The 144,179-nt window shown below is 36.3% G+C and overlaps 1 protein-coding gene across 1 annotated transcript; it reads right to left on the reverse strand.

Moving 5' to 3' along the window:
• Positions 1–2,762: 2,762 nt before the first annotated feature.
• TFEC (transcription factor EC) lies at positions 2,763–72,705 on the reverse strand (the record flags this gene model as incomplete). The annotated part of the gene is given in 10 exon segments (XM_083859834.1): positions 2,763–8,209; positions 9,120–9,267; positions 17,355–17,430; positions 20,947–21,003; positions 21,865–21,979; positions 38,066–38,161; positions 40,785–41,036; positions 72,613–72,647; positions 72,650–72,677; positions 72,679–72,705. Coding segments are annotated over 10 exon segments (1,215 nt in total). The 3' UTR covers positions 2,763–7,828.
• Positions 72,706–144,179: the final 71,474 nt, after the last annotated feature.

Raw genomic sequence — 144,179 nt, forward strand, 5'->3', positions numbered from 1 at the left:
TAAATTGCTTTGTGTCAGTTTGTTTTTATAGCAAGCCAGCTGTGTATATTAACTGTTCTACAGTAAAAACTATTTTCCAGAGGAAATGATGGAATGGTATTGCCGCAATTAGTTTTGTTATTCCCTTTACTTTCCAACTGACTCTGTAGAAATACTTTTTCTTTTTTTATTTATTTTTCATCTTTTTTTTTTTTTCCCTGAGGTTCCTCTCCCTAATGACAACAGGAGGTGCACATGTCACAAAAAACTAATTGATAAAAAAGATACTATATTAGGAACTTTAAAGGTTGTCATGTTATGTTTTAAAAAGAAACGTTTCCTTTAACTCAACCTACTCCGGGAACAGTATGTAAAATACTCTAATGAACAGATTTTTGTCTAATTTTGAGTATTAAACTTAAACAATTTCGAATCTTTGGGAACTGAAGAGAGGTCTGTTACAAGTAAATACAATGTACAAATGTGTTTTTTGGTAAAATGCCTAAAAATAAAAACCAACCAAAACTCCTTTTTACCACCATTAACAAAATTAATGTTCTCAGCAGGTTTTTAAGAGGGAGTGCTCTTGGTCTGAGATTTTGGCTGCCCTATTTTTTAAATCTGTTCAAGTCTGGGCTCAGAAGTCTGGGAGGTCTGCAGAAGAGCTCAAGTATGTTGCCAAATCCTGGCTTGCTATCATGGGCCAATACTAGAATGTGTAATGTCAGTCTTATAGATTTTGAACCTGTTGGATGTCAGCAGGGTTGAAAAGTGACCCAGCTTTGGATCTGAGGCAGGATGATTAGGATCCCTGTGACCAGCCATCTAAAGAAGAAATCCAGATGGAAAGTGAGACTGGGAAAAGGTGTCCTTCCCTAGGGAGACAAGACCATGGCACTCACCACCAGGCTTGGTTCATTTGAATCTGCTGGCAGTGGGACTGGTTGCAGAATGGAATGAAGGCTGTGACTGCTGCCTCAGTTTCACAGACACATGGTCCTGAGACATCCCAGAGGTATCACTGGGTGGTGACATAGGCCACATAAATGTTACATTCTAGAATTCCAGAAGCCTGAAAGTAAATTTTCTAATCCAAGGAGTATGTTTTAAAAATTTAAAAGCACTTTGGGGAGCCACTACTTTTTGAATGGTTCCTCTTTTGCAAGCAAAATGTCCATCTAGCAGTATTTATGCATTGATTCCAGAAAATTAATAGATATGATATCACTGGAATCAAGGCCCTTCACGGAAAACAGTTTATTGCCTCCTTTCACATAGAGGAAAGTGCCAGCAGTAATGTATCTGCTTATCACAGAAATCTGTGATGTGTAGCTTTCTTGACAACCTAACATCAAAAAAAAACCACAAAAGCCAAAAACCCAAAAAACAAAAACACTAAGTTTCAATAACTGAAAATTAACATCTTAAGTCCCACCTGGAAATCAAAAGGAAATCAACTCAAGTCTAGGTCTAGGTGCATATGCAAGGACTGATAGGTTTTCCAAGGGGGCAAGATAATTTGCCAGTGAAATATTTTGAAATCTAACCCTGAAATATACTGCTATAGAACAGGAAAGTAAATATAAGAGTCACAAAATTTTCTGAGGAAACTTCATGGCAGGTAAGGATGCCAACATCTTAAAGTGCATGGATTTAATGTATGTATTAACACAATCTTAGCACATCAGTACATATGCTTAGATACAGGGATCTTATTTGGGCAGGAAAATGCCCAAAGTTTGCAAAGTTTGGAAAGACCAAGATCTCAGTAACATTTGAAAAAAACCTCACTGGTTATTTCTAGGATTTGAGGCATTTCCCTTTCTTATACAAAGTATTGTCTTGAACTCATAAGCATATGAATCTCTTTGACTGTACTACTTTTCAATCTGCATGTTCATAACTCAGCTTCTTATTCCATTATAATGCTTGAATGATTCACATGCAATGTTTCCAATCCACTTTTCCCATCTTGTGAAACTTTTTAACGAAATGTTAGCATTTTCAGGCACCAGATGTTTTGACATAAGGAGAAGCAATATGTAAATTTTAATCCATGGTAGGAACAATAGCCTGGAGGCACCTTCTTCTTATTACATGAATCATATACTTAACCACAATGTGGTGGATTATATCAAAATCACCACCACCCTGAATATAGAACAGTTGTCTTGTGGTTGCCAATTAATGAAACTGATATATATTTAACTTGATGGGTACCAGTGATTTAACCAATAAGCCTCAGCATACTTCACTGCTGCAGTTTCCTTTATAATTAGACTTTTGATCTGATTATTACCCCTACTTCATACATTTTCCTCTAATCTCCCATTGGCTGTCACCACAAATGATGCTGACATTAAATCTGTTTGTCTGTCAGTTGCAAGCCTCACTACTTTTAATCAAGCAGTGTATCACATACGGCTTTTATAAACAATGAAATAACTTCTGATTTTATTTTTTTTATGTTGTTTATTTAATTATTAATTGTCTGAGTCCTAAAAAGAATAAGGATTGGCTTTCTTAAAACAAAGTAGGGGCTCTCAGTCCCTTCACAAAAGAGCTGAGTATCTTTTATGGTCAAATGCTAAGTACATAATAAATATGTAAAAAAGAAAAGCTTCTTTCTATAGATAATCACTGAACTTTAAATAATATTTATAATAATATTCAATTTTAATACTAATGGGGTGCCTTAATGATTTGACAAAATAAAGAGACTGAAGAAATCTTTAGTACAGATAAAATGTTTATCTGATGTACACAAACAATGAGCACCATTTTACATGAAATGGTATACTGTTACAAAACTATAGTTGAAATTTGTATTGCCACTCAACAACTTTTACATCATTTCATCCACAGAAAGCACCAAATATCTTCTAAAGAAGGCAGCACTTTTGATATTAGGAATTCAAAATGAAATCCGAATCCTTACTTACTTCCTTAAGTGAGTATCTTTTAGTGCTAAATGCTACCTAATTATCAGCTTTAAAAAATGTTTTACATCTTAAAATACAATATTCTGTTTATCCTAGATTGTCTGGGGAACATCTAGTACATTAAAAGGTTTTTGTAGAGCTTCTTAGTGATTTTACTGATATCATCATGCCTGCTAGCAATTTTGCAACATTCTGAAAACACTTTCCATAAATCAAAGCCTTAGCAGCAGGAATAAGCAGATGGCAGGAGACCATATTAAAGAATGTATCAATTATTTTTATTAATGGGATGCTACTGGATGATGATGTATCATAATGGACTAAATGTTTAGCAGTGGTGAAGTGTTTTGTCTATTAGGTATCTCAGATGTTCTTACTGGATGTTACTATATTACTTTTTGGTGGCATTTTTGAGGGTCTGGACAGTGAAGTTTGACAAGGGACATATAAAAAAATGTTTTCATTTCAATCCTTTAATTATATTCATACAATAAGCATAAAATTCCAGCAAGTATAAAATGTAATTGTAAAAAGATTGCATATATAGTGCGTAATAAAGTACATTCTGTCTGCATACAATGACTTAGAAAACAAGATACTATATGGTTAACAATGAAAAATAGCAATTATTATAAAAATATTCTACAGTCTCATAATAGCAATGTAAATGCCTTTACTTATCTAAGAGACTTAACATAATTATAAATTACAATAATTTTACATCCTCCATTCATATATACAGCTCTATTAAATTCAGAAAGTATTATAATATCAATGTTCTTATTAAGATTAAGTGACTGAATTCTATTTAGTTATTTTATTGTATAAAGCAACTGAGTTTCTGTTTGTTAAAACTGTTTGCACTTACTGTAGCTTTTCCCACTATCCATGCTATGCACAATGAGATAATTTAGTTTTCTTTTCTTAGTATAGCATGTGTATTCATGCCATGAATTAAACAGGATGTTAATATTTCAACTCCCTTTACTTTTGTGTAATTATTAGTCTGCTGTTTTGTGGATTCTGTTGGAATATATCCACCAGCTTTGAACAGCTGCTATTGAAAACAAGCAATAACTCCACATTTAGTACATCTTGACAAAAATCGCCAGTTCTTCTACCCCCTGCCCTGCTTGAGGGCAAGATCTGTAAGACTTCAAATTCTTTTCTAGGCCCAGATCCACGGGCATATTAGGCATCTTTTTCATGAGATTTCACTAAACAGATCTCTGCTGGAAAAAGCTAAAAAATTTATTTTGCTTGCACCACAACTCAGCCCAATAAAACTTGCATGGACAGCAAAGAAATTCTACCTGACAGAAAATGTCAGGATTTGTCCCTGTAGTTAAGAAATCCTTTTCCTCTGCAGAAGCTAGTAGAACTGGACTTGGCTCTGCCCAAGAAGTCCTCTCAGTTTCACAGCACCATATCCAAACCTGTGGTGGGAGAGGGATTGTTTTCTCCAGGAAGTCTGGGATGTGATTACCAGCACATGCATCTCCTAAATACCTTCAGTAGCACCTATTAATCCCCAGAATGTCCTAGTCTGGTTTTGAAGTCTGTACCGCCATGTAATTTCAAGGGTTAACCTGTAATCCAGGTTGTAATTATTAGCTGAAATACTAAATTATGATGACTTCTTACTAGGAAAAAATGCAGTGTTGGTGAAATGCCATTGCCATAACAAACACCTAGAAGGATCAATGCATTTATTGTTTTGGGCAAGGGGGCTGGGGGTTTTGTGTGAAGGAAGACAGCATGATTATATTTAATGGTAGATGCAATACAGTGCCTTGCAAAAAGAGCATTGACTATCTTAAGTTTCTCATGCAAGAAGAGAGAAAAATTCTGGTGCTTTAGACTGAAGCAATTGTCAGAAGAATGAAAATCAACTTAAAAAAATTAATGGATGCACTATAATGTTTTTTTAGGACAGTGCTTATAAAAGTGATGAAATTCAGGATGTTATTTAAAGTCAGTACAGTTCAGAAGTATGTCTAACTCACACGTAAAAGTTCAATGGGAAAATCATGTAATACATCCATATTTAATTTCTTTTTCTCCATTATGAGCAATCCACACTGGTGTATTTAAAACTAATGTAGTAGAAACTGCAGTACAAGGACAAATGGCATTTGATATCAACCAAATAACCCTTCCTTTTGTCAGCTGAAATGGACAGTACTCACACTACGCTAGACATACTATGGGCATAAATGTTACTTTTAATTAATCATATTTTGGATTCAGATGTCAATATTAGCAATTGCCTTTGACAAAACTATGACAAACTATGCTTCTTTTAATTAATCCAATTTAGGTGGCAGTCAGTCCTATATCCAGTTATCTTTGGTTAATACTTGTTTGTGTTTCTGATATGCTACAAAAACAAAACAACAAAAAAAACCCTAACAAAATAAATAAAATAACTAAAAACTAAACCAACCAAACAAATAAATAAAAAGACAAATGAAAACATCAAACAAAAAAAAATAATATTACCATAACTCAGTCTGTTGTCTTTTTTTTATCCATGAAGTGTGAGTGTATCAAAGCCCCTTCTAATAGTCAGGTCTCTGCTTACAGGTCACCTTACATCCAAGTGGTTTACACTGACTCATAGAAAACCTTGAGATTCCTAAAATTATAAATATTCTTGTGAAATTGGACACACTATCATCTTTCATAGCCATCTGGGTGTGATTTTTTTATCCAGCTGTTAATTTTCCAGTTATGAAACTATTGTGACACTGCCAGGGTTGTGGCCTGGCAGGAACACAGACCTCACAATGACTGTTAGGAGGGCCCAGGTACCAATAACAAAAGAGGCAATAGTAAGAAACAATTGCTCTGGTTTTGGATAGTATTGTTTTAAAAACTTAAAATGTTCATGGAAAAAGTAATCCATTTCAATCTCTTCTTACTATTTTCAAATCTGTGACACTTCTGGAGTGAGTCAGGCTCAGTGACAGCAAAATTAATGCACACTTTTGAAACATATTTTGAATCATTATGGAACTCCTGTGGTGGCTTCCACTGGGGTAGAGTTAATTTTCTTCATAATGGCAAGAATTTTGGCTTTCTGCTGAACAGAGATGTTTTTGTTGTTGCTGAGCAGGGCTTACACAGCCAAGGCCTTTTCTGCTTTTCCTACTGACACACTGACAAGGATGTTCAGAGGGTTTGGGAAGAGACACAGCCAGGACAGGTGACCCCAACTGACCAAGGGATATTCCACACCACAACAAATCATGCTTAGTATATAAAGTGGGGGGAAGAAGGAGGAAGGGCTGGAGGTTTTGGAGTGATGGCATTTCACTTCCCAAGTCACCATTACATGTGACGGGGCTCTGCTCTCCTGGAGATGGCTGAACAGCTGCCTGCCCACGGGAAGCAGTGAATTAATTCCCTGTTCTGCTTCACTTTTGTGTGTGGCTTTCACTTTCCATATTAAATTGTCTTTATCTCAACCCAAGAGCCTTCCAGATTTTACCCTTCCAATTCTCTTCCCAGTCACTCTGGCCAGGCAGTGACCCAGTGGGTGCATGAGGCTTGGGTGCTGCCTGGGGTTAAACCACAACAGCTCCTTAATTTGATCTTTTGGCTTTGAAGGAGAGCTATGAAGAACCTGTTCCAGTTTATTTTCCCATGTTTTATTATTACAATTGGAATGACTGCACTTAATGTTCTTCAGGAACATTAAGTACATCACTCTCCAGAATTTCACTATGTACAGAGTTTTCTGAATGCTCCCTCCTAGCAAGCTGGTTATGAGAGGTAGTACATCACATCAGTGTTTCTGAATATTCCCTTCAGTTTGAGAAGTCTTCCTTTCCAGGTTTTCTGCAGGGAGTCCAAACCAAATATGAAATTAAATTCTTGTTGTTTATAGTGTATGCAATGGGAATCTTGTCATTTCCCTCTGCTTCCAAATGGATCAAAAGTACACGTATGGATAGAGTCCCTTGAGAAAAACCTCACTGTGCTGTCAAAGGACACTGAAAGTGTCATCCAACAGCCCAGTGTTGTATCTGAATTCCAATTTCTTCCACATAAAAAAGGACACAGTTTGAATATTCTTGGAATAAGTAGCTGACATAGCACTGTCACAAGTACTGCTTTTTTAAATTGTGCTAACTGTAGCATGGAGTGTCTGTGCTGTCTTGTATATCCACAGTCTTTCTGCTGCAATGATGTGTCTTTTTCTGTCTGAGTTCATTTGAATCCCTGTCATTATGTTAGTTTCCATTTTTCTTCTGTGTCATTAAAGAATATACTTAAAAGAGGGTTCTTTTTCTACAAATGAAATTGAAAAACTAATGGCAATCCATGGAAAGCTTAATGGATTTTCTCCTTTTAAAGAGAAGCCCACACAGTTTAAACTTCATGTGTGAAGGCATTACCATCTGACTTTTTTAGATTTTAAAACCTGCAACATCTCTACAGTTCCCAGCTTAAATAGTTCTCTGTTGCTTCACATTTTGTAGAATTTTTAGTTATAAAAAAAAAAGAAATTATAAAATTACTAAAACTCGTATTTGTAGCAGAGAAGTGTAAGCAGATTGAAAAGAGTTTGAATACAGTTTTGCAACATGGGTATACCTTTTGCGGTAACTTTTCATAGTACAATAAAAAGTCATGAAGTGATAGTAAAAATATTCCCAGTGAAGAGAGATTTATGCAAATGGAGGCTGTGAACAGAGAGTGAATTTGGGGCAGAGTGATATGAGTTCATGTCCATCTTATTTTCTTGTGAAGTAAGGGCTGATTGAAACCCTTGTCATGTAGTAATTGATTTTTACAGTATCTCTCCTTATAGGTATTTAAAATAAGAGCAAACACCACGTTTACGTTCAACTCAGTCTTTTAACACTGTGGTTTAGAGAAGTATGAGACCCTTTCTGCCTTTATAAATCATCTCCATCATCTGTGCTAAAGCTGCTTCTCCTGCTGCTCTCTTTTGATGCAGCTGGAGATGCGGAGGACAAGAGTGGGTCTGTTCCAAATGGTGACACTGTGTCATCCAATAAAATTTCCTCTAGTCGTTGTTCTTCTTTTAAAGCTGCGCTGAAGGACAAATCTGTGAAGTGTGAAAGTGGATCAGAAAAGGCTGTAGATCCATTGCAGACATCAGAATTTTGTCCATGTACCTGAGGCATTTGTTGAGAGTAGTCTACAGAGTTCTCCTCTGGATAAGATTGTTGCTTGATGGCCTGTGCAGCTAAATCAGCAGCACTGAGTGAAGACATGACTGGAAGGCCATGTGCACGTGCCTGGATCTCCAGTTCCTAACATTTCAAACAAAAATAATTAGACAACAATTTAAAAAGAGAGAAAAGTCTCTTCAGAGCAATTGCAGAAAGTATACAAATCATGCATGAGAATTTATTATACCTATTGCCCTGTTGTGAGATTAAATTTTAAAATATTAAATTTTTTCATCTCAGAAAATTTGCCCTTCAAGTGTTTTTATATCCCTTTCTAAGTTGTCATTAAGCAACTATTCTACAGGAAGAGGTAGGCTCTCTAAAACCATTGCATACTGAATCCAATGAAGATAGGAGAAAAATGTTGCAACTTGATAGTTCATTATAAAACTGTTATCCAGAGAAGAAGATTCTTTACTTGATAGTGCTTATATTATACAGAAATATGAGTAAATCAACGTGTGTAAGATGATATCTACCTACTTATCCATCCTGTTTCCATAGGTGTGTGTCTATATTAGAATCTTGCTTTTCAAGCCACGAAGGGCTATATTCTGCTTCTTTGTGTCAAAAGCAGATAAAACATAAGACACTCTTACTGGAAAGTGTAATGCATTAAATAGTTTGAAAGGGAAAATTAAAATTCTGAAGGGAACTTTATGTCTAGTATTGATTTTTGGTTGCAGGAATATCCTTATTTCGTTATTTTTTTGTCTGTCTTGGTTTCTAACACACGCATAATGAAACTGTTTTTACAAGTACTTTATTGCTTTTCCACTAGTTACTTTATGTAAGGCAAGGCACAATTATCAAAGAATTTTCCTGGAAATCTAAAAAAAATACTCCCTCTCCAATATACAGAGAAATAAATAGGCAAAGTCAATTTAATTTTAATAAACATCATTTGAAGAAAAATTATATAGATTAACAACATTTGATGGGGGCTAAGTACAGGGAAAGCTTTGTAGTTCGTGGCAACACTTATACAAACCTGAATTCGGAGTAGAAGTCTTCTGTTAGCATGCTCTAATTTCTTCTGCCTGTGTTCTAATTCTCTGGCTCTCTGTTGTTCTTTTTGTAGCCACTTGATGTACTCTACTGATGCTTTTAAAATAGTTCCTTTGTTCCAGCGCATATCACTGCAGAATGTAGAGATAACCTTTTCACAATTGTGCATGTCAGCAGAATTCATAAGAACTTACAAAATCTTTTACATTAATATGAAATAATGATTTACATGACTATTATTCACTCTTAGATATTATTGCTTCTGAATGGAAATTTTAATAGAATAGTTAAGAAGCCCTTATATAGTAAAATTAATCCCAGAATGAAAATAAGTGTCAAAAGAAAGTAATAAAGTGACTTTTTGTGGGAGAGCTAAATGCAATATCATGATTCTACCATTACAGTTTTTATATTTTTAGTGAAAATTGCTTTTATTATTAACTCTAAGATTAAAATCTATGTGCAGTATTTCTGCATTAATGAACTAGGAAATATACATTACTGAGGACTTAAGCCTAAATTTTTAAAGATCCTTTTGAATATACTACTCCTTTTACCTGACTTACTAATGAGGTTGCTTTTATGCTTGTAGAGAAAAAAATGATCTGTGCTGAATGCCACTCCTCATTCATGACAGACCAGAAAAATCACACTTTCATAACCATAATGATTAGGGAATGGCAAAAATCATGTTCAAAAATCTTGAAACAATATAAAAAACAAGTTATAATCTACAGCTACATGCAGATCCCAACTCAAAGTAAAAGCTTCACAAAGAAAATTAGATTAAATCTGCCCATCATTCAGGAAGCCATGGTTTGAGTCCCAGCTTACATGCAGCCTTACTAGCAACGAAACAGTTGTTCAGATGAAACTGTCTAAAGACTTTCATGTATCCATTTATCAAATTTTCATTAATTCCTTTAACTAAGGCCTTGGAACAAGCAATTTCATTGAAAATGCTTAATTTCTAATAAATTTCAGTATTTTATTACACAGGATGGGCTCACTGCATTAAATATACAGATATGTAGGCTTTATCCAAACGATCGACTTCACTGCAAGATTGCTTAGGCTGAGCAGAAGGTTGGCCAAGCTTCTGGTCCCAAACACAACCGTGAGAAAGAAAAGCTGTTAAAACAAGTAAGAATCTGATGTTGGGGGAGACAAGCACTTTTTCAATGCCTGTTCCAAAGACATATAATTACAAGCTGTCCTTTATGGAGAGAAAAAAAAAAAATATGCCCAGCTATTATCACTTTCCCTTATTAATAGAATCATAGAATATGCTGAGTTGGAGAGCACCCACCAGGATTAGTGAATCCAACTCCTGGTCTTGCACAGGACACCTCAAGAATCACATCATGTGCCTGAGAGCATTGTCCAAACACTCCTTGACCTCTGCCAGGAGTGGTGCTGCGGCCACTTCCCCAGAGAGTCTGTTTCCAGTGGTCAGCTACTCACTGGGTGAAAACCTTTTCCTGAATCCAACCTAAACCTCCCCTGACTCAGCCTCATGTCATTTCCTTGAGTCCTGTCAGTGGTCACGAGAGTGAAGAGATTGGTACTTGCCCCTTCATTTCCCTCATGAGGCTAAGTATCCTTAGAGATTTCTCCAGTTATTTTTCTTCTGAAAGTACAGTGCAAAAGCCAGGCAGGTACAGGATTTAGGGACCCAGACCACCCAGATTCTCCTGTTGTCTTACTAGGGATAAAATCTGAATGAAGCTGATAATTTTAAGATACTAAGAGGAATGCACAAAATTATTTGTGAAAAAGCATCAGTGTTTAACCATACCATAGAATTCAGATAACTTGCTAGAGATTTGGGAGTAACATTTTTTTGATCCAAGAGTGCTCAAATTCAAATGTCAGTTCTCTCTGGACAGCACAAACCTGTGAGGCTCTAGTATACTGGGACCTCCCCTCCTCTCAGTGCTGCAGGTCAGAAATGCGCAGCTTTGGGGATTAGAAAGTGAGGGGGTCACATAGAAAATAATTGTTGCCTACAACCCTACTGTCTACAAAGCCAAAGCATAATTGGGTATGTATTCTGGTTTAGACATTGCCTGGTCAAAAAAGCTAGATCAGAGATGGGACTGTGAGCCAAGAGAAGAATACATCTCCCTCATGATGGCTGAATCATCTCTTGGCAGCTCCTCTGCCTTCTCCTTCCTGTCCCTGTATCTCTTGAGCAGTTGGGAAGACAGAATTTCTTGCCAGAATCCCATGGGCTGTGTCCTAGGAGAGGACTTTCTCCTTTCAAATGGCTTAGCTATGTTCAAACTTTAAAGGTTAAGGAAGTTTTTAGTATACATATTTTCTGGACAAATCTTTGACGGCCATCACTATGTCACAGTTTCACTTTCTTTGCACCTCTTTGGAAAGTTAGGTAAAATACTGAGAGGTCCCTCTTTATGACTAAATTGCAGTGGAGTTTGAAAGGCAGTAAAGCGTCTCTCTATCTATGCCAGACCATTGATGAATAAAGAAGATAAGTAAAATAAATAAAGTTAGCAGGAAAATAACTTTTCAAACTGGGATTCTCTCCTCCCATCCCAGATATGAGCTATATATGTTATATGGAGAAACACAAGGAGGTTAGTCTCTAGTAAGTACTAAAAAAAAAATTGACACAGGTTTGAACTGATGGTCCAAACCTAAAGATACAGTATGATGAAATTAGAAACAAATCCATAGCTGGAAAAATGGAAATAATTGAGGAAATGTAACAGCAGCAGGAAAATTTGAATAGATCACATATTAAGAAAATATTTCATAGTGTTTAAAAAAAATTCATGTCAGTTGTGAAATTTTATGAATTTAAAATCAGACAAAGTTATTTTTGGTTGATGTTTCTGATTGACAAATGAATAAGTCGTGTATTCATGGCTGTTTTTGGAAGATTTTTTTTATGAAATTCATTCCTGTTACACTTAATTGTTACACTTAATATCACCTTTTGATATGGTTTGCTTTTAGTTCATGTTTCCTTGATAGTTTTAGTTTTTAGTTCTATGGAAATGATTTTTTTCATAGTTTTAAATAAATCTTCACTGGAAGACTAATTCCTGGGTTCAAACTGCTAGAGAGAAGGACCTGGTCAGCTTTTGCATGAGATACACATGGCTAGATATCACTTGTGGTAATATTTACAGATCTGAGAGGCAAAACTGTAATGAAGAGCTAGGAAAAAAATGCAGTGGTTACTATTGTTGCTTAAGAGGCTGTTCTTTAACCTGTGTACACATGTGTGTGTCTGTGCATGTGTGCATATCCCACATATGGCTTCTACATCTCTTCTCATGTACATAAACTGGTTGGTGTCTTATTGAATGAGGAATATCGAAGTTAAACCTTCCAGTGTCTGAAGGCAGTACAGCAAAGGAACAGGTGGTGACCTTAGAAGTCAACGTGTATTTCACTTCGTGTCTCTCTTTACCAGGATCTAATGAAAATACTGAAGGTGTCTGTGCTGATTCTGCATCACAGGCACTGTTTGTTCATTCTAGCCCAGAGCACACACAGCAGTCACAGAACAGTGCTGCAGAGCAACAGAAGCTCTCTGCAGATGTGCAGGGCTGGAAGAGCAACAATGCAACTTGTGAGGAGGAAGGCAAATTTAAGCTGGTAAAGGCGAGATTCCTGGCTACCAATAGTCTGAAATGCATCTAGCTGTACATATCAGGCAGGCAAGCAGATTTGTCTATGATGGGAAGAAAAAACAACTCTGCATTTGAAAATGGGTTAACTCAAGGCAGAAGAAGTGCATAAGAGGAATTCAGAAATTCTCTGATCAGTTATTTGGTTTCTGTTATTTCTCTGCAAACATTGAATTCTAAATAAAACTACCTTAAAAGTTATTAAAATGTCACTAGGAAATTGTAGGTTTTGCTTTTTAGAGATTTGTAGATTGCTCTTAGAGATAAAAACTGAAATTAAAATGTCTACAAACACATTTTTAGAACCTTTAAAACTGAGAAATCACTAGAAGCTGTTACTTATTTAATTGGAAGCTTCTGTATAAAAACAGACAAAATATTTGCATTCTTAACTGTTTTCATCTTAAAAACTTAGCTATAGACCTACTTATCTTCAGATATGGCAGGAATTCTTTTCTTCGTTTTATCTTTCAGTTCTATTAATTTTCTATTTTTCTTTTTATTTGGCTTTTGTTTTTCTTAGTCTTGATTTTTATTAAATGCATGCATGGCACCATCCTGTAAATACTGAAATACATGGGAAATTCTACATCTAAACCAAGTCACTTGAGAGCAGTAAGATGTTTTCCAGTCTGGTCATCAGTAATGGCGTCAGTAAAGTAGGATTGCTTCTTTGTTCCTGTGTGTCCACGTGGTAGAGTTTAAAGTTTCTAGCGAGTTACAGATGTGTTAGTGAGTTTAATAAACAGAGCTTTACCAAAAATAACAAGATTTGTATGGATTTTCTTTTTTTAAATAAAGTAAAAACACATTATGTTTTATTAATCTCTGAATCCTGTCTCTCACTTTAACATCTGAATCTCTCTACAAAACTCAGATGCCCAGAACAAAACATGTAACTCACCAAGTAGAGTTTCTCATTTTGGAGAAACAAAACATAGAAAAGAGACTGATCTTCAGCTCATTTCCATTAATTTAACTTTGTTGAAGTCAAAGGTGATTCCCTAATTTACAGAAGTTGAACTCCTGTAGGAATGATGGGAACATCTGGTCATCTAAGATTAGAACTAATTAATAAAAGCAGTGATTGAAAGTGTGTGATAGTTACAGAGTTTGCCAGACACAGGCCAGTTACTAATAACAAATACATTTACAAAGTTGAAACTGTGTTTGCAGAATATTTCTTTCCCTGTTTCTGAGAAATTAGCTTTAAACTGAAGAAATTTGCTCAAAGAAGTACTTGGAAGGACTTTGTACTTGTTTTGAAGACTTGCACAATTGCAAAGTGTATTATTCTGAAAGAGGCAGCAAGTTTCCCCTTTATACCAGCGTGGGTGTACACAAGCCTTTCCTTTGCAAGAAATGTGTCTGTGCTGGCTGCTAGAGGGTCTCTTGGCAGACATCAGGTCAGGCACAGAGAGATGCAGAGAGCAGAAAGGAGAGAGTGAGAGCAACCCAAATCCTCAGCAGTTCTCTTAATATTCCAGTTCTGTAAAATTACTAGAATTCTTGAAGGAAGGGGCTTTTTCTTGTTTAGTTTTCTGGCAATTTAAGTGTGACTATCATTAAACTGCTCTTGTGTAGGCATTGCCAGACTCTATCACAGTAAAAAATACTGTTAACCACCTAAAAGGTGGATTGTGGAAGGTTGAACACAAATGGAAAGGCAGGCATAATAAAAAGAGGAGGTTATGAGTTTTTCAGCAAAAAGGACTGAGTATTTTTGGCATTTTAAAAATTCTATTTTTGAATTATTCTGTAAAACTGATTTGCATTTCTGAATCATCTAGCACTTGGATATCTAAGCATTGAAAATTAAACAAAAGAGTCATAGTTCTTTGTAACTTATACTTATCTTCATTTTCTAATGCTGATGAAGTGAACTTAAAACACCCATTCATTTATGTAATGTAATCCACACTTTTCATCATTAAATTAGGAAAAAAAAAAAAAAGTGAAAAGAATAAGGGTTTAATCCAGTCAAAAGAAAGACCCTGCAGAAGCTCTGCAGGAGCCAAACAAGTTCACTACATAACCAACAAAACAAAAGTGAAATAAAAACCCCACACAGCCCTTCTAAGAAATATAAATCACAAAAGGTTTCCAAATGGCATAAAAATGTCCTTTTCTGTTTCTGATTCTGAATGTAATCTTTTTGAAGCAAGCCATCTGGGACAGGCATGCTAACCACAATGGCTTAGTTATAGTAGTATTTGCTCTTCAATGCAGAGGCTGATTTTTTTCACTGTCATTAGCCTAAGCATCAGTAAGCTTTCTCCTTTTACAGTTAAGTTTCCACTATAAGAAGAATCTTCTAAAATCAATACGAGGCAAAAAATGCTATGTGTGATAAATGTTACAGATAAAGTACTGTAAGCCATGATAAATCTCTTTCTTTCAAAGAGGGGGCAGACTGGGGGCACAATAAGGTGCTATGGAAGTAAAAAGCAAGAACTGAAAGAAAGAATAAGGATGCTGAGTTATGATTTGGCAGAACAAGACCATATCAAAAGGTAATAAAAACTTCCTTCTACTCAGTCAACAAAACATATTCAAATTAATATATCTCCACCTAAAATACAAATACAAAAAATGTACTTACACTTCTTTGAATTAATTTATCCTTGAACTAAGCTATAGTAAAACTATGTTGTAACCTGGTTTTTCAAAAGCCCTGAGCATTTTGATGTCTTTTTTTTCTTAACACTAACTTAAAAGCTTTTTAGTAGGCCTGCCTTCCAAAGGAGTACTGAGTATCAGCCTTTTGAAGACAGCAGTCTTCAGAATGTGATACTTAAGTTCACCTTGTGCTTTTGTAAACATAAACCACTCTGGGTCTGATCACACCGCTGAACTCAGTCATGGGTTTGCAAACTAAAACAAGATAAGGCAATGATTTCAGAATCTATACCTGAAACTTTTTCATCAGGCAAAAACACCAAAAACTGAGGGTGAAGTCCATCATTCACTTACTGGAGCAAAACTGCAGGTCCAGGTAAATAATTTTAAGAACAGCTTAAATGATTACTCTAGGTATTAATGTTTTGATTGAGTTCAGAAATTCAACCTGAATCCAGACTAAAACATGTAAGTGAAACATCTGTATAGGCAATCAAAAAGTGCAACTGGAATTTGTACCCCTTGCCCGTCTCTAATTGCAGTATAACCAATTTCTATTTTTGCTTTATAGCTGCAAACCAACAGTGCCATCCACTGTTTTTCTGAGAAATCTTTCAATTACTTGCCCAAATGGTATTGAATAGTGAAAGATGCACAGCAAAATTAAAATGTTTTTATTAGTTTCTGCTTGCAACGGATCACATGTCCAAAACTTCATTTGCGTACTGAAAGTGCTTTTCTTTTTAATTCAGCTTTAACACCTAATTCCATACTAATAATAAAAAACATGGCCATTTATCCAATCTTTGGTGGATGCTACAGAAGGAGCTGAGTTTGTGAATTCTCTAAAATGGATGTAGTATGTTAACTTTCTCTCTGGTGGCTTCACTTTAAGTAAAGCCAACCTTCTACTTGTATAAGTCTCACACAGCTTTGTATTGTTGCAGAAATTCTTAATATAATCAAAAGTTTCTTAGGCCTTAAGGTTAAAAAAGCTGAATATCAATAGATTATTTCATTTGAAATATCATGCACATCTGTATTGACATGCAAATGATAAAGACAAAATCTGTATAATCAATTTTATGCATGTCGCAATCATGCTGGTGCATTGTCTTAAGTCTTCCCTGAGCGACAAGAGAAATCTAAGGCTAAAGTTCTGCATTAAAAATCACTTTGAATTGTTATTGTTAATCTTGCAATGGGCTTTTTTACAAGGCAGCTTTTTTCCTGTGGATGACAAATATAGGCTTTAAGGGAATGCACATACAGTTCAAGCAATACGCATTTTTTGTTTCTGTAAGTATATGCATTAGTATAAAATGATATTATTATAGCAATTATAGCAATTATTACTGTTATTCTTGCATTTTAGGGCTGGTGCTTTCCCTGCACTGAGTTGAGGACTTTTGAAAAATGCTCAGTCTACAGACTTAAATTGATTTTATTTTTTCTCTTAGTCAAAGGGCAGACAGTGACAACGTAAACTTTGTGTTATCCCACTAGAGGGCCATGGCAAGAGCAGAAAGTATCACTACTTCCTTCTCCAGAGACACCACACAATTGTGCTCGGGGACAGAGGGATGGACTTTCTGTTTGGCCTTTTTTTGTTGTTTTTGTGGTTTTGGTTTGTATTGTTTTTTGGTTTGTTTGTTTGATTGTTTCCCTTGAATTGGCAGTCTCTGTTAAACACCCTGAAATTGCTTTTATATTATTGTGCTTTCAGGTAAGTTTTTCCAACAGGCACAACAGAACATTTTTCCAACAGAAAAAATCTGTCAAAAGGTTTGTTACTTCAACAGCCTGATCTGAGCCAGTAACCTGGCTTGGAAGACCTTGTATCCCATTACTCAATCCTATAGCCAGTATACACAACCGTCTCTTTTTTCCTGTATTAATACTCTAAACATTATTATAGAAAAGACAGTTGAACTCACGGATCATTAGACTTGGGGATGAGTGTGCCAAGCTCCTTGATTCGGTAATTAATATTATACCTTCTTCTTCTCTCAACTGTTAAAAAGAAATAGTTACTATTTTTATGGTGAAATATTTTTGGAGAAATTCAACATAAAACATTTTAATTAGTTACAAACATGTTAGTCAATACAAAGAGAAAGTCTTCCTCAAATAGCAGTCCCAACATGAGTTCCTACCTGTCTCTGACTTACTCTCAGGACGAACTCTATCATCAGTACATAAGTCTGTATCTTACCTTAACTATAGGGTTTTCCCCTATTTATAATTAGATTTCTAGAGAATTAAATAGCCACATATTGACTAAATGTCAGCTAAGATTTCTTTTTTCCTGATGCTTACATATTCTTTCTCCACCATGCTCCAACAGAACAGAGATTTCAGCTTAGTGGAGTCTTGCTGGTAACTTCAACGGGGATACAAGATAATTCATCCAGCAATTTTATATTTTGGCAGAACTCCTGTTACAGATCACAAGGTAACAGCTTCACTGTTCCTTATTTACAGCTACCAGCACTTAAACCCACAGAGAGTACATAACTACAACCGTATCCCCTCACTGAAACAGAGCAAGACTATGTCCCAAAAACATTTCATCCCCTCTACATCTGTTTCCTTTGATGATGGACAGCATAAAAAATATTTATTTTATTTTTTTAAATGTAGAGAAAATGAAAAAAACCCACCATAGTTTAAACAATGAAATATATTTTCTGGATTTAAAGTTATGCTTCTGCTAAGACAAGCTATGTAGGGCACCTTGGTTCACTTTTTAGTTTATTTGGTTAGAAGGAAAAAAGAGAAAATCTCTTAAAATGAGTACCCTCTCTGTGTGCTCTCAGTTCACTTTATCAGCATTGTACTGGTATCCAGGCTGGTGTATATTATCCTTCAGAAACTTCACATTTTTCTAGTGGATGGGTTCAGAGAACATCCCATTGCTTTAGGGAATTACTTGTATATAATTTTGATACCGATAGTGTATTCAGTGAAAATGTAGTCCCACTATGGTACTGCTGGGTGTCAGAAACCAGCAGTCTTTACTGGTGTTCCATTGGTGTAATCCTCCTGAGTGTACTGCTTCATGAACCCCTGCATTGTATTGGAATGAATGTGCTGGGTCTTGTAGGAGAGCCCAATGTATAGAAACACATAGCAACTGAAAAATTTTAAAAATATATTTCAGTTGTGTTGGCAAAATAATGGCATGGCAAACAAAATTGAAGAACGTGCTTTAACTATGCCGTCCTATGGCATAATAGCTGTTGTTTAATTCATATTTACACTGTGGAAAACTCTGCAAGATATTCATCGAAAAGTAGCCAACTAAGCATTAGCTATAAAACAAGGCAAAGAAAAAATTATCCTTACAAGTGAACACTTACAGAATTCTTTTTTCTTTGTATTTTTGCAAATTTCTTTTCCTGAAAAGAAACTTCTGGTGGTTGTGTCAATGAGTTAGGGGGGAAGATTTTTAAGCTTGGAAACATATTTCAATGGAACTTTCCTGATGTATGTCTGTAACCTTTCCAGAGATATCCTGAGTTATCAGTAGTATTTCAAGCATCAAATTATACATAAGCCAAATCAGAAAATTCTTTTTCAAGCTGAATGGACTGGATTATGATATAACATTGTTTGGAAGAAAAGAACCCCAATGTCAAAAAAATTAAGTAATATTTTAAACTCTATCTGTTGTATGAAGGGGTTCCACTTCTTTTCATTGTTTCTTTCAATATGCAGTGTTTCAAAAGAAACTTTTTTCAAGTGTCTTTATTACTCCTTGTTATTAGAATGTACAAGAACATTTCTATGAAATGTAGACCTTAATTCAATGTGCAAATTGAAAGTTTGTACAGTTCCAATCAACTTCCAAATATTGTTTTTTCAGACCATCACTAAGAAACCTGATCCTCAGAAAATGGTAAATCACACTGATAAAGGCTCTATACGCAATGCATTATTATGTCCAAGCCTTTAGATAGTAGAGCTATGTCCAGAGAGCCTTTGCTCGGTAGCATGCACCTGGAGCCAAGCCACAACAAATGCTGTCTTTCTGCAGTGGTATCTTCATGGCCTTCAGTGCAGTTGCCAGTGGCGAGGGAAAGTTCTCAGACATTTCTTCTGTGATCAGGAAGGACTATGATAGGCCAAAGCAAACAGTGGAGGCAATAGTAAGTCCAGGCATTCCTAATGTATCTATGATGAGACTCTCTTTCCCTTTGCAGCTCCAAATAACTCCTACCCACCCCCTTTCTTAGTCCAGCAAAACTCCCCATTTCAGAGACTACAGGCTAACAATATGTCTAAAAATCATCATGGTCAGTCTGTAATTCACAAAAAAATTACAGATATAAGGATGCCTTCTGGAAATTCTAAGTAGCAGAAGATTGTCCATAGTGATTGCTAGCACATTGTGCCAATGGGTGTATACTTTCAGGTATGTAATTTCATGCAAGTAAGGCCATAAATCCCTCTTTGATTACTGGAAAACCCAGAGAAACAAGACAGGAGTAAAAGAATAAAGATATAAAGAGTGGCTATTAACTAATTACCAATTTAGGTTTAAATTCATAGAATCATAGAATATCTCAAGTTGGAAGTGATTCATAAGGATCATTGAATCCAATTCCCATACTATTTCTGTTGGAAGAATTGGAAAGGAGAACTTGAAAATTGTAACTGCTTTATTCAACATTTTCCAAAAAGAATCCTGTAGGCTTTTTGTTTCAAATTATGCTTTAGAGGGAAAAATCGTGTAATTTTATAGGCAATCTTCTCCCAGTAATGAAACTGATGGGGTATTTTTCTATTCTATATAAACTAAAATAGTTTTTTTATTTTTGTAGTTCTAATATTTAGACACTGAACTATGAATTTCACTGTGTTCTACAGCTGTTCCTCTAGTACCAACATGCTTGTCATCTGGACATAGCCAGACTGTTGCCCATAAAGGAAACAGAAGTGTATCCCAGATGACAGGGGTTATGGGGTTTGTGTGGTAGAGTCAGAACACTGGTGAGTCTCACACAGTCCAGCACTGATCTTCTTTGGTGACATACAATTTCAATAAGTTTAATAGTTTAGCAACCACTTAGAAGTTGTCTGATATCCTATGCAAATTTTTTCCTTCCCTGTTACCCATAAAGAGATACAGCCTCTTGCTTTGGTGCTTCAGTAAATAAAGTATGAAGACAGGATTTTCATTGTTGTTTTCCTCATAATCTGCCTCCTTTCTTGTCTGCTTTGCACTGTATTTCTTAGAGAAAACATCAAGTAAAGTGTACTACTGTGGAAAAATAATAGCAGGTGATTATAGGGAAATAAATTAATTGCAATATGCAAAGTATTTTGAAAGACAAAGCCAGAGACAGAAATTAATTACAAGAAATAAAGCTTTATGGTTGGCTGTGTTTGCAGTCTGAGTTCAATTTTATTAGTCTGCTGAGATGCTGGTCTAGAAGAAAAGCAGAATTGTGGTAGCTAATGTATCATGGTTTTGCATTCTCCATGCATTGCATTTAATGAGATGGAAGATGAATGTATACTTACTGAGATTGTGGTTATCCTTTTTTTGTCTCTCCTTTGCCATTGCTCTTGTATCTGCTTCTGACAGAAAGTAATATTTATTAAAATTGTCCTTAAGATGCAATTCCAGTATTTCTTTCATCTTTTGAAAATGGCCTCTCATCACAAAGACCAGACTTCCAGTCCTTTTTCTGCATTACTATTTTTATTATTAAAATATCTCATAGACAAATCTTTGTTCTACCAGTACTAAATTTTGAGCAAGTCTGGCAGGTTGCTTAACTTTTTTTTACGGCACTTTTTTTAAAATTTAAGAATGTAGAAATGCCATGGAGGGGTATCTTTCTCCAATTTCCTGTATTTTGTATCAGGGTAAAACTTACAATACATTAAGGTCAATATGGATTTTCTATATCCCATAATGCAAGAGTTAATCAGATTTGTAAGATATTGAATAAACTCACTGTTTCCTCTGAGTGACATTAAGAAACTGTACATGATTTTTAGCATTCTTTGGATTAATTGAATGTAACTTTTAAAGTTCTTAATCCACTAATATAGCTTTACCTTGAATAGCCTTATTGTAAAGTTTTAAAAGAACTATTTGTTCTACCCTGGAACAAATTTTATGGATCATAATTTATTTATATTGTTGGTCAAGAGCCAACATGGAATAATGTATTGTTTTCTAAAATATTAAGGCTTTTTAGAAGCATGATGTTCATAAAAACAGGGGGCAAACATGGTTTCTGAACTAGTAAAGAAAAAAAAGAAGGAAATATTTCTCCTTGATCTTTGTTCTTTTCTTTAAATGAAACCACAAACTGAAAATTCTCAGGAATTTAATTACAGATATCTTATCCATGGAAAAAATCTATTCAACTTTTAAGACACACATCATCACTTATGCAGTTATATACTAAAATCTCAGAGTTATTTTACCTGTGAGCTCCCTTTTTACTGGTAGGTTAGCTGGGCAAGAAGCATTTGTGAGACCCATATTAGCTGGTGCCATTCCCTGGTCACTGTTATATATATCCAAAATGCTGCTAGATAGCTTGAAAGGTAGGGAAGGAAAGAAGAATAAGGAAAAAAAAATTAAAATAAGTAAAAGACTTAAAAGACAAAAAAAATGCATGCAAATGGAGCAAATATTTTTGGATATGAGTCTGGTTTTCTTTAGAAAGAGTACACTTGCATACATCTAAAGGGAAGGTTTCCTGTTACACAATATTAACTAAAATTGAAAGCAAAGGATCAGTGCCTGCCATTTTTCTACAGGTGCCGTTTGTGTGGGCTTCAGATCTACAGTGATGGCAACATATGAGCCACAGTGTCTGTTTTTCAATTGCTTCTACATTATATTTTTTAAATCCAGGGTTACCATGACTGCACTTCAAATATGCATTAGATTGAAAGTCAGCTTTACCATGCTGATTTTGACCATATTCCCCAGTATTATTTTTTAACCATAACTGTAAACTCTGCATTGGTACTTCATATAGGGCCTGCTCTAGCAATATAGAGACTCAGGGACCTAGTTATATGTAATAGTTAAAATTAGAGTGGACAGAACATCAGAGAATATGCTTTGAGGAAAGGAGCTGTACTGTTGTCAGGATAGACCAGATAACCTAATGGCTTTAACATGTATAACATATAACCATGTGTGACGATATCCTTATTCCCTTAAAAATATAATATTATTTTTAAAAGCCCATAGAATGCACTCTAAGAAAAGTAAGGCTAAAGTATGTGGATTTCAGGTAATTGCAAAATTACCTTTACTTGAATAACTTTACAAATATGAAATAACTGTAAAAAATGTAAAAGTTTACTGAAGAAATGTGTTGTTACAGATTTGCCCGGCACCTATTGATCCTGAAACAACCTGGAATTTTCCAGGCAGGTCATTGAGACACCAACCATAGGTCTGCTGGGAACCAGCTTTTTTCAGACTCTTATAATTTCTCTTTTTGAATAGATTGTCAGCTTCACTACAAGTTACTTTGAATGGAGACAATTTTCCTAATTACTTGCTCCTTGTGAAGTTGTTCCATGGCAGTGCTTTCTGTATTTTATGTTAAAACTGAAATTTTAAATTAGTTTTATTTTTAAATAATAATTTAATTTAATTAGCTAATAACTTTACTAGATCATCTGAGAATCTAGTTTGAGTTAAATTCTCCCAGTTGTATTACATACAATGAAATGAAACAATCAGAATTCGTATTGAGCACACATAAATAACATGCTCATTTTTAAATTAGAGCTTTATTACTTAGGAAAACTGAAAATTCTTGAATACCATTAGAAATCACAACACCAAGTCAGTTTTGAAAATCTGCTTATACATTTGATCTCTCAGTGAAAATATTTTTTAAAAGAATGTTTGGAATTCAGATGAGCATTACTCAGAACAAGCTATGTTTAATATGCAGGATTTAAATGCTAAGACCATTCTCACGTTAAGTACCTTTGTTTCATTTGAGGGGTAAACTGACAAGTATTACAGAACTCACTGCAGTTTTGCCTTTGCATTTTCTTTGTTCCAGTGATAAGATAATTAAATTACAAGAGTGAACTCACATTAGATCTAGTCATATTTAATTACTTCCCATATTCATGTAAATGAATTTGGTTTATTTAAATGGTATGAAAACAGAATGAGATAAAAATTTGAGAGTCAATGTGACTCCTACACTCCTATACTTCCAGGTTTCAGTGGACTTTGGCATGATTTAGGCTACTGTTTTTGTGAAATGCTAGGAAATAGTAACCACTGAAAATAATATAATCTAATAAATAATCTAACAAATGAGAAAAACATATCTGTCATTTTTTACATATTTCACACAGCTGTGTGCATAAATTAAATAATTTGCTTGAAACTGCTGGCAATCTTCAATCTAGTAGATTATTTAAGTCCTTAGTGAGAAAAACAGGCCTACACACCACAGTTTGACACAAACATGGGGTACTTAATTGATTGCTTATAATTTTCAAACAGAAACTCAAATTTATCCTTGAAAGATATTTAAATTTCTATAGTCTATTCATAAAGGTCTGAATTTAAATTACAATCTCCAAATCCAAAAGAAAAGTTAATGAATGGCTAATTTAGCTGGCAAGGAAAAAATAATACCAACAAAAGAACATCCCAAAGTTAAGATTGTGTGACAGTTGAAAAGAGCATGAGTAAATTCTACTTAAAACCATGAGTAGACATTTCAGTTGAATTCAACTACAGGTTGGTGAAGACAATTCCATACACCTGTGGAACAATCCCCTCCCTTGTAAAGCTGTGATGGTGTCCCTGATGCCTCCCAGGACAGGGTTGCCCCCCTGGCAGCCAGAGCACTGCTGGCTCAGATTCAGCTCGCCATTGACCTGGACTCTTGAGGCCCTTTCTGTGGCACTGCTTTCCAGCATCCCATTCCTCACTCTGTACATACATGCAGAGTTGCCCCATCCCAGGTGCTGAATTCAAGGTTCATCTTTGTTAAACTTCATTCAGTGACTGCCAGCCCTCTAATTTGTCTAATTCTCTTTTCAGACCATCTTTGCCAAATGTCCCATATCATCTTATGTTTCGTGCAGAGGTTCTCCAGCATTCTACCCCTTGCCATTTCACAATTTTTATCAACCATTAGGAAAACAGAATCACCACTCTATATGGAGATGATGAAAATGAAGCCCAAACCCAAGTCATTCAACTACCGATGACTACAGTCCTATCATCTCACTAATTAGAAGGATTCACATAAGCATTACTCCAGAAGGGATAGGCAGAGAAGAAGAGACAGTGGGGTAGCTCTTTATTTTAGGGAGTGTTTTGATTATCTAGAACTTAATGATGGGGATGATAAAGTTGCATATTTATAAGCAAGAATCAGGGGGAAGGCAAACGAGGCAGTTTTCCTAGCTGGACTTTGTTTTAGACCACCCACCCAGGTTGAAGAGGCAACTGAAATATTCTATAAGCAGTTGAGAGAAGCCTTGTTATTGCTGGCCCTTGTTCCCAAGGGGGACTTTAACTTATCATATGTTGTCTAGAAATACAACAGCCTAGAAGAAACAGTGCAGATGATCCCTGCAGTGTGTGACAGCTAACTTCCCGACACAGCTGGTGAGCAAACCAACTAGGGAAGGTGACCTATGGATCTGATGTTTGTGAACAGACAAGCATTTGTACAGGTGTGACAGTTGGCAGCCACCTTGGCACAGCGATCATGAAACAATAAGGCTTTTGAGTCTTGGGGAAGTGAGTAGAGGGGTCAGCAAGACTTAGCTTTTCAGAGGGCAGACTTTGGCCTGTTTAGGAGACCGGTTGAGAGACTCTATTGGGAGGCAGTCCTGAAGGGGAAAGGAGTCTAGGGAGGCTGGACCATGAAGAAAATGCTAAAGGTGAGGTGCAGGAGTAAGACATCTTCATGTGTGAAAAGGTGAGGTGAGCCAGTGAGGAAGACTGGCCTGGCTGAACAGAGAGCTTTGGCTGGAACTGAGGCAAAAAAGCATAGTGGAAGAAGAGGTAGGCAACTCAAGAGGACAGCAATGGTTGTGAGGTTATGCAGGGAGAAAATTAGAAGGCCCAAAACCAAATTAGAACTTAATCTAGCTACTGATGTAAAAGACAATGAAAATTGTTTCTAAACAAATCAGCAACAAAAAGAGGGTTAAGGAGAATTTCCATGTTTGTATTGGATGTGGGAGAAAACACAGCAACAAAGGATGAGGGAAAGGTTGAAGTACTTAATGCCTTCTTTGCCTCAGTCTTTAAGAGTAGTACTACTTCTTCCTTGGGTATTCAGCCACCTGACCTGGGAGACAGAGCAGAATGAAAACCTCACAATCCAAGGGAAATGGTCAGTGACCTGCGATACCACTTAGACACACACAGGTTCATGAGGCCAGATGGGATGCACCTGAGGGCCCTGACAGACCTGGAAGAAGAGCTCACTGAGCCATCCTGAGTCATTTACCAAAAGTCCTGACTAACTGAGGAGGTCGCAGTTACTGAAACAAACGCAATGCCTATCTACAAGGTGGGCCAGAACGAGGATGGAGGAACTACAGGCCTTTCATCTTGACTGAGGTGACAGGAAATGTTATGGAAAGTTAGTGCCAATTGCACAATCAACTGTCTCTTTCTTCAGTGAATTTAGTAGCAATCTCAGTTATACTGCGATGGCCACTATGACAGATAAGTGGCTTTGTGGATACAGGCACTGGTGGTCTCCCTTTGACACATTGTCTTCATTTACAGTTAGCACAAAAAATCTACTATGAATTGGTATGCAAGGAATAATTCTCAATGTCGGGATTCAGGATCAGAAGAAATAGAGAGTGGTTTATGTGACCTGTTTTGGGCACTTGAATTTGTCCAAATGAACTGAATGATCTCTGTCTTTTATTCTTGACTCTGAAGAAAGTTTGGGGTGAATGTCGCAAGCCTCCCATGCATACTTACTCAGGAAACCTCTCTGGGCTCCTAATGTGAAAATTTTCAAATAAAATCATACTTTAAAAATCACATAAGAAAGACTTCCTTTAAAATTAATCATTTTTTCTGATAACCAGAGACTCTTACAAAATACAGTCAAAAAATATGTCAAAATTTGTTGAAACTCTCTATCTGAATTTGCTCTGCATTGATATCAAGGACAGAAAATTCCAAGGAATTTCTTGGCTAATGTTACTGAACACTGAAAGCAATTTTATAGTAGAACTTGGCCAATTTTGATACAACATGAGGAAACATACTTTTCGTCTGACAAAACAGGAAGTTCTTGTAGAAATGTAGACATCTGTAAGCAACTAATTTTCAAATTATAAAATCAATATATATAGAACAATATATTAGAGAAACTGTGAGTCAAAATACATCTAGCTGTTTGGATGTGTACCAAAGCTCCATGAATCATAATGCAATTTATTGCTTATAGTGTCATTTAAGCAGGGAAAGTTTTTATGGTACTGAGGTAGATCTTCCAGGCCTACAATAAAAGATAAGTATATATATATATATAGATACATAAATAGATGATATAGATATAGATGCATACATAATTTCACAAAAATTCAACACAATGTTACTAAAGGTACAAATTATTAAAAATGGCAGAATTATCAAATATGTGTACAACGATGATTTTAAAATTCTATAGCACTATGAAACCTGATGAATCCCAAAATGCTTTAAAAATCCAGCTGATTCCACTATATCAAAATCACATTCTTGTTTTCAGTTCAGATGTGGAAACAGACATTTAGGTATGAAAATTCCTAGGTACCAGCAAATCATTAATCTTGCAGGTGTCATATTGGTTCATGCCTGTGCTGTTTTGAGAAGTCCTTGTAAGTCACATAATTTCTAAACCTTGCATTCATGATACCTATATTTATGCATACCTATCTAGGAATTTAGATGTAAGCAGCTCATAAGGAATGAGAATAGAAATATTAAAAATAGCAGAATATAATACACCATCTTTCCCATATTTCCTTCTGAAATACAGCCAGCTTTGGACAAAAGATCAACAACCTTTAGCACAGCAAATGGTTAACTGGGAATAACCGGTGACAATGTAGTACAGGAAGAGAATAATACTATTTCTAATTAAAACTGCAAGGAGCATTAAAGAAAGTAGACTGTAATTAACGAAGTTAGCATTTGGCAAGGACACTGGGGTTAACATTCTTCCTTTTGTATGAAGTGTCATGAGATCTTCAATGCCTGTGTGCGAAGACTGGAACATAAGAATTTCCATTCATGGGGCTCAGTCCTGAAAGATACTCAACTTTGTAGCTTAGACCAATTATAAAAGCAAACTTCAGCTGGATTACCTGAGCGAATACACCTCACAGGGGCCTGTCATCTGTGCCTGCTGACGGTGTCCAAGGGAAGTACTAGGAGGTCTCATTGAGAGAAGATTGCTACATTCAATACTTGGGTATGAATTGCTGTGCAGGCAGGACTGTGTAACAAACACTAAGGGTTTATTAACAGCATGGATGACTAGCAATGGACAGCTGTGATCACAGTTTGCACTCCCTAATACCAAGCTGGGGGGAGGGGGGGTAATAAAGGAAAACATTACTTGAAAGACATTTATGAAAGGAAATTATGTGGCATTCCAAACCTTAAAGCATGATAGCTGTTGGTAAATATCATGTAATTTTAAGGAAGACTCAAAAAAATAGCATCTCCATATCTTCCAAGAGAAGGATTCTGAATGCAGTAATAAAATGTATCAGGTTGTCTGTGCCTATTCACCTGTAGTCCTAAACAGGTCTAAGTCACAACAGTGTTCACTTGCATGATCACATATTATTTAAGTATTTTTCCATTTTGGCTAATCTTAGCATGATGTGTTTGCCTTACAGTAATGTTCAAGTCTGTAAGTACCATGGTTGTATCATAATCAGTGTTGCACAGCTAGAAAGCAACAGCCCAACCCTTCTCCAAAGTCAAATAGAATTTTCTTAATTCAAGATTTCTGCTGAAAATGGTAATGCCCAGCGTGGACTAGAAAACATTTCCTGGACATTGATTTCATTTAACATATCATTATATAATCTAGTTCATGAATCAATAATGCTCTGTCTAAAATCAATTAGGTTTCACATCCCAAATATTTTTACTTGGAGTATGTTAAAAAAGTTGAATGATTGCAAACTATTGCCAAAAAGTATATTTTTTATTTCTGTTTGTAGACAAATTTTATTTTGTTTTGTGTTCCTCTAACACATTTGTCATTGTTTAACATCCCCACATGACTACTGTGAGTGAAACATGGCTCTCTTAAGCTTTTGCTTTGTTGAATTGGACAGGCCATGATTCTTTAGAGAGACTTCCCATGCAATGATATGTCCTAAGAGTCTCTCTATACATTTCCTGCTTTGAATTAGTTTTTCTGAAGGGTGGACACGTTTTTTTTGTGCCTATAGTATTCAAGGAGTTTTGTGCCCAGTGAATCCCACACTGGATATTTCCTCATGTCTCTTGGACATCAGTCTCATGATGGATACGAAGATAATATTTATCTCCTTTATGCAGTCTCATAATTTTGATGGCTTATAGTTATCCTCTGAGCAACTAATGTAACCAGATCTTTTTCTGTCATCCCAGTTAATGAGTTCTCAGCTTACTGCAGACATTCCTGTTATTAGTATTTAAATGAATGACCTTCCACTCAGTACTATTACATTCCTTCCATTTAGACCATTCTGTCATCACAGTCATATAATTCTTCCTCTATGATATCCTCATCCTTCTTTGTATTGGCAATACTTTTTACTTTTGCTACCTCAGTAAATTTCGTCAGCATAGATACATTTTTTGTACCAAGATCACTAATGAAAATATAAAGTAAACTGAGATCAATTATTAGTTATTGGTACATTTCATTATTATCTTTTAATTTTAAATTTAAAAAAAAAAAAAACTTTATTGACTCTTTCACTTGCTCCTTAGCCTGAAAGGAATTCTGTTCAGTTACTTTCTAAATAACTTGTACTGCATTTTACTAAAATGTGTTCATACATAAGGTTGTCTACAGCAAACCTTGGATATGCAGGACTAGCTAAAAAAGATTAATTCCAGTAGGAAACAGCTCTCCATACACCTAAAGGATGTCCCTGCTCAAGAATGATGGAGGGTTTGTATATCTTTAAAAAGCAGACACAGACATGTTCTAGTTGTCTAAAATGGCTAAACCCTAGGATATCAAGAGCTCCTCATTAAAGGTATCTGGACTGTCCTGACAGGTCAAAACAGTCCATCAGCTAGGCTGCTTTCCCTTGGGGAACCTGTAAACAGAAAACAGGATAGACTGTCCTGTTATCCAGCTACCATTTCTCCCAGGGGCTTACCTCCTCACAGTCACACTCCTCACAGGCCCAAGTGTGATTAGAAAGGTCAAGATGTCCCCAGAGAAGCCAGAGGTCAGGACCAGACTGCCTCTACCACACATCTCCAGTCTGCCTGGATCAGAAGTGCTCACGAAAAGAGACAAGTGGGAAGCAAGTTGCAGGAATAATCCTGCTAGCAGAAACTTCCTTTGCTACCCTTTTTTCCAGGGTTAATAACTGCAGACAAATAACCCACCAAGAGCGCCTGCTTCCTGCAGTAACAACGTATGGCATGTTTCCACAGCAGCTGCTGTGTGGTACAGACCATTCTAAGGATCTTTGACCCTATTACACATGGTCATTTTGCCTGTACTGCACCTGCAGACTCGGCAAACTTAACAGGGGACCACAACACATGCTGTTTCACTTGTCACAAGAAGAGAGAAACTATGTGGCTGCCTAACCTGAAAGGTTGAGTACAGCAGCTGCAAGAGAAACTTTGTTTTGGTTCTTGGTAAAAATTGGTACTTGCTCAGACTGCATCTAAAACAAAAGATTAGTGCAACATGTTATCATTTCCCCCCTAACTATATCTCAGCTAAATCATGTTTTCACAAGCTTAATTTATAGCAACACTTCAAAGAACAGTTGTTTTGCAAAATGAGGCTACTTCTCCTTCTTAGTCACAAAAAATTTTGACACTCATCTAGTTCAATGTGTTTCTTCCTTATTCATTGTAACTAAAGAAAAAAAAGAAAATGCAAAAGTAGAAATTTTGCAAAATGTATACATTATTATACCATATATGCATCCCAGATGCAAAAATCTCAATATGGAATTGTGTCCACAATTCATTTTACATATCTTGTAAAAGTTTGTGTTTATGTTACTCGGGTACCAAACATAGAAACACAGCTAATTGTTTGTCATTCCTTTACAATTTATTCATGACAAGTAACCAAAACTTTTTTCAATCTTTCAAGTTCACAGATTGATGTCAAAATGTGCACTGAATTGGACCAAATAGTGAGTTGATAAATAAATGTATATTAACACATATTTGCAAACCCATTTTCTAAATAACAATACTTAGTATAATGGGTGCTTGCAGGTTCTGGCAAGGGTAAAACTGAGGCAGTTCTTGTATCTTCAGTGTGTGTTTTAATAAATTGTGACTTTTCATCTTTTCAGCTTTATTGCAGACAGGATACATAATCTTGTCAATACAAGTACTGCTCTTGAAAGACTAGAGTTCAGCTTTCTTTTTCAATTGGTGTGCTGCTTGAAGAAAGTTGAACATAAGCCACATTATCCTTTTTATTTGCACAATCAATTGCGAAAGAAGTTGTAGTATACTGTTATCAGAATCTAGAAGATCCCCTTTACAGCTAAATTTTCTTGGTCTTTTTGTAATTGCAATACAAAATACTTATATTTGAATACATAAAGTCTTCAGCAATAGCGATTCAAAAATGTTCCAGTTTCTCTTTTTATTATGTGAAGAGACTAGAAGAAAATCCTATCCTTCCTGGATTTGTTTTCATCTGAATAAATTGTATCTCCCTCTATATTTATCTTTAACATGTTTCATAATTACACAATCCCCAACACAGTACTTAATGTTCAGATATATCAGATATTATATATTATGCATGAAAACTGGTTCATTTTTTATCTTCCAATAATGATCATCAAGATGGTTCATTATTCATCAGAGAAAAATGAACTCTCTTCATATTCCAGTCATAGTACATTTCTGCCCTGATCATATACATAGAAGTCCATTTTCTAGATGAATGTCTGATCAAATATGACCAAGAAAAGGAATTTTCTGGAGAAGCAACCCTTTGCAAGATGCATATGGTCTTTTGATTACCACCTTTTCATTGTACCGTTTTAGCTTTTTTTGTCTTTTCTGGTCATAAAATTAACAGACACAGTCCAGAAGTGAAGTGATGCTCTGATAATGTCACCATCCAACTTGCAGCTGGAAATTAAGTCATGAGAGTACTGTCCACTAAACCTCAGCTTCTGAAAACCAAAGATGCCAATTAAATGACAGATCTGTTAGCTATTTTACTATTATTTCACAAGCAACACCAGCTCAAACTAATAAATTGTGTGAAATGAAAGGAAACCTTCATCTGACATTCATATGACATTCATATGACATTCATATGACATTCAAAACTACAGTGGCAGTGAAAACAAAACCTACTTCTAGCTACAGGGAACAGGCCTGAGGAGTTCTGATTTGTGCTTTTCATAGTTAGGTTTTTTTGTAACTGAAGCAACTGAAAGACACAATTTCCTACCTAACAGTTTTATAATATTGAAGGAAGACAAAGAAAATATTTGCTCACCAGTTTTATTTTTGAGGCCTCTATTATTTCTTCAATAGCTACTGACTGTTCCTTCTCCTTCATTTTTCTTTTTCATTAAACTTGTAAATGATACCAGAGAGTGCTAGACAGAAGTTTATATACTTAGGTGAACTTTGATTCTTCCTTGGACTTTAAGACTAATCTAGTGTAGAATGTGATTGACAAAGCATTTTCATTGATGTTATGCAGCCTTTTCAAGTTAGCCAACCTAAGCAAATGAGGTTGTTAATGTTTACTCTGGCCCCTTCTTTAAAATGGTTTTGAACTTCAGCAGATTTTATCAACTTATAAGGGTTGCCAAATTACATCAGTATTCACTAAATAAAAAATACTCATGATTATGCAGCAGGGGGCTGCCTAGATCAGCAATGTTATATGCACCTCTAATGGAAAGCTAGATTTACTTCATGACTGAATAATTGCAGCACTTATTGAATTAAATACTTTGGAGTATACCTACTTGAATTTCTTCCTTCTCTATGATTTCTGACAATGGGACAGACAGCAGCTTTTGCAATCCATCCAGATGGTCACCATCAATATTTAACAAATATTTAATACAAAAACAAATTATTAATATTTTGATGAGAAAGTGTGACCTCAAAAACCTTGTAATATCAGTGAGATTTTGCAGAGTGAACTATGCTTTTACTAATAGTCTCCCTAAAATCAAATGCAGAGTTAATCAGAACTTTATACCAGCTGTAGTTAATAGAATCATAAAAATTAAAGAAGGAAAACATCTATCTGTCCTGTCCTGATCTAACTTCTACTATGTATTTGTACAACACAAGATTTTTTTCCAAATGCCAAAGGAGCAAGCCAAATATAAGCAAGCCGTGCAGCGGCTGAGGATTTTCTCCACAAGCTCTTTTCCTGCAAGAGTGGCAGAGATGCAGCAATCCCCCTGACTTGACTCCCAAGCAGATTGGAAACAGACAGTAGCTCCCAGTCTTAGAAAAATAGTGAACTATGGGTATACAAAATGAAGTCATGAAAGTGAAGCAGTGAAGGCTCAGAATATCCCTGAAGAGGTGACCCATTTCAAGACACCACCTTTACAGAGTATTGCCACCTTTCCCCTGCCCAACTGTTTCCCCAGCTCACAGCTGGCACAACCCCTGACTTCCAGGATGCCCAGGTGCTTTGGCTTCTCTTCTCTGGTAGTGGTTTCATTCCTCTTCTCGCAACATTCTTGCTGCTAAAGTCATTTAAGGGGATAGTTAAAGAAAACATTACTTAAATATTACAAATAAATTATAAATCAATTACAAATTAATTGCTCATTTATTACAAATAAATCATAGTATCATAGAATGTTAATGTGTTGGTATGGACCTTAAATACAATATTGTCCCAACCCTCCCTGCCATGGGCAGGGAAACCTCTCACCAACCCAAGTTGCTCAAGGCCTAAATCAGCCAGGCTTTGAAAACTGCTGGGGTTGGGGCATTCACAACTTCCCTGGGCAGCCTGTTCCAGTGTCTCACCACTCTTACAGTAAAGAATTTCTTCCTACATCAACATAGAAACTTTTTTTTTTCTTGGGCTTATTTGGTACTGGACATGGAAAAATAGTCAATGAAAAGGTTTTCCGTGAAGAAGCTTTCAATTTTCTTCCAAGCAATCTGAAAGGAACTGCTCCATTTAGTTTAGTCATTCAGTATTGACTACTCCACTACTTCAGCAACATGGAGCTGAACCGATTCAACATAACAGCAGCTGGGCCTCTCCGGGTGACTTTTTGAAATCCAATTTCATGGTAGTGCTCTGCCTGAAACATTGCTGTGCAACTACTTCTTAGTTCTCATTGTCATCTAACTGCTAAAGAGCCTCTCTCCCCAGGCTTCTACAAAAATAGTGTTGAAAGCTCATGTTTTCTGAAAAATAGACAACTTAGAATCCTTGAAAATGTTCACAAGATTAAATTATTTTTCTTGCTCATCCCACCCAGGTCTGTGCAATAGAGGCCCATGCCATTGCAAAACATTAACTTCTCTCACTTAATTCTCATTCCAATCAATCATTCCAGTCAATCTCCTAATGCTTTTGACTTAAGTTTTAGTGGACTGCATGTCAAATAGAGAGCATTATCCCTGTTGTACAGTGATTATCTGGACTGGAACAGTTATTTCTGAATGAAAGTACTGCTAAATTGCCAACTGTTTTCACACGAATCTCCATTGTTGTTGCTAGATTACTGGGTTTACTGGTGAGTCCTAAGGCTGTATATTTATGTCATCAAAACAAAACAACATATAGTACAAAGAAGTGATTCATAAGATCACACTCTGTTAAATCACACCCTGAAAAGCACAGAGATCCTATTTTTTTAACTCTGCTCTTTGCTCTCTTCACTGTGATTAATGGTCTCCACATCTGCTTTAATATGTTTTCTTCAATTTCTCTCTTTGCTGATATTAAAAGCAATGTACAGCAGAGCTTTTTACTGCTAAACTATTAATGGAGGTGTAATATCAACTTTGCATTAACAGACCTAAACATCTATTCTTCCCATGTTCTGAACATCTGGAAGTACTAATATACTTCAAATTCACTACAGAATGTTAAATACACTGTAAGGATTTTGAATAAGAATGAACTGATAAAAATGAAAAGTATTTAGTTTTGAAATATCTGTCACCATATCTGACCTACATGACAGTAGTTCAGCTTTAAAACTCACTCATATATTATTCATTTCAATTTTTTAAGTGATTCTTATAAGGTAAGGAACAAACCTTTTGCTCCTAATATAATAATCAGAGAAAAAATATTTTCTTATAATAAATAAGCACTTTGCTGTCTGTTAATAAAAATTTCATGAAACTAAATTATAGCAAGGAAAAATTACTTTAAATTGGAGCCATCTTCAAGGATTTTTTTTATTAAATCTTACCTTCACCACAATGAGCAAACAGTTGTCATTAAATGATAGTTCATAAGAATAGTTATTATTTAATTTCAGCTATGATTTATGAACAAAGATATAATTTAGTTTACAAATTTACAAATTCTTTCAGAAGAATCAAGACCTCTTGCATGTAGGGAGGACCTAGTCTTACAATTTATCGAACTTCTAAAAAATTGTTATAAAAAGTATGTTTCCACCATTAGGGTACTCTGAAAAGCAATAGAAACACAGCCAGAAAATTCCCTAGTTTGAGCAATTCTTAAGTGACCACCCAAAACTAGACAGTTTCATGAAATTATAAATTTGGATCCAAACACAACAAAAGCCAGATAATCCACTTCTCAGAAGCTGTAATTATTTTAATGAGGATGGAGGAATGTTCTTATTTTCACTTCTCTGATTCTACTAATACATAACTGTAATTCATTAATTCAGGGTCAGACAATGAGCCTTTGAGCAATTATTCACATGAGTGGTCTCACAGAATTCAATGTCTTCATTTAATGTGCCATTAAAATGGTACATGGGTGTATTTAGCTAAAGCAAATATTAGTTCACTGCAACAAGGAACAGGTTGCACTGTAAAAAATAGAAAGGTTACTCAGCCACTGTCCATTGTGAAGACTGAGACAGGAAAATAGGATCATGAAATTGTTTTTTTCAAGAAAAGATTTCACTGACAAAACACCAGAACCTTTTACCACATTCTGAAAAGTCAGTCCATTTCAGAATTTTGGAGACTACTCTGCACAATTTGCAAAATCAAGACAATCGCAAGCAAGTAAAGTCTAAGAAAAAATTCTAGAAATATTTAGGCATTATGCTGGAGAATTTTGAAGAGAAATCCAATGCAAAATCAGCCAGGTACAGACGCAACTCAGTCTCACTTATAATCTCACTTATTCTATGTTTGTGTCAGCCACCAGAGCAAGGTACCTTGGGCAGATGTCAGAGCTACTATGGGTTCTTGATGAAGTACAGCACAAACCCAGCACATCAGCTCAGGGAAATTAGATGTTCTCTCAATCTTGATCATGCCTCCTAGTCTAATACTCTTGTAATGCATACACGTTTGGCTCAGATAAAGAGATATCATTATGTTTAACATGATAATGAAAAATTGTATATAAAAATATATTTTATCCCTGTGTCTCTATCTTTCTCTATTGAACATCTTATGACCAAAACTTTGCTGGCAGATTTAGGATGTTGCCTGAAAGATGGCATAAAACCAAGTGGCATGAGCTAAATGCCTGAGATCATTTCCATATATCTAATTCTTAGGTATATTTTTGAAGTACACAATGCTAAAAGAGAAGACAGAAGAAGCAGAGACACTGCTCAATTTCCTCACACTGATGCAGTTTGCATGCCTTGTTGAAAGCAGGCTTTATTTTGCCACAGTATTGAACAAAGAGATTTGGAAATGAGTGCTGCTCCTTGGCTCACCTAGCAGCCTGCTGATTTCTTCAGCACAAATGAAAATCCAAATATTATTGCTTGTCCTAGAAGCACTTCAAGAGTCCCAAATCTTTGCAAGCACAATAACATCAAGGTCTAAAAGACATCACATATTTCCTTCCTCATCAATAAACTTCAGAGACAAATGTCCTTCAAGGCTGAAGATAAAGGCTAATGAACCTGGAATTAGCATAGATTAACATCATGCAGTTTTAAAAGGTTTTGAGGGAGTATGACTTCAACCCAAAACCCAGAATTCATGCCTCTCATCACCATGGCATGCTGTCATACCTGAAATTATCCTCCCCTGCCTCACATTAATTTGAGCCAAAATATTAATTCACTCCCCAGGGAACATTTCTTTGCTATGTTTTATACTGAGATATGTGTAAATCAGTCCAGCTGCATTAGTTCTCTAGTTGGCCTGCAAATATCAGGTGTTCAAGGAAATGTTAATTGGCATTAATGCTGGACTGTATAGCGGGCAACATAGAAGAGTAGAGATCTTGTCTCCTAAGGTATTTTTGGAGCCAATGAAGTTCTGTAAGTCAGAAACAGGTGTTCCTCCAGAGGGCAATAAAGAGCAAGCACCTGACTGTATTCTGAGGTGCACTTGGTAGATTGTCAAAGCCTGTGAAAAATCCTTCTGCCTTCATCAGGGTGAAGTTCCCCTTTATCAGTGTACAGTTTAAAGCCCTGAGGACAAACAGTTCTGGACATTAGTTAGGGTAGAGAGGACACCATATATCCTTCTGTAAAGAGCATTACTGTAAAATGTATTACTCTAAATACATTTGGTATATATTACTGAAAATACATTTGTACACCAAAATGTATTATCTGTAAAATTTGTTACTTTCATTAATAATAACACTCTATGTGTTGTTGTGTCCAGAAAAGCTCCATCCTTCATCTTCAATTATGTAACATATATGGAAACATAAATAGCCTTTGTTAGTCCTCTCACATTTATTCACAAAAAGACATCATAAAATTGAAGTTTGTTACATTAATTCTTGTGAAGAAATCACATTCCTCTTATTTGTCCTTGAAATTATTAAACTAAATGCAACTTGTCTGTATGAAAATCCGGAACTAGAGCCTTGCTTCAGGGTAAGACACTGGAGAAACCACTGTACCTTAGAAACTATTACATGGGGAAGTTTTGACTTTTTTTCTAGTTGAGGTAGAAGGATCTTTAAGCAAGGCTTTAAAAGGCCTTCTAGGGTCCAGAGACTTTTTATCCTTATTATTTTTAGCACTGCACATAAATTAGTAACTCCAATGGGTTATGCATGAGATATTTTGCTGGGCTAGAGCCCCAAATACCATTCAGACCACTTAAAATAACTGTGTCTCACCACATTGGTGCCTTTTTCTGTAATATTTATTGACAAAAAGCAATCAACTGAAGAGAAAGGAGAACAGTCCACTGATACTATTTCTTAGTCTCCGAACCATGATGTGCTTGAATCACTCAAAGAAGTTTTCTAGTATAAAAAAGTAAAATGAAGTTCGACAAAATACTTACAGTTCTTTGCATTAGTAAAGGAGTTTCAGAACAACCTATCCCTTCATCATTAAAATTTGATTCCATATTGATTATGTCTTCAATAACTTCTTCCATCTGATAAAATAATATTTTAAGAGAAATCACTACAAATAATAATGGAAAAAAGTTATTTTTAAAATACAGAGGAATTAATCTTGAATATCTATTACAGCAATAAAACTGAATTTCAGAAGTTTATGTCTTAAAATTCAAACAATTCAAACACTTCTATACAATATTCACATTTTTTTAATTTTTTGTGAAGGCAGTTGTGGTTTAGCAAGATACATCTTTCTCTTAAAAAACAGCCCACACCCCTATTTTAACCCCTTACTGCAGCACCATGATCAGATGACAGGAGTGCATTGTTAAGCTGTAACTGTGACCTGTCATCTTGATCAAATGTGTCATATCAAGAGTGCATTGCTGCATTGGTGCAGGAAGAATGAAAGGAGCCTGTGGTTCTGCACCTGTATGAGTCATTCAAGATTTGGTGTTACATGCTGCCCTCTTCGGCAGGTAGAGGTTGTTTTGTTTAGCAGTACACTGGATACTTTTCCAGACAGCCTTCTGGTCTCACTTTTGATCTAAATTGAGCCAAAAACTATGGAGGCAGATGGAATAGCTCAATAAATACTTGGGATGAAACAATGAATATTTTGAAAACTTATATATAGATTTGGACAAAGTACAAGATGAGTTTTCAATGACAATTATGGTCTGGTTCCATCCACAATATAATTTTGGGAGGGATCTCATGATAAGCATGTCACTTTTACTCTACTATCTGCAGCTTTTGGGAGCTGAAGGAATCATAGATGGTCCTGCGCAACAAAAGTATCCAAATTATGCCTTAAGTTTTAGTTTTCATGTTTTTCAGATTCTGTACTGCCTACTGGTGTAGTTCTGAGCCTCATATTAAGTGTTAGTCAGCTCTCTTCACAGAAAGAAGTCTACCTACACAGAGTAGGTAGACAAAACAATCCTTTTCCAGATGTAGACCAAGGACAACTGTTACAAGTTTTCACGCCAAAAAGAATAAACAACAGTGGACTGAAGAGAGAAAATAAGAAGGATGGGAGTTCATAATCTGAACCTGTAATTAGACTATCAAACCCAATACGAAAATGAACCAAAACTTATAGAAGTGTGAGACCTCGTGACCGGTCATCCATTTTGTGACCATCTTGGGTCCGTCATGGGTGTAGCACTGGCCAGGCTCTTGTGCTACCACAGTGTATCCTTAAAGGCCTTTTAATAAATACCGCCTTTATTCTCTTAGCTCTGTCTGATCTCTGTTCCAGGTCAGCTTTCCCAAGGCATCAACACAGACATAGGATCTTTCAATGCAGAATTTTAGGCCACATAGCCCAGCACAGCTCACACGTGCATTCCTCCACCTCTCTAAAACCAGAGAAGTACTGTGCCAGGATTTGGGCCCAGACTTATCTAGGAAAGCACCATCAAGGCCAAAAAGATATAAAGAAATGCTGACAATTAAGCAACATGCAGGAGTGCCATTTACTGCACCAACCTGGGTGTTGGCTCTGTATTATTTACTAATATAACTAGCCTACTCTCAACCACTGGGCACACCCACATTAAGAAATTACACTGAGACAGTCATCCCCCTGGGTCTGCGATGAGATTACCCAAATCATTGCAAAGCTGCCAGGATCTTGCCAGTGCCAGCTATCACCCTCCAACTCTTCACCAGGACAGAGAGTGGTCCAAGGGCAGGCTCCTGATAGACCCAAAATGCCTGAGAACAGTTCCAGCACACTGCACTTTGCCAGCATGGAGGTGGTCACATAAGTGTCCACAAAGGACATTTAATATAGCATTTTAAAGTATCTCCAGTAATCCATAAACCTGGCTTAAAATGTCAGTTGTCAATGCAGAAGGAACGGAGAGGCCCCAGATGAACTCTCCAGGAAGTTTTATGAGCTCCCTCATGCTTAGCTACGTAACATCCAAATGCTCAAATGAGTCATGGTGTATTTGTAAGATTCTTCTGTTCTATTAAAGTCCAAGACATGATACAGCATCACCATTTCTCATTTCTGTAGGAATTCCCCTTTTACCTAATAAACAGTCTCTTTAGAAATCTATTGAAGTATTAAAAGCCATAATGACCTACATCTCAGCCTGGCTAAGAATCTGATTTTGTATTATAGCTGTACCTCTATTAAAATCGATGGTGGCACTAAAGTTAGCATAGCTTTGCCAATCTACTCAAGATAACCCATATAAAAATATAGCAGGTAACTGAAAATGAATGAGTGATTTTTCCGTTATATATTGAAGGTAATCAGTATTTAACTTTTTTTATGCAGCTAGGTTAATACCTTTAGGCAGAAAAAACTCCCATCTGAAAAAAATGTGGTTTTCTTTGCAAAGCACATATTCAGAAAACTTACAGCAAGATATGATGCATATATATAAAGATGCAACAGTACATTTTATCTGCAGCTGTCTAAAAGCTTGATCCTGCAGTAAGCTATTCACAGGCACACAAGGGAATAACCCACATAATTCAAAAGGATACAGAAAGCAAGTGCCATTACAAAAGGCCCCTTGAAAGTTAAGAAAGGCACCTCTTGCCCACTTCTAGTCCAAGGTGGGTCATGTACATGTAACATTTTTGTAGAAGCAGACAAAGCCCAGTTCCCCTTTCCCTTCCCGAGCTCCGCCCTACCGCATTTTCGTGCTCGCCTCCCAGGGCCAGCAGCTTGGTGACAGGGCTCTCCGGGGTGCCAATGCTGCTCACGGGAGGCATGTGTCCGTTCCGGAGGATGGAGGTCACCCCCACAGGCTGGATTGTGTGGGAGTGGGACAGGGAGAGGGTCTGGCTGGACAGCTTGGTATCAAGGGTCAGGTACTGCTTCACCTGGTGCCTCTGGCTCTGCTGTATGTGGTATCTGGACTGATTTTCCAAGTGTGTTTGTACCTGGGAAGGAATGGAAATAATTGCTGAAGTTTCAAGTTGCTTGTATCAGCATTTATACATACTCTCACTTAGAAATACTTCAAAACAATAGATTCAGCTTGAATAACACCTGGATAGAATTATCAATGCTTTTTTCAGTTTTGCACACTAAAACATTTTTTATTTGTTTACCATTTTCTCTTTACACAGCTGAACAGACACTGAATAATTATAAAGAAAAACAGAATTAGAAAAGATAACCATGATCCTGAGAAAAGACTAGAGAAATGCTACACATTTTTCTCAATTAAAAGTGATCTCTCTTGAGATTACTGCATTCAAATCTACATGCATATATGTACTCTAAAATAAATATTGACTCTTTTGTACATGAAAGAGTAGATAAATGCACAAAGAGAAATATCATCCAACCAATTTAAAATAATATCAACAGCAGCAGACATTCATTCACACCTCAAGACACCACCTCACCTTGTAATAAGTACAGTCACTTGAATGAGGCATTGCTGTACTTTTGCATTAGAGTCCAAGCTATAGCCCTGAACAGCTGCTCACTATCCACAAACTGCACAGACTTCTTGAAGTGCCTCCTGAGGACAGATCACTTTTTTAGTGGATTTCCCTTCATAAACTGAGTGGTCATGCTAAAATGGCTGATTAAGATTTTGAGCCATCCTTTGATTACAGAGATTAACCGTTGCTACTTCAAACAGCTTCCATTTCAGATCAATGTCACATTCCCGCAATTTGGCTACCAGAGGAGCACTGCATACACAAACCTTTCTGTCATTTCAGCCCTCTGGCTCTCCTCTCTTCCTATGGCATGATTGGTCACAAATGTCTTGTAATAATTTTTTCTCAAGTGGCCTCTGTGTAAGCATGATTAATATTTGTTAAATAATAGCAAGACTTGCTTTGAAGACTTTTTGCTCAAAAGAATTTAGTCATTTAAGCAGACCTCTTTTTTATCCCCCTAAAATTCATAAGCAGAGATAGCCATAAAAGCAGTTTGCATTTGAAGAAGTTATATTTTTGTATGATATTGCAGTACCTACTTTATTTTTAATCATTATAGTATATTTTTAATTATGTTTCTTTAAACTAATTTTCCATTCATATAAAAAAGACTAAGCCATGCAGAAATGAATATGAGATTAATTATTTTGATGTAAGCCCCAAAGTTAATAAATAATATTCCATTACAATATTGATATAAAATCTTAAATACACTGTTTGGATTTTCCCCTGGTTTGTGTTAGGAAGGTATGCATAATATATAAGGTTGCAAAAATTGCATGTGTATTCAGGATTTACTTACATCATTATTTGTTTTAGAATTTTTTGTTAGTTTTAGAAATTGCACAATGCACTGTTAGTTTAAGCTGATTTATCATGTGTAAGGATACATGTGAAATCATAAAAAATAATTCAGATACTTAGGCTTCTATTTAGTCCTTCATACTTAAACTCATTTTGAAAATTAGATACTCAAGCATTTCCATGATAATCCAATTAAATCTATTGCATATCAGATTAACCATGGTACTATTTTGGGGCAAAATCAAATATATAAAAGAAAATATATAAATATATAAAAGAAATATGTATATAAGAAAAGCAAATACTCCCCATTGGATGGCTGGAGCAGGGATTCTCTGTGTACCCTCACTTTCTGTTGCTCATTCAGAAGCATCCATGGACAATTCATGATTATGCTGGATTCCACTTTGTGTGACTGAATACACACAAAATGATCACTACCCAGAGCCCTGGAGTACCAAACCCATGAAGATCTCTTTCCAGAAGTGTAGAAATCTGCAACCAACAGCTTTGAAAACACAGATTCTTTATGTGACATAATTGAGAGTGGGATCAACACATAGGTGACAAGTGCATTTACTCTATTTCCCCTCTCCTAATTTTTACCTAAAATGAAGATGATGAACCCTTTGTAACAAGCAATGAATTTCCACCTTGGAATTTTTAGGCCTATCCAAAGCTTAAAATCAAGAATATTGTATACTTTCAAATTGCTGTGTTCAAAATCTATACCACCTTGTTTCGAATTTGTTTTCAACAAGAAATTTTTAGAGGTCTGCTACAAGAAAACTGCTGAAAAGTCAATGGCTTGCTTTTGTTTTCCTCTGGGCCGCAGATTGCTAGTGGCAGACCAAAATCTCTGTGCATCCTATTTTCTTAGTGAACCATCACAGGGTCTTCCCGCTGGGCAAAGACATTTCCCATCTGTGAAAGATGTTCAGCTAACTACTGATGAGATAAAAAATAGCTTATCAAAAGTGCTTATTTAGTATTATAACCCTTCAGTGATTATATCCTGTCCTGAACTTAAACAGGCAGAAAAAGAATTAAAGCTTTGCTGACAGGACGTATGTTACTGCAGTTTTGAAAACCTCTCCACCCCTTTACTGGACCCATTACAACCATGACAAAGCAGAATTTTTGAGGTTAAAAATGGATCTATGTCCTGATTGTCATCTTTATATATTCTAAATAAGTCTTATTACTCGCTGCTAAAGTAAAGAACTTTTTAAAATCAAACCACAATGTAAAGACAAAGCAGAATGGGAAATCTATTTTTGTAATCATATTGTTACATATACAATAAAAGAAGGAGGACAAGAGGGGAAATTCATATTATGAGAAATGAATATTGAGATTGCAAGTCAAGCTCTCTAAACATAGAACTTATTTTTAAAACTGCACATGTAATATTTGTGAACTAGGAGTAAAAACTCAAATCCTCATAATTTTATAAAACCAGATAGTCCAGCGTCTCATTCCAAGTATGACTGATTTATTCCCCATTGGGATGTTGCATGACTTCTGTTATCTTTTATCAGTGGTATGAAAGTAAGTTTCAACTTAGATTTTCTGAATAATGCAGATGACTTTAACTCTTTTAAGTAAGTATTGACAGAATTACAAATGTTAAACTTGGACTTGATTTTGAGCTTCATTTTAATGATGCATGAGGAGCAGTTAAGCACTGGCACATGTTGCCCTGAGAGGCTGTGGAATCTCCATTCCTGTAGATTTTCAACAGTTTTCTGGACAAAGCCCTGAGAACCTGAAGAACCAAAAGAAATCTAAAAACAGACAGGGAAATATGAATTTATAGTCCACATACAGAGACTGGATAACCATTATCAAGTCTGGTGAAAAAAGGATGGTGTCAGGTTAGAAGTTCAGTGAAATAAATGCAAAAAGCAAAAGACCTGAAAGATCAGTTCCACATAAAGTAATCTAACATAAAGTAAAATAATCAATATCAACGTGCTGCATAGAGATTAGATGCTTAGAGACCTTAATGCACATATTTTAGATCCACAAAACACAATCCTTCTCAAAAAAAACCCCAAAATACAGAGGAAAAAACATTTTCCTGAGTAGAAGAATTTTTATTTTCCCAGTAATCCTATTATGGTATCGTCCAGCAGTGCTGGAAAACTAATTTTTTCAATTTACATTCTTTTGAGGAATTCCCATAATCTGTGACAATATTTTACCAGAGCCTATGTGGAATTTTAAGATTCAGGTGTTGATGCTGATGTACCTTTTACTGCCACAACAGTCTGAATATAGAGCCATCTTTTTTTGTCTCTGTAGGCCAGTGAATATTTAATCCTTTGTTTAAAGCAGAAAAGCATGAAGGAAAACCCTGAAATGGCTTTCGGGATAGTGCATCCAATAATCTGATACATCTGTGGAACCTAGATTCTCATCTCTGACAAAAATTAAGCAGTGTGATTTGATAAAACATTGATTCTAGCTCTCAGCAGACCATTTTCTATTAAATGTTTCTCTGCCATCCTATTGTTTTGTGAGATGGATGACCTTGCTTGTTGGTATAGATGATTTCTAGGAATCTCTAGCAAAAAATAGGCACTCAGTGACCACCTTATGGTCCAGACTCTGGCTCAGACAAACCTCAAACATAGTCCAGGATATAGTGTTGTTCCACTGGTATATCTGCTCTAGCCCATCTGCTCTAGTAGTATAGTCCCTTACCTGGCCCTTCCTGCCAAGCGCTCCTGAGATCACACATGCAAAATGTTACAAGGGAATGAATTTGTGCAGATGAAGGGCTGGTTCTCCTCCCAGACATTCTCTTGCATAGCTGTAGCCATGTATTTTAAATATTAATTATCCTAGATTATTTGAGGAATGAAGGACAGCATAAAATCCAGCAGTTAATAGATTATCCACTTCCTTCTAGCTACTGCTTTTGTTTAATATCTGGCTTTCCTAAACACAATTAATTTAAAGTCTACTCAGAATCAGAAACTTCAAGCATGACAGGACTCAAAAGCATCCAAGAAAAACGCAAATACTATAACTCCACCAGTTCCACAAAGCTAAAACAGAAATGAAAACTTTGATATGGACTTTGTAATCCAGAAAAAGATCCCAATGCACAGGAAACTGACTGTACCTATTTCTATTTTATATCTCACTGACAAGCCAGTTTTGGGAACAAGAACATAACAGCCTTTCAGAATTACAGATGAATATTCAGACTTCTGCAATTGCTCTTTCTAATTTGAGCACACATCATCATGTTGTAACACTGAAGTACAGTTGTGTAACATCTTTTCCCATATTCACACTAAGTTTGCTTTCATTTCTAATACACTGCACAATGGCATAGCTAGACTTTCAATAGTTTATTTACATAAACTGTTTTACTTTACAATTTGCTGATGGAATTTTTCTTCTGCTAGTAAAAGAATATATAGCATGTTAAAATTAAGAAAAAATACATATTTAGGGGACCTAAAGAAGGAATGAACAATGCCACTGATATTCCAGTGCTACGTCTTTCTTGGTGTTCTACTAAGAGCACGTAGGTGACATCTGTATTCCCAGGCTTCTCAGCCCAACATCATTCCCGAGAGAAATAATAGAAAAACTGAAAAGATATTCAATTAATAAATTATTAAAAGATAGGAATATAATTAATGCTAGTCAACACAGTTCTGTGCAAAATAAGCCTTGTCAAACAAATCTACTTCTGCTCTTTGATGAGATTTTAAGTTAGGTTGCCAAAGGTAACGATGTAGGTATAATACACTTCAACTTTTGTGTGCCTTTTGACTTAGTATCACTCTATATTCTAATTAAAAAAATAGCACTGCACAGTATCAATAGAGTGTGTTTTAACTGGATTAAGCATTGGCTAACGAACATGCATAAGAGAGTGATCAGCAAGGTATTGGCATCAGAAAGAGGGGCTGTTCAGTCTTGTATTACTCAATTTTACCATCAGTGATTTGGGACTAATGAAAAATAAACTAAAAAGCATAAATATTTTTAGACTAGTGTTCCCAGTCAGAGTAATACAAATCTGCATATACTGGAGGAAGCAATACAGGATGCAACAATAAAGTAAACACCTGAAGCAATGAGTCTGTAAAGAATTTGGGGTCATAACAAGCCAGCAACTCAGCCGGAGTGTCCCACTGATGGTATAGGAAGAAGGGGCATAAAGAAGATAGTGAATAGGAGCTTGGCTTTACTCTGCTTTTATTTGTGGCTCAGGAGAGACCAATAATGGAAGCCTAAAAATATTTCTACCCTAAGTATTTTTGAAACACTGTTGAAAAATAGAAAGTATATAGAAAAGAACTATGGAAGTAATTGAAGACTGAGAAAAAGAGTGTTACAATGAAAGCTTAAAGATCAGTTATGTTCTTGTTGTCAGCTTGTGAAAAAAAATTGTGAAATTCATAGGACCTGCTGAATGTGAAAGCTAGCACAGAAAGCATGTTAAGACCCACTAGCCACAAGGTGAAGTGAGACATAGCAGAAATTGTGTGCATAAACAGTGAAGCACTCAAAAGGAAGTACTCTAACTATTGTTTTCTTCAAGCACAGGATCTATGACTTTCTGCGAGAAACAGAGTATCCAAATCCAAGATATACTTTTATCAGACATATTTTTGGACTCAAAGCTGAGCACTAAGGTAATAACTGAATGCAATACAAAAGGCCATGATTTTAGAGGAATTAGAATGAGGGGTATAATAACTCTTGCTGCATTTAGATTCTATGGGGTTTTGGACCTGAGAGCTGACTATTTGAATAGCAACCTTAGATGTAAATTCACTCTGAATTTAATAAATGCTTAAATCTCTGCTACAAAATAATATGCTCAAAGATGATCTCAGTATACTGGACAGAACTCAGCAGACTTTGCTGAAGTTTGCCATTTGTGCTGGATAGTAATTTTTTTCAGTGTTTTTAATAGCTTTTGAAGAAAAATTTTTCACCCTGATAGGATTGCATCATTTATCATCAATCCTGAACACAACACCTCTCTGCAAATGAGTGATGGGCCTTCATGTTCTTTTCAGCCACTGTACTAGAAAATAAGCATTTAATTATCCAATCTTAATTATTAAAATGTTCCATAAGTACCCAGAAATTTTAATTCCATTTTAAGATAAGAAACACAGTCACAACACAGACTATTTTTGCTCTGTATCTGAGGACTTTCAAATGTATTTTAAGGGTTAGGGGAAAAAAGCATTTTGAGTTATGAAATAATCCTTTTTAACATCTATTACAAATGAATATCAGTTGTTTGTTTCTCCTGCTCTCTTTATTAAACTTTTTGAGGAAAGACTATTTGTAAAATTATTTCATAATAAAATGAAAATTCAATTTAACTTAGGAATTATACACTTCTGTTCTATCCTAAAGACTATCACCAAATACTGTAGCTGTTCACTTTAATGTTTAGTTCATAAAAGCATGTGTGATTATGCCAATTAATTACTTAAGCTAAACATGGTAATTAATTTTAAATGTGAATATTTTTCCTATAGGAACTTTGATCTGACTAGATGAGACCTTCCCATTAATATGCATGAAGAAAGAATACAAAAGGCATCTAGTCTGGAAATTTTAAGCTGGGTTTAGTTGGTGCCTTGCAGTAGCTTTCAAGTTAAGAAAAAATTCTCATGTGACTCTAATGCACTATTTTTCATCTTATTTAACCTTTGACATCATATTCATCAGGAACTTGTGAATATTCTTTCAAGGGTGAAGGGACTGAAGAAGAAACATTTAAAAGTTCATTGACAAAGACCATGTCTTCAACAATGACCACTTCTTGTGTATTTTGGTATTTCAGTATCTAAAAATAGCTGATAAATGTGGGGTAGAGTGGGAGTAATTGGAAACTCTCCATCACACTTCCAAGTATTGTGAAAAGAAAGAGGAATGTGGGAGCAAAACAACTGCAAAACGGACTTTTGAGAAATCAGTGCTTGGTTAGAAAACTTTCTTTGCACAGCATAGGCAGCAGAACAGTGTTTCTCTCAGGAGAAAGGCAGCAGAGCTCTCAGGACTGTGGCTAATAGAAGCTACATCTTACAACTAACCCTTTCATGACAAATCCCAGTGCAGGCACTGGGATTTTGATAACATTTCCCCATTGTGGTATTCTCTAGCCCTCACTGAACACTGATGGAGCTCAGTTCTCTGTGCTAACCTCCTCGTGCAATCAGAAATGAGTTGGGGGAAACCAACTACCTGCAATGAGCAAGTACAGAGATGTTATCAAAGACAGCACTTCCATTTGCACCCGTGTGCCTGAGACACTCTTGGCTTCTTAATTGAACCCCTGCAGTTAAGATACACACAGCCCTGATATCTCCTTATCCATCATCAGCTTGACTTCTGAAGAAAGGATCCCTAAGGTCTTAAGGCCAGATTGTCATGTTTCAAAATAACAATGAGTCTCGATGACTTTGTGGTCCTCACTGGTAGAAAAGAATCAAGTTTTTAACATTCCACTATAAAAACATCTTATAAAGTTAAGCAAAGCAAACTACAGGAAGTATTTTTGTAAAACCATCCCTTTGATTTAACTTGGAATTTAAGCTGAAAATCTAAACTGTGAATAAAACCCACCACTACAGGTAATAGGCCACACAAGCATAACAATGGTTCACAATCAAATTAAGGAACCCCAGCTAATATCCTTACTTTGACTCTGCACAGTGACCCTGTCCATGCTCTCACTGATTCATGAAATCTGTGAATATAATAAATCTTTGCTGTTCCAGTTCCTCTTTATTGTTGGTGTTATTACAGAACATTGAATATGACTATTGCAATTCGAGAATGTAAGGAAAATTTTGTATGGGTAGCTACATTTAAAGAGCTAGGTCCTGATACCATTATTTAACTACTTATCCCTGTCTCCAGAAGTTATTCAAATTAGGTCAGCTACCAGGTCTCTATTAAATGGAGAAGAGTGTACCACAAACAGATCCAAGGAAAATCAGTTTTGAATATAGAAAGCATAATCATCTCCTTTGGAATTAAAAATGTTAGTGTCAGTTAATTTCCATCAGTGTGGGTTGTTCAGTCCTTGCAGGAGAAACAAAATAGCAACAGTAAAAGTTCTGTATTTGTCAACTCCAATTGCTAGCACAGACTCATAGAAATTACAATTATATCAGGATGGGAAACCTGTAACCAAAATGATGTATTTTATACAGCAGTTCCAGATTTTCTGGTAGGTGTCATATATCTACAAAAGAAATCTACTCCAAAATATAGGACTCATATAACACATAACATATAACACATATAACATATAAGGCTAATATACAATAACAAAAATTCTTGCAGGTTCAAAAGCTCATATTTTAATTTCAGCATTTTTAACCATTTAACTTCCATTGAAAGGACTCAGTGAAGACAAAAGATGACTGTATTATGAACACCCATATAGTCTGTTTTGTTATCCATCCATGTAAAGTTTTTAATAAAGGTCTGACATTAGATAAATGCAGTTGGTATGTGTACTACATTTATGTATAACAATAATTTCAAAATATTTTGGTTTGTTCTTTGATTTCTATTTTTTTTTTTTTATGTGGCAACTATATTTTTTTCAATTTCATCTCACTTTAAAGGTTAAGAGAACTCAGAAAGGAGTCAGCCTTAAAAAGTATGAAGAAGGATCACGAAGTAACAATTTTGTCATTGTTTGCTGTATACTTTCTCTGGCTCCCCAGGTGAGCAGACACTGTATCATTTGAGATAAAGGGATGGCAATAATATCCTTCTTGTTCAGTTACATCCAGCAAAACAATCCTCAAAGCTAGATCTAAAAGGTGTATTTTCCTGGTATGTAAAGATATGGACATCAACTATAACGCAGCAGAAAATCACTGATGGTAAAACTGTGAGAGTAGAAAACAGTACTTTCACATTTGAATATATATCTGAGGGAGGGGTGTCTTTTTGTTCCTACTTCCTCATTCCTTTGGACTCCATCATTTTGGCAGTGCAAGCTGAAGAAAATTTCAAAGCCTGACAGTAAACCTACCTCCGGTGTGCTATTCCTCCACAAAAATAAAGTTTAAAAAGTTTAATGATTTTGGATCACTGGGTTTGCCTGTTTGTGATATGGAAGATTCGTGAATGTCATCGTCGTTCATGAATTCATGCCAAGGGGACTACAACAACACCCTCAAAAAAAGAAAAAGAAGCCTATTGGCTGGAAAGCAGGGTCAGTTTGTTAAAAGTGGTAACAATTTCACCACCAGACGACAGCACTGCTTGTTACTACCCCTTTTTTGTGTGTTTCAGGCCTCCCTCATTTTGAAAACAAACTGTAAGGAAATGTGCACCCCCCAGGCCATGCACTGCAAGAACAGAGGAAATAAAACCAGTACCGTGAGGAGATTTGGTGAGACAGTCACCTCAGGGAGGCTAATCTGTTGGACAAGATATTTTAAGACTGGGAAGGGTTTTAGCTTCTGTAAAGGCACAGGCAAAACTAGCTTCAGTCTGAGAAATGTGCTTTCTATTTCTATTTCCTCAGAATGATAAAGAGGACAAGGGGAGAAGCTTTCAAAATAGGCATCTTAAGTTCACCTTCACAACACGATTTTTGTGAAGTCAAGGCAGCAATATCATTTTGAGCCATCTTAGGATCTGGCCACAGAGTGTGCTTTCATACAAAGCCAGTAGATTGGGTTAGCTGACAGCAGTAGGTGATGTTTCCATCAAAAAAAGGAATGGGATAGATATATGAGAAAAAAAAAAAAAAAAATCAGCTGGTAAGAGCAGTTTTTAAAAATCTACCTGGCCTATTTTGTGTCCAATTATGTTTTCTGGCTGTAAGTGGCAATGAGTCTGAGTGTCTTCATGCCCCAATGATGCCTCTGACATGCTATTTATAGGATTAGCAAATATTACCTTCCTTACCTGAACATCAGCTAGAAAACTGCGTACTCTTCTGGCAACACACTTCCACTAATGGACTGAGAGTAGTAGCAGTGGATTTACAATGCATTAAGCAAGTGGCCCTTGAAATATTTTAATAACTTCAAAGAATTTGTGTTTGTCACTATTCCTAAAAATAAGAGTTGAATAAAGAGCTTAGCTGAAAGTGAAAAAACCACCTAATATTACCAGAAATAATCATGAAAATAAACGTTCACTTAAAAATTTGTAACTGATTTTAAGGACTATTTTCTGAACTATAATTTTGTATGTTTGAGTCAGAAAACATGCATTTCAGACTAACACTGATGAGCATCTGTTGAAGACAAGGCAAGTAAAAAATTTATTCAGGGAGCACTTATAGCATGCAAAGCTCCAAACATTTAAGTTTTGCTGTACTCTGCAGTTGACAGGAAAGCTCATAAAAATAGCATAATTTATACTTTCAGTACTGAACTGAGAAAGCAGTCTTGCCTTTTGATGTGTATTGAAACTAATCTTAGTTCACAATATGTTCCATTCAGCACTAACTAAATAAGTAAAAAAAAAAAAAAAAAAAAAAAAAAAAAAAAAAAAAAAAAAGATAAAATGTTAATACCATGTCTAACATGCAACAGATCAAAATTCAGCCATTACATTCTGAATCAGCCTTAAAAAAAAACAACTTAGAACCTTAGAACTACAGAACTGTTGTAAAAACACCATAGACAGAATCAAAAGTCAGCCTAGCAGAAACAAGCACAGGTGCTTCAGTGTTAAGAGTTGCATTCTATAGCATTTCTACCTCAATTTAGATTCAACAAACCTTTTTGCACTCAGTAGACACTATAGAATAGGAGTTGGAGGAGTGATATTAGGCTAAGCTCAAACTACTTAACAGTTTCCAACTAATAGCCACCAAATAAAAACATTAATTAACAAAAGATGATTGATTTTACTGGGCTTAATCAAGAGAAATTCCCACTCAGTTTAAATGAGAGTTCTGTGTGAATATGGAATTAAAGCTTACTACTGGTAAGCCATTATTAAGAGCATTATTTATAAGCTGTATTGTACAGAAGAAGTCTTTCAAATTAAATGATCCTAATGTGGAAAGGAATGTACAACTTAAAAAGAAGTTGTTACTTGTCTAGAAAAATTATTGTGATATCTATGTATCTGTGTGAAATATTTTTAGTTGAAAGAAAGAATATTTAATAATGATAGCTCCTCTAATAAAGAGTCGTCTAGTATTTTGCCACAGAACTTTCAGCAGGAAAATGTCACAGTGTTTGCCCTGCAACAAAATGGTGTGCTGTGAATGTTAATGCTAAGATTTAGTAAGTGAGTTTACTAGTATTAACAAATTTATTTAATTATCAAGTGAGTTAATTAGCATTTTGCAGCATAATCAGTAGGCCATATTACAGAGAGAAGGCAAACGTTAGTCTCTGTGGTCTGGCTTAAGAAGCTGGCAGATATAACCATGATTCCATCACAGGCACAAAATCAAGTATGAATCAATTAGCCTGATTTTCATCAGAAAGCTAAAAATACAGAAATATTGATTGACCAGCATCATCACCTACCTGCAGTGCCTGGGCTTCTATCAGTTTTATCACCTCTGCACAACAGCAACACCCCAGAGCCTGGGTACCCAAACATAGAAGAGACTAGTACAAATCTGGCTATGAATAATGTATGTCTATGTATATCCAGTCAGTTTGAGGGGAAGAAAGGAGGAATGGTTCATAAGGGCATTTCCTTAACTCTGGCTGGAATTTCAGTTAAGGAAGAAGAAATGATACAAACTTCTAGGGAAAGAAACTTCCTATCTGTGTCTTAAATGCGTTATTAACTGAAGAATATGTGCTAGAAGAAATAAATAGAATAACAGTATGGCCATGTTAGCAGTTTGCTTCAATCTTTTTTTTCATTCTGTCATCACTGTTGATATTCAAAAGCCCACAAAGCCTAAATGCTTTGTGAAACAGAATTCTTCCTATTGTAGTCTTTTGTTATTGTAATCTGGAATGAGATAATTATCTTCAACATCAAACACTAGGGTTATTCTCAACCCAGTTCACAATCACAGTTTATTCAGCATTGTCTCAAAGTAGTTTAATAACACAATTCACTGAGATTTACTCAGGCTCATCACATTTTCGTTAGCTGGATGCAGAGCTTATACCTAAGTTAAATTTTGGTAATATTAATTTTTTTCACTCAAGTTCAGATTTTATCATTAAATTAATGACCCTCAGGACCATCCCACTCAATTAATAGACAAATAAGTGCTTGTCAGAGTGAGGAAGGTTTTCTTACAGAAAACAAACACAGCAAAGTACAGCATAGGTAAACATGGCTTCAAACTATAGCTATGCTGGTGTCTGAGATTTTCTTTCCTTTTTACTCCTTCTTTGACCACGCATGCATGAGTGCACAGCCCACAGTTAGTCAGGATGATCCCTTTATTAGGCATGAGTATCCCTCTCTAAAGATTACAACTGAAGTGTAAAATTTCTGTTGTTCCTCCTCACAGCTGGATTTCTAGCAGAAGAATATAGATTGTCACATTAATCCATGAGTCACCAGCCCAGCAAATTTAACCTACATTTTAAATTCTTGAAGCAAGATTTTTGTGTAGACTACTAAAGTTTCATATTCACTTCCAAATATACATTTTAAATTATTGTAGATTTTCTCTCTTCAAAAACATTTATAGTGCAGTTCAGTGGACATTTACATTTAACAAGGTAAATTAAAAGGTCCTTTTCAGTTATGTCAGCAAACCCCTTTTCACCTGTAAGCCACTGTAAACCTTGAATGAGAAACAAAGTCTAATAGTATCACTGAAGAACACTCAAGTCACCTGAGATTTGCAGATGGCACTATCCTTCTATTTACTGGAAAGCTTTGAGGCAATGTTCAGAGTAGCTGGAAGAAGAGGATGTGCTGACACAGGATGAGTAGCCACAAAACAAGAACCGGGTTTAATACAAATACAAAAGAGGAAAACACTATGAACCAATTAAAAATGGAAAATTTAGACTGTCTAGATTAAGCTGATAATGTAAGCAGAAAAAAAAAATAGGCCTTAATAAAAGCTAATAACACAAAGCAATAGAAAAACATTAAGATCACTTTCTACTTAAAAGGTATTTTGGACCTCCTTCTACTCCTAACCATAATACTTCAGGGCAAAAATAAAGACCTTGATAAGAAAATAAGTAGAATAAAAGTAGTGTCCTAGCTACAGCTGAGATCATTTTTTTCTCAGTATCTGGTACAGTGCTGTGTTTTGTATGTAGTATGAGGATAATGTTGATAATACACAGATGTTTTAGTTGTTGCTAAGTAGTAGCTACTCTAAGTCAGGGAGTTTTCAGTGTCTTATGCTCTGCAGTGAGGAGCTGCACAAGAAGTTGGGAGGGAGTATGTCCAGGAAAGACAGATGACATGAAATAGCCAAAAGAATATTCCACACCACAAAACACCATTTCCAGTACATAACTGGGGAGACTTACCTGCAGGGTAGAGCCAATCGTGGCTCAGAGACAGCACCATTCAGCAGGCAGTGAGCAACTGTACTGTGCATCACTTGCCTTGGGTTTTACCTCCCCCTCTCCCTCTCTTTTCTATTACAGTTGTTAGAAGTAGTGTTAGTATTGTTGTTCTTGCTGTTCTTTTTGTGGTTAATATATTTTATTTGCTTCAATTATTAAATTTTCTTTATGTCAACCCATGAATTTTATTTTCTTTACTTTTCTTTCCTTTCTGATTTCCTCCCCTTCCCATCACTGGGTGGCAGGGGAAGGGGAAGTGAGCAAGCAGCAGTGTGGTATTTAGTTGCCTGTTGGGGTTAAACCACAGCAACTGTAAAGGAAAAGAAAGATTAGTCTGTCATCATAATGAAAACTAAACAGCCTTAACAAATAAAAGGAAAACTGAAGAAGACTTCTGTGTATTTTTACAGAACAAAGGGTCTTGATGTTAGACATGAAGCTCAAGACACAACAGGAGTACATCAGCCAGAAAGTTCTTTTCCAGCATGAGCTGGGAATCATACAAAAGACTACCAGCAAAACAAGAAACAGTCATACTCCCAGCAGGGGTTTTGATCATCTTATGGATCCAAACAATATGTGGTTTTCTAAGGTTTTCTTCAAGGTGGTAAATTGTGGACAGAGGATGGGCAGGCAAATAATTTAAAGCTTTTATTGTTTCATTAAAGCAAATTTGAGCCTATCTATCTCACAAACAAGAACAGTACCAGCAGCATGGTTTCACTGTTAAGAGGATGAACACAGAAACCTATTTGAAACAGATTTTATGTCAAAGTGTGAAAGGTGTGTGTCCACTGTGTAAAAACTACTGTGGATTGGAGGGGAATAGTGTCTCATGGAAGAAAAGTCCTTGGCAGGAATTATTGGTTTTTTACTAACTATACTTCGAATACTGAGCAGTAAGGGACATGGGAATTTTATTTTTTTTTTTTTTTTGGCTGAGGACACATTAAGAGTCACAGAAAATTCCAGTTAATATTTTAATCTTGATTCCTGTTTACAGATTTCAGTGTATTTCAGTGTGTCTAGTAGTCCTAGGATTTAGACTTTACTACAGTAAAGAGAAGTATGTGTTAGAAGAGAGGTGAACATGGATATTAATTTCCTAAAGCTACTTTTAAAGTCCACCATTTGAGAGGTCTGATATAAGGCACTCTGTAATTCCCTTCATGAGGCAGAGAAAAAGTCAGCACAGAAGCAATACAAGTTAAAATGATTTGTGGTGCCCGTGGCTGCTGTACAGTAAAATTCCAAGTCATTTTAATGTAGGCTTCACATATGGACACTGTTTCTAAAGATAATGTGGGGAGGGTAAGCAAAAGAGAAAGGCTGGTAGGAAGAGAACTGAGGCAAGAAGTGTCCTACACAGCTCCAGGAAATAGAAGTCTACACATAATCCTTCACTAATAAAGATTACTTACAGCCTGATCAAATGGCACAAATTACAAATTCTGTTCTATAGATGAACAGTAAAATCAATCAGTATTAAAATAGAGTATATAGAGTATTGCAGATGAGAAATGGGGGCTTTAGGGGTGATCAACAGATGTTGAAATCCTTGGGCCATGTCTCCTTCCTCTTATGTCTGAACTCAATAGCTTTAGCAACATAGAGAACACAAAAGATGGACACAAAAGCATAAAGCGATTTGTAGAAGGGTAAGAAATAAATGTATTTAACACATTTAATATTAAATATTAAATCTCAATTATTCCTTCAATTTTTCTGTTCCTCTAGAAATTTTTATAATTGCATAGTTTTTGATTCCATAGATAAATAGGAGGGGTTTTTAACCTAGTTATTTCCAATTCCCAAATTTCCCTGTTAAGTAGTAGCTTATTTCATTTCTATTTCCATCCATCTCATTGGAGGTCAGACAGTGAAAGTGTTTGTTTTGGTTTTATCATTGTAGGTACAATATGTCCTTATCATTGCTAATGCATTTCTAGGCCCTAATCCTGCAACTACCTAGAGTTTTCCATTGTATCCTGTGAAGGGCTTTCACTGATTTCAGGGAAAACAGTCGTATGGACAATGGCTAGTAAGGCTGTAGCTTTAATCAGTAATTGTCCAGAGCATCCTGCATTAGTGAGCTATGAAAAAAGTCTTGAAGAAGTGTACCATGCTTCAGTTGTGTGAAAAAGAAGTAATATTCTATCCCTATTTAAGTTGCTGAGGATTGATCATGAAACTTTGAATAGCTGAACGATATGTATGTCTTGGAAAAAGTAAGACAACCAACTGGAATTTCTTGGCTTAAGTTAACATTTTTTAATCACCAGACCATGATGAGGCTCCACTACACTAGGTTCTTCTTGAATGCAGCAAAACAGTCATGCCATTCACAGGAAAATTAGTCTTTCCACAATACTTGCCAGTAATTTAAATTACGGTGGATTGGCACTCAAGAATGCTGTGTATTCCCTGCCCTTGATACGTTTTCCCTATACAGACTTGAGCAAGACTTTGATTCTATTTTCCTTGACAAACTTGAATAACAGTATCTATTTATCACTATTAATATGTCTTTTTCATCTTGGAAAATTCTGAGAGCGACAATTTTTCCAGTCTCCTTGGGACAATGTCACCACGTCTTCACTGGGATCTTAAGTTGAAACATTTCTTCTTCTTTTACTACTCTTACTACTACCACCACCATCAATAATAATACCTCACTTATTTGCAGTAAAAATAAAACAAATAGATTAAGTAACTTTATATTTCAAAAGACAATGTAAGACTTTGAGATTACTTTAAATATAAAATTTCAGTCTTTTCTCTTATATAATAACCAATAAATCCCTGTAAAGAAATTGGTAGTTTATACACAAGAATAGACAGGCAAATACTTTCTTGCCATTGTAAGATTTACTCTTCGAGTTTATTAGAAAATTAATTGTTATGTCACAAGAAAATTCACAGCAGCCATGATTATTTTTTCTTTTAACTAATGAAACATTATCATATCTTTTCTAAAATATTTACAATATCTTCATCTTTGAAAGCTTCAAAAGAGTATATAAAGCTCTAGATATAGATTCTTGTTTTGTCCTTTTATTGATAGAACTTGATGTTTTTTTCCTTAAGTAGAAATGTCTTGTCTGCTCATGTTTATGTAAAACAGATTTTTTGGAAGAGAAGAAAAAAAGAGGTACTGTAACATCAGAAGGAAACATCAAAGGACTACTGGCAACATCTTAAGGCTTTTATCAAAGTAGTGAGGGAATGCATTAAAGCAACAATATACGTAGCAAAAAAATTATTTGTCTATCAAATTCAACAGTACGTCCGATAAATATAGAGGACGCATTTTTACATGCATTCTTTGTTTTAAAAGAAAGAGTTTATCAGCAGTTTTGCTTTCAAAACTATGAGAGAAAAAAATATTTATACATGGGTCTTTAGGTTGTGTCAATGCAGTGGCAGAGGAGCCACAGGCAGCCAAGCTCACTGACACCTGATGACAAGTTACACTTTCTATATTCTTCAAAACCAATGTCTTCAGCACACACATAAAATATATTTTGGGCTTTTTATTCCCTCTCGCTTTTATACCTATGTGAGAGTTGTGTAACAAACTACTAGGACTTGGCCTAATGAAGAAATATAGATACTTCTAATAGCTCAGAACAAGTCTCTTATGAAATGATGGAGCATGTCCACAAAATAACTTTCTGTCAATTTTTTCCCAAAAATGTTTCAAGAGTCTCTAAGTTGTCTCCATTTATTAGGGAAATGTTTTTCCTATTTTATCCTAAAACTTAAATTTAAAAGCTTTGTTTATACAAGCAGCACCACCCCATGATAAATTCCACAAATAAATTATAGCCTCACCTTGACACCTAACTTCTGTGCAGAGCACAGCTGCCTGTTGTGTTCAAATTCACGTGTTTTGCAGCCTACCATAGGAAAAAAATACAGGTTATGAATCTACCCCAGGAAGGCATGGATCCACTCCCAGTCCTTGCAGTAGTAGTCACCTGCAAGGCCCAGATAAGCCCAGCACCCAACACTGCAGCTCTTGTTGCCAGCAAATCCATCAAATGCTACTAATATCTCACTAATGCTGCCATTACTATGCAGAAATGCTTAGTGTATTGATGGATAATAAACATTCACAAGTTTTACAATTAAAATAACTAAGAGTTCCTACACAGCTAGTTCAGATACAGTTAAGACTAAAGCCTAGTTCTATGTGTGTGTGTGTATACATGCGTACATATATATGTATGTATCTGTGTATGAATGTATGTACTTTAAAAGCCAAACCACATCACAGTGTCAAGAATTTAGGAGTAAGCCTGCCCTTCATAGCAGCAAGAGCAGCAAGACAGTATTCAGGGAGACATAAGAACAAATAATTTCCTTAATAAGATTCTTGTCCATTTAGTTTAGGTCCATATAAAAAATGTTCTAGGTCTAGTTCTGGCAAAGTATTCCTGCTGCATCATCATTACTGCAGTTATTTTTTGGTAAGATCCTTGAACCCCAGCCAGGAAGAACTAGGAATAGCTAACAAATGTTCAGCATCATTATTTGCTTTTAATAAAGGCTTCTTTTTTATATTATAGGATGTGACACAGTTAAGGTGCATTTGAGGCTGACAACAGTGCCTCTATAGCCAGATACCAGAAGGTTTTTCTGTAGTAAGAGGCTAAAATTCAGGAATTAGTTATTATTCTTGAAAACAAAACTGAAGTTTATATGAAATTCAGGATACTTGCTTATATGCATCAGATATCCAGACTGATGAATGCTCACAACAGCAGGGATTTATGGACCTTCCTTTCTCATACTTCTTTGAGACCAATACAAGATGATCTTTTTTGCACATCATAACTCATCATAAGTTCTCTACCCATTTATACTACTTCAAAATATCAGAAGGCAAAATCTGTCCATTAGAGCTTATTATTATTTATGTATTGCTTTTATATAGCAGCACAAAGCAGTACTGGAGCACATGAAAGGAATGAAATATGGTTCCAACCCATCACACCGCTTATACCTACTTCCAGGCATCTTGGCATCCCAGTACCTGCCACCTCCTGGATCCGTACAGCTGCACCCCTCAGTATCCATGCTAGTCCTAGAATCCTGTGACATGTCAGAAACCCTTCACACTCTACCTTTTGCAAACTTGGAAGAGAATTTCAGGCTCCATCACTGGAGGCGTAATTAGCCAATAGTTATAACCACCATGTGGTGGTAATACAATGTGTAACATTTCCTGCTTTTTTGAATACGCTGGAATATTTGGGGCTCCTAGAGTGAAATTCTGATTTTGGAATAAAATCTGAAACTCGTTTCTGTAATGCTGGTAAAAATCCAATATATAAAAACCTCTTTGTTAAAGCCAAGGAGCTCAAAAGGGATGAGAAATTTAACAAACACCCATTTTTGTCTTTTGGAGTGGTTGATTGGGGCCTTACATATTTATGAAAGATGTAATAATAAATACAACTCTGAACTAACAAGAGAATAGAAACAGCCTGAGAATATACATTCCATGCCTACTAATTGCCCTGCTATATGGTTCTCTGTGCTCGTGGGAAGTCATGTTTTAGAAACATTCACAGAGATATCCAGCAGAGAACATGATATTCTTTCCTGTAGGCTTACTCATAGACTGGCAACAGCTAATAAAATAACGTCAACTTTTTACGAATATTCAGAGCTCTTTTGTTAATAAAAAAAGAAGAAAGCATTATAATAGCCAGCCATTATGTAACCTGGCACCAACTGCTCAACTTTTCTAACAGAAAAAATAATTGTGTGCAAATTATTTTGCTCATGAAAGTGAGACAGATGTAGGAAGTGTCAGACAGACCACAACACTTGCATCCCACCCCAGGCTCCACCTGGAACACCAGTTATTCAATTACCAGGGCTGACCTCTACAATCTGCCCAACCTTATGCAGCTCTGTGCAGCAGGGTTACATGGATAATGATTAACATAGGTAGACAATTTTCCAAAACTACAGGACGTTTGTAGAGCTGCATCTTTTACTGTAGGTATGTTGAAACAATAGTACTCAAAAAGGTTGAGACTAAAATCTAATATTGTCCGTTTAGGGACTAGTTTAGAGTCAAAATTTTACATGAAGTTTTGTACTTCCAGAACAAGCTTATCACCAAGTTTGCAGTTTCTAAATGTATCAAAGAGGTATTGTAAACATACAAAGAACACAAGGATTCCTACTTAAGTGTGGCTTCCTCTCTTCTAGAAAAAAAGAGTGGATAAGCTGCTGTTTATGAAGGAAAAGCTGTCCCTGGCAGTCCTACTTTCCCTGCAAGGAATGATTTTCAATTTTAGGTGAGGGAATTGCAAATTTGCATACATAAATGGATGTAGTTGTCTTACAGTTGATAAGGCAGTGCTTAACTTGAAGACATCTGCTACCCCTTTCCCACACCATCCTTCCTTCCAAATGAGAGCTCTGTCCCTGAGCACAAAGACAGACAGACATTTATAGCATTCAAATATTTCATTTTTAGTTTTTTATTCTAATTGAAAGCTAGTAGGGATAAAATAGGAAGTTCTAAATAAGAGTTCTCTGAACTCATTTTACTTTAATGTTTCATAGCATTCAGTTGTGATTATTCCTCACTTGCACAAATTCTGCACATCTCTAGGCATATTAAGTGAAGCTCAAAAAACTTGAATATCAATATTTATATGATCTTCTTAATTTTCTTGATGCTTTTTCTTCTACTGTTTGACAAAAATGAGCAAAACAACAATGGTGCACCCAGACTTTGAGTAGCTGCTAAATATGTATATATTTGAAACTATCTTATTGAATTTCATTTATAAAATTTCCTGACATTTTACAGATATGAAATCACAACTGTCTGCACTGACACACAGAGTATTTTGGCAGTTTCTGGCACAGTTTGCTAAAATAAAAATGTAACATATCTTAAAATAAAAAATAATTGAAATTGTATCAATTTAGAAACAGCAATATGGAGAAAAATAATAAACCAATGGAATTAACTTGAAAGATCTTTACATATAAAGTCGTTTGGAAAAAAACTGATAGAAAAATGTTTGTGCATAAGAAATAGTCGGCTTAAACAATATTCAAACAAACAGAAAATAAATTGTTTCAATTATTTTCTGACATAAGTAATTGTGATAATTCTAAAAATTGAATTTAAAAGAATAAAGTTTTATCATTATGTATGAAGAACTTACATTATTAAATATAACAGGAAATCTACAGTTTGACTTTAACCCTGGAGAAAGGCTTTTTATCATTTAAATATGATTTGAAGGAGGAGTAGGAGGTTCTCCTGCATGTTTCTGTGCTCCATTTCATCTTTAATTTAACCCTTTGCGCATTTTGCAGAATGAACAGGATTCATGTGCATCAAAGAAAAAGATAATTTTGATTAATTCAGTTTGGTTAAAAAACAGGAGTAGTTTAACATGCTATCATGTTAGTAACTATAAAAATAAGTTAAATTCTTGTTGGTGTTGATAATTGGTTGGACATCTTTTTTCAAAAACTTCACTATAAATCAGGAGAAGATGCACACCTGATCAAACACCTGTAGGCACTAAGGTAACACATACACTCCCTTTACCTGTGGGAGCACAGGCTCTCTTAGAACTATATACTCCTGAGAGGAGAAAGTATTTAGGTTCTGTCTTTTCTCAGGGCTTATTTTCAGAAAGAGTAACCTTTTTTTTCCAGCTGTTGAACTGTTCATGGGTGCCCTGAGTAGCAACCAGATCATCCATTCTGAGGGGGAGCAGAAAGCACCCCAGAGACATTAGACAGGCATGTGGCAGAGTCAATCTCAGTTGCCTGCAGTTCCCTAGGGAGAACAGGAAACTCTCATTGTGTACCAGCTTCACCCACCTCAAAACATTACTACTTGAGGGGGTCTTAAGCAGCCAGACACCAGAAGCAGGAATTATGTTACCACAAAAGTTCTGCAGCATTTCTGGAAACAGAACTTGAAAATTTCCCACACTGCAGTGGAAAGGTTTTGTTTTGTCATCACTAAATTTATTAATGTTGTTGAGCTACAGATGCTGTCAATTATGTGTTTCTGGAGTTATCTCATATGAGTAAGGTAAATGACCTTATTTTGTATACTGATCACATCGGCTGAGATCGTGACTTACTATAACTCATTTCATTAAATACTGAGATATAGTAGCTAAGTATCTGAACCTCTTTAATTAAAAAGTTTCTATGGCATCATAATTTGTATTTTGAGCTGTCTTTACCGAAGTTCTGCCAGAAAGATAGCCTGCTATTAGAAACTAAAACTGAACAGTCCATCCTTAGTATGAGTTAACAGTGGACTCTAAGAAAAAGTAGTCTGATTCATGCCATTACTGCTCAAAGTCATTAGACTTCACTTCCTATTTTTAGTCCTTTTTTAAAATAGATATCAAACTCAGAGACTGAAGACTTAGGAATGCTGAGATGAAAAAGAAGATTGATTTCCTTTATTAGAAGGCTCACTTTAGAACAGGGAGGCAACATGTACTTGATTCACTGGTTAAATTTTTTATAAGTAAACATCTGGACTACAGATGTTTTTAAATTTTAAGTTTTTAAATTTAAAATTTTATCAACTTTTTTTTTTTTTTCATTCACCACAATGTTCCTATCATTCCCATCATTCCCATAGTTCTCTGCCATCTCTGCCAATATTTAAGTCTGCCATCTCATTCATGTTTCTGTCTGGTGGTGAACTACCTGCTTTTCAAATTATTCTCACGTTATTTCTTCATTCCCTCCTTTTTTCCCCCCACTGGGAAACACTTCTCATGTTGAATACTGTCAGTATAGTCCACTGATTGATTATATTTACATTTGCATACTGTTTATGATGTTGCTAAAGCAACTGCATTTCTGCAAAAAACAGCAGAAATTATAAAGGAATATTTCATGGTTTTCAGACATATTAATTACATTTATGGAATTTGTGAAGAGAAAGGGAAGTTATGAAAAGAAAAAGTGCAAAGTGATATCAAAGATATTTCTACTTGTTCAACCCATAAACAATGTGGTAGAGATTCTGAATTTCCACTTACAGCACTGTCATGATCAGTTCATATAATAATCAGAAAAATCCCAAATTTTTCTGTTTATTTTGCCATTTTCAAATCTGTACCACTGAGAGAATATGTAGTAAAATCTGAACTGGTTCCCAGTGGAATTGTATTTGGCTCAGTGCTTCCCTTAAACAGTCTCTGAAATTGGTTGTAAAACACACTGAATGTTTGGTTTTTGTAGGTTTGTCTTTTGGTTGTTTGTTTTTGAAGGCCTGATTATCTTGCAATATGTCCTGCACTTCCTTTTCCAGAATAGGCTGAAAAGTCTGACAAGTCTCATCTCATGCTTTGTTTTCCCCTTCCCCATCCCAAACTTTCAGCTATTGCTTAAGACTGTGACTTAACAAGGAAGTTCAGAGGAGTATGACAAAATCAATAACACACACCCAATTAAAACAGATCCAAGATATATGGTGAAGAACTTTATCTTAGGACAGTGAGGGTGTATTCTCATGCAAAGACTGAGGGACTGGATCTTTCTGGCAGATGAAGTGCATCTAACACAGCTTATGCAGCCATTTAGACTTAATAAATCTCTAAGTAAAGTTTTATCTGAATTTGGTTGGACTTACTTTAATTGAACAAAATTACTCTTCATTTCAAAGTCACAATTCATTAAACACCCAAAAAGATGGAAAATTATTTTGCACTACGATATATCACTTCATCCCCGAAAGACTTTGCAGCACATCCAGCCATTGCAGGGAGTTGAAGAGGGGGATCCCACTTAGGCAAACAGCTGGATTGAACACCCTCTGAAGAAGGGAGGCTTTGAAACATCACGTGAAACTGAGGAAAACAATAAGTACTTCCTGCAAGATGTCTAGCCTGAGACTTGAGAAGCAGCTTCCCCTATTCCAACTTAATTTATCCTGAAACAGACATCAAACCAACAGGTTTTGAACACACCTATATAGTCTCTGCCAAGATGAAAAGTTAATAGGTCCCAGCAGGTATGGCTACTTGATCAGCAAGGTTATTTCATACTTTGCTCTGCTGGGCTTTGCAAGTGCTCCTTTACTGAACCGTGGTACAATTATCACTTGCAGAAAAGAGTTTGTTCCGTTCCCAGCCTTGTGCTGACAACAGCCTGCAGCCCTGTGCTTTCACAGCTCAGCAGAATCTGTCCCATCGGAATAAGTGCAGTGACAGCAGCTGTAACCACAATATTGACCAGCCCTGCTTACCCATCATCTAGATGGGCAACATACAAGTTCAGTTCCAAGAAACTTCTTAAGGAAAAGAATGACTGTGAAACAAATCCTCTTCCCCAACTCACTTGCTCCTCACTTACTGCTTCAAGGTAGCTTCACAGTACAACCCTCCTATGTTTTTTTGCCAAAGGATCCTCACAGTGCTCCTGTAGCTTCTGGTGCAGGAAAAACAGCTGCTTGGGAAAGCTCACTATCTCATGTACTGGCAGTACAGCTCTATCAAAGGGAACCAGCTTAGAGTGGCAGATTAAAACAAGACACACCAGGACAGTACAGAGCCCAAGGGAAGCTTTACCTTTTACCAACCTAGTTTAGAAACTTTTGATTTGCACCTTTGTTTTCTTAAATACATCACATTTACAATTATGTACACTCTCACATCTGCATTCACCCAACAAGACCAGTTACCCTGGAGAGAATATGGAAATACGTCTCTAGTAAGGAAGGGTTATTCCTCACAGCTCCTGGTCACATTGGTTAAGTCCTGCTCAGCAAAGGTGTTGGGCATTCCTGACCCTGGGGTACACATAGCAGGTCAACAGGAAGAGAAAATAATGGTTTCAAATGTAACATTATTACCATTTATTTAATTTCAATTTTTTTTCCTGTTTCTTTCATACAAATTCATGTCAGTTCCAGAATGCAAGTTTCGGGTTTTTAAATAAATTAGGGAGTTGTGTCCTGATTATGTCTAAAATAATAGGCAGGTGAATTGTTCTATATTAGATCTTGCTTCTCCACAACAACAACTGGCTCAACCCACATGTCAATCTTTTAGAATGACACTGATAAGATGAGCTAACTAGCAGCAGCAGCTTTATTATATTATTTGAGATAAATAACTGTGGAAATTTGAAGTTAATCTTGAGTTAAAATTAGGCATCTAAATCAGTACTCAGTCTTGTCAGTTGCCACAGTAGTGCCAGAATACCTTTATGTATAGCTCTCCAAGAGTCATTTGCTCTGCTCAACATTTCAGAGAGCATACTGAATTTGATGTGAAAGTATACATTCAGGATATTCTTGTGAGAACAACAAAAGTGACTAAAGAATGCCAGTCTCCACTGATCTTATTGTAGACCATGCTCTTAAATCACTCTCAAGATTTGAAAATTCATTTGCATTTTGGACATCCAAATTTGAAAGATTTGTCTCAAATGTGGAGGCTGTGGAGGCAAAAAGACCAAGTATCTTTAGTTCTTTAGATACCAAATTGTAATTGAAGGTAAGGGGGACAGAAGGGCATTATTAGGCTTTTTTTTTTTTTTTTTTTTTTTTTTTTTTTTTTTTAGATCAGTGGGGTTTATTTTCCTTTCCCTTAAGGACAAATTGCCTATATTTAAGTCCAAGTTTTTATAGGGGAGAGTTTAGTTGTGAATGAATGCAGCTGTCTGAATACATCCATAAACATGGAGTAAACATCTGTACATACAATTGTTAAAGTCATTATAATTTTAAAAATTATTTAATAATTAAATATAAAATGGATCAGTGAAAGCAATAAACTGCACAATGAAAAAGTGTGTTGTCATGCGAATATTATTTAAATAGAGTCTTGCTTTGAAATAATCGGCAAAACTTCCACTGGACTCCACAGAAGCTCTGTGTAAACAAACAGTTAAAATCATGTACTCTTTTCTGTAGTGCAACAAGTTTAATTTTATAGAACAGTGAAATCAAATCTTCTTGTCTCCTCAGAAAGCAGTTTATTAAGCTTAAGGTCTAACATAAACCCCATTAGCTATGGGGCAACACTATGGCTATAGAAGTACAATAGTTTAATTGTAATGTGGTCCAAATACAGAAGGCATTGAAATACCTTTTTTACCAACCAGTTCCTGCCACAAAAATACATTGCAGCTTCAGTGGCAGTTAAGACACAAGCATTAAAATTAATTGTTAATGACTATGCAGTTGAGCCCTGTTGTGCAGTTGCTGCTCTCACACACTCACTTGACAGGCAGGTGCTGCCTGACAGGCTTTGGAGGGGTTCTTGGGCTCTCCCCAGAGCTGCCACCACCACTGCGAAGTCCTGCATCCCCTCCTGCAGTCCCTGAACCCAGGTTAGTTCCTGCCAGTTGGTTTTCCCCAACACCAAGAAGCAGAACAATCCCTAGAAGCAGAGAGTTGCCTCTTCCAGTACTCACCCTAGCTCCTCAGCCATGGCAGGGGTGGCAGACATGACCATACAGCTGGAGGGAGGTCAGTAGTGCCAAGAGAAGCAAGCACAGGGGTTTCACTGCTCCTGCTTCCCTTCCTGTGAAGGGTGGGGACAAAGTTTGCTTCTTAAGGAACTACTAGAAATTTGCTTCTGTATTTGACTTTCAAAGGCTGTTATAGACAGGGCAAAGTTTGCATAACATCACCTTCTTCTCAAAAACAAACTTTTTTTTTGAAGTGAGGTGGAAATTTTAGGTATTACTTAAAGAGTTTAAAATTCTCAAAAGTATATGAGAAAACCTGCCCCAGAAGCTATAGCATAATAATAATATTCATAATATATGCATATCTAGACAAAATTAATACAAGATGAGATGACACTTTCATCCCAGCAGGGAGATTCAAGAAAATAAGTTGAATATGGATCAAGGCTTTCTGTATTTAATAGGGAAACTCAGATCTATGTAGTGTTGAAGACATGTTTACTGCAGATTGAGATTAAAAAATTCTGTGGTCAGGATAGGCTCATATAATGCAATTAATTCCTCCAAATTAGACTAGAAATCACACTAAAACCCCTAAGCTTCTTTTTTTTTTTTAATTTATTTTTTTTTTTTTTTTTTACAGTAATAATTATATGCTAGAGCCTTAGGGGAAGCACTTTTGCTTCTTTAAAGCCTAGTTTTAACACTGCTGTAAGTGCTGTGGGCAGATTTGAATCTTCACATTCAAATACTTTCAAATGTGGGAGGTGCATCCATAAGTCCTGTTCAGGGAACATCCTTTTTTTCCTCACACTGTATTATTCTCTGTGTAATATTAAAGGATTGACCTAACCCTTCATGAAAGGCAAATATTGGAGAACACCAGTAATGACAAATGAGATACAATTAGCACGGTATTTTCCTGATTTAATTGTTCTTTACTTACTTGAAAGCTACAAAAATACTTTGAAAGTTCTCACAAACAAGTTGTTATTGCATTGTGCAAACCCAAACACAAGGAGGTTCAAACAGCAGTTCACAATTTTTAGCAACACTGGGAGAAGTTAATAGTTCTTCTGATATCACCAAGCAAGGAAGAGATCCAATATACCAAAAGTTGTTCAGGGACAAAAATTTCAGACAGATAAAACACTTGGACACTGAAACAGATGCTTTCTTAAGTGATGAAGTTGTCATTGCTATCCTCGCAGCATTGTAAAACTTAGAAAGGGGTAATAGGGCCTCCACTTGCCTTCCCCTGAGCTCTACTCTTGACAGGGACAGCCTAACTCCCCATAGGGCACTTGAAAATCCTAGATGGATTCAAAGGTCTACAAACAAGACAACACTCACAGAAGTTTATTTTTTTTTTTCATGAGAAAACTCATTTGAACCTCCAGCCAGAAAAAAATCTGGCAAGTGATATAAAAACCATCATGGAAGAGACCAGGAGGCAAAGGGCACAAAAAATTGAAGGCCTATTCCTAGGGGAGAGGGGAGAGATGGGCTAGTCACATTCTTCTTGGCTGGGCAAGACACATTAGCAGATATGACATCTAACACATTCTTCTCAATTGTTTCCTGTTTCTGTCTTCCACCCCAATAATTTCCATTAGAAGTCTCTGGTCACGATTCTTTTTTCAGCATCCTTTTGCCCTTCCATAACCCGCCATCCTTTTCCCTGAGATCCAGACATGATTTCTTATTCTTTTGCATAAGCAACACACTTTGCAAGGAAGTACAAACATTATTGATTACAGAGGTCAGCTCCCTTCCAAAGCTATGAACATTTTCTTTAATCATTGTTAGAGAAATAATTAAATTTAAATTACATTATCATAATATTTTCCTGCTCTATAAACCTTTTACCTAATAATATCAGAGGGCTTTTTCATGATGAATATTGTTATATTTGGAAGACTTGATAATAAATTTGGTTTATGAAAGTTTAGGAATAAAGCTTAGAAACAGAGATTTTACTCCCTGAGTAAAGTTACTGCCATCCTATGCTTTTCCCTTTATGGTACCTAAAAATTTGAGAAAAAAGTACTATTTTGTCTTCTAGACCAATTCAGCCCATATTTTGCTAATAGTTTCTGTAAGACACTGTGCAGTGGATATCTGGCCAAAGGAAACCATACCAAGTTAAGACTGAAAAATTACAGCAAAGAAGAATCTGCATTTTGCAAAATTTACAGCCTTTGAGATTTTCAAGCACATAGTATCAGCCAGATGAAGACCCTGCCTCAGAAAGTATCCAGGTCTTAGTCAAAGACACCTAAGGTTGTGCTGAAATGCCTTTTCTTTCAGGGAACAGTGATTTGAATGGAAGCTCAGCACTTCCCTGACCGCAGGCCAGCATGAATCCAGCCCCTGGGTCCCTTCCTATGGGAACAGAAGGCAGAGAGACCCTTTTCAAAGGAGGTCAGCCTTTGAAATACGAACTGACCTTCATCAACCAAGACTCCCTTCTCTTTTGCAGGCTTTGTGCACTCTCTATCAGAAAGCAATGCAATGAATTATATTTTAATTCTCATTTGCTAAACGTCCTTAAAAGTCTGAAGTTGTTCCTGTTCTCACTAAAAGACAGGAACTGAGCATGTTTGAGAGACACAATTGTCCCTCAGCTCCTCTTCCTCTGCATATCCCACTTATAGTTAGTTCTGCTACCAAACCAAATCCATTTTTAGCACATAAGAGTAATTTTGATACTCAGAAGTAGAAAGTATAAGCTCCCAGAGTGTTTCAGGAAAACTTTCTGTGGTCCAAAAAGACCCAGGCTGCTGCACATGCAGCTTTCTGCCATTTCTCTGGGGTGTAGCTTCTTGCAGGAGAGGGAGAGCAGGAAATAGGCTTCTACTGTTGTCACTTCCATCAGGGAGAAGAAAAGCAAAGGGTACCTGATGAAAAGGATGCCCTTGAGGGGGTCAAGGTGCCACAGTCCAGCCTAGGATCCAGACTCATATCCAGCTGCTACAGTCAAAACCCCAACCCTAAATAAAGGTAGTCTTTTTTTCCTAGTCACATAAAGAGGAGCTATTTAGTTAAGCCCCATATGATAAACACATTGTGATATCCAAAGTGAGAATAGCACTTTTCCCTGCAAGAGCATCTCCTTTTTAATGGAGGCTGATAAGTAAGAAAATGTAAAAATTTTACATTTCATTTAAAATTGAGTGACAGAGTTTTCTAGATCAATATTGCTGCCCTCAAATCTCAGACAAAAAAACCTCTCAAAGGAAGAGAATGATTGTTCTCATCATTCTGGCCATCAAAGTTATTTTGATCAAGTCTGTGTGTATTTTTAATAACGATTTTCCTTTTCCCTCAAAGTCTTGTTATTCACTTGAAGGCAAAATTATACAAAAAGACGAGGAACTTTCTGAAAAAGTGTAAGAACCTCTGAGACAAGATCAAGCAGTATTTTGTCAACTCAGGATCTTGAAATGTATGTGTGACAGAAGTCATTGGAGTATGGCTCTTCACAGTTTTTAAATATTTATTTTAACATATAACAGTGGCAAGACTAAAAAAATCACAGTTTACTCTCTCTTTGCCATCCTTAAAAGTTATTATTGTGAAGATAAATATATTCATGGCATTCATGTCTTAGTGTGAACAGATGGAAAAGACTTCCTCAGTGGTATGAAAAGCCTCAGAAACAACTACATTTTGAACTCAACAATTCTCTCAAAGTGTTTCATATATCATAAGTCATGCTGAGATTTTCACAAGAAACCTCTGCCAAAACCACTTGGAATCACAAAGAGCAGAGAGCAAACATTCTGATTAACAGCTTTGTCACACTAGGCTTGGAGCACTGTTCCAAGTGCTAAGCAGTGTTCTAAAACAAACATTTAAATTTTTTAAAAATTCTAAGAAGTATTGCTTAGAATTTATCAAAAGATATCTTTTGGATTTAGACTACACACTAATAAAGCCTTTCCAAAACTGCAGTACTTTTGCCTATAGCACAAGCAAAGCTATTCATAAGGCACATGTTCTAAAGGAGGAACCTGTGCAATAGAAAACAACAAAAAACAACTACACATAGATCAGTGACATCATTATTTCAAACAGTGCCTGTGCTTAAAGGGTTGAGGCTGTTAGTCATGCATCACACAGTTACATTTACAGCTGCAGTTAAACACTGGTAATTCATATATGTCTTTAAATATTTATTGCATAATTGCTATTCTCTGAAATATAAAATGAAATTAAATACCACAAGTTCTATCAGGGTTGTATCAGAAACTTTTTACCTAAATTTATTATTACTCAATATTCTACTGTATGATTTCACAATCATAAAACATAGTCCTCTTGAAATGAAATTCTGCATAAAGTTCACTCAATCTCCTTCAGATCAACAGTGGTATAATGAAGATCAGAATCTGATCTGTAGGACTTAAACAGAAAATAGTTGCACCAGCAGCTACCTCCTCACAGACTGTCAGAGGAAATGGGAAAATGGGAAGTTTTTATATTGTTTTGTATGAGAATAAGGAGCACAGATTGCTATTTAAAACATTTACACCAGTTTGTGTATTTGCTATGAACCTAAATTCAGAATAACATCATTAACCAAGAAGAAAAATAATTTTACACTCATTTGTGCTTATAAGCAAGCTTATAAATTTAAACCATTTTTCACATTTCTCAGATACTAAACCAAAAGGGCAGATTTTAACTATAGTGCCATACAGATTCTAACCATAAATGCAATTGTATTTACTGCAATGGTTAGAAAATAACAATATTTTAGGGAGAATATATATGAATATATAACAATATTTTAGGGGGAATACATATAGAAAATAACAATATCTAGGGAGAAACGACCAAGGCAAAATGACAGCAGAGAAAACACACACATCATTCACTCTTTGAAAGCGACTGCTCTAATATCCTAATATCTAATATTATTCTTTTGTTCTTTATCAAAAGCCATTCTAATTAAATACCTCCTCAACAGTTATATCAACATTTTACAACACCATTTACACTAGAAACAAACAGAACAGTAGAGATTCCATTTCTGATTTCAAAAAAAACCAAAAACAAACAATCTCAAACCCTCAAGTACAATTTTGCAGATCAGAAAGATATTTTTATGGATTCAAAATAATAAATTTTCCCTTTACTGCAATGCCACCAAAACAGGGAGAGAAAACTGTCTCTAAACTGTCTCCATTAGTATGCAAATAATGTCATGTACATGTGACACATGATGTCAGGAATTCTATTTCATTTCTTACAGCTGAAGGAACAGAATATAGGTGCTGCTGCTACAATAGGGTTTGAAGCAGAGTTATACATACCTGCCCATACCAACTGTATTCCAGCATTGTAACCTCAGTGAACACCAAGTCTTAGAAAACTCAGAGCAAATTTGTGAACACCAACAGTTTCATGTAAGACAAAGCCTGTGACTATGCTGCTACTTTCCCTTTCAAGGGAGTGTGCTACACTCTACAACTTTTGCTCAGCCACCAGCACTGCTACAATCATAGCTTTGTTGAAGTGTTGTGCTCTTGCAGCTAAAACCTGTTGATAATGAACCTGAACCCATTATTTTGAGTCAATGAATTGAAAGAAATAGGGCAAAGAATGAAAGCCACAGGGCCAATTACCAGCATTCTTTGATGTATTACTTGCTAGCACCCACCAAATCACTTTGTGTCTTTGTCTTGATCCCTTCTGTTATTCATTAATTATTCTGGAAGGGTTAGAGTTCAGATAGCTAATTGCACAGACAGTCTTACTTGGTGGGGATTCTCCCTACACTGACACTTTCCCCAGCTGTGCCCAGCCACCTTGCATTATGCCAATTAATCCAATTCTTGGCATTTTTGTACAGTCCTCCAGGTTCTTTTAAAGCTTTGCCGAAAATGTTTTTCTTAGGGTCCTAAACAGAGACTGAAGAAGGTTTATGAACTGGGCAGATAATGTTTACAAGTGTCTTGTTCATTCTTTTTGGAGATGACTGGCCTTATTGACCCTGTTTTCCATATGCCTGTCACTATATTTACATGCATGGTGTCCAGTACTCTTTTTGCATTTGTAGAAATAAGAATTATTTTGCAATATTTCATTTTAATTTTCTTTTTTTTTCCTGCTCTTATTCACTCTTCACTTTTGTCAGAAGTGATCTTTGTTAAATTGAGAGGCAGATATCACTTCACATATGAAGAGACAATTTCTAGGACAATATTCTTCTAGTTAACAAAAGGAAAATACCTCATTTCTTTGTTCCTCTTAATGCTAGGAATATTTCCATGTAAAAATTTTTATAACAAATATGGAATGAATTTTAATAATGAGAATACAAAAAAGAGAAATAAAAGCTTCTGTTCTGTTAGGTCAAAGCTCCGGTTCCTGTTCATAAACTCAGAACTGTTGATGAGCTTCAAATTCCAGAAAATGCGACTTAGGACTCTTCATTTTCACCCAAAATGGGAAAGATTATGTCAGTTTCCTTGGTTTGGCCACTCATTGTATGTTTGTTATTCTCCTGTGACAGACACCCACATTCCTGCTCCTACAACCCTAGGAAATGAGTAAGCTGGGACTATAGTTTGGGGGCACAAATCAGAAGGGAAAGAGTTAGGACCAAGCCTATTCACAATCAGACATACCCTATTTTCTGGGTAGTTACACTGCAGGCAATTTTAGATCCTCATAAACACTTCCAGTGTCTGGGAGCTGTGTAATCAATGGCTTTACTTGAAAAGTTGGAAGGTAAAGAAAAGAGGTAAAACTAGGTCCCCAGAGAGTACTGTGAGATGAAGTATGCACAGGCAAGAAGTCCTTTAAGAAAGCAGTCACTGAAATAACCAGGAAACAGCAGCCACAGAGAACACCCTCTCATTATTTTAAATTATTATTAGCAATGCCTAAGTAATTATCCAACGATGTAATTATTCTTTTTCAGAGACACCAGTTAGCTAATAAAATTGTACTGGAAACCTAAAAGGGCATACTAAAAATTTATCCCAGGAATGTCATCCTCAAATTACCCTGAACAGATAATGCAATGAGTTAAATATGAATGCTGAAGTCCAAGATAGGGAGGAAAAAAATAAGGTTTTGTAATAAATCTATTTTTTAAAAATTACCACTGTTTTAGCACTTCAGGTGATCTGACTGCTAATCTCCATTTGCAGTAAGAGAAATCCAATATCCTTCAAGCAACCAGGTCAAAAGAATAGTTCAATAATTACGGGAGTCTTACATTAGAATCTGTAAAACACCCAGGAGCATAGGTTAGTTGAGGAAGATTAAAGAAAGAAAGTTTGTTTATAGATTTCATTTTTCTGCCACAAGAATCTAAATAAGCTTAAGATGGTGCTTCTTTCCCTGTACAAAGTCCAAAAAGAAAGTTATTAATCACAGTTCTGTGTTTATACTTTGCATATATATTCAGAACCACTCAAGCTCCATCTTCAGGTGAACAACGTGCAAAATATTTCTGTTAGTCTAAACAAACTACAGTCTCCAGCCACGCTGCATAGACTGACCTGTTGGCTGGACTAACACAAAACTCATCATCCATGAATTCAGGCTTATTAAGTGTTCTATTTAAACTTGGTTTTGATTAGCTCTTTTAACATCAAACTAAAACCAGAGAGGTCTGTAAAGTAATTTATTTTTCATAGTTGTGTCCATGCTAAAAATATAGAACTTTCACACTCCATAACTTGACTTTTTCCTCATTAAGCATAGCCTGAATGTAAGGACTTTTCTCATTAATACTTAATTCAGGTAAAGCAGGTATAAATTCATTTCTCTTCAAAGTACTTAATTTTTAACATCTGAAAATTAAGATAGTTTATATAAATAGGAGAATCCTATCTAACTCTAAAAGCAGAAGAGTATTTTACACCAATGGTTCAGAGTTGGGTTTGTGATAATACAGTCAAAAATTCAACAGACTAAAACATTACCAAATGATCATTCCTTAAAAGAGACTTATGCTAAATCCATAAACCTCCAAAAATTTCTTTTGTAAAATTCAGCCTCAAAATTCTGAATCTCTTTATAATGCTGAGTATATCACATAAATTGAGGGGCCACCATATATTGTGTTACCAGGAGCTGTGCTGAGGAGCATTTTCACCAGGCAGAGGTGGGTAGGAAGACCTCTGGTTCTCTGGGATCTTACCTCAGAATGCTGCTCACAGAAGACTAGACAAATTCCAGCATGTGGCTGCTGTCTGCCAGTAGTTTCTCCTCTTTCACTTGAAAATCATATCTGGCACGATTACTTACAATGCTGTTGAAATGAGGCAATATTTGCAGGGACATCTGATCACACAAAGTTGATACATCACTCAGCTGGAACCCATCACAGCATTTCAAGCAGAGATGAAATAAGCCATTCTGGGCAAGACAGTGGAGAATTTGCAGTTTCAGTGTAAAAGATAATTTCTATATGCCAGTTTTCTAAATTTCTAAGTATTCCTTTTCTACACTGAAGAAGCCAATTAAATTTACTTTGTACAGAGTTCTAATTTTTCAGGTAGATTTCATTATTACAGGAATATTTCAGGACTTTCCAGAACCCCCAATCCTACCCACTGAAGTGATCCCCAGAGTCAAGAATAGCTCTTTATTTCAGAGAACTGAGAAATTGTTGTTTCAGATATAGCTCCAACTATTTTTGTAATGCGGAAAATTAAAATATCAGCAACAGTATTTAAATAAACAACTTCACTATCTGCATTGAATGATTACTGCTATCCTTTCCACTTTTTTTCTATACTGCTGGATTTGACATTGAAACTTTTAAAGTTTAAGATGTGTTTTCTGTCAATAAAGTCTTTTAAAGCTGTAAGGCCCTTAAGGAAGTGGTTTGCTCTGTCTGTATAATGTTTTGCACACTGGGGCACTGATCTGGTGGAACAAATCAGAATCATCCAATAACTTTTGACTATAACCTGTTTCAGTCACAGCAGAGGCTTCTGAAAATGCTCTGTTGCTGAGATCAATATCAGTTCCTTACAACTTCCACAGGAGCAGCCCAGTGCAAAGGTCTGACAGAAGCCCCAAATCATGTCTGGTAGCTAAGTTTGGAAGTCTTCCAGATTCCTTTCTCTATGTCCAAACCTGTATGAAATGTGAATTATTTTCTCCTCAAGTAATCAGGAGTAACAGGAACTAATATTATTACAGCTTACCAATTAATATTCAACTTCTACATTAGAACAGTAATAAAAGGCCACCAAGAACCACAACATAAGCTGAATTTGCACTAGATATGGAATACAACAGGGAACAGAAATAGGAGTTGATTGCCTACAAGAACAATTGATTTGAGCTTGAAAAAGAGCACAAACAGCAGCAAAACTACTTAGAGAAAATGCAGCTGTTCTCAATCAGATTCTTAACTGTATGTAAAATATGTTGCCCTGGCAGACTTAAACCTGAGCATCTGAACCCTGTAAGAACTGAACATCATCAAGCTAAAAAAAACCCCTGTTTTTTCAAAGTGGAAACAAGTTAGATCTCCTGTCAGTAATGTGATAAATAAAATATATAAGGGGTTCTATTGAACTAATTCTTAATTTCATTAAAAATGCTGCAGTTCAAGGCCAGCTGTGTGTTAAATGCAGCTAGATTTATTCTGAAATAAGTCACATTAATTCGTCTTTCTACTTTCAGTAATACAATTCAGAAACTGAGCTTCTTCCCTGGGAATTGCATCTTATTTTAGACCCTCTCTCTTTTCTAGTAAGCAGGGTATCTTTTTTAAACAGTAGAAAAAGCCTATTGTTCTCATTTTAAATTATTGGTATTGATTAGGAGCTTTGCCTGAATAATAAGTACAGGAATGATGATAATCATCACCATCATCATCATCATATTATACATTTTCCATGAACTTTTCTACATTGAACAGAATTTCACTGAAGTAGATAAGGGACCTCAAGTGTTCAGATGAAAAGAGTATCTATTTTCAGATGTGGAACATTGTAAGCTTAGCAAAGAAAATACAAAACCTCGTTCAAAATTCAACACACCAGTCAAAAGCATTGATTTGTTACACTACCATAAAAACCTGTGCTGCAAAAATAGACACAGAGGATCAGCCTCAAAATAAGGGTGAGCTGAAGAAGTATGATAAATAAAATATTACAGTAGTGTCTCTTATCATGAGAATTTTACATAGACACAGTATAATTTGAATGTTCCATATGAACAAGCTCTCCATGAATAATGAAACCAATAAACTGCTATTTCCTGTAGATTTCTGTATTATTTCCCTTGAAGCTTTCCCTCCCAAGACTCCAGGTTACCCAGTTTTGGATTGTTTTTCATGATCACTGCACTGCACCTTGCAAGAGCTGATCACATCTTCTGCCAGGGAAGGGAGCTTTCAGCACATGGGCTCCTAAGCCACATCAACCCAAGCATCCCCACGCATCTGCTGCCCTTGCTCATTGCTCTGTGGATTCATTAAGAGCTCCCTTTTCCCACTGTACAGTTCATGCTTTTTTCCCTATCTGCCAGTGGATTTCCATGACATCTCAAGGCAGTTCTATTAAAACTGGACTGCAGGATCAAAAACATTGAAAGGAATGTTTATGAGGAGCAGATGGCAGCTGCCATCTAAACATGTCACATTTCTTTAGGAAGCTGTGCTAAAAATGATCAAATATTATTTTCTTAGGAAAGAAATGGATGTCACTTTGAAACTGAACTTCCTGAAACACTGTTTCACTCTGAGGCATATTCAACAAATTTGTATTTGTTGAATACAGAACAACCTAAGGAAGCACTCACTCTATAGCAGATAACAAGAAAATCCAGATTTCTCCAGTATACCTCCTTATTGAAACAAAAGTCAAATATAGTTATTGAATCTGAGTTTGCAGGACTTTCAGGAGGTTTTACCCAAAATCCAAAACTTACAACTAATTTCAGAGAAGTTACAAAGTCACAATCATGTCTTTTGAATCCCTGAAAAACTACAAGACCTCGCATCTACAACAATGTGAAGATGAGACAATACAGAAGGGATAATGCTCTTGCTCTTTCAGCAAACATTATTTTTTAAAAATATTGTATTTTCTCATAATATGAAGAACTTTTTTGAAACAATTCTCCAACTTTAATATTGACTGAAAGGTAAAAACTAAATATGATAGAGAGTATAACTTCAGTTGGCTTAATATGCAGTAAATAGCACATATCACAGATAGAAAAGGATTTAGGAGAGGGCATGTACAGGAGAAAAAAGTCTGATCTAGTAAAATTGATATTAAAAAAACTTGAGGGAAAAAAAATAAATCAGGCCTGAATTAGTCTACCCTGAAGTGGATTCCAAGCAGCTGCACAGAAGCTCCAATCTTTCTTTTAAGTTTCTGAAGTCTTAGGATTTTCTCAAGTTATACCATCAGTGTCTTGTATGATCTAGTTTCTGACTAATGTCTAATAACTGAAATTGCAATGACTTGTATACTGAAAGACATTGAATAAAAAATGTATATTGTATTTGTTGAAGTCCCGAAGAGCATCATTTAATATTTCACCTGGGCATATTCCCTTTTCAGTGAGTATTTCAGCAATACTACCTGAAAGAGCTGATACACGTTATGAACTTAAGAGCCACAAAGTAATCCAGTGAACTGAATTGCTGCATACTGCCAACGTTGGCAGCAAGGAAGCTGCATAAAAGAATATGCTTATATTTGGAGGAACAACATGAAGCTATAAAGAAAACCCACATCCATCTTCCAACTGTGAAAACAGTAACTGTGGAAAAAATAATTGGTAGTGCACTTCAGATTAAGTAGATGAATATTGTTGACACTTTTGAGAGTTTAGGTATTACTGCTGAAAAGCAGAAATAATATACTCACCTGTGTGCTATATAATTTGGCACTCACTACGTAACTGAAATCATTTCCTAGTCATTTCCTAGTCAAGGCATTTTTGGGAATATCAACTTAATGTGCCTCATGTAAGCACCTGATCTAGGCACATCTACGTAAGAGCTTAGTTTTCAATATCTGTCTTCTAAAACTGTAACCAGCAGGTCAATTATAGTCACTAGATTTTTTTTTTTCAAGTAACTGTACAAATGTAATAAACAGTGTATCACAACTATCTCAACAGTGATCATAGGCTGCTTGTCTGTTTGATTACCAGGTGCTTATTTCTGCAATGAAACTGTTGACCTATTATGAATAACAAGAGATTAGACTCTTAGGAATCAGGCATTTGGGAGCACTAGTTCAGTGCTTTTATGCATATTGATGGGGTCGTATTCAGTGGAGTGACAATGGACCACTCCTCACAGCTTTTGACCTTTATATAAACTTCCACACATACATCTAGAATGTCTTTTAATCAGGTATATCTATGCTTACAGAGATTCATAGGTATGTTTATATATTAAGTATATCAAATTATCAGGGGAAAAAAAGGCTCAAAAAGAGACTACTCCTAGTAGATTCTTTTATTATTTTTGAAAATAAAGTCCAGTTAAGCCTCGTTTCCTTCTCTGTGTTCTAGAAGGTTTTAGTATGGGTTTTTTTGAATCAATGGACATAATGCAGAAAAAGATATTCCTATCCGTGGAAGATCGTCACATTTTTAGAAGCAATACTGCTGCCATCACAAGAGTGGCCCTAATGCTGGAGCACAGCAGTGAAGGAATCACTTCTGAAATGTCATCAGCAGCTCTTTTCGTAGAAACTGTGCTTAAAATTGCCCTGTACACACTGAGGCCTGACTTGATATAATGATTTCAAATAAGAGGACAGAAAAAGTTCATGGATTTGTTTGGGGGTTTTTCACTTTACATGTGTTCAATTTTATTCAAAAAGACACAGGGCTCTAAAAAGCTGGATTCCCCTTTCCTATGTTCCAAAATAATACCTTCTGTAGCACATTTTTTTAATAACTTTTTAAGTACAAACCAGTGGAGCATCTGGTCAGACCAAGTCTCTTGAAAGTATCACTGGCTGGAATACTTTCAAAATTTTTTCATTTTGTGTTCAGATATTTCTATCTGAACACAGAATGATTCTTCATGTAACCCTAAAAATTCTGCTTTTGTAGACTGAAAGTAAAGCTCAATAAAGTCAAAAAGCCATCAGTGAGCTTCGAAATTGGTCCCAGGTCTTTTGGCTTGCAGGTGGCAATCCTTAGACAGCCTGCAGGGAAGTGATACTTGCTTTACTGAAGAACTACTGTAGAAAAATTTTATGTTGTGGATACTCCAGATAGTTAATATACAACATCTCATATGAAATGTTTTGTGTTTGATATCAGAGACATCACATTACTAATTCATCTTGTCCCACTTCTGCCAGTGGTCAGTGTAAGTTGAGCACAATGTCAGGCAGGTCATAAAGTTGTCTATATCACTATCCTAAAAGACACTTTGGCATCTCACAGTCATTTGATGAACAGAATCTGTTGTAATCCTGCTGTGAAAGAATGAAATGCACATTACTGACTTGAAGGGGAGAAAAGACTTCATGCTTCACTTGGCTATAAAAGAAGTGGACTGTCTATAGAGGAAGATCATCTGGGTTGCAAGAATAGCTCAGTGTTACCTGTTACACAAAGATATTAAAGACTCAGGTGCAATTTCCTACCTGAACTTGAGTCCCTGGATAATTTTGAGCATTCATCACAAGTCACATTCATCTCTGAGAGGTAGTTTTCTAGTCTACATTACGAAAAAGTCTGTCTTTTGGACAAAGAGAGACCAAGAGAAAGGATCTCCAGAAAGTGAATCACTTTTAGGTACCCTGGGGAGACTTCATATAGAAGCTTCTTTTTTTTTTTTTTTTTTTCATTCCTTTGGACACACTCCTCTCTTATGGTTCATCACAGAACGAGATTTGGGCAACTAACTTTAATTAGATGCCTATTATTTACATGACTAAAAAGCTGGATCCATGTAGGCATTTATGGAAGCTAAACCTTATACTATGAGGAAATGAATTTGTGTCTCTGCATCTTACATTTTTTACCTGCAACATGTGTCACTTTCCTCAGAGTTGGACTGAGGGGATGAAACATTACAATTTATATGATATTATCAAAATCTCAGTGGAGGCCAGAAAATTGCTTAACATAAATACATATAAAAGGATGCTGGAGTCAATAACCCCCCAATCCCCAAAAGGTATGAACTGAATGCTTGTATTCAAATCTTGTTGGCATTTTTACTAACTGAAAAAAAACCTAGACAAGGAAGTAATCTTGAATGAACTAGATGATCCTTCAAGCACTATGTATGAAATATATTTTAACCATCAATATTATCACCTTAGCCACAAAATCCACATTTTCTGTAGTACAAAGTGGATGACATCGCTTATTTGTATTCAATACCATTGAATTTCGCAAGGAAAAAACCTCTCACAAAGCCAGTTGGAGGTTGTAGTAGCAACATTTTTTCATGCTTTATGTGTTAGATACCATAGCTTATCTCAAGACCTAATGCAATCTATTTTTTAATTATTCACACCCTTTATTCTTTAACTATAGTCTGTCTTCTTCAATATTAAAAAGGCAGGACACGGTTCAATTATTAATGGTCCAGATATGAACAAAAAGTGGAGTCTGTTCTTGAGAAATGTATCTATGATTTGTAACAGCACTAATGAAAGTTATAAGCTTATATTTATAATGTAGTTCCAAACCAGTATTAGTTTCATAATCTTTTGCCAGAAAAAAAAAAAAAAAAAAATTAAAAAAAACCCCTTTTGTTTGCTTTAGAAAGCAATTGGGTTTTCTTCTGCATAAGAAATTTACTGCAACTACAGTTGTGTCAATGCACCTCACAAAGTTACCAGATCTTCAGAGAGTCACCTTTTGTCTGAACTTGCAAGGTCCTTGAATGCAACAAACTCTGAAGTAAATTAATATAAAATATTAATGGAAAAAATTGTAAATAAATAAACAAAGCTTTGATTATCTGTACATTTGTCTGAAATTGCAGTACACAAAGAAAGTGTTTAGAATCAAATATCTCACTTTGGAAACAGATTTGCTACCATTGCTAGTTATACATTTTGGTCAATTTACCAGTTTAGACAATCTGCAACATTCATATGATGGAAAACACTTTGAATAAAAAAACTAATCAATTGTTATCACAATTCGTCATCTCTAGTGTAAAGTGAGTGGTGGAAAATTAGCAGTATTTCAAGCTGTATATACTTTGCTCTACTGTTTTCAGTGTTGTTCTCCCTGATTTTTCATCTCTTCTTTCTTTCTTTCCACGTTTTGATCTCTTTGTTTGTTTACTCTGATTTCCAAAATTACCTCTTATCATTTTTTTTCCTCTCAAGCACCTTTTTTTTCCCATGAAGATACAAGATACAGTTCTGAAATGACTCCTGCATTCTGGTCTCCATCCAGTTTCATCTCAAATGATTGATTATAGCAGTCCCAAGGGTATAATAGTGAACATGCTCTATGGGTATGATTAAAGACAGAGCCCGTAATTCCCAATGCATAAAACTCAGACAAATAGACAAAATAAAACTTGGAGAAATTCTTCATTAATTGGGATTCCAAATATTATTTAGTCAGGGGTTGAAATTATTTCCAAAGCCACCAAGTGCTTGGCCATTTTTCTTTGAATTTCTTAGACCTTTGAAAAAATTCACCATTTGTGCCTCTGAACAAATGAACAAATAAATGTCCTTGATTAGGGATGTGATATCAAAGGGATTGTGTTTGTCCTGGGTGGTCTTTGTCCTTATTTTCCATTGTAAGTAATTAATCCACTATTGTGTGCATCTCTTATGATACATTCTGCTTTAAAAGCCATTTAAAAGTACTCAAATTCAAAACATCATCTAAAACTACAGTTATCTGCAAAAGGCTAATTGGAAGATTTGGAAAAAAACAGCTCCTGGGCTAGAATCTTGTATGCTGTATTAGCCTTGAGCAAAATTTTACAGTGCAGGTACTTAACCTACAAGGAAAATTTCATAATGGTAATACTGAGAAACCTGTGGCTATAACCAGTACTACTGGGCCCCAGTATAATATTTCATTTACATTTCTTACAAAGTAATTTTTGTCAATCTTGCTGCATGAATGAAAAATCTCATCCCATAGTCTCCAATTCACTACCCTCATGAACTCATAAAAAGGTCTTTTAACCACTGCTGTGATTTTCAAGTGGAAATAATAAAATGGCAAGAGTTAAATATTAATATTCACTTCTTGCACTGTGCCTTTCTTTGATACCAATTACAACTTGAACTTCACCTAACTCAAAAAGACTGCAGACTTCTCTCAATTAGGAGTAATAGGATTAATACATAGCTTTGGAATTGAAGATTTAAATAGCAAAAAAAGCCAAAACCTTGGCAAATGTACACTACATGTACCAAATTAATCTCAAAATAAATATGCAGCCTTGGGTAAAATAAGTGGAATGTGGAATGCTAGAGATGTGGGGGTTATTGTGGTTTTTCTGCTCTCTTGACATCCTCTGCAGGTAGCATTGCTTTGAAAATTATCATGGCTATAGGATAACAGTATCTTTTCTTCCTTATGTTTATGGACACTAGAAAGTTGCTGCCATTCACAAAAGATATCCTTCTTGGTAGAGCATCAAAAATATTTCTATTTATTACACTTTTCTCCATTACCAATTTCTATGGTTCTCAGCTTTGTGAGTTTTAAGCAATCTCACAGATTCAAATTATTGTATTCAAGTAGCTGTCTCCAGAGAAAGGATAAAATACCAGATGAAAAGTGTTAGGTGGACAAACTACAGAAGTGAACAACAGGCAACTGAATTTATAGAAGATAATTCTTGTGTTGTTTGTTGTTTATTTTGTATTTGCATTTGATGGGCAATGATTGACTTCATTGTCCCTGCCTTTGAGTAACTGTCTCTACATCGTATGATATAATGGCCCAAACTGAAGATGGCTCAGTTTTAAAGTGTATATTTACTTCTGAAAAAAAATCCATCAAATCCAAAAGTGCTGATGACAGTTATAAAGATGTATAAAGATTCTTTTCTCAAGGGAAAATATGAGATATTTAATCATGTTTTACTGATAAAAGCTCATACAGAAGAACATTTGAAGTGTAACCAAACCAATACAGAACCAGCTGTGAGTCAGGACAGGTGGAAGTGATAAGTTTCATTTTTTATTTCCTTCCAGCTAGTGGAGAAATCAAGACCAAGGCTGATCACAGGTTTCTGTTGACAATAACCATGTGCTTCATTTCTGGAAAATGCACTTCAGGAAAAACCAGAGAATTACTTAAGACCTCTATTCAAAATAGTACAGGAAGATGGTACAGAGATTTGAAATGAGCATCAGTTGTTGCATATTTCAAAAGTATGGCTCTAGAATAACAACTGAAAACAAAAACAAAAACAAAAACAACAACAACAACAAAAAAGGGAAGAGTAATACCTTCCTGGGTAAAGTTAATCACCAAGGAGGTTTGCTTTATTTTTAAGTTCACTAAAAATATATATTTTCCTGGGAGTGCATATAGCAGCAATGATTATGAGGAAAGACTGTGTAGTCAAGATCACAACAAAGATCAACAAGTGTTTAGAAGAAGGCTGACAATAAAAGGAGCAGAAAGACCATGATGGGAAAAGTGTGAGATCTCTTAAATATTATCGGTGTCAACCTCTCTTGTTTTGCTGGACTTACAGGTAATCACAGATAAATCACAACATCTTGACACTATTGGATCTTATTTCAGTTTGGTTTCAACTACCTGTAGAGGCTATATGAAGCTTCCATTAATTTCAATATGCTTGCCTCTCACTCCAACAAAAGAAGTTAACCCAGAAATCAACTGATCTATATGTTTTAAGGATTCAATCTTTTATTTGTAGCTCAAACTTTTAATGTCCTGAAAAAAAATATTACTTTCCCAAGTTTTGGAGTGCTGGTCTCCGCAAGTTCTAGACCTTTGCTTAGAAAGAAATAACTATGGAAGCTAATTCAATATAATATAACTATTAATTAACCTAATCTTGTTTGGTACTGCTCAGAAAAAAGACAGGATCATCTGCATCATAGTGAAAACATGGTGAACTTTGGGAGATGATTGGAAATAGTCTTGAAAGAATGTATGAGATGCATTGTCACTGTTGAAGGGCTAGTAACTGGCAGCTGCGATAAGCAAAATTCTCCCTCTACACTGATGGATCACAAGATAGCCCAGAGGTCTCCAGCATAGCCAAAATAAAAATCTCACTAAATTCTTCCTAGAATTTGATTTAACATGTCCCTAATTTCCCCTTTATAAAGCAGAGAATCACCTAATAACCTTTTCTGATCTGTCCAGATACAGAGATGGCCAACACATAAAAAAAATGGACTGTAGAAGTTGATCTGGACAGAATTGAAACCAATAAATCACAGTTTGGTGAGGAGCAGAGGATGTGATGAACACACAGGCTCTAGCCATTTAGAGATGGTTGTCATTCTTTATGAAGATTAAGGACTTGTAGCTTTGCATTCCATATTAATCCAAAGGCCAGCCGTTGTACAAGCTGCCAGAGTATAGACTTCCAGACACTGCAGTTTTGATCAGAGCCTTGAGCAAAATGAACTCCCATTTCTACACTACATTTTTCTGACTTTACTCTGTTAATATGACATGGCAGATATGAAAAACTGACTTTAAATTTCTCTAGAAAACATTTGAGAACAATAAGAGCAATAATGAGCACAATTGAAGAGGACTCTGTCATGTGGCCAGTTTACTTGTATATTGAAAGAATATAACTACCCTTAGTTTGAATCCTTTTCAAACTAAGAAAACTCTTATGGTAAACAGTAAGAGTCATGCACATATGATTTGCTTTAGAAGATCTACACACATTTCAGAGCAAATGAAGTAAGGCTCACAGAAGAGTGCATGAGTTGTTTTTGTTTTGTTTTTTTATTATTATTATTTTAAATATATTCATATTGTTGAAAAGAACGCAAATAATCCTGATTTTTCTAGGGAGGTAAGGAAACTAGAAACATTACAGGGAATTTTAGCCGAGCATCCAGTGATTTACATATTTGTTTATAAAATTCAGAGTTGGTTTGAAGTCACAAGTAGATCTACCATTGATGAAATTATAACCTTTTCCCTGTTATCCAGGTCTGATCTATACCGTCAGATTCTCACTTCTGTGACTAATATAAAATTCAGACAGAATTTCAAGTTAAAAAGGAAACTATTTCTGCCATGTTTTCTCCCCTTATTTTTAACTCAGTGGCAATTCTGATATCCAAAGTGGCAACTAATTTCCTTGACAATTAAATGGTACGGCTGCAGCACAGTCTTCATGCATTTGTCCCAATAAATGTCACATGAAGCTCAATTGCTCACTTCAGCAGATCCTAATTTAAGCTGAATACTACCAGCTATTCAGAGAGAGAATTTTTGCTTTAAATAAGATTAATCTCAGAAATTAAGTGTGGGATTCCCTCTTATAAAAAAGGTCATTGGTAATTCATTAAATCTGAATTACTGATTTAACAAACACTTGTATAAGAATCATTAATATTATCTGTTATGTAATTACTAATGCAGTGTATAATACTTAATATCTCAACAGTCAGGTCTCTTCAAAATTCAATTAATATAGCCCTTGTCATAGAGACTAGCACTACTCTTTCAAAGCTCCTTTTTTCCCTAGTGACCCTTCAGCTTGACTACTTCTTCCTTGGTTACCATTTGTCAGTTGAGGAATAGTTTGACTGTCAAGTCAAGTGTGGATTTATATTGCAATCCTAACTCCCATCATGGTCCTCACCTTTCCACTGAAGTCAGTAGGAAGCTGGGAATCCTGTTATGCTTTTAATCCTGGGCCAGAATTTCAAAAAATGCTGATCTTCTTTCCAAGTTTGGGGAGCTTCTCTGCTGCACGTGACAAGAAACTGAGTCTCCTTTCATTAATAGTGGAAAAGCCTGAACATCCTCAGGGTAGAGATAGCAGTGTTTGCACCACTGTTCTCTACTTTACAATTGTAAAGTCTTTGTTAATTCTGTTCAGGACCTGTTCATATTCTTCTATGGAAAAAAAAAAGAAAAAAAAAAAAAAAAAAAAGAAAAGAAAAAAGAAAAAAAAAAAAAAGCAGCTTATTTCTTGCAAATGAGTTCCTCCCCTATTTGCATCATCCATTTTGAAATACGCATTGAGCAGCACATGGTTGTCAAAAGAAAAGTTTTACAGGACCCTCTCAAGCTATAATTTTATTCATAAAATTGATATGCTTAGGAATGGTGGTGAATGCTGAGACTGGAAGTCATGGAAGAGTTAGTATTTTTTTGTCATGGAAGCCTTTGGCAACTAGAAGAATGCAGCTGTTTGCAAAATGCTGATTATGAATTGTCCCAGGGCCCTGTAACTTCCAAGCCTCAGTGTGGGGCAGCATTCATAGGCATAGGCTAAAATTGTGCCAGGGGCTCTTCCAACAGTAGGATTGCCTGGACGTGTCCTAGACATAGTTAAATGTACAAGTGTGGATAGACAGCTCGCTACTGCTCAGGGTTCTGAGCTGAGAATAAATACATGGGAAGAGGTCAGAACATCCTGTGATTAAACCATGACTGGTTGTCTTCTTACGTCTGTCTTCCACACTTTGCCTCCCTCATATCAAGAATTACAACAGACTTTAAAAAGAACCACCCTTACAGTAGAGAACTTCAAGTCTTTAAAAGATTGTTACCCATAATTCTAATTTTGAGACAAAAATCAAATTTTGATTCAGCATTACTGCTCTTCTCAACTACTGAACACAATGGACCTGCTGAACTTACCCTTTGAGTCGCAGTGACATCAGTGATTTCCATACCACAGGAATTATCACACAGAAGTAGGTTAACAGCTGTGCTCAGATGTGTGGAGGTGTGTGCAAGAATAGATATAGCAAAAGTAAAAATGTCAAAAAAAAAAAGAAAAAATAAAAAGGTGTGGTATACTGGAGAAAGAATAGAGACTGTGGACCTTAGACACTGTAAGGTTAAAAAGATGAAATCTGTGAAGCTTGAAAAAGAGAAGAAAAGAAGATATACTATGAAAGTCTACAAAATAATGAGTGAGCCTGAGGATCTTACAGGGATCTCTCTATTTATTTCCCACTTACTCATCTCTTTTGGTCTCCATTCTGCTCCTCCTCTTTCTAGAACTTCCAAAATGTATTTTGCTCTTCTTCCCAATTTGCTTTTCTTTCCCTCTTATTTATTAACTCCTTCACATAATTTTCCACCCTTCCTAATTTCTATATACGTCTTCTCATGATAGAAATAGCAATACAAATTTGAAGTATTTTCTTAATATTAATAAATGTATTATTTAAAAAAATAAGAATATTATACTTCACAGAACTAAAAAGTAAAGTATTTTAAGTGACTGTCATGAAACAGTCTGCAGAGACAGACATACCTGCTGCTACAAACTGCTTCAGCAAAAAGTCTAGGAAGACTTAAAGCATAACAACCTCAACTACTTGGCCTGTGGTTATTTAACATAAAATTAAATTTTAACCCTCAAGCATCATTTCATAAGTTAATTGGAAGTGAAATCACAAAGTTTTGAGAATTCCATACTCTGAAGCAAAAAACATAGAGATGGAATTTATCTGACTGTGTTTATGACAAAATGCAGATGCAGATACCTACATCCAAGATAATTATATTATATATTATTATTATATATTATTTTTTTCAGTCAACAGGGAGAAAAATATCACTTTGAGGGTGCAATTCATCTTACTTCAAAGTACATGCCTAAGATAAACCAGATAAATTGGATGTCAAATAGGTCCACTTGCCCCACTGGCTACAAAAATTGCAAAGGCCTGTAGTTCAGATATAGACACCTGTTTCATAGATAGGAGAGAGCCCAGTGGAGATATTCTGAAACAGATTTTTAAGCTTTATGGACAGCTGATCTATTCTAGCTTAAGTGTTCTTGCATTTCTGCTGCTACTAGTCATTTACACAGCATTTGTGGCCTGGAGCAATGCCCTGTAATGGTATTAGAGAGCCTATGGAGGCAGATGGGATATATACATGGATCTGAAATGGCTCCTCTTGGAAAATGTATGGTGAATTTTCAGACTTTTAAAAGATACAACGTTTCGTGGCAATAGCAAGACACTGTCATTCTGTTCTCCCTTTCATAGTGTTTCCTAATCTGTCAAAAATCCTTCAAATTATGTGCTAATCCACCAAAAAAAAAAAAAAAAAACAAAACATATCATCTTAAGAAAGGGTTTGCATTATCGTATGCAGCAGTTGCAATCAAGAGAGCACATCTAAAAAAGAAACTGGAAAGATGCCAGTGTAGCAGACACTGGGTAAATGAGACTCTCTACATGGGAGATATAAGGCAGGCAGCATGGGACATTAAAGGTATTTGTGGCTTACAGAATACTTTTAAAAAGCCATTACTTCCTCCTAGCAATGTCTGGACTGGACCTATTCTGTCTTTAAATACAAAATTTGTCTGTAGAAAGATTTCAAAAGAGAAAGTATTAAAATTAAGTCCCACAGCCCAAAACAATTATTTCCAAAAAAATATAGCCATTTTTAGACAGACATGCTTGTGAGCAGTTTATCTTCAAACTTCCTTAGTGTCCCAGGTCACTGCAACAATATTATTCTTCTAGCCACTCATTGAGAAAATAATAGTAGACTGGGAATTTTAAAGGGGTTAACAGCCAGACCCTTACACAGAGCTTTTCCCAGATATGCAGCAAAACTTTGCCCTTATGTAATTACTCATTACTCAGGTGCCTGAAATCGGCTTCCAATCACTGTCCGTGGCATACCTTTGCTGTATATATTGGAGAACATGCTCTCAGTGTTTTGGTATCCCTTAACTGTTGAGGGATTTTTCTGCAGGTTGGCTTTAAATTTAATTTTGCGATAGTTAAACAGATAATGCTCCCAAAATCTTTCATGGTAATTTAGATCTTTTTCATACTTTAATGATTTACTGGTCTCTGGCTAGTCCTCATCTTCCTACCAGCTTCCTACTGGATCTGTGGTGGTATGAATTGACACAGCATCCAGTAATAGTCAGATCACCCCCAAATACACAGCTAAATCAGTATCCCTAGTGCTACTAAATGATTAATTATTTATTTATATACATTTTTGATATGGAAATTTGGTTTATTATTTTGCTGCAGTGTTGCTCATTATCAATTGATCAGGGTCTCTGACTCATCACATCTTTGACAGAGTTACAGGTTTCCAGCATAAAGAACCTGAAGAAGAAAAGAGGAAGTGGCCTCAAGAGAGGAGATACCTAGAAAAGGTGTAGATGTGGCACTTAGGCACAAGGTTTAATGGTGGACTTGGCAGTGTTAAGAACATTGGACTTGATAATCTTTAAGGTCTTTTCCAATCTAAACTCTTCTATTCAATTTAATTTTATCTTTTAACAGATTTCTTGAATAAAAAAAAGATACAAAAATTTCCACCAGAACTAATATTTGACAGAAACTGCTCCTAGAGAAATTTTCCTTCAAAGGGTGTTCGTAGTCAGTGTTTAAGGTGAACTTTTACTAATATAGTGGAATACTCCTGAGGAAAGGGCAGCAGGGTGTAAATCTTTGCCCAGTGACTGATGGATGGCATTCCTCATAACATATTGCTTTTCACCTTATCAGGCATTAAGAGCAGAAGTCACTTTTTGAGTTACAAATGGCATCCTACTTTCATCTGGGTTTTCTTTCAAAACCTTCAATCAGGATATTTGCTAAAGCCAAAGCTTCTTACTTTATAGAGCTTACAAATACAGCAGGGAAAAGTCTGGTGGCTCTTTTACTGCCTTGGGCATTTCTATAGGTTAACCTGCCTTCCTGGAGAGCACAGGTAACTTCCCTTGATCAACACAGAAATTATTCTGAATCAAGATTCTGTGTCACAAAGAGAGGTCTCAGTCTTCAAACTCTTTCTTGGGCCTTTGCTACTGTTTTTTTAAAGTACCAAACTAACCCTTTATTGCTGCTTCCCAAATCCTTGATCTCAAAGACAGTGTTCTCAATGGCATTCTATGATAAATCTTCACTCAAGATGGATTCCCCATTAGTGTTCGCTCTGGGCAATGAAAAACTGTTTTAAGATATTTTTGTTATTTGACTGCCATGCAAACATCCTACATCTGTGAATACAAGACCCCCTGGGCAAAGAAAACTTGAGACTTGCCAAAAGATACAAGTCTCCATCCTGTTAACTGCAAGATCTCAACATGTCATTGCCCCTCAGAGATTTGTAATTCGTCCATTCTTCTCAACAAATCCCTGTTCTCCTTCCAAACAGCCAATTAAGACTTTGCTGAGAACCTCGAGTAGAGGAGGCAGTAGTAAGTATTACTATAAGTCAATGACAGTGAGTCCTTAAAGGTGTACTGGCACCCCAAGAAGGTGAAAAGGAATCATGTCTAGAAGTCAACCTATCTATAGGTATGTAGCCTAAAACACATTGAAAAATACCTCTTGTCTCCTGATCTTTGAGGTTTTCTGGAGGTGTTGCTTCCTGTCTGCCCTGATTTAGGTACAGGAATATTTTTGGGTTTCTCTTTTTTTTTTTGCTTCTAGTCTTCCCAGTATGGCTGTGACTTTCCACATCTTTTTTATTCCTTACTTCTTTATCTTTTTCTCTCCTCTTGTTTATTTTCTCAAAATTTTACCTCAGTCCTTCCAGTTGCTGTATCTCCTATTTCTTTCACCATTTCTCTCTCCTATTCCCCTTTGCTTTAATTTTCCTCAGCCCCTGCTTCTCCATCTTTTCCCACTTCTACCTGCATCATGATTTCCTACCTGCAAAGAAATACTGTCCCCACAGGCTCTGCAGCACCCTTTGATCATCCTCTAGCCTCTGCAAGCAAGCTCCTCCAGCAGCTCCACGTACTCCAGTTAACCCAGAGACTCCAATGAGGCTGAGAGGGACTTGCGCTGCAGGAACCAGAGGAGGGTTAGCGCTGCCCTGAAAGGTGAAGCAGAGAGGGTCAGTTTGCCAAAACGGAGAGACTGGCAAGAAGACATGGTGCCAGCCACATGCTGCCTCATTCATGTTCCCCCAATTAAAGCAGCCTGTAGGGAAAGTAGCATGCCACTGTAGTGCACTGGTGTACTGACCCCTCCGAGTGCTTGTTAGTGCTCACCACACTCAGCATTTCCTCTCCTTGATTGATAGGACGATATGTGTGTGTATGGCAGAGAGCAGATTCATTACAGCACATTAGCCAGACAGGCAGACAAATGCCCACAGGGGCAGAAAAGCTGTAAGGAATAAATAAAAACTTTATTATTTTTCTAAAACTTCATTTCCCCAGGCTAAAGTGAGGAATACTGGAGGAACAAGAGTGTGGAGAGAGCCCAGAAGAGAAAGGGAGTGGTGAGAACTGGAAGGAAAGTTTATTAGCAGACAAAGAAAGGTTTAAAATATTCATTGTTAGATTCAGGGTGTGAATCTCTATTTATATTTTTATTTTCGGTCCCACTGCTTACTAGGAAAGAAAGGTTCAGTGCATCAGATACCAAGGCATGAGAACATTCCTGATATAACATGTCTGAAATGTCTGAAACCTGGCTGCTCCACTTACTGAAATTTATAATTCCTCAGTTTTAGAAATGAAAAACAAACTAGTACCAGCCTTTATCAACAGCTGCCACCATGTGGTATTTGAAATACCACAGTTTATTCCAAATAGAAAGAAATATGGTGGCATCATCTGATCTGTTCAGTGACGAGTTTTAAGCCTCCTCTGGGTAACTTACAGCTCATAAGAAGTGATGTGGCTGTGGGGCAGCGCTGTACCCCTGCATACACTCTGCTAAGGCCAAGGAGTAGATACACAACCGCTGTACCAAACCACTTGTCCATCACCTGTCCTTGGAGATGGGGGACCAGACCACAGTCCAGAACTGCCCAAAGCTATCAACATCAGTGCATGAAAAAGGTGTATTCCCAAATGGCTGGTGCCAAAATCTTTTTCTGCCAGGCACAGATTTACCAGGTTGCAGCATCCTCTCTCCCTCTGTCATGAGATGCTGCCTGCTCTGACGCGGGGCAGGAAAGCAAGCATGGAGCCCTGGACTCTGTTCTCACTGCCCTCTGGCTGGATCTTAGCTTTTCTGCTGCCTGAAAATACATTGTGGTGTTGAAAGAAAACTCCAGAGACATTCCACTATCCAAAAGGAAGATAAAGTGTAAATTGTTAGCCCTGGACCATTAGAGAGTTGATCCAAAGATTAATGATTTAAAGAACATGTTGTGAGGCAGCACAGGGACAAGACCTAGTTAGTTTAATACCTTGGTATTTGCTTGCTTGAGCCCTATTTATTTTTTAGAAAATGTTAATTCCAGCAGTTTCATCCTCACCTCTCTCCTGATTTCATTTTAGGTGCACTCCAAAATGAGCTAAATGTGTTACAATTAAGGATAGCTTTCGGCAGATAACACAGCATTCTGAAATCTGCTTTGTAAATATCCACTGGTAATAAAGGTACCTCTGAGATTGCTGGAGCTTTGTCTGATGAAAAGTGTGTTCCCATTGGAAAAAATCCATTGAACGCAGGATACTGTGAAACTGGCATATGACACTGTGAATAATGTGCACGGGCTTCTTCTCGAGGGTGCTTGTCTGGCCACTTTTGATCCTGTAGCTTTCCTCTGAGCTGAAACTGTAGTCCAGTAAGTGCCTGCAGCATTGCTTTATTTCTTCCCTTCCCACTATTCGCAGAGCTGAAAAAAATCACTACAAAACACACACACAAAATAGAAGCAGCAATTTAATTTCTCGAACAATGTACATCTACTATTAAAAAAAAAGAGAAAACAAAGAAAAAAGCAAATTAATGTTATGGTTATAGGGCACCCATAAGAACACAATCCCTAATGTAGTACTGGTTAAAAAAAAAAAAAAAAAAAAAAAAAAAAAGATGAGAAGAAACAGTTGGCATTCAGTTAACAATCATGTTTGGAGGTTTGTGATTGACTTTGTTATTCCAAGGGAAGCCAGGTACCAGGCTCTTGGGATTAGGTACAAAGGCAAGAAAAAAGTGGACACGTATGAATCTCAAAGGTGACTGCTGGGTTAATAAAACAGTCTGTTTTCTGTTCACCCACTCTTCCTCTCAGTGTGCAAGTACATTAAAATATGTCAAAAGGAAAGCCATTTGCTGGGGAAAAATAATTCAGCTAAAAGTCAAAATTTCCAGCTGGTGTGTTGCCTTGGTGTGTGCAAGTGCGCTAACAAAGTGACCCACACATCTCACTGGATGAAAGTTGGTATCCTCATTAAAGTAGAAACAAACACTTGAAAACAGGAACAACTGCCAGTTAAAAAAAGGACCAGAATTGAAATGAGAAGCCTTCATTTTTTCCCCATTCTGTTTCCTACTTGCTCTATAGCAGATACTATATATATTTTTAAGTAACTGCTTGAAAAGTCATAAAAGAAAACCTGATTCTGTATGCAGTTACCATTCCCATTTGCTGGGGGAACTGCACTGCTAACAACCATCCACATTATCATCGTGTGTTTAGAAGAAGAAATATTTTCACAGTCCAGTTTCTAAACTGCCACATACAACACAACGGTTGGTTCCTGCAAAGAGTCACCCTTTCAAAAGTGAGTAGCTCTGGGGAAGAAAACCTTATATCAGAATTGCTCACACTAGAAAGTGATTGTAGGATCAACCTCCAACCCTTTAAAATAAAAGCACGTTTATAGTGGCATATACTTCTTTTGCCCCAGGAAACACAATGAGTCTTGAACACAATCACTAATTCAGTGCAGTGCGAACATTTCATGTAATATGAACAGCACGAGACATTAGATCTTCCTTGGCCCAGGCCCTGACAGAAAGCACTGCTAGATAAACAGAAAGCAAAATGAGGGAAGTGGTACACCACAGTGTGAGCAGCCTTTTGTTTATTGATGACATTATTTTCCCTGGGGGTGAAAAGAAAAAGAAAAAAAGGAGTAAAGAAGTATTCCAAAATCTCTGATGACCTCAGCAGAATTCATTATGATGAACCACAGAACCCCTTCCTGGGTGAGGTTGGAAAGACCTCTGGAGATCATCTAGTCCAACTGCCCTGCTCAAAGGAGGATCAGCCACAGTATGTTGCTCAGGGCAGTGTTGAATTTTAAATATCATCAAGGACAGAGATTACACAGCCGCATCAAACAAAGTATTCCAGTGTTCGAACACGTATGCACTAAAAAAATATTTTTATTTAGGGGAATTGAAATTTTGCCCATTTCAGTTTGTGCCTATTGCCTCTTGCCCTGTCATTGGGCACCATTAAGACCCTAGCCACATCATTTTTCCTCCCCATCCAGTCGGTGTTTACACACATGAAGGTCATCCCGAGCCTTCTGTTCTCCAGGCTGAACAATGGTAGTTCTCTCACCCTCTCATAACTCTCAAGTTCCAAACCCTTCAGCATCTTTGTGGCCCCTTGCTGACTTCAGTACATCCATGTCCCTTTGGTATTAGGCAGCTCAGAACTGGACACAGCACTCCAGCTGTAGCCTCTCCAGTGCTGAGAGGAAAATGATCACCCTTAATTCAGTGGGGTTTCTGATGCACTCAAGAAGAGTCTGTTGGACTTTCTTGTTGAAAGGTAGTGCTGTGGGGCTCATAGCTCACCAGTCTCCACAGCCTTCTTTGCAAAGCTGCTTCCCAGTTGCCACAGATAGAAAAGGGATTTGGCTTTTTTCTTTTAGAGTACCTTCAGTTAAGACTCTGATGTTACATACATCACAAAAACGACAGCACCACTTCTCGTAGTAGCCTCTTCTAATAGATACAAGTAAGAGGGAAAGCTGAGGAACAGCTGAGTCTAGCTAGCACATCTGTGCTGATTCAAAAATAAAATGAAATAAAGTACTATATGTCCTAACTGCTGATGTCGTTCCTTAGCCACAGAGAGTTCTTTCGTACACAGGCTTTGATCCATTGTGCCTGCATTATTTACCAGCTCTACAGATACGTGCATAGTCAGCTCCAGTCTAAAGCTCAGCAAAAACTAAAGACTTTCCATGTGCCCAGAAAGTCACCTTGCTCTTTTGCCAGAGCCTCAGGCTGCCCTAACCATGGGACTAACCAGTGTTGCTTCCCAGCTGTTCTGCAGTGTGAACGATTTCTTCTCCTTACCTCCCTGGCCCTCTCTCCTATTTTGGAGAGACTACTTCAATGTGAATACCTGTAAAGTTCTGAAATATGAAAAATGAGAAGGTGACTGTACCTGCCCCTTCCTGGTCACCACAGTCTTATCATGCCTGTTTGGTGGTCACACTTGCATACTAAAAACATAATCTTGCAGTCCTTTTGCAAACTAAACTCCCTGTTGACTGATATGTCTTTGTATTAAAAAATTTACTGGATATGCAGAGTAGCAGTTCTGAACAAAGGAATATAGTCATTTTTCTTTTAGTTCTCCCTTCCAAAAATGCCCTAAGGCAGTCATCTATTTCAGTCAATGGAAGGCTGAAAATGTTCAATCAAAAAAAATCTATTTTTGCGCAATAGAAACATAAAAGACATCTAAAAGCCACAAATATTATTTTTGTACACATTGAGGACCAGATGCCTTCACATTTCATTGACCTTTTTGTTAACCCCTTACTTGCCAACTTTTTGCCTGGAGCAACTTTTGACAGAGAAGGAATATGTGTTTATTAAGGAGTACATACTTATGATCTTTTAGTTATATTATTGGGGAAAGAGGAGGACAGTTACATACACATATGTTAAGTATAAAAGACATACAGAAACTTCAAACATGCTTCCCTTTATATAATATTCATTTATCTGAGCAATTTTACAATTTAAAAAATAAAAAAAAAATAATTAAAATAATATTTTGAAACTGCAATCCAACTTAGCTTGCATGGTTTGCACAATATCATACAAGTAGCCAAACAAAATAAATAGTAAGTCCTATTAATTTTACAGTAATTTCAAATACAATTTGCTTTATTCAGAAGTGATCAAGTTGTACCAGGATTTTTTTTTAAAAACAGTGCTATAAATTTTCTTTTATTCTTTATAGTTTTGGGCTTTCAAAATTTTCTAGTCAGATCATTGAGTCAAAGAATTCCAATGGAAACAAAAAAAAATTAAAGCTCTGTTATAATTAAAACTCTGTATAAATTATTTCAAAGTAAAAAGTATCATAAGAATTTTGCATGAAGGTTAGCTTCAAGTGAAAGGCAAATATATACCGGTTTGGAAATACTCAAATATAATCCATTATAGCCTTAACTCCAATCTGTAGCAAAGGCAAGCAACAAATATGTATTTATGTTCATAGCAGTTTAGTCCTTGCCACTCCAGTAAAAATAAATTGATGTTTAAAAATTCAATACACTTTATGTAATGCAAAGCCTGGCTGCTTTTTGTTATTGTTATTATTATTATTATTTCCAGTTAGAATAAAATATAAGATGCAGAAATTCTGAAAAAGAAGTTTTACACTCTACAAAGGGCATAGGGAAATAAATAGGATCAGTTCAAATACTAAGTGATGAAGGTAATGAGCAAGTTGGCTTTCTTGAGAATTGGAAATGTAATTCGCTAAAACAGAATTTCAGCAGTGTGGAAAAGGTGTATTAGTGCAATAAAAGACAGGAATGAGAATTGGCCAGACAGCTGCCTTAAGTTAAAAGGGAGGACATTAAGGAGATTTGGAAATACACATCCAGGTGCATCGCAGTATGACTCAGACAAAAGCCCTGCTGTAGAACACTAACACCTAAGAATCACACCCAGAATAATCTAATGATAAATACATACCTTTTTGAGCAGCCTATGCCAGAAGGATTAATAAAGTGGAAAGAAATTAAATGAAAGTAAACAGCAAGTATTAATAAGGGACTTAGGATCTGAGCTATGAGGAAAGTTGAAAAGAATTACATGATAAAGAATTCTAACATATACATTAACATATATAATTCTAACATATATATGTGCTTCTAACATATATATTATATATAATAAAATATATTATATATTATAGATGTTAAAATATATATTAAAAACATGCATGCCAAGAAAGAAACAACTATTACAAGGATAAAATAAGTTATTATTGTAATTATGGTGACATTAAGAGTATTATGTAGAATATCACAACAATTCTTCATAGAAAATATGGGAAAACAGGGATATAGTGTTCCCAAGGAAAAAAAAAAAATAAAAAGTGATATAATCCCCACCACTTGATTTGTTTAAATTGAGACTTGGCAAAACATTAGTGAAGTTATTGTACAGTAGGTCATGATCCTGTATTGGCAGGGGATGGACAAAATGACCTAGCAGGTCTTTTCCCTCTCAATCTTCTTTGATTCTAAAAGGCTCTAAGTCAGATGCTTCCATCATTTGTCTACAAGATCAGCAGAGCTAGGGCTACCACAGGGAGACCAGTAAGGGTGAGGGTGAATGTAGACTGGCTAATAAAATATCAGAAGCCCATAAAAGTCAAGAAATTCTTTCTCTTTTATTGCTATAAATATATACGTATCTTCTTCTCAGGGTTCAGTGTGAATGACTGCACAGAAAACTAAATTTTAAGACACTGAAAAGCAAAATGCAGAGGGATCAGGCTGGAGCAGCAGCAAAGAAAATGTGCAGTCCCCTGCCATCAACTTTTTGAAAATGTAAGTCTCAAAGGTAAGGCAGTAGCAGGATTTCATGCATAAACTTCTCTTCCTGATTACCATTCTCATTGAAACAAGTTCTTGAAGAAAAGCCCCTACCAATAGTTTAATTGATGTCTGTCTATGCTATTCCAATTTCTCTTTAGCAATCAAAAGTATTAGAAAATAATGTTTGAGAAATAACCTAGAATCAAAGAAATTTATTTCCTTTGAGGATGTTCAGGAAAAACCTAGTGACCCTGGTGGCAGTTAGGGTTTCTTGTCATGAAAGCAGGAGGTGGTGACAGAGGATAGCAACCACTGGTTATTGAGATCTATTGTGACCTGGTTCTGTTGTGAACCCAGAGTCTGAGCACCATCCCTGGAGTTCCCTGAGGGCCTCCTACTTCCAGTCTGGGTCATAAGTGTGTTCAACTGCATTGGGTGTCAGGCTTACAGGCTGTGAATGGGACAGCTAAATATTACTGTTTACATCCCCATTAAGGTTGTGTACCACCTCTGCAGAAGTGTCCAGCCTAATGCACAGGTGTAAAAAGACAGAGAGAAAGGGCAGCATCAGTAAGTCTCTAGATAATGACACTCAGAAGTGGGGGTGTCTGTGCATGTGGCCACCCTATTTTGCCTCCTGAAGCTGAAGAGAAAGCCCTCTGACTAGCTGTTAGTTTTGTCTGAGGTCTCTTATTACATTCATATGAGGAAACAAAGAGCATCTCTGGGAAGAGAACATGGAAAGGAGTACAAAGGATAAAGTAACAAAGTCTTCTGTAAGGTAACACTTATTTTTTTCTCTTTTCCAATGCATAACAACTAGATATCGTCACCTTTGCAGCATTATCTTAATGAGAAATAGTCTATACCCACTTGTATTCTATGACGTTGTTGGTTTTAACTTTTTGCTGTTTTTTGAATGTGTACATGCACACTCATGCAAACACAAGCGTATCTTCTACCCAAACTAAAATACATTAGAGCCACCATCAGTTTAAGATCTAAATGTAGTAGCTAATATATTCTTGTGGTGTAGTTCTAAGGAGAGTGTTTATGTAACAGAAGTCCCATGGCCTTTTGGAAGGGCATGTGCTCTTCATAGCAAGGGAATTTGAAAATTCCTCTTCAGTGCATTTTCCTGCCTTCAGCATCAAAGGCAGATTCAGGAATACAGGACATAAAATCCCAATAGTTCATTAAATGAATATTTTAACGCAATAAAATACATCGGAGACTATAATAAAAATAACAGAAAACCTTGAATCACCAGGTCTATGACAGATGTCACAGCACTTTTCAGTCTGGAAGGTGTTCCTTACAGTATTTGTCCCAGGGTCCTTAATATTAATCAATTCACCAGACTACCAAAAAAAGAGAGTATTTTCTGGGTTTTGAATCAAAGACCATTCAATTCCTTATCCTGAAAAACAAACTAAATTGTCAATATTTTCTTTTTTAAAAAAATACTATTTTCTCTATTTTTTTCAACAGTAAATCTGTATATATGGTAATTTTGCAATAATTTGATTAATTACTCCCTGGTATTTTACAGATTAGCAATGATCCCCAGTTCATGACTGCAATGCATTGCCTTACAGCACTCAAAGTGGAAATTAGAACTGCACAGGGCCAATTAGTATATTCAAATGCTGATTAGTACTGTCAGTTTTGTTAATGAAAACATTAGGGACTATGAATACTATAGGCATCTCTTTAAAATAATATATTTTCAGTAAATTATCAGTCTGGATATTGGCATAGAATGTGTAAATTGATTTAAAGAGCTCCTTTTCAGCTTGGGACACTCTGCTTATATGCTGAGATTTAGGTTTCCAGCTCAAGGAGCCAAAACCAGATGTGGTAATTACCAGCACAATGGCAACTCTTCTATGTGAGGGCTTCTGAGAGCAGATGATCCCACTGCACTGGGGAAGGGGCTCCTCATGGATGTATGAGGGAAACAGTTTTCATCAGCAATCTGGAGTCAGATGAGCAATGTAACCTTGCAATTTTGGTGGGATTGTTTTGTTTCATTTAAATGACTCAATAATCAGTACAACTAATTGTGTTCAAAAAGATAAAATCATGAACATTTATAACACAGCCTATAAGGAGACATGCTTGAAGCACTGCGTAACTCCATAAAATAAATCAATACTTTTCACCACCAACCATAAAGAAATAAACACAAAAGCCTTTGATTGGTACACTTTATACTGGCAAGACACAAGAATCCTGTCCACCCCAAACAGATGAAGAGTAACCTCTCTTTGTCACACCACATTGTGCCAACACAATGAAGCTGTGAAGTTCCTGTCCAAGTGAAGCATCAGGATTAGTTTACATTAAATGCCTGGGACTGTATATGGACTAAAGACGCTGAGGAAGACTCCATACAATCCTCCCCATGTTCATTCCCAGAGCTTACCTCACAAGGTACACCCTTTGCTGACAGCCTGTAGGCATCCTGAACAAAACTAGGTGCACTGCAAGCACAGTGACACAAGCACAGAGGTGTCTCATTACAGTCAAAACACACAACTATGGCTCACTCCTTTCCACGTCCACCCAGAAATTTCAGCATCCACCTCAGGCTGTTGCCACACCCAAAGTGGGCCTTCTGCAGTCCTTGGGTGTCCCTTCCATAAGAGCCTTAGCACTTCCTAGGCAATGCAATGCAATTTTCTCCATGATCTTTGATAGAATATTTGTCTTTCAGATGAATGAAGAACAAATTCAATTTCCTTGGACCCTCTAATGAAAATACATTCTATCCTGTACAGAATGCAAATTCAGATCAGATAAGTTTGACAGTCTCTCCTTATGTAAAGTATATCTAAAATAGTGTTATGAACCCATTGAGTTCAATAATGTACAAAAAGCATCCTATTTCATGAAATAAATTTTTAAAAATCATTGTTTGGGTTTTAGCTTAACTATTCAGGTTTTTCAGTATCAGAAAAGCCAAAAGCTTTTATTTTTAAAAGACAGAATGCATGAGATACTATTGTATTCATAAAATTTGAGGGAATGAGACATTTTTAAAAAAGCACATAATACTAACAAAAACATCTTTGTTGTATGTACAATCACACTACTTGTTATGGGCTGCATATCAGAAGAATACATCTGGTTGTATTTTTCCTCCAAGTATTAAACTTTTTAAGCTAAATATTGAGGAGGGAAGTGAAAAGAAAATAACATATTTGATAAATAGGTACATGCAGCTGAAAAAACCTAGCTGTGACATGAATAATTATTTCATGATGTCCCAAGGAGGCTTGCATTCTAATACATTAAGTGTGACCTTTCTATAGGAAAAAAAAAATACCAGGCCCTCATGCTCTAGATCTTGGGCTAGCCTGGCAGCAGCCACTCACACAAATTGAGAGCGAGACATAATCCTGCCAGTCTTACATTTTTCTGAGAAGTCTGTAACAATGTGTGCAGCAGACCTGTTTCAAGAAGCACAGTTGCTACATATTAAATCAGACGAAGAGCACAAAAATTCCTCCACAGACAGCCTGAACACACAAGTATTCACAGAGAGTGTGAATACCTGCTGGCCAGTTTTAAGTTCCTGATGTTTCTCAACTTTTCAATAGGAGACTTTCCTGCTTTTGTGTTCTTCTCCATCTCCCTGTCCCTGTACCAAGGGGAGTCCAGGAAATGAAGATGAAGCATCACTTTGATCTTCATTTTGTGACCTTCAGCAGGCAAAAGATCAGCTGTGCAAAAATTTTTTCTCAATCTCTGCAAATATATGTTGCAGCAGTGCTCAAAGTAATACAAGATGTTTGTTGCTATAATTCAATTAATCCCCAAAAGTTATATTAATCTACAACTATTAAATCAAATATTATGAAATGATGATAATGTCTATCATCATCATCATCATTATTATGTTTTACATACATAAGACTTTTCTGATCCTCAGTAGTCTGCTGGGCAAAGGTAAAGTACCATTTTTTACCTCATGGTAGCACAATCATTTTTCCAATAGAAAGCTGTAAGAGGTTTTAATGTTGGCCTAGTGTATTTTGTCCATAACCTTGCTCTCAGAGGTGCTTTCTATACAGAAAAACATTCACATAAAAATTTGCCTGGGGCCATGTCCAGGAATGAGAACATTTCAATTAAAGCAGTCAAGAGTTCAGAAACAATCATATGATTCATGAGTTTAGACACTCTAAACAACAGATGCTTCTATCAGGTTCACCAGAATACACAGATATTTTTAAAAATCTTTTAATGCAGCCCAAGTATTCCCTCCTGTAGGTTTCAGGATAATTCTAATTCTAATGCAATAACTTCAGTCATTGAGCATCACTTTTTAAGGGTGTCCTGTACTGAAAAATATATGTACTTGTTACGTATTGTTTGCTTGCTAACTCCTCATAGCAGGTGCTGGTATGGTGAGGAACATGGATGGATAGTCTCAGTGCTGAGCTATGTTATCAAGTAAATGCTGATATATAATTCCTACATTCAGGACAATTGATCTCTCATAATTATCTTTCAATCTATGATGTTGTAAAATTTATATATGCAATTGTGAAGCTTCCTCACTAGATAGTAATAATATCTGCAAAAACTGTCAAACTTTAACCTGGGTAAGATTATAATTTACCATTTCGTAACTACAGAAATCTGCTTCAGAGGGAGAAAAACCTGATCATTTTGCCTTCTTCCTGTTTCACAGGTTTTATTTTTGCCTTCTCCATCCTAGAAGACTCATGGAATATGAATAGAAACGCCCATCTCTATGGAGCTGAAAGAACTTAGGGATTGTGGACTCCACACATAGTTTCTTATCCCTTGTTCAAAACAAGGGTTTACATGCAAAGCACACGTCCCAGTTTTAAAACTAGAATATGTGTCTGCAAATCTGAGAGAAAGAGGAATAGAAAAATGTCTGAAACCTTTTTTCTAGTATAATTAGGAAAAATATCTTGCAGTAGATTGGAAAGAAATATTAACAAATGTCACCTGACTTCTCATACTGGGTGCTTGATATGGTATGTGCATGGTACCAGGTAGAACTTCTCTGAACTCATTGGTAATCATGAAGTGAAACCCAAAGTGATAGAAAAAAGGATCAAAGCTTCTGCCTACATATAGTTATAATATTTAAATTAGTCCTGAGTCCTAAGATCAGGAATTTAAATCTCCTTGATTAAGCTTTAATAAATGCCACCACAGATGCATAGTTACTACATTTAAGCTACTAGTTTGAGTATGAAATTGGCAGCATCAGATCAATAATGCCAGTTATGAGAATCTTATGCATTCTTTTCATCTCACTATTTTCCTTCCCTCTGAGTCTTTCTCTTCTCACTTATTCTTCCTGAGTAATATTTTTCTGGGCTGGACTTGCAGGGATGACAGGCAATACCTTTTACTCAGGCAATTCCCTTCTTGTTCTTCTTCTGGGATACAGTTTCTTTTCTCATGACTGCCACAAAATGGAAGTCTGGCCTCCTAAATTACTGGATCTTAATGGTAAGGCCATTTACCTTCACATATCAGGGCTCCTTCAAGCAACGTGCTGCCCTTGCCTCACTATACTGTCACTTTCTATTAGGTTGCTTCTGTGAAATTTCTGAAAGATTTTCTCCTCTTGCTTTCACCTTTCAGTCTTTGAGCATGAACCTGCATGGAAGGAATGCACAGAGGGCCCTGAGGACAAGAAGAATTACTCTCAAGGGAAGACTAAATGCCATCCCAACCATTCTCTCTGCTGGAAGAAATATCAGTTACTGAGTTCTTGAGAATTATTCTATATCAATTACAGCTGCTACCTTTTTCAGAATCCCATGACTTAGGCTCCTCCTTGTTCACCCATGTCAAGGTACGCATTACTAATATGTTCTTCATGTAAACACCTTTGTAAGTGGCCTTTCCCATTTAAGTATGAAGAATTTCTTTCTAAGAAAGTGTCATGGTTTAACATAATTTGGTTTTTAGTTAAGGAAAAATCCACAAGCTAAGGAAGTGATTCCCTGTAAGGACTTCAGCAGCTTCCTTTGGACCTGACAGAACCAACCACTACAGAAGGCTGCAACCTGTGACACATGACACCTTTTAAAAAGACAAAAGCAGAACTGCGCAATCGGTTATGGAGTGCGAAACCCCATGGATGTGTTGAACCTAACAAATTCATCTGGAATTCAGTTAGGGTATAGTTCAGCATTCCTTGTCCTGCTAAAAGTACCATGGAATGTGTGATGATTGCAATGAAAAGCAATTATAGGGTTTTTTTCATTCAAGCAATATCTGAGCAATGTAAAAGGTCTCATAGCTCCCTATGACAATTGTGGTACTTTATTACATAATCATCTAATCATTTTATTTAAATATTTCCATAGTAGTGTACAGCACCTAGACTGTCCCTCTGTCTGCCTCACAATTATTAAATAACTTTCTTAGGTGCTGAGAAGATCATAATGCATGTACAACGTAATAATGCAGTGCACAATGATACATAGATGTATATATCTTCTTGCCAAGGACCCCTCAGGTGTAGCTCACTGGAATGTTTTATTTTCACTGAGTTAACATTCTGGGGGAAAATCCAACAAGATGTACTGTATTTAACCTAGAAACATTGCAACATGGGTGCAGCTATTTTGGTACCAACAGATATTTCTTTGTTAAGAAGAAATACCAAAGATTGTGGAGATATTTAGAGTAGTGTCTTAATAGAAAATTCTCTGTTAAAACACCATGTTCTAGAATAGAAAAGTCCTCAGAAACCTTTTCTGTTTTATAGGGATTGACCTCTCTTTTTCTAGATCTTCTGTAATACCTTGCCCAAAATAGCACGTAAGTCCACTTCAAAAATACTGCAGACTTGTGTTTACTAAAAAAAGTTCACACTGAGAACCAAAACCATATGAAATAAAGATGCAAAAAAAAATTTGATACAACAATCAATTCTTTTTCTGTATAATTGATGTTTGATAAATGTTCAGAAGAGTTATATAATTATATGAATTTTACAAAACATTACTAAAACTATTAAACAATATGTTTATGTAAGCAAATCAAATATTTTTTGAAGATGCTCAAATCAAACTACAATTCATACATTTTGATTAAAAAGATAAAATATATACACAAAAACCATATTAATAGTCACTAATAGAACTACAAATACAGACTCAACTAATGTCACATAATGTTATATACATAAACCATGATGCTTCTACAATCTTACAGATATTTTAGTTTATGGATCACTCCATTTTGAAGATACACATTTGCCTTTTAATGAAGAACATCACTTTATATAAACCAAAAAAATTTAAAATACTTATTTTGCATATTGTTGTGTGTTTTGTCTGTTGGTGTGGATTTTCCTTGTTTTCTTGACTGAGAAATCATTTTAACAGAAGACTGGTAGTTTAAGCTCTGATTACAGAGAAAAAGATATATACAGATATGTAACAGATATATTTTCTTCTAGATTGTACCCCTTTATTTTATAACTCTCTCTAAATGTGGGGGCTTTTTTTCAAAACTTACATCTTTATGTTGCAAGAAGTTACATATTTGTTGCAGTCAATGAAGTTAATAATAGGATTTAATGGCATTCAGTTTAGGAACATTCAGTAGTTTTGTTTTATGACAGTTACATGAAAGTTTCCAAGAGCTGCCCACATTTGCTATCAAAGAACCCTACAGCACTTTTGCTTTAGTCAGAGAATCATTGGTAGTCTAATTATAAAAGCATACTTACTAGTCAAACTGCTGCAGGATTTCTACATCACAGCTTATTCACTGAATCAAACAGTCTTTTCTCCTGTCATGTTGATTTGTAAAACTTACACTTGTCATTACTGATCTAGATGTAGTTTGGGATAATTAAAAGCAAAAATCAGAAATTCAGCATCTCCTTTTCCTCCCCTCTCTTTTTAAACATTTATTTTTCAATGCTTTGCTTACAGTCCTGTAACAAATACTGCTACCATGCTGGTTAAAATCTCTATGCATAACAGCTAATTGGCTATCTAAGACATCTTCTTTCAATGAGCAATGGTTATTGAATAGAATACAGTGGTATTCTTGGAAAGGGAGGAAAAAAAAAAAAAAGAGACAAGAATAATGGGCACTAGAATGACCATACAAAAAGAGGAGAAATCTCAGATTAGCCCAAACTCCCAGGCCCTAATCACTGACAGAAGAATCTGATAAATCAAGGAAAAAGACATCAATCCATTCAAACAGGATTAAAGGTTTAAACTGAAAACCAACAAACTTGTTAGCTTTTGTGGGAAAAATTTGCATCAGGATATTTTAGATATGAAACAGACAACTAAAATATTTCCAACTGCCTATTTAGTACCTCACATAAAAGACAAGAAAACAACAACACAGAATATAAAATCAGTGCTTAATTAAACTGATTCATGTGAGAATGTTGCAGAGTGCAATAAGCCAATAACCAATAATTAATATTTAAAGTTGTAAGATTATTGGCATAAAAATAAATATTTATTACTGAAATGTCTTTTTGAATGAGACCACACCTTTTTTAACAAATAGATATATGGGGTTTTTTCTAGACTTTCAATCTTCAGGTTAGAATTACATACTTCATGTGGTGGACATTTACTAGAGCTCTGGAAAAAAATGAGAGAAACTGCTGTGATAGAAATTTCCTTTCTGACTACAAAAGATAGCTACCAGATTTGTTTTATCCCTTTATTTAGTGGAAAAAGAAAAGAAAGGTGTTGTTCATTATGGTTTATGTTATTCTTAAATCTCTTGCCATAGTGGCTACAATTTTAAAGGGCATGCAACAAAAGGATGAAAATAAAGTTTCTATGCCACATGCAATACCATCTACACCACCTTTGTATCACTGTTGCTGATGATTTTCCAAATGGATTTTTATTTCAATTATTCAAAAAGCCTGTTTTACAACTTCTTCTGTTTTAATTAATAGGTAAGTCAGTTTTTAGCCAAATTATTAACTATAGTATATTAAATATAGATACATGAACATTATTTGACTTATATTTGTATTCTTTCTTACTGTTAGAAACCTTTGAAAGGAGGGTTAGAAATCATTATTTTAATATCCATTTCTTTCACAGGAGCAATGGTTTATCAGGAGTAAAAACTCTTGTCAATTGCTAGTTATTTCCTTTTTTCAATAATTATTGGAAATCCTGATGCCATTCCAGTTGTAAGATACCCATAACTTAGAATAATTATTTGATTTACCAGTATCTTCTCTTTGCTAATAGTCTTTCTCTAAATATCCTTAAGGAAGCTTCTTTTACAATAAATGCATGGTAATACACATCTTATTTGTTAAATTTACAGTGGACTTCTTCAATCCCAGTCAGCATATACAATATGCCAGAAATTTAAATAATGACATTCTATGTGGAACTTGTTATTGGTCTGGGAATATTTGACCTGGAATGCCATTAACTTATACATTTTAAAATCATGTTTAAAATGCTGCAAAACTAAGATTGTAGTGAATTTAATTTCAAAGTCATTTTGGATGTCCTTTCAAACTGTATGTGGTAATCCTTGATTTTTTGCACTGATGCTAAATGTTAATGAACAGAGCCACAGTGTACCATTTCACCTAGAGCAATGAAAACATTAAAATCTCTTTAGAAGACTGAATAAAACTTTATTTTATAAATATAATCCTTGTTGAAGCTCTATCATTTCACTGTACTTTTGAAATAAGAGCACATGGAAAATATGGAAGAGTTCCTTTGAGATAGCTAACTAAAGCTACAAAATGAGCACGGTACAGTATTTCCAAGGAACACGGTTCAAAAGTTGTACGATTACTACTAAGGTTGTTTTATTCTTTACCACATTTGGAACAGGAAGTCTGTGTTGTTCTTGAAGAATTCTGAAAAGCAATGTCACAGTCTGATGACCCCTTCTCCTCATTAAAACGTTCCCAAAGACAGCTCTCTGCATGATGTTTTGTAGCTTCAGCAGCCATGAACTAATTTGTACCTCTTATTTTGATCATGCACTGGTGAAAGAACCAAACAATATTTTTCTTTAAACACAGAGAGGTCTTTCAACAGCTCAGCATGCACTTCTACCCTCTTTTTAATCTTGGAGCACCTATTTATTTGCTCTTTTCACCACTAAATCTTCTTTGCTCCTTTCTGCCCCCCTGCAAAGCTGCTAGTTAAAATCTTCAGTGTTTTTTCTTCATAGGCTTAAACCATTAGAAGGGTATTACCATAAAAAGGGAGACAAGGACTCAGAGACATGGTGCACCAGAATTTGCATTTCTAATTTTTAATCCAATTAAACTAAAATAATATTTATTTAGCTACAACCTTTCTATAATGGGTATAAATTCACTAAAGCTAATGGAAAATTTTCTTCCTGGAGGAAATTAGTTATAGGTGTTCACTGTGATAACTGATTGGTTCTGCATACTGAGTGTCTCCAGATTTTGCATATAGGTAATTAGTATTCAGGTAGTTGATGTGTTTATTTTGCACATCTTCTTTTTTGTGCATGTGCAATTCATTATGCAAGTCATTTTTTACTCTACATAGTGGATTCTGTATATGCAAATTGTTAGACTGTCTAAGGGCAATAGTTTTTAATACACACCTGGAAAGAAAGGCTGCATGTGTTGGCATATTTGCATTACAGCCAAGTGTTGTTTTTTCAGACAGCATCTGAATAAAAGCTTATGGCAGTATTACTTGTATTTCCTTTTCAATCAGTACATTTTAATCAGTAATGTATACTTGGTGTACAAAGTATGCCTTTTGTAAATCCAAACCCATCCAAACTCACAGAGAGCCTCATTCTACTCCCATTGATTTTGGCTCAAGTAATGAAGACAGGCTTTTAGCCTCTCGAGATTTTTAGTAAGAAGAGAGGAAAGGAACCACTTGGAGAGAAAGTACTAAATCTTGCCTTTTAAGGGGAGAAAAGCTGTGTTCTGACTCATGATCCCAGGTAGAGCTGCAAAACGGGAAATTTCTTGCCCAGAACTTTTCCCTGCACTCCTGTATCCTGTGTGGACATGTGTCCACAAGAGCCCAACCCATGCCTGAGCAGACCCCCTGAGCACAGGAACTGTAGCACACTGCCACTGGAGACTGCAAAGTGGCATCTGGAAAGATGTCCACCCCTCTTGAGGAAAGCCCGCCATAAATCACCATTCTTGCTCTCCCATCCTGACTATCTGATTCCAGAACATTGTGGTCCAAATTACTAAGGGTTGTCACAGGCTCTGGGAATGATGGCAAAGACTGTAATAACACCAAAGCAGGGTTCCCTGTATCCACAGCTCCTAGACATGGCCATTCACCTGCAGGATGAGCATGTATTTCACTCATTTATTTAAAATTCTACTGGATATTTTCCTGAAATATGAACCATTCCATTATCTGGAGAAAATGGAATCACCACCAGTAAATTATTCCTGTTGTGGCTGTGTAAAGCAACGAAATTCATGGTCCTAGGAGATGATTTTTTTATCTAAAAGATTATTTTTGGAATTTTGTTTTGATTTCTTGGGCTGCAAGGAGTTTCTCAAAAGGGCACATTAACAAAACAAACAAACAAACAAAAGCAATTCTCAGCCAACTTTTGCATTACCCTTGGTAATTTTTCAAATCCAAATAATCTAAAATTTACAGGAAAACCTTCTACTTTGCATTATAAGAGGAACAGACATGCAAAACAATTAAAATTTTCAGCTGTCCAAATAAGTAGGCAGAGTTATATTCACAATTTCTCTACTTAGTTATATGTATCCTGTGAGCATGTATGGATTAGTGAAGTGTCATCAAGTACATTCTTGCTGACACGTATTGTCCAGGATTTCTACAGAAAGAATAATGTTTTGTCCAGTACTATTCAGAATGAAGTTAAGGTTCTTCTAGCATGTTCCTCAGGAGACAGTTTCATATTATAATGTTACTTCTCTTACCTTTATATGACTAATGTTTTGTTAGAGGATATAATTTATGCATTTTACTTTGAATAGGCTTATCTTTTTCATAAAAGAAATGTCATTGGACTGAATTTTATCAAGGGATATTTCTGTTTGATTTTTAAAATTAAGGCAGAAATAAATAATAGAGCCTACATTAAAGTGAATTCTAGCTAAAAAAAGTCTGTTTTGTGAACATGTCTCTAACTGAAAATGGGCTGTATACCATTAGACTGGTCCCCCACCAGACTCTGGCAACTCTTGTTACAGCATTTTTTCTGGAGCAACAAGGCTTGCCCTTGCTGGAGAAGGATCAGACTAGGGAACAATTAAAACACATAGGTGTATGTGACTTAGTAGCACATCACTTGTGAAGCCTCTCTTGATTATCTTTACTAAAAGAAAGTAAATGTCAACCTCAAATATGGGCAAGAAAGAAGATTCAGAGAAAAAGAGACATACACAGGCTTTACTGAAGGTAGTAAGGCAGAAGACCATGAAGATGATAAGATAGGTGAAGAGGCTGAAAGGGCAGGGACTAGTCAGCCTAGAGAACCCTAAATGCTGATGGCAGGGAGTGAAAAAAAATAGAGCCAGAATTCTCAGTAATGCCCAAAAGACATTGGGCAAAAATAGAAATATAGGAAATTCCAATTAAATGTAAGAAAACACTTTTTTTTTTTTTTTACTGTTCTAACACTGCAGCAGGTTGACTGAGAAGATTGTGGAGTCATCATCTTTGGGGATATTCAAAAGTAGACTGCACACATCCATGAACAGTGTGCTATAGCTCACCTTGTTCTGAGCAGGGAAGGTGGACTAGGTGATTGCCAGAGGTCCTTCAAATTAACCTTCAAATTAACAGTGATTCTGTGTTTTTTCAGTGCAAGTGAATCAGAGACACAATGAGCAGCTTCTTACACAGTGATAAATGCTCTGAATTTGTTTCCATAATCATGCAATAATCCCAGGGAAGCTCTGTAGCTGTCATCCCCTGTTGTTAGGATTAGAACTATTTACCAGCCAGGGAGAGGTTGTACTTTCCATCAGGAAATTATAAAAAGCCCTTGCAGTGTTGGGAAGGATGATGTCAGGATTGGTGTGGCTTTTTCATAGCAATCCAAATAACCCCTACTAGGTTAGAGAGATGCACCAATTTTATGCAGATTTCTGGAGCCTTGGGAATAAATCTGCTCACAGCTAAAGGGAAGCAGGAATAGGCTGGAATTCTGAAATGAAAAAATCAATCCCACTCTGCTAGAAAATTTCCATGCCGTCCTCACCTAAAATCTGGTGTTTATAATACAATCCCTGTTTATTATAAGGTCTTCTGACTAGATCCAGACCAGTAAGGTCTAGATTTAAGGATGGAATATTCACCACAATTATGTATGGTGTAAATAATTAAAGAGGGGTTTTTGCTCCATAAACTAATTTTCCGACTTTACTAAGTCTTCATCTTGTTGAAACCTTTCCTTCTGATGAAAAACGAGAGATAAGTGTATGACATAACTGAGGAAGTTTCTAAGATCTTCTTTTTCCCTAGAACTACTAGTAACTATAGAACCTGACACAGAAAGAGTCCCAGTTGGACTAAGCAGCTGCCTGTGACTGCTGTGTAATGGTTATGTTTCCATGCTCTTTCCTCTGACTGCTGGGATAAAGGAGTACACTTTGTTTATGAAAGACAGGCTCTAGGGAAAAAGAAGCAGATGCCACACTGTACATCAAAAATGTAGATCCTTGCTCAAGTGCCAGAACAGGTGAGAGGTGCATTGAGCATCTCAAGGAGAAAGGTTAAAGCAAATGAAAAAAATAAAGGCAATGTCATAATAGGGATATGCTAGAAATAACCTAATCAGAAGGACATAGAAGCGTGGGGCTTGGTACATTTAGGTATAGGCTTTTTTCTTTTCTTTGCAAATAATACAAGCATTCAAAGAGTGCCCTTTTACTTGTTATGGGAGACTTGAGTCATACACAGAAAAGTGCTGCAACATAATGTCAGGATGAAGAAAGTCTATTAGGCTTCCAGAACACACTGATGACAACTTTCTTTTAGCAAGATGGAAGAAGGTACTAAGAAGTTTGCAGATGTTTTACAACTGATTCTGACTAATAGGGAGGATCTGATTAAGAAGTTTGAGGTAGAAAGTAATCTTGGTTAACGTGATTACAAAACTGTGATGCTGACAAATCTAAAAAAGGGAAGAATCAGGGCAGCTGAATAAGGACAATGGAGTCCAAAAAAAGCGGAATTCATCAGATGGAGGGAACTGGAAGGTGTCTCTTGGACATTATTCTAAGGGGAAAAAAAAGACTGCAACAGAGTTCACAGTTATTGAGAGGGACTATATTGAAGATACAATGGTAGACTCTCCCAATGTAAAAGAAGCATGGAGCACAGTAAGAGACCAATATGGCTCCATCAGAAGCTCCTTAAGAGACAAGAAAAGGAAAAGGAGAGAAGAAAAATAAATTTTAAAAAAAAATCTAAAAAAGAAATACACACCCATAACTACAAGCATAGATGTAAGACTATAAAGAACTAACATGCAGTGTAGATCAAAATTAATATGAATTTTTTCTAACAAAAAACATAAAATGCAACAAGAAAAACAGTTTAGGAATGCGAGAAACACAAGAAAAAGAATTTCTAGTACTTAACAAGGAAAGAAAGAGAACAGCAGGTAGTAAAATCTGAAAAGTTAGTACAATCTTTGTTTCAGGGTGAGATTTGATCAGATATTGGTAGACAGTTTATTTAGTAATGCTATTGGCACTGTTTTAAATATCATTCTTGCTCACAAAATACAGAAATACAAATAGATAAACTTTGGTAAATAGGTGTGTATCTACCCAGGAAAAAGCACTCAGCAAGTTAGTTATCTGCTCAGTTGTGAGAAGACATCAAATGACAGGCTGCTGACATCCAATGCAGGCTGCATTCAGTAATTTCCTCAATGTCTTAGATGACTGACTAGAGAACATATTTGTCACATTTGCAGAGCTGTTCAAACTAGAACAGGTTAGAGATGTTCAGCAGAACTTGGTTTAAATTTTTTTAGTAATGTTAATAAACAAAAGGCATATCTTGAAATCAACATAATAAAATTCAGTACAGGCTAAGAAAAGTGCTAAGTAAGGAATACTCAAATGATAAATACAATAGGGAAATAGTTGACTATTCTGCCATGCTGAAAAAAGACTTTGGGCTTTCAGCGAATCAGACATTTGATTTAAGCCAAGAATGTGATACCATTGTAAAAAGACATTCAAGGACATACTTTGAGGAGCATCACATACAAGCCAAAAGAATTGTTTACTGTAGGAGATGTCACTTAGAGTGTTCATTTTTGGGTACTGTAAGGTAATACAGAGGTTAATTCTTCTTTGGGAAACAGCCCAATAGTTAATAATATGAGAGGCAGAAAATATTACCTCCAAGGTCTGTTAAAAGAAATATTCTGCTTTATTTTAAAAAAAGAAATATTAGAGGAAATGGAATATTCTTTCAATATATGAAAGGGCTTTAGAAATAGTATGAAACCCATTGTCTTTTATGCCCTCTGCAGATTTGATAAAAAACTAAAATGATTAAGATTTGCTATCAATGAGAACATTTAAAATTTTAAGATAGTTAAGTATTTGAACAGGCTGCTTGGAAACATTCCATTAGAGGTGTTTAGGAATAGGTTTGATAAAGAGAATGACAGGGCTTACAAACCCCCAGTATAGTATCTGGTTATTTTCCCAGTACTCTCCTATACTAATTATTCTATCTTGATTTATTATAGCAAGATTTCACTAGACCATTGTTTCATTTATTCTTGAAAAATATATGCAGCATCTCCAAAAACACTTTATGACATGAGGAACATGAAGAAATCTGCAGTAACGATGGTCAGATTTTTCAAATCAATTAGATAGAATACTAGACGTGAGTGTTTTAAACAGAACAGGGTGAAAAAGATAGTGACTAGACAAAAATACTGTCAGGTTTTCCATATTTTAAGAATTTAAAAATGCAGAGCCCTCTTTTTTAACAGTTACAAGTAACTTTCTTGTCAAGCAAGATTTTTCTTATTTTTCCAAGTACACAATTGATTATCTCTCTTGCTTCACAGCACTCTGCCACAGCACAGTACTTTAACAAACCTGTGACTGAGAAATGTCTGGAACTTTAGTCAAAATCTGAATTTAGAAGACCTGGGTTTTTATGCTCTTTAACTGTGACTGTCATGTAAAAACTTTTCACATTAATGAGTTCAGAAAATGTTGTCTTTTTTTATTACCTAAGTCAGCCATTTTTAAAAAGAGCACAGATCTCCCATACAATTCCAGTGTTCTAAAAGGGAACAAGTGCGCCCCTGGGATAAGCACCTCACCTCAGTAAATGCCATGTGGCTTTATATCATTGTGTGCCACTTTGATAAACCAGTCCAACGAAACTCACTTTTTATTTTTCAGTTTTTGCAATCAGCACCTGATCTTGAATGTGATCCAAGCCACCCTTACCCAAGGGAAGTTATTTTTCTTTTGCTCAATAGAAATAAGATGCTGTTTATATATTACTGGGCAAATACCCCAAGGAGCTGGTTCACCCAGTGCTGAAACTGAGTCTAGAAGTCAGGAGTACTTAATTAACTTTCTTCCATAAGGAAGAATTCACTGTGCAGCTTGTCTAAAATCTCATCAGCCTGAGAGTGAGAATTTAAGCCTTTCTGTTTTCACAAAGACACATTAGTCTTGAGTCCTCATAACACTAGCAGGGGAGTGAACAGCTTGTTTAGCCTCTACCTTCACAATGTCTCCAATTTCATGGGCAGTTTCCCCAGTAACTCAGACAAGAGTTAGAAAGTCTGACCTTGGACATCACCCAGAGACAACCACCTGCTTACAGGACTGACTTCTGTTCCCTTTGATTTAATGGAAGGACAGGCTCTTCTATTAAAGAGGTCAACTGGGATCCAAGACGGGCTCTGCTTACAGCCAGGAAAAAATCTCTGGTGTGATTTTGTCTAACAGAGGATGAATTTTTTCTTTTCTAATCCACTCACACACATGCTCAAACTATTTCTGGTTCAAATGTAGTTTCATCAGAATTATAAATTAAATTCTCACTGTGTGAAACATCTGAAAAAAGTCCCCAAAACATAGTATTTACCTATTTAGTGATGCCAGCGGACTGGTTCTGACTGTAGTAAGAGTTGGACTTCAGTATTGTATGATTTAGCTATATGATGCAGAATCTTGGCAAATCTTACATTTCTCTTAGGGTTAAAATCTAATATAAATAACTGCTAGAGTTTTACTACTGATTCTTCCTCCAAAGAGGCTTTTACTCTTGACCCAGGACCTATTAAATGAAGGATGCAGAAGGGAAGATTTCAGAGGACAATTCCTGTAAATAAATAACAGATCAAGGAACAGTTTATCATAGTCACATAGATTCTAATACAAAAAAAGTTGAGTCTCTTCTTTTCCTGATCTTACAGTAGCAAGATAGTAATAGTGCCTGACCACACATAGTTCTCACTAGTCTCTGGAAAACAGTAGTCAGGACTGTTGAGAACCCGGAACCTGGCTAGTGCAACTCAGTTAGTGGGAGAGAGGATTGTCATGAGATTTCTCATTATAAGAAGAGAGAAGAAAGACAATCTTCTACACTTCTAAGGAAGTAAATTTTACTCCTGCTTATGGATAACCTCAATCTACTTACCTACTGCTGCTACTGGGCTCCTTCAATCTACCTGCCTTCTTGAAGACTGCTTTTTAGGATAACTTCCAGTGGGTAAGGCTCAGGGTTCATGTACATTTATTAGACATTTCCTCTTCAAAATCTTGCCATTATGAAGGACAACCTCAAAAACCCTATGCTAAACTAAAAATCCATGGCACCTTTCCCTTTCTCCAAAGATCTTTTAATGCAGTGAGAATAATATAGTACAGACTGAGTAGAATTAGAATAGCTTGAATATTACCTCTGAGGAGAGGCTGTTTCCTGACTCTCTCAAATTTCTGGCCCAGAGTAGCCCAGTTCTTCCTTGAGGTGGTTATTATACAAGCTGTGTTTCCCTGCTTCTTTACAGAGGCATTACTAAGTGTCCCTGTCTGAAACCACTGCTGCTATTGGCCAAAAAATACAGCTCTTTTTCACCAACAAAAATGGAAATCAACACATATTGGTGGTGTACTACTTCCCTACAGGTTCTTGGTATATCTCAGTTTAGCTGCATCCCATATTATGGTTTTCTACCTGGCAGGGGAGTTGAAACTAGCTGATCATTAAAGGTCCCTTGCAACTCAAACCGTTCCAGAATTCTATTATACCATAACACCTGCCCTCCCATGTTTTCTAGTCTGAAACTTTGTTTGGAACTAGGTGGTTTCCTTGGCTTTGGCTCCTGAAATTAGTCTCAGACTGCTTCCACAAGAAGCTATTTTGCATATTAGAAGCCTACCTGTACATACTTGTGTGAGTTTCTTTCTAAGGGAATTGAGTATGTAAGTGTAGTGAGATAGATGGGAAGATGGTTATTGTGTTTATTAAATATTATTTGGTCTGTCTATAATCACAATGGCATGTCAGTAATTGTTTGGATGCTACTCCCAAGTAGCTTCTAAAACCTGCAGGCTCCTTCAATTGGCCAATCTCAAGGAATTTCGCTCTCATTGGTGTCCTCGCAAGTCCATATCCTGCTTCTTGGAGATTTAAAATTGCCCTGAGAAGGACTCAGGATTCTGAATCTGTTTGCAGTAGTCAAAGTAATCATTTTTCCTGCTAGTATGACAGTATCGTTCCAGAACCAAGTTGAGTTGTAAGGTCATATATAAAATGTTAAAGATGAAATGTAATAACATTGGTATTAACAGCAGTACAAATCTGCTTAATTGACTGCTTTAATTCTGAAAAGCCTGGATTCTATTATTCTATTTTAAGTAAGGAGTTTTTGAGCTACCTGTACATACTGTTTATAATATCTTCCATCCAAACCTCTCTAAATTAATAAAATAGTTGGCAACGATTATTTGGCAAACATTAACTTAATTTTATGCTAGGAAAAGAAACGAAATAAATGTAAACAATTTACTTGACAGATAAATTAAGCAATGGAGGGGGGGAAGGAAACACTAAATAAAATCCCACATCCATAGTGAAATTAAATTAATTATAAGGTATTATTTAAACACAACAACGAAGACACAATTGAATTGTCTAAAAATAGGAGAAAATTTTATTTTGCCTGGAAAAATTTAATTTAGAGTTTAAAGAGAGCGAGTTTCAGTTCAGTCGTGCAAGTCATGATTTTGATTTTAGGGCAACAGCATTTTTAGTTCCCAGCATTTTTAGTATTTTACTTTTTCTCCACTAGATGTCCCCAGCCAGTCACAGTACAGAGGCTCTCACTGCTCGGATATTCGTAATCTGAAAGGGTAGATAGTTCCTTTGAAGTGCATATTATTAAGATATCATGATTAATGACTTCACTCTAGAGTTCATTTTATCTGGAAGATTAGCAAGACACGGATTCTCAAGAAAAACACAACGATTTCATACCCTGCTTAAGATATAGCAGCTCCCCAGTTTAGGGAGAAATTAAAAATCACGTATGCTTTCTTCTCTGAAAATATTTAAGTAATCCGACTCTTAAAACAAATGAAAATCCTAGTTGTACAAATCCTTCTATATCAAAAGGGAAGTCTTAGCAGGTTTTTTGGGTTGGTTTTTTTTTCCTGTTACTGGGTTACTTTCAAAGGATGTGTAAGAGTTTCACACAGCCCTTCACAGCTGACTAAGCTAACAGCGGGATCTTGCTTAATTTGAGTTTTAACGGATCTTTAAAGTAAAATGAGACCAAAATCTGGGATGATCACAAATATAATTTTAAGGCTTTCCTACCTCCCCAGAATGTAGGAGGTTGGAAACAATACTTTTGCATTAGTCTTTTGAGACAGGTAAACTGAGCTACAACTAATTTTGTCTTTTCTGACACACAGTGAGCTCTGTGAGGCTTTTGGGCTTTGCAGACCCTCAGCTGTGAGCACTGCTGCAGCAGAGCAGTGCAGTGCACTGATGTGTCTCTTATTTTGAGGGATGCAATAAAGATTTGTAAAAGGCAACAGAAGGTCTTCAACTAGAATCATTTAGCAGCATGTTTCTGACTCTCGGGGGTCAGCTAAAATGTTGGTGCTGTGTACATGAGCAGCTTCTGTACCAAAGACAAAACAAAAAAAAAAAAAAAAAAAAAAAAAAAAAAAAAAAAAAACAAAAAAAACAACAACCACCAAGTACTCTGCAACTCACTCATTCTCTGGAATAAACACTGACTAGGGGACCACAACCTTCCAGTGGTTTCATCGGCAGAGACACTGGGACTCACAGTGACAATCAAAAGCATAATTTTGCCAATACGAACAATGAATAGACGTGAGAAACCTTGAAACAAAGCCCAGCGCTCTTGTTGCTGTCCATTTGTTACAGCTGGTTAGGTAACTTTGTTACTTCCAGAACTCAAGCCCGACAATCTTTGCTACCAAGGGACTTGGTCTGGGGTTTTTTGTTTTTCTTTTGTGTAAAAGGTTTGAAAGAATCTTACAGTGGAAAAATGGGAGTCTTAAAGGTGAGTTAGCTGAGAGGGTTTTTATGCTTTTCTTATTACAGGAATCTTGCAGGGTTTGTGTAGGGTTTGGTTTTGGAAAGAAAATTAAGAGGATAATTTGGAGGTGTTTCCTCTCAAAGTTTTTTTTCTCTGTATCCCTGGTGATCAGTACTTTCCCAAAAAAAGAGATGGTGAAACAACAGTATTACAGGACTCAGGGAAGCAAACACCAAGCAGTAAAAAGTAGAGTAAAAAAGAATAGAGTGAAATATTTTCAAAACTTTCTGTTGTTTTCTTTCTCTTCATGGAGAAAAGCAAGAAGGGAATTCCCCTATGCCCTATCAGGGAAAATCTTCACTGACCCCATTGCAGCAACTTTCCTTATGAGCATCTGGCCCACAAGGAATTCCCAACTGCTGTCACCTGCAGTAGCTTTGTGCCCAGGGTTTGGCACTGAACCCTCAGGAGTCAGCCTGAACTTTCACAGTTCAAAAACTTTCCCACAGCTCCCCCTTACACAGCCCTGTGGCTCAGCCCCTGGGCTGCACAGGGGTGAGGCAAGGATGTGGGCTGCATGTTTTCAGTATGTGAGGGCAGATCAGAGCTGCCCTGGCTGGGCTGCCAGGCTGTGGGATGGGGCTGGGGAGGCTGCAAGCCCCTCACCTGCCCTCAATCCCACCTTGCAACAACAGAACACTGGGAGCACAGCTGGGAGCACAGGACACTGGCAGCACTGCTCATCCTGCCTCACCAAATGGTTTCTCCCTCCCACAGCAACATGAAGCCTCAGTTACTTCTTGCTTAGGTAGAGAAATAAAACAGAGGAACACTGATGTCACAAATATCTTAGACAAGGTTGCCACCCTGGCTAAACATAGGCCAGATGAGATTCTCATTTATTTTTCTTTCAATCTTTTGTGATTTTAACAACTGGAGTGGTGTGCATCCTCTTCTACATGCAACTAGCTCCAGTCAGCACTTTGTGAAAGAACTGTGTGAAGTCAAATCAGTTTGATACTTCTTCACTTAGGCCTCAAGCAAATTAAGCCAAACAAATTGCAATAAATGGCTTGGTTATTAGTCCAAAAGTCAGCAACACAGTTTTACTGCTGGCCCGCTGTGTCACTTCAACTCCCTGAAGAGCTGCCTCTCTGAGCACCCCTGACTGCAAAGCAGAGATAATATGCAACAGTCCTAATTCTGTGTTAGTCTGTGAGACAGTATCTGCTTCTAGGAACTAGTCTTTTTAGATATATTCTGCATGGTCACTGTATCTTGTATTGACTAACAAACAGAGTGAAGTAAGTTACCACAGAGTTGAGGTTTCCTGAATAATGTGCAAGGGTTTGACTTTTGCCTCCTCTGTACTCTAAAATTCATAGAAGCATACCAAAATGTCCAAAACTGAGAGCTGAGGTCTTTGATTGTCTGGATTTTGTCCAAAACTAGGGCAGAGTATCTGAATTAATGCAGTGCAAAATTTCTGTGACTTTTTTTTGTGGTAGAAATAGTGTTCAGAGTTTTCAAAATGTAACTTGTGCACAAGGGATGTTTGACAATGTAAAAGGAGAACATTTCCTCCCTGAAGTTCACGTGGTAGGCTGACTAAAGCTCTCTGGGGGTTCCCCTTCTGCAGACATCAAGCAGAGGAAATATTACCGAATATATCAGATCACCTCTTTTCTTCTACCCTTTCCTGTCTGCAGGCAGAACTCCCCTTTGATACCCCATAGAGTTTATCTGGTGGACAATGTAAAAACCTCACCTTTTCTTTTTGTCATATGCTACACTCATAAATTTTTCCCTCCACATTCCCAACTTCTCTGCTTTGTCTTCTCCCTATTAGAAAACCATATGCTTTCTCAGTGGTTCAAGTGTCCTTATACCATAAAGAAGGGAAAGTTCATTGACTACATAAGCCCACTCATTATCCTCTTCTATAGAGTTGAGCTCTGCTTTATTTATCCTTCTCATCTTTTTCCAGACTACATTCATCTTGCTGAAAGTTCATGTGTGGTCTAAGCTCGCCATCTAGGCTCCCTAATAGAGACATAGAAAATGATTCATTTCATGTCTCTTTTAAATCTTCAGAGGATAAAATTACTCACCTTGGGAGGAGTTTTTCTACTTCTTATCCCCCCATCCTCTAGAGAGGAAATCTAGACAAAAGTTTAGACTGAATGCTTAACATGCTTTGATTAAAATTAGATGGGACGACTTTCACTCTCACTTACCAAAACCATGCCCTTAAGCAGTTCTTCTGCTCCTCCATTCACTAGTAATCCAGAAATTGCAGAGGCATCTCAAGGAGCCTCAAAAGGAAGGAGGAATGTCGTGATTTATAAAGCTCGCAAAGCAGTTGATCCACTGAGCCAAAAAAAGAACTGGAAATACTATATAAATATTGAAAAATGTTAGTGTTGCCTGGCATGTCTGGCCTCTACAAAAGATATGATGTCTGGAAAAAGGGGATACATTACTTCCAAGAACCTCCACCATCTCACCACTTCACTGCTCAAAACTTACAAGTTGGAAACCAAAAAAACACAAAGTTAAATTGCACCCTAAAAAAGGACATTCAGATTACCGTAACTCATGACTCCATTCACAGGCTAATTAGCTAACACCATATTGAGTTTAAAGTCATGCACAAATTGATGTACATATACAGCTCCAGGATCCTGGATAAGGAAGTTCCAACGTAAGTTCATTTTGTGTAAATGTGTGACACAAAGTTGCATATAGGTGTAAGGCCTTTCCTGCAGGAAACTCATAGAATGTTTCACTTGATCCAGAGCTCATGAAATAGGAGAAGGTGGTCTTTCCTCACAATTTGCTGAACCGGAAGTATTTTTGTACTAACACAGAGGCAGTTGGGAATCTCATTTACCATCTGTGATTTTTAATTTCCCAACTTGAAATAGTATAAACAAATGAAATAAAAATATTAATATGAAAATTTAAAGAAAGTGGTAAATACTTTATATATTACTTTTTTTGTAGTAAGTGGTATTTTGTTCAGTATAAACACTTGTAGAGAGGGTGTTTTAAAAATTCCCAACTATTCTAATTAGTTGTATATATTAATGAAGCTTCCTAGCTACACTCCTGTGGTTAAAACAGCAGTGTTTCATTATATTATGAGGCATTAAAGTGTATTTTGGCACAGAATTCAGATGGGATTGGGTGGGTTTCCCTCTAGATGCCACGGTTCTATTTTATCTTCTTATACTCTATAACTCCTATGTTCTTGAAAGATGAAACTCAAAAAACCTTGCTGTGCATAGGATTTTAATGAAGTTTTCAGAAAAAAAATGGTTAACACAACCTGATAGATGGCCTGAACCAACACTCCTTTTCCTGTCAGATGTAGTACTCTTCCAGAACGGACCATATGTCGATCATATAATAAGCCCAGATTCAGGAATATTCTTCATCAGTTGTACAGAAGCTGGTAAAGTTTTTGTGTCACTTGCACTCTCACTCATAAGTTTATGTTTAAGTATTGGCGAAACTGAAGGATTCTGAATTTTATTTTCTGGAAAATACCTTATTTAAAATTAGTTTAGGCTTAAAAAAATTATATTTGCCTTGAAAGTTCAATTTTAACAGCTCCATTAGTTACTTTGCTAGGAGTTCCTTCCAAATGTAATTCTCTTTTCTAAGATAAAATCTACCAGACCATCAAATGTTCTTCTAGACCCCAGGCAGGCCTCAGAACTCATATTAAATTATTACAATATAGGAACACCTTAAAAAGATGTTAATTTCACACTTTTTTTTTTCTCCTTTTTTTTGGATTGAGATTAAAATATTCCCAAAAATTAAGGGCAGTGAAGAGGAAATTATAATAATCATTGCGAGCTCCTAAAATCAGTCCTCAAAGAGAAAATTAATGCTTTTTTGAAAGGTGTAGCACAGAGAAAAATCCTTATGATGCTTAGGATCATAATTGCACATTTTAAGGTATACAACACAAAAAAATCCCCCAGGAATATTGCTAAAATCTGCAAAGTGAAATAGATCATCATCAGAATAATTTTAATAAGTGGCATCAGAATAATAATAATAATAACAACTTGAGATTAACTTCTGAGATGTACAAAATCAAACCTGGAAAAGACAGTACTGACATTTTATCTGAGGGAGCAGCAACCTTCCAACACAATCTCACATATTTTACAGTTGTTGCACAACACCACACATTTTATATTTGTTGTTGACTAAAACAACGAAGGAGATAGAGCTCATGTTTTCCTAATGATCAAAGAACACAGAATGACAGTGATCCCATATCTCAGTACTGAAATAGAGATCTGCCCGATTACTGTCACACTGCATCAGCACCTCTCAGAGAATTGCTGACAGAGTGAAATAGTAAAATTCTCATCACTGAACATTTTAGCATGCATAGAATTCCACTCACTACTGAAAAATCTTTACTGAACACTGAAGAGTATAAAGTGTCCATCAGTACAATCATTAAAAAATGTATAAACCTGCATTCATCTACTTTTACATCAGACCATGTAGATTAAAACACACTGCTACAGAAGTACTTCAGGTAATAAGTGTTCCAAAATCAGGTATATTAAAAGGACTCTTTGGCTGAGGTTCAAGATTAAGAGACACCAGTTTGATTACCTATATGTAGAAATCCTCACTGCATTAGGTGTCTAAGCTTCCATTACAGCCAGTGGTTTCAGGGCAGCAGTGCAAGAGTAATTCAGTTCCCATTGCAGAAGCTGGTCAGTTGAGTCACTCTCCAGGCAGTTCTGACCCTATGGGCCAAATATCCATGGAGGTCAAGTGAGTTTAGACAGCTAGCTCACAGGTGGACACAAGGGTGTCTGAATCCCAGAGCAAATCCCATCTCTTTAAAGGATTTTGAAACATGGTATTATGGAACTTACTGGGTAAAACATAGCTTCATTCTGTTCTATCTGCTTCCACTAAGAATCAGGCTGTTCCCTGGCTTGGAAGATCAACTTAAATGCTGTATGCAATTGATTTTCTTCTGCCCTTTGTGTATGAGACACGACATATTATTTAATTGCAATATCATATCATTTTCTCTCAACACCCTGTTTGACAATGGAAGCAGCCCGATGGGACACATGATAAAGGAGAATTTCAGAAGAGAAATTTCAGGCATAGAAGACACTGCACACTTGGTTGAGGTCTCCTTCCATGGTTCTTGTGTGCTTTACAGAATCTATTTGGGAGTATTTATCCTGCTCTTTGCTATTGTATTCCTCAATGGATGCTTCTCTCTCTCTCTCTCTTTCTCTCTCTCTCTCTCTCTCTGCCTCTGCACTTCTCATTATTTTTTGTAGACAAGTGAAGCCTATTTTTCCCCCTCTAATTCTAATTCAAATCATCTGAGAAACAACTTACATGTAGAAGATGGATACTGCAGTTCAGCCAAAACAGTATGAAAAACAGACAGGAGGGAACTGATCTGTGATGCATTCTTAGACTTGGAAATCCCTAAATTCAATAAAAAGTGACAGTACTCACATTAAGAGAAATACAAAAAAGTCTCTAGAAGTGATTTCTTATTTTAAGAGATTATTACAGTGCTCCAGCAACTGTTTGGGATCTACTCAGGCTGCTGAGCCTGAAACCAACAACCCATTACTTCCCAGGAGATTGGCCTAACCATGCCACAAATTTTCATCCTAAGTTTTGCACTAAGGTAGAGTTCAGCCAGGCCCTCTGATAAACACTGTAAGACTGTAAGAGGGATAGAGATCTTGGGACCCAACTCCAGGGCCTGCTTATGCATCATGAATTAAAACATCTGTGAAGAAAATGTTCAATTGGCTTGCTTAGCAGGGACTAGATGTTGTTGCTGTCAAAAAAACCCCAGACCTCTGAAGCTCAGTCTTAGCCATTGCTCATCCATCATTTATAAGCTTGTTTCAGTCCTACTTTAAAGTAGTAGTTCCATATTAGAATGATTTTATAGAATTTTTTAATCCCTTTTTCAAGTAAATGAACACAAAGACCTATAAATAAGTTTTAAATTACTGTCTCTATCACACATTGCTGTGGAGGACATAAAATCTCCTGGGAGTTTGATCTGTGTTAATTAAATCCAAAAAAAAAAACCTCCATAAGGTCTAAAGCATGCTTAATGAATTAACATGGAGTCCCCATTGAGAAAAAGCCTTTTAAACTCCAGTGAAACAAATCAACGCGCATTTTATTATTATCCACTTAACAAATTTAATCTGTTGCTTTATATCATGTGAGACCAGTTTTTCATAAATGCTAATTAAAACCATTAAAAATGGAAATCTTCTAAGGGGCTTATGCAAAATGTGAATATTGATGCAAAGAGATAGGCCTGCTTGTCGTTCTGAAAGAAAGATAGTGCTTCTGCTATAACCAGCTGTGCTTGGGAAATCTGCTGGGAGTAAGCACAGGCACCTACAGCAATCTGAAGCATGAAGGGGCTACAAAAAGCACTGCCTAAAGGAAGCTGGTATTGCCATTTCACTGACAGAGTAGCACGAGTTTTGATGAATGCCATTGCACTCAAACCACAGAAAGCTGGAGAGAGGAAAATAAACTAAAACAAAAAAAAAAAAGCTGATTTGAATCCTTAGAACCCATACATATTGAAGGCATTTTAGTGGTACTCTCTAACTTGGCCTATGATTGATCCATGTATAGGTAAAGTGATGCTTATAGAACAGACTGGGATTAAGTCATGTAGGATGCTCAGAGCATCCAGGGAACAACCCTCCCAGGAAGCAGCAGAGAGTTACAGAATTCACAGGCACACAGTTCTTCTTTAGTGACTGGTTTTAATCTGTCAAATATTTTTTTTCCAAGCATGCAATGAGGAGAACATGCATATGATTGCTGCCAGATTTTCTGCTGTTAGATCCTAAACAAGATGGCAGATTAGTAGGTAAAAGCACAAAAAGAATATGAAAACTTCAGAGTTTAAAAATCTGCATAAAGTTTATATAAGCAGACTTTAAATCTTGCTTTCTTTACACAAACATCTGACCTTTTCTGTTTGTCTTGCACATGCAGACATTTTTCTTTTTTTATTTAAGCTCTCCAGATGAATTAATTTCCCAACACTTCAACAAAAATCAGAAACATTAGAGCCTCTCATTCACAAAATCATGGAAAATAACAACTTGAATTGCCATCAGGAGATCATCTCATCCATTCCCCAGATCTGCTATGTGATAAACTGCACCCATATTATTCCTGATGAATGTTTGTATAACATGAGTTTTTAAAATCTCCAGTAAAAGAAATACCTACACAGAAAACTAGACATTTCTCAGTGGCAACATGTGTAGGCCTTAGCCCACGCATAAGCTCAGTTTTTATTACTATCTCCTTACTGTATTTACTAAATCAGAAGTCACTTGCTTTTACTTTTATATTTGTCATATTCATGTCATATACTAAATTATATGCGCATACATTTAGAATTTTGCGAATTATATGGCAGTACAGTTATATTTATAACCTTTATAATTATATTTATAACATGAAAATTCTCCTGGCTATTTAATTTTATTGGACAAATATGTCCCTCTCTTAAAAACAGTGTTTTTTAGAAGTTGCACATCATGATTTTAAGACAGTGACTATTTTCTTTTAGTCTCAACTATACTAACAGCATGCAGATCTCCAAATAACATTACTCATCTAAAATTATACTTGCTGTCTTACTTTACATTAACATATGCCACAATATAGAATAAATAAGCTAAGTTTACCAAAAGGGCTGGCACATATTACTGGTAAATGTGGTGATACTTTATTCAATTGAGGAAAGACACCTCTGAGTCATTCTCACTCACATGATGTTCAAGTGCTCACACACAAAAAAATACTACACACAACTTTTTACCCCAGAGACTTTATACCTCAAGCGTCTTAGATCTGCACTTTCACTCTAGTTTCACTTTTTGTCAACATAACACACTGAGAATAAAATTTTGCCAACATGGAATCATACCATCAAACCTGTTTCAAAAGACGTTAAGTTGGCTCAAACATTCCACCATAAGATTTTTCCTCCATCAGGGGATTCCTTATGTACTTTTAAATGAGGTTATTGCCTTCCCCCTTTTCCCTAAAACTTAGCTGCAATGGGAAAACTAAAAAAACAAAGGAGCACTACCGTGATAGCTGGAGCTGCAAAAAGAGTTTCCAGTGAATGGGCCATATCCAGGACACTACAAAAGTGACAAAATGCTACCTTTATCACATCTTTCTGATTCTGTGTCATAAGTAGGTGAGAAATGTGAGAAGACAGAAAAACTCATAGCAGTAAAACTGATGTAATCAGGAGAGGAGAAAACTGAGTCATTTCTGAAAAGCCAGTACTCAAGTTCTGTCTTATTTTCAGTAGGACTGTTCGGAAGAAGGGAAAAAATTAAATAACTATACATAAGCATTTGGTATCAGTAACAATGTTGCAAAAAGGAAAAAAAAAAGTCAAGCTAGAAGAAAACAATGGGGCATTTCCAAACTTAGAAATTTAACCATGGCAATATTAATTTCAAAAAAGCCAGTGGGAGTATTAAGGCAAGAAAATGACAGTGACTCTAAAATGGCAGAATGACGCAAAAGTGGCGGAGTGTAAGGCAGCCACATAGACATCACCCTTAAGCTGTAGTGATAAAATAAAACCATCATAGATATTATTACCTAGAGAGTGGTGTCTGAGCAGTAAACAGCTGTTCTATTTGGGCTACAGCATTCACAGCATGGAACAATCACAATCAGTTTTCACATTGGATAGGAGGCACATAGAACATATTTGGGACCTAACAAATAGAGTCATAGAGAATTTTGAGAGCAGTTAAACAAAATATATAAAAATACAAAAAGTAAAGGAAAACTAGTATTTCATTAGAAAAGAAAATGACATGCAAATACCAGGCTAAATGCTTTACATAATGAAATTATCTTTTGGTGTTATTTATATATATACCTTTATTTATGAAAACTGAGTGTAAAATTAAGCTAAAGCAAAATGATAATGCTAAAAATCTATGACATAAGATAATAATATCTTATGTACATAGTCACAGTTTATCATGATGCTATTTTATTGCATGTCAGGCAGCACCTATGCATAAAATAACTTTTTCCTAGCTTTTCTTCTACCTTCCAGACACTTTATGTCTTTCAGTTTCCTACCTTTTCCTTGTATTACCTTACCACACAAAAGCCTTAGTCTTACAAAGAATGCAGCACCTTATTTTTTTACATATTCTCAAATAAGCAATGTAAATGGAGAAACTTGCTGTGTTAGACTGCAAAAGTTAGAGTGAAAAGGGTCACAAAGACCCATAAACAATGGTGAGTCATTCAAACCCAACATAGAGACAATCTTATGGAAAAACCTACTGACAAAAATGTGGTCAAGAAAAAAAATTAGTCCACACAAAAATAGCAAGGAAAAAAATACTATTCTGGAATTCAAATACATGACATTAAAACAGCTTCTTAAATCTACATCAAACTTCATTTTTAAATTCACTGTGTAGCATCCAGTCCTCTAATAATCCCTTCTCCTTCTAACAGCACAGATTTTTTCAGGTAAATACATACATAACCCTTCTTCCTTCTTACACCATAAGGACAAGGCTCCTGATCATTGAGGGTAAGCAAAGAGAAAAAATAGGATTTCCCACCCAAAGCTATTTTCAAAGCCATAGAGCGCTGCATATGCTGCACCATATACACTTATGGAGATGAGTATATGTATTCTGTGCCTGTACACCTACATATTGCCTATTTCTGTCTGTGCAGTTCCAGGTACTCAATCTACATCTCAACCTGGGAGACACTGGGCTCAGTGCTGACACAATGTGCACAGGCACAAAACATGCACAAAAAGGGCACAGAGCACAACATCAGTGCAGGCTAAACCTCCATGGCCATGGCACACGTGTGGAGGGGCATCTCCTCTCTGGGAAGATCAAACCCTTGGATGAAAGACAGATATTTCCTTTTTGGAGACCAAGCCTCCACTCTAGACTCCAGAATTTATTTCCCTAGTAGAAATTGGTGGAGAATCATAACTACATTTAGGATCAATTTTAAAAGGGTATGTTTAAACATCACATGCTTTGCAGGATGTTGAAATAATTTAGATCCCCCTTTCTTTATGTCTAAAAATATGCAGTGACATTTGAAAGAAGGAAGTATGGTCCAAATATAGATGTGGGACATTTCAGTATTGTCATCCTGTGCTGCTAAAAAACTATGATAAAATAACCAAACACTCATTGTTCCATATACAGAGAGCCGTTACCAGAAACTGAGCAATTACAGAACACTGCATATTTTCCACACATTCAGGGCATGATTTGGATATTTTTGTTCATGTTTAAGGGTGCTTCACTTCTTGAGTAGCTCCACTTATGTCAGTAATAACATTCATACAGTAGGAATAAACATAACATAAAATTGCATTATTTTTAAAATTCCTCTATTGTTCTTTTAAAACATAAGTAGATATAAATACATCCTTCCGTTTTTGTGGATTTACTTTAGAAGAAGTCTCCTGTCAAGGATAAATAAACTGAAACAACCACCGATAAATATATAGCAGAGTAAAATAATAAAATCGTTACTTTGATACATGGAAAGATAATGCTTTTCAGATGCATTGAGAAGCTAAGATTTTTTTTTTCTATTAATTATAGCTATTAATTGAAAAATACATCCTTAGTACTTTGGAAAATATGAGGGAAGTGACTGCTATTAGGAAAGAAAAAAAATCTCCATTTTTTGGAAAGAAATTCTAGCATTTCAGGATAAATTGTTGAACGTGTGTATTTTTATGAGACATCCAGTTCTAAAGACACTCTGGGGGCAGTAGCACATTAATAGGCTTCCTGCCTCTGTCAAATTTGCAGAACCAATGTCAATAAAACATCTGGTTTGGGTTTGGATTTTTTTAAATAATGGGCTTTAAGCTGACCAAAGAATCAGGACCTTGTTACATCATCCGTGTCAGAGTTTTTTATTTTATTTTTTTTCTCTGTCTTTTATCTAGCTTCATTTCTCTCAGCTTGAGAAATTTCTGACAGTTAGCAGTTACTTTCCTACTACCTTGTATCCAGGCCAGCTACTACAAGTAGTAACACTCTGTGTCTGTCATTACACCATTCTAATACTTCTGAACAACATCAGCAACAAGGATGCAACTTTATGTCCTGTGCTATTAATACCTACTACTTGTAGCCAAGAGGTGAGAGGAAGTCAGTGTGCCAGAGTCTGGGTGTAAAATCATTACATCAGATTCTACATCTTGCAAAATCCCACAGCAGATTTGCTGTTTTTTCATCAAAAGCACAACAGAAAACCAAGAGAAGACGGAACAAGGCTGATTAACTATCCTTCCACCTCTACACAATAAGTTTTATGTGGCTGGAAATTTTTCCTCCAGAAAAACTCAGTTGGAGAAGTGTAGCCCCAAAGAGAGCACCAGAGCTTACAGAATCATAGAATGTGTGGATCGGAAGGCATCTGAAAGATCATCTAGTTCTAACCTCCCTGCCCTGAGCAGGGACACCTTGCACTAGACCAGGTTTCTCAAAGCTCCACTCAACCTGGCTTGAACATTCTAGGGATGGGACATCCACAGCTTCTCAGGGCAATTTGTGCCAGTATCTTACCACCCTCAGAGTAAACAACTTTTTCCTAGTATCTAATCTAAACCAACTCCGTAACTTTAAAGCCACTCTCAATTCTTCTATCACTACATGTCCTTGTAAAAAGCTTGAACAGGATCAAGCCATCAGCCTTGACCCAGCTGCGGAAAGCAGCAGACAGCAGGACAGGAACAGCCAGGGCTCTTTCTCTCATTGCTCTTCCCTTTTTGCGCCCTCAGCACAGATGCGGATCCACAGCTGGAGTGAGGACAAGAAGCTGACTCAGGCCTGAGCATCAGCCAGCACCAAGTATTGAGTGCACCTGCACAAACTGCTGCAACTGTGATTTCCAGCAACATACATCTAAGAACGGGATTCAGACAAGTGTACCAGACCTGTTTCTAAACAGCAACCTTTTGAAAACATGAAAATAGCCATGTAGTAACATCAATGTACTCCGTATATCACATGCAAAATTTATACATAATACTGAACTTCACAGCACCTTCATCAAACAGATAAACACATTAGTGTAAATGTTACTCTCTCCTTTAACACATTAGTTTCCTCACTTCATTAGCCCCTTAAACTATGATACAAAGCATTTTATGGCAACGAAATGTCTATTCCTGTTTTTTTCAATACAATGACCTCCAGTCTATTCAGAACATCTCTGGACATTGCTGTAATACAAACACATAAGTGAAAAACATTTAGTTGCCAGAGCTTGCTGCAGTGAAGTTACCCCTTTTGATTTTAATCAATAAGTAATATATTTCAATCATTAATATCTGTTTTCTTGTTTCTATTTCTTGAAGAAATATTCTGAAAAATATTACCTTCAGTAGTGCTGCAGGCACATTATTTGCTGTATGCATTTTCTGTATTGGCTTTTCACACACAGAACATGTTCTCTTTCAGTTCTAAATAAGTGTCTTTGCCTCCCGTTAGACAAGGACATGCTATATAAACCAAAGTTACTTCCTCTTTTTTACAGAAAACTTGTTCCCCATTTATTAACTAAAGAGGTTAAGTGATGACTAATAGATAAGGGTAACTATTTTGACTACTGTCAGCCTCTCAAAGAAATGTCAGGATATTTATTTAAGATTAGAAATAAGAAATACTTATAAAATTCTACTCTAACATAATTCTACTAAAGAGGTAATGAAAAATAGCACAGTATCTTTTTGCAAGTGTCCAACCCTGTATATGATAAAAAAACCAAATACATGTGTTAGTCTAACAAATAGAAACACTATTCAATACCAAAATCTAAACTAAAAGGAATAGAGCTGATCACAATTTCCTTACAAGATCTACTGTATTTAGAAAAATATTAAAATATATTAATATTTTAATATAATTTAAAATTATTGTATTATTTCTCTCTTTAATCACTTTAAGAGTTGCAGTAAATCAGTACACACCTTGTGTCATTTTCCACAAACAATAATATTTTATCAATTTTTCAGTAAAAATGTGGGTATGCTTAAGAGGCATTTTGATGGTTAAATCCAGAAAATAACATTTGCAATTTATTATTAAAACTCAGGATGCAAAACATATTTCCTGCTCTGGAAACAGCTCCAAATCCAATTTTTCCTCTATTGCATTTGGTGATGAAATATATTTTTTGTCTATATGAGTTTTAGATGTTTTTCTAACTAATTCGGGAGCTTTCAGGAAATAAACTCCTTATGTCAAGTTGCATTTATTCACTAATGCTACATGTACTGTACACAAAAAAGGCATGTCTGACTAGAAGAGGACTAATCACTTCATGGAGGTTTACAAACCATTTTTCTGAGTTTGTGACAACTTTTTCAAAGTTGTCATGCCTATGTTTTTTCCTCAGGCATGTTGTCTTTTCCACAGGAAACTTTTTTCCAGAGAAAATTTTCACAAAACCTTTTCCTTTGTTTAGAATCTAATATATGCTTCAACATATTCAAAATGTAGTCAGCTCTGGATATTTCTGAAGTATGCAGGTTTCTTAGAAACATCAGATGTGGTATGATCAAGGCCAATTCATATCTGTGAAATATGCTGCTGTAATTGTAGAAGCCTGCCAGTACTTCAGTGCTCTTCAGAACCTTCAGTTTCATAACTTCTGAGTGTTTAAAGCATGCTTATACGAGGTAACATATCTGTCCTGGAAATTCCCTGCTCGAGTGCCTCTATTCTTCCCCTAAATTCAGATCAACAGGTTTTGACATTTGAACCGTTTTGTAGGTTTTTACACCTACCAACAACATTCAAATCCAAAGGTCAGGAGACCATAACCACACATTTGGTTTCTAAATCCTTTGCTATACCCAGTTTGCTTGCTGTTTCTGAGTTTCGACATTGCAGGGCAAGTGAACAATATATTGACAATTGACAAAGTTTTTGTAGTGCTGTCAGTCATACCAAAGCCACAGCCTTTCCATGGGGCACAAAAGGTGCCAGGCTGGGACCCCACAAGTGTGCAGGAACCACCCGGGTTCCTCCAACCCCTGCTGAGAGTCCACTGGAGGCCACATTCCAATCTTAACATTAGACATAACAAAATCTGATCAAATGTGAATTATAGACCCCCAAGATGTCATTTTAGTTGATTCCCATCCATGCTACCCTTCCTACTCTCACAGTTTCATTATATTGCTTCACCTGAAAATTCCCTGAGTAGATACCCAACTTCCCATCCACACATACAAATACTCTGCCTCAAGATGCCACCTGGCTCGTACACTCTGGAAGGAACAGCAAGAGGAAGCATTCCCCAAACCTCAAATCTCCCTTTTCTATAGTTTAACCTCACTGCAAAGTAAATCCTCATACTGTAAGAGCTATCAAAAAAAAAAAAAAAAAAAAAAAAAAAAAAAAAAAAAAAAAAGCTGAAAAGGATTATCAGCAAATGGCAGAAACTCAGGACACTTTTAAGAGTGCCTTCTTCTTCATAACATATTTGGTTTTGTGTCCAGTCCTTCATACATCATAATGCATTGTAAGCCTTTAGAGACACACCAGAACTTCTAGCTTATAATATTACATAAAGGATGCTGTGACAGGACATTCTAGAGCATTCTCTAAGAGACAAAACTTCTGACCAGAATTTTTTATTGTCTCAATAGTCTTATTGAAGTAGGAAGAAGAAAATGTTATGGACATTTTAGTTACTACTATTTTGTTATAGGAATTTTTTCTCTTCTTCCCCACTCGACTTACTGGTTACTTCCTCTTTATGACTGATTTATAAATGGATAACAACCTAGTTCTTGTTAGAAACTCCCAAGAGGTGCTGCTGTAGCAGATGCTGGGGTTTAACTGCTGAGTCATTGTGACATCTGATTATGTGAAAAGCTACTTCCAAATTTACAGGCTTATATCCAAATTAAAACAAAATCACTAGATACATGTAAAATGCTTTATTCTGGATCTATATTTGCCCAACAAAGCACTCAGGATTAAGAAAATATGCTGCAGACATTTACAGAGGAGTGGAATGTTTAGTAGGATGAAGTGTCTCAGCATCCTAGCCACTACTCCGTGGCACTCTGTGTGCCTCCAGAAGAGACTTCACACTAAGAAATAGTATTTCTAAAACTTAAGAAGAAAGAAAATTCTAGATGTGCAGCCTAAACTAACAGTCCTCAACGTAGAGAACATAAGTGATAGAACATTTTTTGGCACAGATTTCATTAGCAATGTATGGAGACAGATTTGCTTGTTTTTAAAAACATGCATTTTTAAATCAAATGCATGATAATCATAGCAAATAGGATAACGGAAATAAATAGAAGAAAAAAAGAATATGATTACCAAGACAAAGAGATGACCAAAGTATCCATGATCTCTGTCCCTCCAAAATTATCTGAAAGAACATAGAAACTCCATAAAGACCCTGCAGGTTGGGTACTGCCACAGGCTCTATTCTCAGGACAGAAAAAGGCAGAGGAGAATTCAAGATAGAGAGCACTTTCCCAGCACTTCCTAGAGATTATCTAGGGAATAAAGAGAGGCTGGAATACAGCCTGCAATAGCTGGACACTTCCAGTATGTACCTACCAGTCCATGCTGATTATATGCCTGCCTTAAGTAAACTAATTGTCCCACTTTCTCCCTCCAAGATGGAAACCTAATTTCAGCAAGGAAATTCTAAGCCTGATGCCCTGTATAGGTTCCCTTGACTCATATATACTCTATATGTGCATCTTCCTAAAAATATTTCTATGTACTCTCCACTGATTGCCAAATTATCCTAGTCTAGGAGGAGAAGGAACAAGAATTAGAAGGAAAGAATTAGTCATGTTTTACTCAGGCAAATCTATCTTTGGTCCTGTATTGACAAGGAAATGACAAATTAATCATAAATAAGTCCTTTCTTGATGATAAATAACTGCATGTCATGCTAGAACAGGAACAACAATTATTTTTTTAGAGATTGTTGGAGTTAAGAGTTTATACGGTGACATCCATATTATCCTATTTTGGCTTGCAATGTTATTCAAGAGGCTTATCATGTAGCTAAACTCCCTAAAAGGAAAAAAAAATATTCCTGCAATTCATGCAGCCCAAGCATAGCTGTAAACAACCCACCCTCCACCACAACTTCCTTCCAGGTAAAGATATGGAAAAGCATTATATAGTGTGTGTATACTTCACACTATAACCAGTGTGAAGTCCATGACCCTTTCCTCTCTCTGAGTGTATTTAATATGAGGCATTTTTGGTGAGATTTTGGCAGCTTTGCACTAGAGACAGGAAACCCCTGCTCCCTAACGCCACTGCCCTCACCAGGCACAACCTGCTGCAGGCAGGAGACAGTGCAAACACTGGGTGAGGAGGCGCGGGGTTCTGGCTTCAGTGGGGAGCTCACACAGGGACTGAGGGCTGAGGTACCCAGGGATATTGAGCAGCAATCCTGCGGCAGCGGGCGCGGGTCTGAGCGCGGCCGGCACAGCCCTGCACGGCGCTGCCGCTAGAGGGAACACGGACACGCTGGGATTGGGAATGTGGGAAAATCGGATGTTTGCCTTTTCTTTTTTATATCCCTTTTAGAGCTCTTTTATCAGAATTGTCATCTACAAAATGTTTCTGAAATGTGTCCTACTGGTCCATTTCAAGCCATAAAATGTACAGTAATAAGGTTTTAAGTGCAAGTGATAGGGAAATCTTTTGAAGTTAAAATAAGTCATCTACAATTCAACTTTTAGCAACCCCATCTACCCCATTTTCTTTCAGATTTGCAGAAAAGCCTGGCAATATCACTAACTTGTTTGTAAATTAATGAAAATACTGACTCACTACAGATTTATTCCCCCCCACCCCCACCCCTCTCCCCCAGGAAAAAAGAACACATTTAAATACAGTAAATTCTTAACTTCAGCTTCTATGGAATTTCTGTCCAAAACAGAAGTGTAAATTGCAATACCAGAGAAGCTCTTCTTTCAAACTGTCTTGCATCCCAGGCAAAAGGAACAATCAAGAAGTGTTTGCACAACATCGACTTGATCTATTTTTCAGAAGCTGTTTCTGCCTCCATAAACACGAGAAAACTTGTTGAAGCAGGAGTTCTTTCCTTATCACTACAATGCACTAAACTAGGAGCATATTTACTGTTCTGCAATCTCTTTCTCCAAGATATTTTTACCTTCTAGTTTATTCTAAGACAACAACTAAAGATCAGAAAATTCTGTGCAATAGAAAATCATTTCCATATTCAGAGCAACACTCCCACCCCAACAGCTATCATAAACAGTACCATATTTTGGGTTGGTTGTCTTTAATGGGAACCATACTTACAGATACACAAGAATTCAGTTCAGTTTGTTGCTGATCTTTCTTCCCTTGTATTTAAAAGTTCTGTAGATTGAAGTCTGAGATTGTTTGATTTGTGATTTCAACTGGACCAGTTACTTATCTGTTGAAAGATATGGAAAAACTTTATTATTTGTGTATTTGTTTATAATGTGAACAAAGTTTTACATGGTCTTGACCCCTGCTGAGAGAGAAGGTCCTTCCCTGTGTGTGGTACTCTACAGCATATGGCAAAAGCAATACAGTTTCAGAAGATATAGAAGTCATCAACAGATAAACCTACATATGTAAAGCAGTATAGTGGGTAGGAAGTTAAAAGCCTGTCATCTGGATTGCTAATGGCGTTTTAAAAATGCTAATTTAAGATCTTAAAATAATTTCCACAAAACAATTAATAGTTTCTATAACGTACAAAAATAGACATAATTTAAATTAATAAAAGTTAAAAATATCTATTTGGGGTGTTAATACCTACTGAGAAGATTAAGCTTTAAAGCACCAAATGAGGCAGTTTTCAATTAAAAAAATCAGACTTTTTTTTAAAAAATAGACCCTAGACAGGACAGGCTCTTTCAAGATCATCTATAGATTAAGGAAAATAATTTAAAGAATTTTCATAATAGCGCTGCACTTTTAGGAAAATAAGTACGTCACACGCCCATAAGATGGCAGCAAACTCCTTTTTAATTGAAAGCAATAATTCCGTTCTTTTGCACAAAGTTGGTGCTGTTACCCTGTTTTAATACCACCTCTTCATTGTCCAATTAACTTAAAAATGTACATCAGTAGCATATGTATTCTTCTGATTTAAAAGGCATTGTTTCTCACTGTGTAACTCAGATGCTTTAATATTTAATAAAGTATAACTAAATGATATTTAGAACCTCAGGGGAAAAAAAGAGTAAAACCTCCCACAATGAAGGGACAGAACACGCCCCACGGTGAACTGACTGGTAATTTCTTTTCATGATACATCAGCTGACCTCAGTGCTCTGGCTATTGAATGAGCAGAACTAACAACATGGCTTATGTACCAGCTCATTGCAACAAAGTCCCCTTCCCTAAGTTTTGACATTACTGAGCCCCACACCTTTTTAATACTCAATTTCTCCAGAAAGCATATATTTTCAAGCAGCTTGGAAAATATGTTACTTTTCACAGATCTGTTTACAACTAAGAAATCTGTCTATCTGTGCACTAGAGGTTTACTGTCAGAAATGAACAAGCTGAATTGTATATGAAATATTGTCATTGTCATTGCTTCTACAACTCTATGTTTGAAACATGATATCTGTGGCGCTGACAAGTCTGTACGAGTGTCATCTACCAGCCCTGTCCTGTTTTTCAAATCTGGCTGATGCTGGAAACAAGATGCCATATGTTTGGGGCTTCCCAGCTATATTTAATCTTTTTGCACTGAAAAACATGTCCAGGCAGAGTTAGTGGTACTGTACATTTATAAAGGACTGCAAATGGCTAGACTTCTGGCCTCATGCACATCCCAGGTACTTACAGAATCACAGGATCATTTAGGTTGGAAAAGGCCTTTAAGATCACTGAGTCCAACCATTAACCCAGCACTCAAGTCCACCACTAAACTATGTCTCCAAGCAGCACAACCACATGTGTTTTGAATGTTTCCAGAGACAGTGATCCCACTGCTTCACCGGGAAGCCTGTTCCAATGCTCGACCTCCCTTTCAGAGGGAAAATTTTTTTTTTTTTCCTGATATCCAATCTAAACTTTCCCTGGTGCAACTTGAGGCCATTTTCTCTTGTCCTGGCCCTTTTTTCTTGTGAGCAGAGACCAACCCCAACCTTTCAGAAAGTTGTAGGGAGAAATAAAGTTCATTCAGAAAGGTATTTGCCCCTCTGCATATATATTTCTAAACTCAGCACACATATAGTTTGTCTGGTACTTCTACAAGTGTTTGATTCACTGAATCTATATAGCACTAATATTTTCATCATTTCATCATATTTTCTGATCATGTACAAATACTAGCCCATAGCATCCACACTAACACACACACACACACAAAACTTAAGTGTTTATAGCAGAAACTTAATTTTGGTCATAGTATACACTAGCCTAATCACACTACTGGAGTCTATATTTAACAGTGAGAGCTTGCTTCTTCATTTTCCAAATAAAGATGATTTTTATGCCTGCTACCTGCCAATATGAACCGAGAGTTTTGCAAATCAAGCTGTGTTAAAAGCTGCTCAGCTTGTAAAACAAAGCAAGGCAGAAGACTTGCATTCATGAGTTGTCAGAGCCTTCCTTGGCTTCATCAACAAACTAACGAATGAACAAGTTGTTGGCATCCATTAACAGTAAGACAAAGCAAACAGTGGAAGTAGACCTGAACTAGATCACATTGTCTCATAGTCCACAGTGCTAACAGATGCAACTTTAACAACTGTCACCATTCCTTGCCTGTGAATGAGCAAGGAGCATTGAATTTACTATTTCCTCACTTTCTCACAGGTGTTTCCTATTCCCAGGCCTCTCCTTAGTTCTTGTACATTTTAGTAGGCACTGTTTTCCCTGTTTCTGCTTCCATAAACAATCACTGAATGTTTCATTTTGTCAGCTGAGACAAAAGTGACCAATGCACATTATGTTGAATACCCAGAAACACCAACATCAGGATATTTCTTTGACCTTCAAAAATAACATCCTTTTTTTATACACACAAAACATTCTTTATACACATATAACATCCTTTTTCTATCCTTTTTATTTCATGTACTGTGAGCTGTCAGGTTTTACGATTTCCGAATTCAATAAGATTGTACCTTACTTTGTCATAATTAATGCACCAATATTAATGACTATACATTACTTTAAATAAAAATAGCAAAAGAAATTAAATAATTCCCACATCAGCTCATTAAATACAACATCAGAAACCTGTCAGAAAACTGAGCTGCTTTAGTCAAGAAGATTTATCAAAAGAGCATTCGCATGGAAGAACTCTGACCTTTAGCTAGAACTATAATTTTTTTTTTCTTTGGACTTTGTTCAAAAGATAATCTAACTTTTGCTCTTATGACAGAGCAAAATAACCAATAAAATGTCTTCTCTGTATAACAAAGAATAATTCCTCAGGCAACTGGAAGATATTCATGCTTTAACATGTACATATTTTTTGAATGATTTAATAAAACCTAAAAAAATATAGTGGTCTGGTACTGAATTGTTTTATAAATTGAATACAGAGATATTTATACATGTAATAAAATCATGGAACGAGAAAGACACATCTTTATTCAGCACTTTTATGAATTAATGACAGAAATAAATTCTATGATGTCATACAGTTACTCTGTTCCTTCAGAGCTAGAAACAGACCTTTGGATTGCCTTTTTGGGAACGGAAAACACAGTTCTTTCATAATACTACTTTTTGTATCAGTGGCTCCCTCATACCTCTCCCTTTTCCCCATGTGAGCTGTAACAATCTCAAGTTGTTTACATAATAAAGCCTTAGGAAAATTGAGCTTTTTAAGCAAGGCACATCTTGGAGCTTTTATTTGTACTCAATTTCAAATTAAATGGATAGTGAACTTCTAGAACAGAGAATAGCACTGCCAGAGCTGGATTTCTTACCTTTATAAGAAGTTATCACCCTCACTCTTTCATTCCATTTAGCTTTCTAGATACCTGTTGAGTTGTGCCAATTACCTTGTTTTCAGAGCCACATAACAAACAAGCTTGTTGAGATGCATCCATGCCCATGTGGGACAGAAAAGGGCACATGGGCACAGTTAAGAAGGAGGAGAGATGTTTTGTGGATGTCAGTGGCAATTTAGATGTATCTCAAACTACAACCTGAGGCAGCTGTTTCGACAGCTTCAGACTCTCTTTGGCAAAAGTGTCACAGTTCCCTCTGATCTCCTGCTTCCTCTCATTCCTTGATGCTGAGCCTGGCAGACTGAACTAATTGTAACAGGTAAACCAGCATAATAATACCTTGCCTAGGTTTCCTGCTGGCTTAGGAAGGTGAGAAAGTTCACTGCAGGAGAGGTGGTGAACCCCTGAAGCTGGGAGCCAGAAGGTAACATCTGCTAACACCAAATTTGATCAGAACAAAGTAATGTGAAAAAGAAAGTGGAAAGGGGCAGTGTTTCACTGAAAACAAGTCTGAGGCTTTCAGAAGAAGGCAGCTTGGGGTGAAGAGTACCAATAGTCATGACCTTACAAAATTTAGACTGGTGAGCTGGGCAGGTTTGGAGACCAACAACTAATTGCTAGTGACTAGCTGATGCCTATGATGTTATTAATTTGTTTTTCTGCTTCACATTAAAGCAATTAAATCCCAATTTTAATTTTAATCCATTAACTTTGTCTAAGCCAAATATATCTTCTTAGTATTATAAAAGGGCAAAGGACTGTAATGTTCAGTAAAGGATTCCAGGATTGATAAAAATTCCTGGGGAGGGGTTATACAGGATGGATTGGAGAAAAAAAGAAGAACTCAAAGCCACCTACATAAGATGAAACCTGTGGGCAAAACTCCTTTGCATTATGCCATGGCTAGGTAAACCAAAGTCCTAATGACTCAGCATCCAGATTGTCTTTGGGTCCTATGAGTAATTTCCTTGAATTTTTAGTTAGGTTTCTACAATCCAAAGGACTTTTCAAAGTTACTTTCTTCTGAGTGTCTGCAAATACTTTTGCTTTTGATTAAAAACTAAGAGAAAGTTGTATGCCAAATAATAGCTGAGATAGACAAACTAAGCAGCATTACTTGGAACATTTCTGATTTAATGGTTACTCTAGCGGAGATGTACATTCGTGCAATCCTTCTGCCACCTTTGCTTGTCTCCAACAAATCTCCAGAAAACCTTCTGAATTCAGCTGTTCTGTGATCCTCTAAAAATGAAATAAACTATTCTGGTCTCAAGGCTGCAAATACTCACTAAGCAAACAGTGATCTGACAAGAAGAAGCGTGATTAACTATATATGAAAGATAAAAAGTAATTGCTGTCTCTAGAGGATGACTCGTATCACCCTAAGACTGGTGTATGAGTAAGCCAGATGAAGCATACACTTGCAGTACTTATTTTTTCTCATAGATTTTAAAGACAGCACAGAGGAACTGGCTGTGACTCAAACATTTAACTTCTACACATGTCAAATTGAATGATAAAACCTCTCACTTAATGACAAACAACTGTATACAGGGAATACAGGAAGTTGTAGACTACCCTAGAACCTGTGTTGACAATTGAACAATAATGATAATTGGACAGATTTCTACTGAGCAATGACCTGTAGTAAAGGTAGGCATTGTTACCACCAGCACTGCTGCTACACCACTCATGTTATAGTTTTCTTCTTACCAATAACCTGGATTTGGTCTTTTAGTTACTTATTCTGGTTTGGTGTTGTTTCTATTTATTATTGTTCTTCAGATTGTGCTTGTTGTCACTTCTAGAAACACCCACAGATAACAGTGTCTTTCTGACTGAGGCTTTTTCTAGACTGGTGCAGGGTTAGATATTCCCTGCCTCCTTAGTCGTTAGCCTTCTGCTAATCTAGGAGAAATCTGCTTTTTATCCATGGTGAGGATACATTCTTAGCTGCTGACTAGAAATTCAGCAAAGAATTTGGTAGTTTGTAGAGCAGCTTGTTTAGAGACACTTCAAAAAATGTGTTCCTGGTTGCACGGAACAGTGCAGGAATGCAGCAATGCTGGTGATGTGCTATGTGGTGCTGGAGAAAGCACACAAAAGACCACAGCCCTGGTGAGGTCTGGAGGGGAAGTGGATATGTTGTGTCCAGGTGACAGGCTGAAAGGAGTCTGGGTTAATGATGGCCTCATCTGTGGGAGGTGTGCTTTGTTGAGGCTGCCAGGTGAAGAGGCAGGGGGGCAAGGTGACTGCACACTATCATGGAGAAGAAAGAAAAGAGCACCAGGTCTTCCTGACACCTTACAGAGGCAACAGCCTGAGCCACACAATGAGTAAGCATGGCATGAGGCTATGCTTGAACCCATGATGGATGAAGACCCCTTCAGAGGGGAAAACTGGAAGCTTATGCCTTCTGACACCAACAGAATGAGTCCTCCTCTGCCTTCAGATCTGAGCTTAGAGTGCCCTGAGAGTCAAAAAATGCCCATTTTGCACAAGTTCCACTGGGGAGACTCTGGAGCCTAAAATATGCATTAGCACCAAGATGAAATAATATTTGATAGTGGTTGGAGACCCCCTTGCATAGAGAATGGAGTGGCTGTCACAGAGTTTCCTGTTTGCTGTGTTGATTAAGGACATTGTGGAGAAACTTCTGGGGCTCATTGTGTCCTCAGTCTAATATTTCTTATTGCTTATCCACATGGGCACTGAAGGAGATCTGGAGCAACTCTAGAGGCTCTACTTTGCTGAAGTGGCAGAGGTGGTGGACATGGGAATCCAGGAAGAATGTTCCACAATCCTACAGGTGAAAGGGAAAGGCCAGGTAGGCTTGAACATACTCTAATTTACAAGGTGGTTGCGTAGCTGGTGTCATGATTAGTACTTTAGCTTTTATGGCCATGTTGTAAATTCCTTTTTCCATGATGGGGAAACAATTCAGAGGCACATGTAGGTCACAGTCAATATTTATTAGAGCATTCATTAATTAAGCTATTTTTATTACCAGAAGTTAACCATTCACACAGTACATTTCCCTCACACGGTTCCTTTACACATACACAGTTATTAGTCAGAGCAATGGTTTAAAAGCCAGCTTCAGCTGCTTACTCAGAAGCAGAGTTGTATTGATGCATCAGTGGTTTGTATGAAGGTTTTGAGAATGGCCTCTCCAACGCTTCTTTTTTTTATCAGCTATATGTGCAGTCCTGTAACATTTATTTGCATACAGCAGCCTTCACTGCTTCTTGATAGAGCCTGAGCTACACAACCTATTGTCAATGCTAATGCAAGCTAGTGGCCAAGTACAGATTCAGCAAAACTCATATTCTGAGTTTTTCAGCTTTTGTGAATTCAAAAGGACATCACCAGTGGATGGACACAAACACTATAGCAAAGAGAGGCAGAGGAGAAGAGGAGAGGGCATTGCTGAATAGAGAAAGGAGTAGTTTGAGTGTTGCTTTGGAATAAGAGACAGACTGAGTGAAAACTCATGAGTCAGGGTCAGAGAAGAGACCACTGAGGGCAGCACTGTAGTCAGGAAGTGAATGAAGCTTCCGTGAAGTTCTTTTAAGCAACTCAAACCAGACTCTGGCTCTTATGGA

The sequence above is a fragment of the Zosterops lateralis genome (assembly GCF_965231275.1).
Source record: "Zosterops lateralis genome assembly, chromosome: 4".
Lineage (NCBI taxonomy): Eukaryota > Metazoa > Chordata > Aves > Passeriformes > Zosteropidae > Zosterops > Zosterops lateralis.